Consider the following 121896-nt stretch of genomic DNA (forward strand, 5'->3'; position numbering starts at 1 on the left):
TTGCAGCACGTGGGCTCTTTGCTGCGGCACGCGGACTCTCAGTTGCAGCACGCGTGCGGAATCTAGTTCCCCAACCAGGGATCGAACCCCAGTCCCCAGCGTGGGGAGCACGGAGTCTTACCCACTGGACCACCAGGGAAGTCCCTCCTTAAGTCTTTCTTAAGCAAAAATAAACACTGACACCAATGAGAGAGGGCCGTGCCGCCACTTTCTTCCCGTGGAGGGGACTGGCCAGGCGCTGGCACAGCCTCAGCTCCCCACAGCCCGGCAGTGACGCAAGACCCCTCACACTACAGGTCCACCCCAGCGCCATGGGCCTTCCAGGCAGCCCACAACGTGGCAGAAGCCCGGCACCACCGCGCTGGACAAGGCTTGCCATTGACATCACGTTTGCTTTACTGACCAAGAACCCAGGGGCTGAAGACAAGCCCTGAGCCCTGGTCCCTTGGGTCCACTGGGTTTCAGGACCCTGGTTGGTGGGTGATGCAGCGGGCATCAAGGACGTCCCGGCCGGGCTGCAGTCTGTGTCCCCACCATCGTCCCCCCCTGGGCTCAGGCAGGTGAGCCAGGGCAGTTACGTGTGCCGGCCTAGCCCGGGTCTGGGGTCTGCTGCGGTGGCGGCGGGGTGGGGGGGGGTGACAGCTGCTTCCAGTTCCCTGCTTGCACACACGCTCACAGATATTTGCACACCTGTGTGCGCACACCTGGCACAAAGACATTTTCCCCTTACCTTAGGGATCACCGGCTTGGGCCTGATGGAGAGAAGGGAAGAAGGGGTGACTTGGCCGGCAACCAGCCAGGGGTTGCCCTGGCATCTCGGAGAGTGCCGCTGGGCCGATCGGGATGGAGCGCAGGCTGGCACCTGTCAGCAGGTGGAAAGGGCGTGCGTGGCAAGCACCGCACACACGCACGCGTGCACAGGCGCACGAGGCTGAACGCTGAGCGTAGACCGCGGGCCTGATGAGGACAGCGCACCTCATGAATATTCATCGGGCTGATGGATGCAAAGCCAATTAACCACTTGGCCGCTGGATTTTTCCCTGACGCACCACTGGCCGCCTTGGGGCAGGCTCCGAGGGCTCGCCACCCAGAGGGGAGAGGTCCACACGGTTAGACCCCTTCACTCTTGCCAGACCTGGCGCTGACCCAGGGCATCCCAGCGGTCCTGCAGTTGGCCACCTGGTCCCCCCACAGGATTCAAATTCCCACCCAGGAGCCAAGCACAGCACAGTGGGCTTCCCAAAGGACGCATCCAACTGTCCACTCCCTCCCTTACCCCACGATCCCTGATTGGGGCAGTGACAGAGCAGTGACCCCAGCCTTGGCCAGCCTCTCCAATGTCACCCCAGCCACTTCCCAGAGCCCCAGCTTCTGTCTCAGCCCAGGTCCCTAGAAAGCAGAGCCTGAGGCAAGGGTTACTACAAAGGAACTCTGTGGGGCAGGCAGGGGTGTGTGACTGTGGGCCATCCCCTCAGGGTGTGCCGCCAGGCACCCCAGCTGCATGCCCACAGGGCAAGGACTCCTCCAGAAAGTTGGCAGAGAGAAGCTGCCCCTTGAGCAGCCCGCAGAGGAGGGTGGGTCTGTGTGCCTGGTTCCCTCCCGTCTCCCTTTCCCTCTGGTCCAAGTCCACCCTTCAGGAGCCCACCCCATGCATTCATTTGTGCCCTCTGGGGTCACTGGGGAAGCCAGGGCCCTCCCGCTCCCAGAGTCTGGGCAAGCTGCCCCCTGAGCTCACCAGATGTATGGAGCCCTGAGTCCTGCCCGCCGCCCCGTGGGCTTGAGCACGGAGGTGACCCACCAGCCTGCACGCTCCTTGCCACCCTGCCCAGGCCCCAACCTGGGCCAGAGCAGAGGTGGGTGCCCAGCACGGAGGTGGGCAGGAACCCACCACACTGGCTAAAGGGCAGCTCAAGGGCAAAGGTGGCACCCAGAGGAGCCAGGCAGAGGGGAGGCCAAATGCCCCCTCTGCCTGCCACCAAGATGGAGGAAGAGGCCTCTGTGGGCTCTCAGGACTGTCCACACCAGGGAGAGGACCTCAGGCTCACTGTGGGCCTGAGTCCTGACCTCCCCAGACCAGCCACAGGCCCTGAGGGGTCACTGCAGCCTCTGAGCTTCAGTTTTCTCAGCGAGAGAAACTCACAGGCCCTTCCAATGTGGTCCTTACTGTGGCCGGTACAGAGAAGAGAAAACAGGCATGGCCTCCACAAATGCTCTGCCTGAGCCCTGCCTGAGCTGGGCACTCTGCTTGTCCCTCCCCCATCCGCTGTCCTGCTGCAGCTGGGAGGCTGACCACTTCTCTGCTCCTTGGCCGCTGGACCTCCAGCTGGGCCCAGGCGGGACGAGAGGCAGGGCTACGGTGGTCCCAAGCCCTCCCTGCCTGCCTGCTTCCTCCACCTCAGCCCCTCCCTTCGCAGCTGCCCACTCCCTGCCCTCCCTTGACCCTCAGGCCAGGGCTGGTTGCAGCTCGTGCAGCTCTGAGTCCCCTTGGAAATCAGCCCTCCACATCTGGTCCCATAGGGCCCGACCCCAAGGTGATGAGGTTCAGGTGGCCCCCTTTTGAGGAGCCCATCGCAGAGGATGAGGACGGTGCTGGCAGGTAGACACAACCACAAACCTGCCTCGAACACTGGAGCAAGGGGGCCGAGGGCGGGCACCAGTCCTGCAGTCCTGGGGGCCAGCTGGGCAGGCAGGCCTCACCCTGGAGGGCAGCACACGAGCCGACTGCCAGCAGGTGGGGGGCTGTGGGGGTGGGGCCCCGGCACAGGGCGGCAGGAGGCGGGCTTGCTGGGGGGTCGCACTGCAGAGGAGGGTGGACAGGCTCAGCGATGGGGCGGGGCAGGTGGAGAGGGCAGCCGATGTGCAGCCCTGTGCCGACCGGCACCGCAGGGCCAGAAGCCAGGCCGGGGCGGCGGTGGGGAGGCGGCAGGAGACCTGGGCCCAGCAGCCCAGAGCAGAGCAGGGACTTCCCTGAAGCACAGGGCGGGCAGCAGGCCAGAACTACGCCGAAGCCCGCAGACACCATCACTGTGGACTGAGGTGGGCGAGGGTTACAGTCCTGGGGGACTTACCAGGTGCTTGGAAACCTGCCCCTCGCCAACGATCCCCTGAGTTCCCGTGCCCCAGAGTACGGGGTGTGAGGCCAGCGTTTTGGACAAGCCAGAAAGGTGCCCTCACAAGCCCAGGGCTGGGGTCTGGAGGCCCTGGCGTGTGTCCCCACACCTCACGGCTGGCTGTGACTGTGTTTCTGCCCCTCTCACAGGAGGGTGGGCCAATGACCGGAGGGTCCCCTTCACAAGAGACCTGGCGCTGTTGGGTGGGTGAAAGGTCCCTGGCGACCTGGGCAGCACCTCGGACAGCTCCCCGTCCTGTGAGGAGCCCCTGCCCACCAGAGCTAGGTGCACCTTCTGGGGGTCCCCTCTTCCCCTCCTGCCCCTGAGGGTCCATCAGGATCTCTGACGGAGGAGCCAGGTTAAGCCAGCATCCCTGGGGAGGGAAGCCACCCCCACCACACCCTGGAGGGCATGTCTCGGGGTCCGAGGGCAGCGACCCCCTCGCCCCCAGGTGCTGCTGTCCTGAGGCTGCCAGGCGTCTGACGGTCAACATTCTGGGGCCTCCCACAGGCCCATTTTTGGTCGCCTCCTTTCTCCACGCTCCTCGCCCAGTCCTAGTGGAAACCAGCTGCTCTTAGGTGAGGTGGGGCCTTCAAAATGGGAGGAAACGGGGTTCTGAGCCCAGCTTCCCAGGATCGTCTTCCTTCAGAAGTGTGCGTTGGGACTTCCCTGGTGGCGCAGTGGTTAATAATCCGCCTGCCAATGCAGGGGACACGGGTTAGAGCCCTGGTCCAAGAAGATCCCACATGCCGTGGAGCAACTAAGCCCGTGCACCACAACTACTGAGCCTGCGCACCACAACTACTGAGGCTGCACACCGCAACTACTGAAGCACGCATGCTTAGAGCCCGTGCTCCGCGGCAGAGAAGTCACCACAATGAGAAGCCTTCCCGCTGCAACGAAAAGTAGCCCCCACTTGCAGCGACCAGAGAAAGGCTGCGCACAGCAGCAAAGACCCAACGCAGCCAAGAAAAAAAAAGTGTGTGTTGTCGTTAACATGTTACTTTACTAATGAAACATCTGCCGCACTCTCATCCGCCCTGAACTCTCTCACACGGCCCCGGGGGCAGGGCCGTCCCTGTCCCCATTTCTCAGCTGAGGATGGTGAGGCTCAGAGCAGCTCAGGAGCCCTTGGAGAGGAGGCCCCAGGGGGGCTCACTGAGGCCTGTCGATTTCGGAACCCACTCTCCAGCCACGAGGCCAGGGCCTGCCTGTGCGTGCACACCAGCAGAGATGACCGACTCTCCCCAGAAGAACTCGGCCGGGTCCTGACCCAGTCGTGGAGGCTATGTCCCACCCAAGGGCCCAAATTCTAGTGGGGTTGGGTAAGGAGCACTTAGGGGGCTGCACTGGGGGCAAGGCCAGGCCCCTGCAGGAAGGACCCGGAAGGCGAATAGGTACCAGGAGAAGCGAACGCAGGGGTGGAGAGGAGGAAGAGGGGCAGGGAGGCAGGGTGGGTCTGGGAGCCCCTGGCAGCAGGCCAGGGTCACCTGAAACAGGGGGCAGTCCCGGCGTCCTCACCTACCAGCACAGTCTCTCGCCCGTTATGCCCAGGGAGGATTCCACTTTCAAGAACGATTTACAATGGCTTCCCTGGTGGCGCAGTGGTTAAGAACCCTCCTGCCAATGCAGGGGACACGGGTTCAAGCCCCGGTCCGGGAAGATCCCACATGCCGCAGAGCAACTAAGCCCGTGCGCCACAACTACTGAGCCTGTGCTCTAGAGCCCGCGAGCCACTACTACTGAGCCTGTATGTCACAACTACTGAAGCCTGCGTGCCTAGAGCCCGTGCTCCGCAACAATAGAAGCCACCACAATGAGAAGCCCGCGCACCGCAACGAAGAGTAGCCCCTGCTCGCCGCAACTAGAGAAAAGCCCGTGCACAGCAACAAAGACCCAACGCAGCCAAAAAATAAATAAACGTAAAAAAAAAAAAACGACTTACAAGAAAATATTTTTGAAAAAGCAAGTTCAGTGTGCCCTCATTCTCTCTGTGCTGGCAGTGGTTTGGACTGTTTTCATTAACATTAGCCTGGCCCTGTCAGCAGGACGGGCCAGGCCCACCTCCGAGGGCAGAAACCCACCCAGCTGAGGTGTGTACCAGGGAGGGCCCATTCTCCCCGAGAGCGTTAGTCTCCCAGAGGCGGGGGTCTGGGTACAGTGCAGGAAGGAGGCCTGGGGTACAGCCCACTCTGCCAGACGGGCAGCCACGCAGGCCCCAGGCACACCCCTCCATCTGTGTGGAGAACAGAGCACAGCTCCCCTCCCTGCTCTCTCCTCTCCACCTCTGACCTATTTTCAGGCACGCAGGGATCTTCCGAATTCCTCCTTCCCACAGCCAGTGGGGCAAGGTCGGCCTTGGGGCGGGGGCGGGGCAGCTCCAAGGGGCAAGCGAAAACGGTCATCCAGGTCGGGGCAGGATGAGGGCCACCGGGGCCTCTTCTCTCTTTAAGGCAAAGCACAGGAGTCTGAGTCAAAAGCCAACTGGAAGCCATAGGCACAGAGCCCACTGATGCAGCACCCAGGCAGCCGCCCAGAACACAGAGCGCAGAGGAGGGGATGGGTGCATGCTGGAGGAGAAACAGCAAATCGTAGCAGTCATTCACACCTTAGTGAGAATTACTGTCTAAGAAATTCCAAAGGAAGGTATAGGGAGAAAGAAAGCTTGGAAAGACAATGAAAAACAGAGCTGCACAAAGTGGTCCAAGCCTGCGCCACTCCGCCCCTGCTCACCACCAGGCCTCCCTCTCTCCAAGCAAGATCTGGGTGGAAACAGCCACAGGAAGCGAAACCCAACACTTGATGTGAGCCTCTCATGCAGAAACCAGGAAAACCCGGTGTGCAGGCCCCCGCGGCCGCCAGTCCACAAGCCTCGATGTCCCTGCACCACTGGGCCACCGAGACCCACCTGCTGCTCTTCCTGGCCTCGTTCTCACCCCACCCACTCTTCTTATTTAAGTAACTGTGTTTCAGAAAGAGCTTTAGAACTGCACTTTTGTGGAAAATCACTATCACTTGCCTCAAATAAACATTCACCCTGAAACGCACACAGCGCCCAAGAGCCTCCTGGACTCCGCGCCTGCCCGCGGCCGGCTGGAGGCTCTGAGTGACGCGATGATGGGTGACCAGCACCAGAGGCCCCTCCTCCCCACCCCCAGATGCCAGGGCAACCCTACCGAGTCAAGCCCAGGCCCCTTAGTGTGGACCCCTGGCCTCCCAGTCCGGGCAGCCCTGTCCACCTGGCCCCCTGTTCCCCCCAGCGTGCTCTGCCCTCCTCCCCAGGCACACGGCCCAGGCTCAGGGTCTGTCCCCTGCCAGCAGCCCCTGCAGCACACGCCCTCCCCCGACCTCCACCACCCCTGTGAACCCTGGGCTCTCGTGTGCCACCCCCGCCCCCGCCCGGACAGGAGGGTCCATTTTCCTGGGGACCATGGCTTGTCCCCTCCTCCCTCCCCTCCTCCCCCTCCCCTCCCAAGGCCTGGCAGGATGTTCCACCTGTTTCTCCCAGCAGGGGACACTCCCTGTGCCGCTGCCTCTCCAAGGTGGCAGGCAGCCCTGAAGAGGACGGAGGAAAGTGCTCCTGTCGCTAAGCGCCCCTCCGAGGACCCCCTTTCCTGCTGGAATCACTCAGGAGGAGGAGATGGGGGGCGGGGGTAGGGAGGGAAAGGGAGCCAGAGGCGCTGAGAGGTGGAGGGAGGCGGAGGGAACAGAGGCAGTGGGAGCAGGAGGGAGGAGGCAGGGAAGGAAGAGAGATGGGGGGAGTGGGGGAGACGGTGCTGAGAGGGCTGGAGACACACAGACTGTGGACCAAAGGGGAAGAATTCACCCGGAGGCCAAGGTACAGCGACTAGAAAGACACAGACGAGGGCAGAGACCTGGGCCCAAGGAAGCAGTGCCCACCAGGAGGCCACCCTGGTTCCTCCCCTGGCCAAGGCTGCCAGAGGCCCAGCTCTGGCCCTGCGGCCAGCCGAGGAGGGTCCTGCGGCTCCTGTCCGAGTCAAGCCGTCGCAGTCTTCTGGAATCCCGGTCTGGGCCGGCTCTGGCTCCGTACTGCCGGGGTGGACCCCGTGCTGGGGCCTCTTGGAGCCAAGGGACAAGGGGGCACACAGGGGGGCCTGGGGCAGGGCTGCCACCCTCGCCTCTGTGACGGGGGGGGGCCTTGGTGGGGGCAGGGCTGCTCCTCCCCCCGGCTGTAAGCGGAAGAGGCAGGGGTGCAGCAGAGCCCCACCAGTGCAGACTCGGGATAAAGAGCCTCGGCCCTGGGCCGGGCGGACCTCACTCCACCTTCACCCTGCCTGGCTGAGGAGACAGCCAGGTGTGGTAGGGGTCCCATGGAGGGACACCCCAGGGCCAAAGGGGTCCCTGCCCCCAGCTCTGCAAAGCCCAGGTTCCAGGAGGAAAGTTCCTCTAAGTGGGCATCCTAGCCCAGGGGGTCCTGCGTGCCTGGGTGGGCTGGGCCCCTGCAGCTGGGCAGGAGGGGCTCAGGGCTGTTAAGGGGGACTCTGCAGGCCCTGGAGGAACTCCAGGGAGACCGGCCCCCAGGCCTGCCCCTGGCCCGGCCTCCTCTATGCTTTCTGGAGGGCAGCAGTGGGGGCGAGCCCTCGCCTTCTCCTTCCCAGGGGTAATTCACTGGCACTAGACCCCTAGGCAGGGCAAGTGGGGGGCCAGCCTGGGTCCCCTCCCCACAACACGCCCTCTGGGACCCGGGCTGGGCCTGGGGGCAACGGGGGCTGCTCCACTGCCAGGATGTGGGCGTGGGGAGCGTGGGGGGCAGCCAGCCCGGGGGAGGGTGACTGGGAGGCTGAGGAGGCTCCTGGAACCTCAGGGAAGTCAAGCAGGGGTGCGTGGGGCACAAAAGGCCTGTGCCCGCCCCTGGCCAGGCATCGGGCGGAGCCCCTCACGCCAGGCCCTGCCTGGGACTCTGCGCTGGCCTCTGCGCTCCCTGCCTGCCCAGGTGCACCACTTACCTTGTCTCCTGGTGAGCACCTGGCAGCATCCGAGGCCCGAGGACCCCGCAGGAGAGCTGCACCTCTGGGCCTGCTGGGTCCTCGCCCACCCGTCCTTCCTTGCGGGGCTGGGCTAGCCGGGGCCAGGGAGGAGGGAGAAGGGGGTGGGAACTTGGGAGAGGGGCTGCAGCCTCATTTCCATGCCGGCCCCTGAGCGCCCCCGCCCATTGTGCGCCTGGCCAGCTCACAATCACAGCCTTTGTGGTGGCCTTGCTCCCGCCCTGGCCCTCGCCCTCGCCCCGCACTCAGGCATGGCGAGTGTCCCAACCCCCCACCTACTTCAAAGGGCGAGGGGAGGAACTCCTCCCGTCAGGCGCCCTGCAAATCTAAGCCAAGAAACAGGAACAGAGACCCGAGCCTCTGCGCTTGTGGGGGTCTAGCCGTGTTTGCGCTTGTGGGGGTCTAGCCGTGTTTGCAATCCGGCCTCCCTCCACCCAGTCACACGGGGAGAAGCCATAGGTCGGTGTCCTTGGAGCACGTGGAGCGGAAGAGGCCCCAGGAGGGTCCCAGCTGGGTGGGGTGGAGCCCCTCCTCCCATGGTATCAGGCACTGCTCTGTCAGTCTCTGAGCTGTGGGAGGAATGGAGGGAATGGGCAGGACCCGGGACCTTTCCTCGGGGGATGTTGGGGGAACCTGGGCCTCGCTGCAGGAGCATGTCTGAGGTCCCTGGACCACCCAAGCTGGAGCTTGGAAGCTGTGGACCTTTCTGAGGGTACAGGGGGCCCAGAGCAGGGCTCGCCTTGGAGCCCTGTGTCCACGCCAGCGGACTGCTCCCCGTCCTCAGGCTGAAGCTCCCGGCTCCCCCGCTCCCAGGCTACATCTGCCCTGAAGGCCCCTGCCACTGGCCTCCGGCCTCTCCCCACTCCCTTCAGGTCCCAAGACCCCATCCTCCATTCCTCCCCCACCTTGGAGCGAAGACAGGGTCAAGGGTCAAGAGACCGAGAGCCAGCGGTTCCCAGATGTGCCGCGGCCCCTCCCCTTTCTAGAGGCATGACAGGCCTAGCACCCAGGAGGCCGGGCAGTGTGACGAGGAAGCAGGAGCGGAAAGGGCGGGGGTTCTCCCCTGGTTCCTGTGGATTTGCTTAATCCCACGCGATACTCGCAGGGTTTCACAGTGGCGGAGAGGAGGGGAGAGGAGAAGGAAGGGGGTCTCGGCCGCATCCCTCCCTCTCTCCTCCCCGCCCCCGCCCCTCGGAGCCACCTGACCCATCACCAAGTTCCAGGCCCAGGCTCGCGAGGTCTTTGTGCGTGCGTGCGGAGGCGGCCGCCCAGAACCCGGAGCCCTGAGCCAACGGCCGAGCCACCTCCCTGCGCCCTTCGCTGGGAGCCGGGGAGCCCCCGCCCCCATCCGTGGAGCTGGCAAATAAATGAATCCACAAACACAAACTCTCGGTGCGCTGGGTGGGAGCGGCGGCGTGGGCAGCGGCGGAGAGAAGGTTCGGGTGCAACTGGGCTGGGGTTTGGTGAGGCTGGGCCGGGGCCCAAGGAGCCGGAGGGAGCACACACCCAAGTGGGGGCCTGGCAGCAGCAGGTTGACTCTTACGGAACCTTCAAAGGATTCAGGGCCACCAAGAAGGTCCCCCCGGGCTGGCACAGAAGGGCGGGCAGGGCAGAGGCTGCAGCTGGTCTCTCTTTCCCACCCAGCACCCACCCCCATGCCCAGGGAGGCCCTTCCTCCCGAGGGCCGGAGCTCGCTGGGAATGGAGGGAGGGGCGAGCCTCGGGCCCCGCGGGGGCTCAGGATCCCAAGAGCAAATGCTGCAGGCTGCCCTGGGGACGCGCAAAGAGCCGGTCTGACCCCAGGTGAGGGGGGCAACCCCCCACCTGAGCCGCCTGGGAGGGATCTGCTCAGCAGGGAGGGGAGCAGGCCTGCAAGGGGCGGATCCTCCCCTGGCCCTGGGTGGGGCCAGCCCCGTACGAAAGGGGATCCGAAGAAAGATTTGGGGTCTGCAAACCTGAGGAGCCCTCCCCCATAGAATGCAGACAAGCTCCAGAGAGCTGGATGCCAGAGCCGTCCTGGACCTGTCCACGAAGCCAAGGGTGGGGGGCAGGCGTGGGCCGAACCCTTCGAGGGTGAGGACAGGAGCGGGGCCAGAAAAGTCCAGAGGCGACGCGGGAGGAGAGAGACTGGGGTTCAGGGGTCGGGTTCAACACCATGGACAGCAGCCCCCGCCTCGGTGGGGACCCGCCCCAGTCGCACGAGAGGCTGCGGGCGGGCGAACTGCCAGCAGGCCCGCCGGCCCCGCCCTCACCCCACCAGCCGGCGTCAGGCCTGGGCCCGGCTGCGGCTGTGAACCCACCAGGCTGGGGATCGTACTGGGCGCTGGGCTGGGGGAGGTGAAGTTCAGCTTCCCTGTAGACAAGCAGGGATTTTTCACACCCCATGCAAGGGAGAAGGGCCACTCCTGACACCAGCAAAGGGCAAGGAACTGCAGCTGGGAAGCTTCCTAGGGAGGGCGGTCCTGGTGGGTTGAGGACCCACGGGGGTTGAGGGCAGAGCCTCTCTGAGTGCCACCCCCTTCCCAGTCGTCTCTGCTTCCCCAGGGCTCCTGCAGTGCTGGAGTGGGCCCAGAGGGAGGAACAGGACCGTATTCGCAAGGTTGGGAGGGTCAGCGGGGTCTGCTCTGAGGGCAGATGGCACAGGGGCTGGGTGGGCCTGGAGGGAAGGAGAGGGGACGGAGGCCTGCTGGCCCGGCCTGGGCCTGCGGCTCCCTCACCGTCTACACCGGAACAAAGGCCCGCGGGGGAGGCCTGAGGTGGTCTGGCTTACAGAAGCCACTAGTCCTTGGCCCTAGTGGGACGAATCAGTCTCAGCCCTCAGAAGGACTCCAAGGAGAGGGCCGAGCTCAGAGTCGGGCCGTGGGCCAGGATCGAGAACACCCACCTCAGTCAGGACACAGTGAGAAGAGCGCTCTTCGGTGGGGGTGGCTACCTCCGTCCTCCAGATAACCGCCCAGTGGGCCGCGGCAAGTCCCTTTCCTTCCTCTGGGGGCTGGAGGGGCTGGGAGAGTGACGGTGCAGAGCGTGTGCCAGGGAGACAACTGCGGGCTCGAACCTGTGGCGCAGGCCGAGGGCGGGGGTGCGTCTGCGGGCGAGACTAGTTTGCGTGGAGCTGAGGCGTGGCTGGTGGGTGTCAGGGTGCGCTCAGAGGGACTGCGGCCGGTGGGCTGCAGAAGGAGCGTTCGCGTGGGTGCAGGAAGGGCGCGGGAGGGGTTGGTGTGTGTGTGTGTGAGAGGCGTTCCCGGGGGCAGACGCGTGGCCTTGGGGCGCCAGGGACGGTCGAGGGCGCTCGAGGGCGGCGTCCGTGTGAGCGGAGGAGCGCGCGGGGCGCGACGCGGCGAGTGTCCGCGGGAGGCACCGGGCGCGCAGTGCGTGTGTGCGCGTGTGCGCGGCGCGCGTGCCCCCGCAGTTCTCAAGGACACCTCGCGGAGGCGGCGGCGGAGCCGGTGTCCGGGTGACGTCACCGCGCGCCCCAGTGATAATCGCCCGGTGCCCGAGCCGGGCGCGGATACGCGCGGAGGCGGCGGCGGCGGCGGCGGCGGTGGCGGGCGGGGGACAGTCGCTCCCGGGCCGGCGCCAGCGAGCAGGAGCTGGGCGCCCGCCGCGCTGAGCCCGCGGACAGTCGGCTTCCAACCGGCCCGCGGCGTTCGGGGACTTACTCGGCTCCTTCTGCGGCGTCCCCGCGCCCTCCTCCGCCCCGGGCAGCGGCGCGCGGGGGCCCGAGGAGGAGGCGGAGGAGGCGGAGGCGACGGCTGCAGCTCCCGCCCTGGACGGGTAACTGTGCTCGGGGCCGGGCGGGGCGGTCCCGCGAGCGGCTTCTCCGGGTCTCCCCGGCTTTCTCTCCACCAACAGCTCTCGCGGTTCCCGGCGCGTGGGCAGGGTGAGCTCACTGGGCTGTAAAAAGAGACTGGCTTTCATTTCTGAGCATCGAGATTCTTTTTTATAACCGCTTTCGTAGCGCGCTCGCGGGTCGGGCCGGGGAGGGAGGTACAGCGGGGGAGGCAGCTGCGGAGAAGCTCGCGCTGCGCTGTCGGAGCGGGCTCCGCGCCTCTCGGCAGCCCGCGGCAGGCGGCCGGGCGCGCACACGCTCGCTCACCCCTCGCCTCCAGCGCCTCCTTGCCGCGATTCCTCGGTGTGCCAGGTTCCGCCCGAGGGGCTTGCTTGGGCCCCCTCCCCGCTGCGGAAGGGGAAGAAGAGTGGGCTCTTCAGAGTTGGGGGCGGATCCGGGCTGGAGTCCGAGGAGAAACCGTCGGCGTGGCGCAGCGCCCCCGCCCCGCGCGCCCCGTGGCGAAGACGCCGGAGCGTTCGCGCCCTTCGGGCGAGGATCCCACGCGAGCCGGAGCCGCTGCCCCGACCCCGGCCCGGCAGCTCGCCGCCCGCCGCAGCCCTGAGGGCCCCTCTGCGTGTTCACAGCGGACCTTGATTTAATGTCTATACAATTAAGGCACGCGGTGAATGCCAAGAGAGGCGCCTCTGCCGCTCCTTTCTCATGGAAATGGCCCGCGAGCCCGGCCGGCGCGGTGCCCCTCCCGCGGGAGGAAGGCGAGCCGGCCCCCGGCGGCCCCTCGCGCCGCGGACAAATCCGGCGAACAATGCGCCCGCCCAGAGGGCGGCCCAGCTGCCGGGCCGGGGACCTGGCCGCGGGACACAAAGGGACCCGCACGCCGCGGGCGTCGCGGGGCGGGTGGGGGCGACCGCGGGGGAAGTCTGCGGCCCGGACGAGGCTGCGGCCACGTGTGTCCACAGCACGGAGCGCCCAGAGGGCGGCGGGGACCGGGAGACAAAGGGAGGGTCCGCGGGGGGCGGCGGAATGGGAGGTGGGCGCCGGCGGCGGTGGTGGGGGACGTCTTGCGCCGGGGAGTTGGCCGCGCGCGAGCTGGGCTTAGGGAAGTCGGGCCACCCGGCGGGCAGGTCGGAGCGCTGTCCGCGGTGCTGGCGGTGGGTGGCCCCACGGGACAGGAGCTCCGCGAGCGCGGGGCCAACAATGTCCCGAGGGCCACTCGCCCCAACCGCGGTGCGCTGGGCAGTTGCCATGGCTACGACGGAGGGGGTGGGGTAAGACCTGAGGTCACTGCAAAGTCTGTCCTTCCTCAGTCCGCTGGGCCGCGGGGTGGGGGTGGCCCTCTCTGAGCTCCTGGAACTGCCCCTGTGCCTGGAGGACAAGGGTCAAAATGGGGAAGGGGGGCGCGTTTACACCCAGGGCTAGGGTCCAGACAAGGGCAGGCAGATGCGCCTGACCACATGGTGCCCCAATTCTCCTCTAGACTATGCAGGACTGAGGCACGTGAGGCTCCGCAGCCCGGGGGAGAAGGCAAATCCCTCCCCCACCATCTGCAGCCGCAGTGACACCCACTCAGGTTTGCTGCAGGCATTTTTTTTCTGTCCTCGGAGCCAGCGCCACCTGCTGGCACCCTGGCCGGCACTCCCCCCGGGCTCCTTCTGTCCCCCACTCACCCACCAGGCTCCATCCCCCCCATCCCGACAGCATCTTGGGTCACCCTTGGGGCAGTCGGGCCTCTCTGACCAGGTCAGTGTGCCCTGCTTCCCCTCCAGCAAGCCCCCAGCCCTGACTCTGCAGCTGCATCCTTTCCTCTTAACTGGGATGAGGGTGAGGCCCTCTGGCCAGGCTCCAAGCCTGGGCAGGGGCCTTGCTCTCCCTTATTCTCCCAGCCCCCGGGCCCCAGGCAGGGAGCAGAAAATCAGCACAAAAGGAACCACTTGGGTTTCCGGCTGTGGGCCCTCCATGCCCACCCCCTCCTGCAGCTGCAGGGCAAGGGCACCTGCCTCCCCCTCCCCCTCAGCTCAGCCCTCCAACCCCTCCCTGAGACGTGGCCTGCAGGCACAAGCAGAAGCCAAGGGCCTCCATCTGCCACCCCACCCCACATCGGGGTCACTGCAGATCCCGAGGACAGAGTCCTCCAATCTCCTGCCCCCTGGAGGACAGGGAAGGCCAGAGAGCCGCAGCCCGACCATGGCGCAGCAAGGCTGGCCCCTTCTCCTTCCTTCCCCTGTGAGGGGGTGCAAACAGCACCCCCAGGGGCACCTCTGGTCAAGGGGGCAGGAGGAGCCCGGCAGGGGTCACTCTGGGCAGCCCTGGGTCTGGGTGTCCCCGCTGGGTGTGGAAGGAGGGTGGCCCTTGTCCCGTCTGAGCTTTCTCCAGGGTCTGGACCAGCAGCACGGACCTTCTCTTCGAGGGCAGGGGGCCTCTGCACCCTGGTCTCTGGACCAGGAATGGGGTGGGCTCTGTGCTTGTCCACTTCCCTTCCTGGGGACTTGGCTCCTGACTGGAATGGACCTTCCAAGCGGATAGCCGGGGGGGGCTGGGGGACACCTAGGGTGGAGGAACAGCCCTCAGCATGTTTCCCAGGCCGGTCAGTCTCTGGTGGGAGTCCCTGGGAAGAAGCTGGGGGCTCTTCCCCCCTAGAACCCTCCCCCAAAGGAGGCCTGAGGTCACAGCCCACCTAAGCCCCAGTCCCATCCAGCAGGTCCACTGCGCTGCGGGGTTCTCAGGGGCTCCACTGGGCTGGCGCCGCCGGGGCTGGGCTACAGCTGGATGGCAGCCGCAGTGCAGGGAGGGCCACGTGCCGCAGGACAGAGTCCAGACCTCAGGGCTGAGCCCAAACCTGCACCCTGCATCCACCAGAGCCATGCATGTCCGCGCTCAAACTCCCTCCTCACATGCCCACACACGGACCCCCGACCCCACTCCCAGGGAAGGGCTGGGCCCCCACAGGTCCTGGCCCACAGGACACTCCCTATGGAGGTGCCAGGGAGTCATCCTGGGGATGACAAGCTCGGGTGAGCACTCAGCACATGCCCTGAGATGGGGCTGAGTACCAAGCTGGGGTCCAGCCCAGGCCTCTGCAGCAGGGAGCACCCCCAGTGTGGGGCCAGAGTGGGGTACACCAGCAGACGGCAAGGGACCCCCCCGCCCCGGGCCTGCCCAAGGATCCAGCCCTGCGGAGAGAACTTCTCTGCTCTGAGTAAAACCGAATAAACAGCAAGGCTGGTGCCACCTGTCTACAACCTCCTCCAAACACCCCCGGAGCCCCCAGCACTGCCCAATCCATCCGATGCGGCAGAAGAGGGAGGCACTGCGGGGCCGGGCAGCGGGCAGCTCAGGACAGTCCCCCACCTTGGCAGCCCAGCCTTCACCCCTGGGACCCTGGCAGCCGAGTCGGGTGCAGGATAATGACAGCTGGGGGGCAGTAGAAGTCAAGAACTGGAAGGGGTAAAGTGCGGCCCCCCATTGCCAGTAGGGAGAGGGGGTGGTGAGGGCTCTGCCGCTGTGTCGGGTCCCCATTCCAGTGGGACTAAGAAGGTGGTGGGGTCTTCTCACGCACACCCCCAGCCTCATCCCCTCCACACCCCGCGGGGCTGCAAAGCAGAGGTCGCAGAATGGGGGAGCCAGAGCCCCTGCACTCGGCCCACCTCCCTCCTCGGCTTCACGTCCCGTTTCTCTGCACAAAGAGCACACACAGAACACGCGCATCTCCCAGGGGTAAACGAGACAGGCAGCCTTGGGGAAACCTAGGCTCGGCCCAGCCCAGAGCTGGGGCCACGTTTCGGGGGGAGCACGGCCAGGTACCTCCCATCCCACCAACATTCCTACAGCCGTCCTTGTCCCCACACCAGGACACGCGCAGACTGCCTGGCTCCCTCATGGGCACCAGCAGCCCAGACAAGAATGGTCAGAGATGGGCACACACCCGCCCTCCCCAACTCCACTCCCCACCCCAGCTGGCCGGCTGATCCCCAAACGCTCACCACCCAGGGAGCTTGCAGCAGGAAGGCCGGGGCAGGAATCACCCCTGTGCTGGGGAACAAAAGCCAGAAATCATTCTGATGAGGCCCCTCTACAAGCCATTTCTGCAGAGACTCTGATCGGTGTGAGGAGAGCTGAGCCCTGTCCCCATGGCCAGGGGTGGGAAATTGAGGGAGGTGGAAACGCACAGCCCCTCTGTCAGATGACAGGACTCTGCTTACAGGGGCTCCAGGCCCCATCTCAGGTCCTCAGTCCCATTCAGCATGTCCTTTCAGGCCTCCCCCAAATGTCTGTGGGCTCCCTGATTTCCCACCCCAGGGTCACCACCTGGTGCGGGACAACACTCTGGCCCCAGAGTCCAGCAGGCTTGGCATTCCAGCCTTGCCAGGAGCCCCAGATACTCGGGGAGGGCACCTGGGCTGTCCTGGGGTGTGACCACCCTGGACCCTCCTGTTGAGAGCCCCAAGCTGGGACCAAGACCCGTGACCAGCCCCGGGGAAGTCCGGTCCTGTGAGCAGTGTGCACCCCACAGGAATGATGACCAGCAAGACCAGGCTTTGGACACTCCCAGCCCCAGGCCGTGCCCAGCTGCAGCTCAGAGAGCACAGAGGGCCAACGCTCCACAGTGGGCATTGTCTCTGTTCCACACAGCCCACACAGAGTTCTCCAATTTTACACCAGTGTAGACCTGGGTCTGCTCCTGGCCCCCTGCAGGTGCTGGCACTCACCACATGAGGGCACCTCAGAGCCACTGCAGGATTCTGCTTTGGGGACAGTGGGGGGAACCTGAATGCTCTTCATTCATTGATCAAACATTTCTGAGCCCCTTGTAGGGACCAGGCCACAAGTGCCGCCAAGGTCTGGGGTGGGACCCTGATGGGCAGAGAGGGAACCTGGCTGGAACTGAGTCTGGAACAGAGCAGGAGCCTCTTGTAAACAGCAGGCAGGAAGGTGGGCCCCCTCCGCCATCGGTCATGACCAGTCTCAGGCCTCACCCAATTCTTTCACCTCTCTGTGCCTCGGTTTCCTCATCTGTGGTTGAAGAGTGAGCTCAGACACATTCACTCAGTAAATGTTATCATCATCAACATCACCTCCATCATCACCATCGTCACCACCATCATCACTGTCATCATCATCACCATCATCAACATCATCACCATCACCACCATCATCACCACCATCATCACCATCATCATCACCATCACCACCATCATCACCGTCACCATCACCACCATCATCATCATCACCATCACCATCATCACCATCACCACCATCATCACTGTCATCATCACCATCGTCATCATCATCACCATCATCACCATCACCACCATCATCACCGTCATCATCATCACCATTATCATCATCACCATCACCACCATCATCACCGTCATCATCACCATCACCACCACCATCATCACCATCACCACTGTCATCACTGTCATCATCACCATCGTCATCATCATCACCATCAACATCACCATCACCATCATCACCGTCACCATCACCATCTCATCACCATCACCACCACTATCACCGTCACCACCATCATCACCATCATCATCACCATCATCACCATCATCACCGTCATCATCACCATCATCGTCACCATCACCACCATTGTCATCTCCACTATCATCATCATCAATATCAGCAATGGCAGCCATCATTACCATCATGGACCTCACAGGATGAGGTCACTAAACTCCCTCTGGCTTGTCCTGTTTTCAGTCCTTTGGAGCAGTGGGGGTGGGCAAGCAGAATGAAGAGGATGCAGACCCACTGAAACTGTGGCCACCCATAGATCACTCAAAAGACCCATGTGCTCCTAGGAGGGTGGCCACATACTGAGGACTCAGGAAAGGCGTTGATGGGGTGAGGCGAACAGCTGAGAGTTGAGTAGTGAAGTGTGGGGCTCTCAGTGCCAGCTGGGTGTGATGCTCAGGTCTCCGACCCCACATACGACAGCGCTCACCAGGCCATTGAGGCCTCCGCCATCACTGCCCAGTCAGCCCTAGACCCAGCTGACCCTTGAAGGGGACTTCCCTGATGGTTCAGTGGTAAAGAATCTGCCTTCCAATGTAGGGGACGCGGGTTTGATCCCTGGTCAGGGAACTAAGATCCCACAAGCCACGGGGCAACTAAGCCCGCGCGCCACAAGTAGAGAACCCACGTGCCCTAAGTAGAGAACCCACGCGCCCTGGAGCCTGCGTGGCACAACTAGAGAGAGAAAAAAAACCCTCATGCCACAACTAGAGAGAAGCCCGCACGCTGCAACTAAGACCCAACGCAGCCAAAAAAATAAAGAAAACAAAATGTCAGGGGAGACCCCTGTCCTGGCACCCGAATCGCATCACCCAACCACTTTGCACCCAGAGAAGCACAGACGCCCCCGAGGCACGCAGTCCTGCCTCCCGGTTTACAAGGCACCACGGCCATCCCTCTCAGAGCCCACTTGTACCAAGTGTGCAGATGGTGCCCCAAGAGCCCACGGAAGGCCCATTCCCAGAGAAACCCCCCTTTCCCCACATGCAGAGCACCCACGCCCAGATGGAGGGTCAGGTAGGACTCCTCCCAAGGGGCCCTTGCTCGTCTTGAGCCATTACCATCTTTACAACTAACCGTCAGTGTTACGGGCCCATGTGTAAGTGGGGGTGTGTGGGTTGTTATGTATTCATGTATGTTTGTGTGTAATGGTTTACACACGTGCACACCATCGGGCATGTGTGTTTGCTCACGCGCACATGTGTTTTATGTATGTTACTGTGCACGTGTGTCCTCGCATGTGTGTGCGCGCGCAGAGCACAGAGGGCAGCTTGAGGGTTGGGAAGAAGCAGGGCCTTTTGGACTCCCAGCTGCTCTAACTGGAAAACCCTCCCCCCCTCCCCAAATAGCCCTCCAGGCCTCAGCTCCATCCTGACCGCCCCAAGGGCAGGCGTCCCAGGGCATAGGCACTTCTGGTGGTCATTTCCTTACTCCCCCCACCCCCTGAAGCTGGGGGTCCCTCACCAGCAGCCAGAGAAGCTGGGACCAGGACCCATCCCATGGTCCAGGGCTGCCGAAGGTCTGTCCACCTTCCTCTCCAGCCACGCCCCACCCCATCCTGGCATCCACCAGGCCACGCCCCTCCACAGCCAGTGGCAGAAAAACTGTGACCCAAGGCGAGAGCGAAGTCAGCTCCGTGCCATCCCCTCCTGGGACCCCCGGCCGCCAGGTACGGGGTGAATCGGGCCAGCCCTGAGCTTCGCTTCCGTCACACTGCCCAAGAGCAAGGCACCGGTGGGGACTGTCCCAGGAAGGCCGGGGGGGGGCAGTGTGTCTTCCGGCAGCACCCACATTTACCCCCCACCAGCCCACCAGCGCCCCCGCCTCCTGTGCAGCTGGGACCCCTCGTTTGGTCCACACCAGCCTCTTCCTTCTGCCAGCCTGCTCGTCCTCTGAATGTGCTCTGTGACCCCCGGGGGCCTCGTCCCCCTGCAGGCCCAGGGGCCCACCGTGGCAGGGACTGTGTCAACCAGCCCTGTCCCTTTGAAAGAGGCCAGTGACCAGAGCTCCAGAGGCTGACCGAGTTCCAGGTTCCAGTGACTGCAGGGCTTGGGGACGGTGGGAGGCCCTGGGGACCTGCACGAAGGGACACGTCCACTCATGTGGTGACGGGCTTCAGTGCCTGCACCAGGCCTGCGCTTGGGCAGGAAGGAACACTGACATCGCCAGGGGGAGGTGACTGGGGCAAAGGGTGCCATTCGGCAAAAAAAAAAGGGGGCAAACCATAGGCCCCGGCCACCCCCTGGAAACTGTCCTCTTCTGGGACTGTCCCAGGGCTCAGGCATGAAGCATGGACCCTGCCCTGCCTGGGCCACGTCAGAACCTTTGCCAGCAGCTGTCTTCACACTGCGGGTGGGGAGAGGCTGTCCAGCCCCTGCCACCGCAGTGGGGCGCAGAGGGCAGTCGTGACTCAGGACCACTCGGATGCCAGGCCTCCCGCAGAGCTGGCAGCCAGTCTCACGTGAGCAAGGAGACACCGCAGTTCATCCCACCAGCGGGACAGGCCCTGCTGAACGCCTGCTGGCCCAGCCCTGGACCCCTGCCCCTGCCTCTGCCGGAGGGCGTCCCACCGACTGCAGCGGCCCAGGGACTAAACCCACTTCCGCTCCCCTGGGCTACTGCCCTGAGCTTCCTGGCCACCAAGCACCTGGCCCCGGTGCTCCCGGTGCACCGGCCCTGGACAGCAATCGCCAGAGGAGGCCACCGAGGGGCCAGCCACCCGGGGGCCTCGGCGGAACGAGCTGGAGGGGTAAGATCGACCCCGAGGCCTCTCCACCAGGTCGGCGAGGAGCCGGGGCTCCCGGTCCAGAGCAGGGAGCGGGGTGGGTGGGGGTGCTGCGCATGACCTTGAGGCTTCCTCCACAGGGAGGCGTGGCCAGGAAGCAGCGCCCCCAGGATGCTCTCAAGCACACTGTTGTGTTGATTACCAAACTGGGCCCAGCCGCATCCACTCACTGGAGCCTGACGATGTGCTGCAGCCAAGCACATGCGATCACCTGCTGAGAGCTCCGCACAGACCTCACACGGGCCAGAGCACACACGCAACACGTGCACACACAACACATGTGCTCAGCACCTACCTACCTGTACACACACATGCGATCACCTGCTGAGAGCTCCGCACAGACCTCACACGGGCCAGAGCACACACGCAACACGTGCACACACACAACACATGTGCTCAGCACCTACCTACCTGTACACACACATGCGATCACCTGCTGAGCGCTCCGCACAGACCTCACACGGGCCAGAGCACACACGCAACACGTGCACACACAACACATGTGCTCAGCACCTACCTACCTGTACACACACATGCGTGCATATACCGCACATACGTACACACACACATGCACACACACACCTGCACAGGCACAGGCACGCATATACAACACACGCACACATCTACACACATATATGACACATGCACACACCTATATATACACATACCTACACATACAAGACAATGGCATGCCTACACACCCACGCACACACGCACACAACCCACGCACACACACCCACGCGCACACACCCACGCACACACCCACGCACACACACCCACGCACACACAGCCAGCAAATGCTTGAGGAAATGGGGCGAAACGCCGGCACCAAGCAGCTCTGGGTGAAAGGTATTCTCTGTTCTATTCCTCTTCTCACAGCTTTCCTGTAAATCTGACATTATTTCCAAATTAAAAGTTTGAAAACAAAGAATGTGGCTTCCTCACCAGCCCTCAGCCCCATCCTAGCCCCCTGGAATATGCCTCTGTGAGCAGCTTTCCCCGACCTGGGACCAGGGCCCCCTTTCGCGGCACCCGGTACCCTCTCCATCTCCAGGTGCCTAAGCCCTGTCCCAAGGGGGTGGCAGGCCCCCCAAAATAGCAAAGGGGAGTGAGGCCCTCCCCAGCCATGGAGCAGCTCCGCCCAGGGACCTGGACGTTCTGGGGGCTCATCAAGCCCACCCTCCTGACCTCTCGACCTAGACTGAGAAATGGTACTTGCTCCCCCCTCAGTCTCTCCCACCAAGACAGGGGCGAGGCAGGCCACCCTGCCACTTCCCGTAGGCCCTGGGGACGCCAAGGCCACCACTAACCCAACCCAAGCAAACGGTCCCGAGACAGAGGGAGGGCTCGGGGTCTCCTCCCAACGGATGGAGGTGGTGGCAGAACCGACACCTGGGAGGTGGGAGGGGTGCTTCCGGGGCTGGACGCCGCCTCCGGCCACTACTCGTCCAGAGCACTGCGCCCTGGGTCCCCGGCCTGGCTGGGCCCCTGCCGGGGAGAGCCCCTCCCCCTCAACCTATGGAAGCCCCTAATTTCCAAGCCAGTTAAGCAGGGCTGAGGTGACATGGCCCTCCCCATGTCACCTTACCCTGTCACCATGTCAAGCAGGGGTCGGCCCCCAGCCCCTCATCTCTCTTCCCCTCCCAGACTCCAGTGGGGCAGAGGGCAGCCTGGTCACATGAGAAACCACCACCCGCACTGCCAGCCTGCAAGAGCCCAGAGCCGCCCTGTACCCGGAGGGGTATTCCTGCACCTCCCGGCTCTGCACCCGCTAGGACCCTCGACGGGAGCCTCGCCCTGTGTCACCACGGGGGCCAGCAGGTCGGGCACCTGTCTGGTCGCTCCCAGAGCTGCCCTCAGGAAGGCTGCCGTCAGGGGTGAAGCCAGGGCCCCCGGGTGGGTGCTGAGGCTGCGTCCAGGTGGCACCTACCCTGGACCCGCTGCCTGGCGAGGAGGGGTCCAAGTTACTACCTGGCGCATGGCTGTTCCCATCCCCCTTCCCCTGCACCCTCCTCTGGGGGCCTTTCCAGTACAGGAAGACGTGGTCCACCGGGTGATCGCTCAGCTCAAAAAGGTTCCCCGGGTGACTCATCCTGTCACTGAAGTAAAGACGCGGTGCAGGACAACTGCTCAAATTCCTTTTACAACACACTGGTTTCGAAAACAGTCGAGCGTGCAAAGCTCAAGAGCGACTGCAGGATGCGGGAGAAGCCAGCGCGGGGCCTGCGGGGGAGGCTGGGGAGGGGCAGGAGCGGTTTGCACACAAGGCTGAGCAGCCCACGCGAGGACTCCGCTGGCGGCCACGGCGTTCGCTGGTGGGACACGAGGACCCCGCGCCCTGACAAGAACCTGCTCGTGGGCCTGGGCTCAGGCTGTTGTCGTGCCCGATGAGCCCCCCCCCACCCCACGTTTCCTGGATGGCAAGGGACCCGAGGCACAGGGCCCACTGAGGGAGAAGCCACAGGCCACCAGCAGGCCAAGCCCGCCTCTGTCCGGGCCTCCCTGTCACTGGACAGTTTAACACCCAGTGCGCAAGAGCCGCCCATGGGCCAGCCCGTGAGGACGCGGTCTGCGGTCAGACCCTCCGAGGAAACCTCTGGAGCCGGAGGGATGTGTGGAGCACACTGGGCGGACAGAAGCCACCGCAGAGCTAAGACTCCCCGCGGGTGGGCTTCTGGGTGGGCTGACCGGCTGGGTTTTTGGGGAGGGCAGACAAGCAGCAGCCCTTTGTAAGCGAGATGTGACGCCAGGTCCCCGCTGACCCTTCCACACCGCGACCTGCGTAGCTTTCCCTCCTCGGGAACGTTCAGGCCCGAGTGCCCCCAAAGCCAGCAGGGCGGCCGCCCTCTGATCCAGGGCTGGTGCGAGCTGGCAGCATTGGGGGTCACCTTCAGAGCCTGTGCCATTTAAGGAACAGGTGCACAGGCCGGTTGGTAGCTGATCCTGTCACGGCCTCTGCCGCTGACTCGCAGGAAGAGGCAGGGCACCGTGTCACAGCACTGCCATCAGCGCATCGCCCACCGACCACCTGACGAGCCGGGAGCCACCTGCTCTTTGAGGCCACCCGACGGCCAAGCACACGTGAGAAACGGCTGGCAGACATGGGAGACACACGGACCTCTCGAAGTGACCCTTTTAACCAGCTCTGCAAGTAAAATATTAACCAGTGGGCTTCCCTGGTGGCGCAGTGGTTGAGAGTCCGCCTGCCGATGCAAGGGACACGGGTTCGTGCCCCGGTCCGGGAAGATCCCACATGCCGCGGAGCGGCTGGGCCCGTGAGCCATGGCCGCTGAGCCTGCGCGTCTGGAGCCTGTGCTCCGCAACGGGAGAGACCACAACAGTGAGGGGCCCGCGTACAGCAAAAAACAAACAAAAACATTAACCGGTAAAACGGGGTGAAGAATGAAGTGACCGCAGACTTGCTAAATAGGTATTGTTTATTAAGGCTTGTATTCTCCTAGAGGAAGTTATCCGATGTCGTCTGTGACTCCGTACAGGCAATAACAGTTCAGAGAAAGTGACATGTTCTAAATACAAGTCTAGATAAAACGGCTTAAACTGTAACTCGGAGGGCCTGGCGAGTACAGCTTTCAGAGAGCACCTGCGCTCCGCACGGGAGGCTCTGCCCGGCTCGTGTGCGGGGCGCCAGGCAGGCGTGCACACTGCTTTCATGCTCGAACTCCCGTGGCGAGTGCTTCGGAGGCCCCTCGTCCCACAAGACACGACAGCAAATTCAGTTTCTAAAAGGTTTTCTGTTTGTTTGCTTTTTTGTACCCATTCAACAGGAAAAAAACTAGACACGCACGCTGAAATTTACAATCGGTGGCATCACCCATCACACCGTCTGGACTACCAGATCCCAGGTTTAAAGCTTAGCATTATTGGCATAAAAACGTGAAACGGCATTAGGACTCTCCAGTGAAGAAAAGGGGGAGCGAACGGCCTGCACACAACGAGGAAGGCCTCCGCACGCGGGCCTGTGGTCACCGCCTGAGTAGGAGCAGAGCAGCCGCCGGGCGCGCACGGCTGTGCAAGACCCGTGTTCCCAGGAAACAGCAGGTTCACCAAACTGGGGAGACTGGAATTTATCCTTCTGTCCAGTAGAAATCAAACGGGCAGATCAGCATTCAGACGACAGGTAACAGACGAAATGGCAACGCGGCTGACGAGGCGGTCATCAGCCTGTGACTTCGGCATATCCTGAAGGGAAGCCCTTGAACAGAACACGCTAAATGCCGGACGACGCACGGGTTCTTACGCTCGCTATTAAAGCAAAAGGGGTGAGAGACAAGAAGTCTCATGTAAAGATATTAAATGACCGTGAACATAAGAACATAATTTTCACCAATAATAATAATAATAACTCTTCGGGATGGATTAGGTTTTTGTTTTTAAGGGTACTTATATTTCACATTAGGTCAGTGTGACTGATAAGCTGACGAAAACATAGTCCTTTATTGGTGAGTTCTACAATACTGTAATACATAGAAAAAATACAAACAAATGCAGATCATCTGGGCAAAAATAAACTACAAAGAACGTAAAGATGCGAGCAGTCGAGCCCTGCGCGAGGCCGGCCAGAGCCGACGCCAAGAGACAGCACCGAGCACACACTCTCCAACCGCGCCAGCCCCACGTCTGACGGTACAGAACCTGCTTCGTCCTCACTGCTTGTTTCGATTCTGCCGCTCCTGTAAAAAGAGAAAAGAAGCTTAACACAGTGAGCGAACGTGCCGCGCAGACAAATTCCCTCCAGGTCGAGGTGCTGTGGCCAGATCTGGACCCGGCTCCCTGCAGGGGCCACCGCCCAAGACAGTTCCAAGCTTCGGGGTCCTGGCCACACGGAATGGGCGCCTGATAACCGCCTGACGTGGTGGCCACCTGCGCAGGGAAGACTCCCCTGGCCAGTTTATTTCCTCCCACCAAGCGGACCACCTTTCCCAAAGTGTGTGACAAGCCTGTGACCCGCAGCTCAGTCCCTCCCCACGGCTGCCTGCCTGCCGGAAGCCATCTAGGCCTCTACTTACGATTCAGCTGAGACATGGAACAGTCCCCCTCCTCCTGCCCCCCTCAAGCAGGATGAAGCTGGTAATGGACACTGCCGGACAGGGGTTGGGCGATGACGCAACGCCCAAACATTTGGGATCACTACACGTGTAATGTACAACACAAGCAAAACCCTCTCTTTTGCTAGAAACGGACCGCGTGTGTCTTCAGGTTCATAAGACGCTGACTCCCCCACATCCTCTGTGCCGTCACCAGGGCAGGGCACCTGCGGTGCTTTTCAAACCGTCTCACGGTCCTGAAAAGCCCCAGAGCATGTGGGTGAGCCGGGCTGGGTGGGTGGATGGCCGCAGCTCCAAGAATTAACACTGCCTCCCCACCCTGAACTCTGAACCGGAAGGATCAGGAGCTCCGTGTTCTGCATCCTCCGAGGAAGACCACAGCTACTGCCCCTCCTGGAGAGCAGCGCAAGCCTCTCTTTGGAGTTCAAAGTGGCTGCGGCTGGAGTGGTGCCGACAAGCGTGGGCACCTCCCAAAGCCCCGACTCCCTTCAACCATTACAAGGACCACCACCCCCGAGACTGTGAACAGCCTCTTCTCACAGCAAACCCAACAGAGACGGCGCACTCCTAACCCTGTCTCTGCCCGGTTTTCCACTGAGTTGCGTGCCTGTGCAGAGCTGACCCCGGACCGTGGCCAGTCCAGTCGTATGAGGGACTCTTCAGCTTGACTCTGTCACTTAAAACCTGCACTATTTTAAGCGCCCTAAGGAGTGGCTGTTTCTACATTTAAAACCCAGAGGCTTGCAGGGCTGGGTCTGACCCAGCTGCCACAAGACTTGGTGCTTCCCTAAGGAGCCAGCTGGCTTTCAGATGGACGGCTGAGATGCAGGACAGCCAGCACTCCTGCAGAAGGGCAAGTACATCTTACCTTTCAACACAACGTGTTTCTAAGCGTCATGATCATTTCAAAGCAATGGAGTCAAACTCCAGCTGATCAACAAAAGGACTTCTTGAGAGTCTCCAGGGCGGCCTTCTTGGTGGCGGTGGCCTCGCCAGCAAGCTCAGGGTTTTCAGGGAGCTGCTCCCAACCTCATCTCAGTACCCGTCCTTCTTAAGGACACACCCAACTCCTGCACGGAAAGCAATGCCAGCTGCCGACTCCTGAACGAGCCCTGAAGACAAGCGTCCTGGTGGAAGTTTCTGGGGCAACGTTGAGACCCACCCCCACTCCTCTACAGTCCAGCGAGCTCGAGAGAGGCCACCAGGACAGCAAGAGGTCGGGCTTCCAGAACATGGATTAATGGAACGCTGACCCCTGTGGACAAAGGCTTTCAGCCCAGCTGGCCCGCGCACCTTTCCTCGCAGGCGCTCACCTGCTTCTGGAGCATTCGCTGCCCCAGGGGGAGGGAGGAGCAGCCCGGGGAAGCCTCACAGCGAAGCCCGGCGGCAGAGGACACTGGGCGGCAGAGGACAGCGGGCCGAGCCCGCTGCAGTAACACCTGGAAGCCTCGGGCCCCGAGGGTCTGAGGGAGGGCTGCTCCTTCCTCCGCCCATTCCTGACGCGCCAGCTCCATCACGAGGCAAGTTCTAGGTCACCAGCACCTTCAAACACCCACCAGGGCGGGGCACAAGTTTACCCCTCAGCTCATCACAACCAGCAGAACCCAGGGCCACAGCACCTAAGACGCCACACACACAGAGCCGGCGCCCAGTCACCAGGGACGTCAAGTCTCGTGAGCATGATCTCCGTCCTGTCCCTGCAAATCCAGCAATTTGGTGTTTCATTTTATACCCAATTTCGCAGTAACTGGAAATAAGCCCTTCTCCTTTCCGCCCAAGAGTGAGAGTGGGACCAACCTGCTTTCAAAGTTTTGCAAACTGTGAGCTGTTAGTTTTGTACAACTTTAAAACCGCTACCAGCACTGTGTTCTCTGTACACCCCATTTACAAGCCTTTCTGCCGGAAAACACTCAGGACACTGAACTTCCCAGATGGGTAACGCTTTTTTTTTTTTTGTAATACAGAGGACTGAACAGGGGTTGAAAACCCACCTATTATCAACTGACATTTCACGAAAGAAAGAACATTTTAACACCAAAACAGTAGGAAGAATCTCAGGACGAACTCTCTTGAACGAAGCGGCTTTGCCAAGTGTGTCACAATGCCCTTATTTTTCCCATTTCTGGGCCAACTGACAGGCCTCTGAGCCCTGGTCTCCTACAGAGCAGACTCATTCCGTGGGCTGCCACAGGAGGTTGGGACCCACTCAGAGACCCACCCAAGGGTTTTCGCTGTGACTCTAGACGCACACATTTCAGTTATGAACTGCCTGCATTCCAACCTCCCCCTCCCCTGCCCTTCTACTCTCTAGACGAGCAAACTCAGGTTTCCAAAAACTGCAGGATATTGGGTTTTCGAGAGAGAAGCAAGCAGCGAGCCCTAGACCAGAGCGTCCCTGCTGCCGAGGGCAACGCCCAGCGAGGCCCTCGGTGGGGTATCTGCCCCAGCAGCCCCGCCTGTCCACCCCAGGGCCACAGAACAGTATTTCTAAGTGTTCCTGGCTGGACAGAGACTAGGAAGCACTGTTCTAGAAAACATCATAATTCACAAAGAGAAAAGAGCAAGTTAGCCGCAGGTCCTTTACAAGAGTGTGTGCACCAGTGTTTCTTAACAACTGGAAAAGGACCCCAGGTTCCGGGGTGGTGACCACTCAGACGTCCCCCGCCCCTGCCAGCGACCCACCGCACCCCCGGGACCCACACTCACCTTGCGCACCACCTCCTCCTCCTCCTGGCGCTTCTCGTAGTGCGAGAAGTCGTCGAAGATGGAGGTGCTGTGCTTGTACGAGGCGATGATCTTCAGCACTTGCTTCGCCTTCTCCAGGGGCACCTCCTGGGTGTCACGGGAGTTGGTGACCGGCTTGTTGTCATTGTTCTCCAGCCGGATGTGCCGGAGCTGGTTGTTGGGCACGTCCTTGACGAAGATCCACTTCACGTCGAACTTGCCCTTCCACTTGTCCTGGGACCAGACCCCGGCGCTGGTGCCGTAGTCCACGGGTGACTTCATCTCAGCCACCCCGCAGAAGTGGCCGCTGCCATTGACGCTGAAGAGCAGGTAGACGGGCCCCTTGCTGCCGAGGGCGCGGAAGGCGCTGTCCAGGCGCCGGTTGCCGTGCTCCGTGCTGCACCAGAGGGAGTACTTGATGGAGCGGTGCACGTCATCCTCTGAGTAGCTCTTGATGATGAACACGCGGCCGCTCTTCAGGTTCCAGTCAAACTCCTTGGGGTTGTAGCTGTGGGCGGCTTTCAGTTTTTCTAGGACGGGGTGGGACTCCGGGCTCGGGGTGGCGCTGGGCTGGGCGCTCCCGGGAGAGTTACTGTCGCCGCTGGTCCCCCCGCTCTGCCCGAACGCCGTGCTTCTGTTGCGAGGGGCGACCCAGCGGGTCTGGGGTGGCTGCTGGGGGCCCGGATGCTGTGGTGGGGCCGGAGGGGGAGGCTGGGTGGGAAGGGGCTGCACGGCCGGCTGGGGCTGGGGGGCCGCCTGGGGGGCCGGCTGGGGCTGCGGAGCCGGGGCCTTGGGCACGGGCCCCTTGTTGTCCCAGGTGCCAATGTCCATGTTATGCTTTATGGGCGGAGGGGGCAGCGCGCCCCCGACGGCGGGCCCGCTCTTCGCCTTCATCTTCGGCTGCAGTTTGGCGGGCTTGCTGGCGATGGCCGCCCACGAGGTCGGCTTCGACACCGGCATGGTCACGTTCGTCCCGCCGCTGCCGGAAAGGATGCCCGTCATCGCCACGCTGCTGACAACCGATCCCACCGTCTTGACTGCAGAGGTGGTGACATCCCCGATCTTCAGGCCCACCATGCCCTGCTCCAGGCTATTCATTCCAGGGGCCTTGTTGAGGGTGTCGCTGTGAAAGCCTGTCTGTCCGTCCACGATCGTGCCGCCCAGGGAGCTCGGCGGGTAGGTGTAGCTGTTCCCATAAGCTGAACTCTGAGCCTGCTGCCCCTGAGACCCACTCGCCCCCCAGGCCGAGAAGGCGGGGTTTTCGGGGAAAAAATTAAACCTGTGCTGATAGATGTTGTTCCCCAGGCCCCCAGGCTGCCCGAAAACAGCATCGTGCACAAAATGCTGGTCTCCGTTACTGAGCTGTCCGTAGGTGGTGAGGTATGGGATTGGAGGATCCCCTCCGGTAGACCACGGCGCTTCATTGAGGGAGTAGGGAAATCCGATGGATGGTGGGTAATAGCTGGACAGGTAGGGGTCGGCCATGGAGGGGTAACTGTTACTCTGCGGAAACAAGCACGTGATGAGTTAGACGTGTCCCGACCCGGAGGAGGCGCTGCCACGTCAAGCACGCCTACTTCAGCGCAGGCTGGTGGGGAACGGGCCTGTGCAGCACCGGCTCCCCTCCCAGCGCGCCCAGCCAGGACAGAGAGGGCGACGCCCAGACGACCCAGGGGCCACTCCAAACAAAAGGGTCACTTGCAACTGATCTGGATTCAAGTTAGGTGAAGCAATCCTCTCAGCAACCCCTCCACTGCACCTTGAAGAGTGGCCCACTTCAAGGCACTCAGCCTGAGGAACAGGTCTCTGTCCCACTGGCAATAATGCTTACGCAGGACACTGACAGCACGGACAGCACAGCGCCAAGTGAGCAAGCTTTAAGGAGGCAGCAGCCACGAGCTCAGGGCTACAGGCGTGCTGATGACCCACCTGGATGACCCCCAGGACTCCCGCCCCGCCCCTACCCCTGAGCCCAAAGGGGTCTGGCCCCCTCAGTCCCCACCGTTTCCTGGGGCTCTCAGAGGGGAGCTGGCTACGGCGGGGAGACCCTTACTGAAAATGTGCCTCCGTGTGATGGCCGGAACCCCTGGGAGGAGTTTAAGTAGCTGCAGGGCCTCCCCTTGGGGGGGGGGCGGGGTTCAGGAAAGCTGCCCAGGGCCGGGTTTAGACCTGGGGTCAGCAGTTCTGGGAAGACGTCTCCTTGGAGAGAGACTCACCCAGGGGTCCTGGTCAGAACTGGGCCCGAGAGCAGAAAGGCTGTGAAGGAAAGCAAGAGCGGGGGCAAACATGGAGTTCTCTGGTCCGATTTCTGCATAGTTCTCCCAAGTAACCAGAAAGTTCTACAAGCAGAGCGGCGGCTAGAGCCCTCCTCCCCGACCCCGCACCTGTCATCCAGTCAGAGGACCCGCTGCCCTGGCCGGCAGAGGGTGGCTGGTGTCCCAGGTGACTGGAGGAGGCTCTGCTTCACTGGAATGAGAACAGGGAGTAGCTCTCCGGAGCCCCCAGAAGTCCCGTGGAGGACAGGCCAGTTCCTCGGCACATCCCGGCCCAGCACGGGATGTGCTGACCCAGGCACCCTCCGCCGGTCCCCCCTGGCACCTCCTCCCCCCGCCCCATCCTAGGATTCCTGGGGCTTCGGGAATCACGCCTCCTTCCTGCTGGCTGCTCCACTTGACGGCAGACTATTCCAGAAGCACTTTTAAAATGGAGTAATACCTATTTGCCTGTTAACACGAATCCTTGAGATTCTCAGGGGGTAGAAAAAGCCAGACAAGTGGCCGTCATCAGTGCTCTGAATGCAGGGGAGCCGCCTGAGCCACTGCCCTTGAAAGGATCTCAGTGACTCTGGCCCCCGCATTGTGGCCCCCCCAGCCCCGCCTCCCTGCTTGCCTCCACCCACCCTGTGCCCGCAGGAGGGGCTGCTCTGAGGAGAGTCAGTCCCTGGGAGGCCAGGGTGGCGGACTTGCCCTGTGAGGTGGGGCAGCCCCAGGGGTGGAAGCCTCCAGCCTCTGACCTCGGCGCCCACCGGTGCCTCAACAGCACAATGGGGACAAGCCTTCTGAAGGGAGGCCAGCACTCTCCTCCCCCACCAGCTGGGCACCCACCTCGGCACTGGCGGGGCCACATCAACGCGGCCTCCCTCGCACACAAGGAATGCACTCGGGAGAAGAGAGGACCCAAGGGCTGCGTGGCATCCACACCACACAGCCACGCATCCAACCGGAGCCACAGGAGCACGGCCACGGAGCACTGAGCCCACGGGGCCAGCACCTCCCTTCTGACCCACGCTTCAGCCTTAAGCACGACAGGACTTCCCTTAAAACGTGAGACCACAAGCACTGTGTTAACCAGGGCACGTCCCTCAAGTCCACCCCAACCTCACTATTAATGGAGAAGCCCAACACCCTGGTCACACAGACCCCATCGTGCAGATGGGCAGTTCTCAGCCACCTCCAGCCAGGACTGTCCAGGGAAAGAGGAGGTGAGCCAGCCGGCACCCCCGAATCCTTCACCCAGCCACAGGCAGGACCAAGGCGGAGGCAGCCCTGGGAGGACTCCACCCTCTCCTCCCACAACGTGTCAATGCAGGCAGGTCACTACGAGGAGAGCACCAGTGAGGCTGCAGCTCTTTACTGGAAAATCGTGAAATAACCTGGACTGCAGCTCTCCCTTGAACACTTAAATTCATACAACAAAAGGAACGAAGACGCCTCACTTCAAGTTCACAGGGTAAGAAGCTGTGGTTTACTAAGCAGATGCCGCGTGCCACCCGCACCGCCATCCCCAGGGCTCCGAGCTGGCCCTGGCCGAGCCCTCCCGACATCGTCTGTCCCCACCAGGCCGCGGGGTGCACGGCAGGCTGCATGCAGTGACCTCCGGTGCTGGGAACTGAATCCATTTTCATCCCCTTACTGGCAGCCCATCTTCTACCACATCTGCCGGGTCTCCTTCCAAACCCCAAGAGTGAAGCAGCGGAGTAACAGGCAAAGCTGCCAGGAACAGCGGGAGAACCCGTGGGGCCTTCCCTGCTGCGGTCCGCATCCCCCGCCCCGCCCCCCGCCACCAGGGCTCGGGGCCACTGTCCGCAGTGCTCAGGCTGACTGTCCCAGCCCCGAGTCACAGTGAAACTGAACCGTGCCACTCAGAGAGCTGCAACACAAGGCCGCCAGGGGCACCGCAGGGTTCGGGCACTGCTCGAACTCACACCCAGCCCCTCAGAAGCCCGCCCAGCCGCGGCCTCAGGCTCTTCAGAGCCACGCTCCCCAGCTGGGCTCCTGTGACAGCAAACATGCCATCTACTTAGTTAGCTGTGCAGCCCAGGTGAAGAGGCCCAAGTTCACCTGCCAGGGACGTGGGTGCAGAAACCAAAGGGATGACGACAAATCGCGCCCTTTCTCTTAGTGCATTAATACTTCTGTGCAGAGGCATCGCGGGGCTACTCAAAGGAGCAGCATGGAACCAACTCTTTTAAGGACGACGCAGGTAAAACCGCGCCCCCCCGAAGACCACTTTCACGTGTGACACGTCTAACTGTAGCCTTTGTATAACTTAGGGACTCAAGAAAGGGAGGCTGACAGGTCTCCAAGGCAGAATTAGTCCAGTGACAGTAGAAAAGACACCCCCAAGCGTTGGACTTTCAGGGCGCCTCCTTGTGACCGAGTCAAAAGTGATAAACAAAATGGGCACTCCAAACAAAATAAACTCCAATAGTCGTGACACTTACCCCTAGATGACTTTCTCTGAAAAACCAAACAGTAAAACACGATAAACCCATAAACCTATTCTATAATTAAGTTTTTTGTACTTAAAACAAAACTTAACCAGTTTTATAAAAAACCCTCATGCTCAATGACCAAAACCACCTGCTTGAAAGTTGGAACGTTTGATTCCTGTATCCATTTTTCTGAGAAGTTCTGAAATTACTCAAATGCTTTAAGGTTCACAAACAATAAAGTGACTCAACCATTACAGTGACCAAGAAGAGGGATTGGAGGGAGAAACGGAAAGCCCAAGGCTTCAGACGCCAAGGCACATGGAACACCTCGTACGCTGAGAAGCATTTACGTGGGGGATGCAGGGGGCTGGAATAAACTATGCAAGAGGGGAGGTACCAAGGGCAATTGTGAAAGCAGTGACAAAGTGACCCAGGGCTGAGAGCAGGCCCCCCACGCCCACAGCTCCTGGGGAAAATCCTGGGGTGCGGCTGGCCGCTCGCTTTTCCTGGGCTTCAGGCTGCAGGTCAGGTCAGAGGAGACCATGGCTTCCGACACCCACACAATTTCTGCGCTTGTCTCCCCCCTTGAGGTGCGCGGCTCTGAGCAGCTTCACAGCGGTGAGCAGTGTGTCCCGATGCCACTCGGCGGCACCATCGCCGCGTCTGAAGGATGCGCCCGGCTCCCAGACGCAGCCACTGGCAACCAGTGCCCATGACCAAGTGCTCCCCCTGACCCCCACCCAGGCCCCCGGAGCCACTGTGGAGCAGCAGGAAGGCGCGGGCTGAGCTCCTCCAGGCTCTCTGCACGGCGCAGGCGCTGCGAGAAGGCGTCGGTGCGTCCAGCTTTGTGCCGCTGGGGGAAACGCCCCCAAACCTGACAGAAACACTGGGTGACAGCTGAGCACCATTTCCAAGGAAGGAGCCTTCAGGGTGGCCAGACAGGAGCTTCTTGCCAAGAGAGCAGAGAGGCGTAACTGTCAGCTCGACCACGCAGGACGGACGGCACGTGAGAGACAGTGGACACGAGGTCTCGAAGAGATGCCACACTGACCCTCAAGTGGCGGACACCCCACAGCACTCCGGGCAGCTCTACCCACATCTCATCAGAGGACTCGATCAACAGCACGGCTTAAAGCAACTACAAATGATCAGCCCTAGAACCTGAAACGAGTAAATTTATACAACATTCCTAAAAGGCAAATGCTTCTCAGTACACTTAGAACACAGCTGAATTATTAAAGAGGAAAAACGAAAAAGTTGACTTTTCTCCTTTCTGTCTACGTCAGACGTGACCGGGCACGCTGACAAGGCTGTCGACAACTGAGTGCTTGAGTGGAGACGCAGAATCCCCGGTAACCCTTCCCACTAGGAAGGAAAACACACACCGAGGGCAGGGTCCCCAGGCCTTCCTGAGGGAAGCGCACCCACCCCGAGCGTGGTACAAGTCAGCTAACGGAAAGGCACGCTTTTAAATGCTTTCCAAGTCTTCCGAAGCGCTAAGGCGTCACAAATCAGAACACCAGAGTGTCTCCAACCGGCTACTACAAACCACAGCTGGGTTAAGAAAAGGTAAGAAAGCAGCCCAGGGCTGACGGATACGCCCACGACCTCCACCGCGGTGACGGCTCCACAGGTGCGCATGCGTACCAGGGAAAGGCCACATATGAAACCGTCCTCTTTAAACACGGGCAGTTCATCTCACGTCAACACCACCTCAGTAAAGGCTAAGTGGACAGACAGGAAGTGTGCGCTCACTGCTTCCTGCCACACCAACCTCCGCTCCGGCTTCCTCACTAGCAGTCTGGGCTGGATGTCACGGCAGAGGCCACACCTAGAGGCAGTGACAATCTCAAGGGACCCTTGACTGCATCACAGCCCACGTGAAGAAACGAGTGGCGAACACAGGACCAAAGGATCCCGCTGCACACTTGGGTGAGAGGTACCGACCCTCAGTCCACAGCCTGGCTCTGCCACCAGGCACAGCAGAGCCTCTCTGGCCTTCAGGTTCCTCATCTGTACGACGAAAAGGCCGGGAAAACTAGGATCTAAGAGCCCTCCCGTGTTGCACGCTTCCTACACTCTGCAACAATTGGGCATTTCTGGAAGGTCTGTTCTCAATTAAGAGTTTTCTCAGTAAATTCACTCCTAAGTGATGTGCTGATTAATCATCTTGCTGACAAGTACACATTTTAACACACAAGATGAAGAGGATGTTTTAAGGCTGTCCACTGATAGCACCAACCCACCACGGTGCTTCCACGCGGCGTCTCCAGCGTGAGCCAGCTGGGACTACTCCCCTGACATCAGAAAGTCATCTACTCCACTTTTAAAGACATCCTCTTGAGTATCAAAAGCTCCTACCTTATAAAAAAAGATTCCAAGTGAAGCAACCCCCTCCCTTGAATTTCTGGTTAAAATCCACACACAACACCTGCTAGAGCAAATCACGTAAGAGAAATAAGTAAGTCCACTTAACTTCCTGCCATCACCTCTGGCTGAAAGCCCGTCACTGAGCAGCCCCTTGTCCTGCCCAGAGGAGGGGTGGGCCCTCAGGGGGCCCCCTGAGCAGGGTCTCTCAGGCTCCTCAGCTGCTGACTTGCCAAGTGCAGCAGGAGGAGAAGAATGGAGAAAAGTTCTAAGACGTAGAACGTTACAGAAGGGCAGACTAGCTTCATCCCACAGGGAAGAGGCAGAGCCTGACTTTGCTCTAAAGCAAACATACACTGTGCATTTTAAAAGCGGCAGATCTTTTGCTTAAACCTCAACTCCAACTAGCCCAGTGGTTTTAACCAGGACAGTTTAGCCCCCCAGCAGATGTTTGCTGAGGCGTTTTTGGTTGTTATGCGGAGGGTGGTACGCAAATACGAATGACAGCTCACGGATGAAGGCCAGGGACGCTGCTCAACATCCTACAAGGCCCCCCAAACAGCGAGCGTTTCTGTCCCCAACCCCCTTAGTGCCAAGGCTGAGAAAGCCTGCGACCCCTGAGAGAACAGGTGGCTACAGCTCACTCAGGTGCCGCCTCGAGCTCTCTGGGCACCATCTAGTCTCACCCTCCCCACAACCCTGTCAGGGGCCGCCTCTTCCAACTGTCCTAAGAGGAGGAAGCAAGCACAGAGGGGGCAAGCCATCGAAGAAGCGTCACAGTCAGCAGCGGTGTGAAGAGCCCAAGGCCGCAGTCTCACTCCAGAGTCCTGCTCTAGCTGCTCGAGACCAAACGTCCAATCATCCAGAGCTAAAAACAGTCCCCGGAAAACTTCAGAGAACTCCGCACACCCCCGCTCTGTCTAACGCAGTGCATCACTCACCCACCAGTGCTGAGGCCGACGAGAATCCCGCGTGCCTGCCAGGCGCGTGGGACACCATTTCCTCCAGAGAGAAAACCAGCTTCCCCGCACGCATGCCCCACCTTCAACGTGAAGCTGCTCTTCAATAGAAGCCTTTGTCAGCCTCTTCCTTTATTTCTAGTACTTTATAGTCTGCTTCTCTGTTGTTTAGGATAATAAAGTCAGAAATACGCTAATAAAGGTTTATTACAAACCTCAGTCAAAATAAATGTAAAAATGTTAAAAAATAAAAAAACAAACTCACCTGGTTTGACTGTCCAGAAAGGTAGGGCTCAAAGTCATTGTCATGAACTGTATCCTTCTGATGCAAAGAACCATTTTGTACTAGAATGAGAAGTTGCAAAATATTACCTTTGAATTTTTTTAAAGTTCCTTTTAATCACAGAAATTAAAGATAGTCAAGTTTATACCCATCAACTTCTACTATAAATCACTTTTACTTAAAAATGGGCACAGACATTACAGAACTGATACTTACACAACTAATTAGAAAGCTGATACAAAACTTTCAATAACTTAGGTTACGTTTCTGATAAAAATTAATCGTACTTTGGTAGATATTGACAAAATATAGGTGCAGACAAAATACTGCAAGGAACTCGTAACCAGGTTTTGGTAAAGATGATGTGGGCTGAGATCTATGTCTGCCAGACAGAGAACGGTGCTTCCTAAAGCCTGGCTATGTGGGCAGCAAAGCTGGGAAGCTGCAGCTGAGCGACGCTTCTTAACTGGTATCTGGCTGTGCTCTTATTTTCCACTGTCACCACGCTCAGCCAGGAAAAGAAGGGAAAGGTAAATAAGTGCTGGGCCTTCTCCAATCTCAAAACATGATAACCGTATTTGGTTACACCCGAGTAACACACACACTGGTTCAAAACAGTCTTCGGAGTAAACATGAAGCGACACCAGTTCTCCCAAGACGGAGTTTTGGGGGTGGACCCCAAGCCAGAGCATCCCAAGAGGCTCAAAAGACTGGGGTAAGGCGCCAGCGTACAGGGCCAAGGGCCAGCAGCCGCCCCAGGGCCAGCCCCACACCTGGGGCCGCAGACAGGCAGGTCGCTGGGCCCCCGGCCTCCTTCCCTTCCCCCACCCCAATCAACCAGCCTGCCGTGGGAGGGAGAGATGGAGTTACTCTCACCACCGATTTGCTTGCTTCTCCTTGAAAACTCCCTGCTTCCGACCTGTTACGTCTCCCCCACTATCACAGCCTAAGGTTTCGTCTCCCCAAAGAAGAGGGAGAAAAACTCCGCGGTTCTGGCTGCCGCTTCCAAGACCTCTCCTCCCCCAACACGCGCGCCGAGCTCTAGGCGAGCGCCGCCCCCTCCGCTCCCGGCCCGCACCGCCATCCGGACTCCGCTCACCTTTAGTATCTTGCCCTTTTGTTCTCTGCTTCGCCGCAGGCCCAGACGCGCGAGCGGACAGCACCAGGGGAGAGGGGAACACAAAATTACCCATGAGAACCCCTCCCGGCGGGCGGCGCGCTCCGGCCCCAAAGGGCCCGCGGTCCCGGGCGACGTCGGCCCAGCCCCGCGACGCCGACCCCGCGACCCCGACCCGGGCCCCGCGACCCCGGCCCCCGCGTTCCCGCTCCGCGAGCGGACCCCGCGACCCCGGCGCCCGGCGCCCGGCCCCGCGACCCCGGCCCCACCGCTACCTGGGGGTCCACGCTGGTGGCCGACATGCTTCATGAACAGCCGGCGCGGTGCGGGGCCGGGGCGCCCGCCGGCTCGGGCCTCCCCGCGAGGCCGGGCCTGTCACCCGCGCTCTCGCGGCCCCGGGCCCGCCGCCTCCTCCCCAGGCGCCGTCCGGGCGGCGGCGCCGGTGGCTGGGCGCGCGGGCCGCTCGCGGGCGGGCGCGGGACGAGACGCACTGACGAGGCGCAGACTTCAATGGCGGCAACGGCGGCGGCGGCAGCTGCAGCGGCGGCGACAGCAGCGGCGACTACGGTGGCGGCGGCGGCAGCGAGGACGAGGCTGCGCGACGTCAGCGAACGCGGGGCAGGCCGGGAGGTCGACGAGCCGCCACGCGCCGCGCCTGCGCGTCGCCGCCCGGCGGGATGGATCTCACACCCGGGTCCCAGTCTCGCGCGGCAGGGCGGGGCGAGCCTGGGCAGTCACATGGGCGTGTCCAGTGGCGCCGCGGGGACCGCCCAGCAGGTGTGCATCTGTCGGACCTCGCGCCAGCAGGCGCAGCGGGGGCGATGATGCTGCTGCCGCGTGGCGTGCAGGCGCAGACTGGTGCAGGTTGTGAACCTGGTGGCACCACCGCGCTGGTTCTCCAGATGTGAAGAAACTCGAGCCAGCGAGTGCGGCCACCCACCGAAAGCCACTTATAGCCAGGCTGCAGTCCACTCTACCCCGCAGCTCTCCCCCAAACGCCCCTCCAACAACCCCTGGAGGGGCGCCCAGGCTCTGAGCTTTGCGGTCCTCGGGGCAGCTCCTCCTGGACTTCTGCAGCCTCTGTCCCCGCGTAGCCTTCGACTCGAGGTTCCCCGAGGGTGCTGCTGTGTGAGCGCTCTCTTGGGTCTCCAAGGGGTTCCCCAGTTTATAATCATAGTTGCATGTTAGATTCTTGACCACAGGGAGGAAAAGAGTTCATCCCTGCACTTTGCCCTAGTCCAGGACCTGCTAGGTGCCTTTTGGTCTCTCCTCAGAGATGGACAGCCCCTTCCTGGCTCCACCTTCCTGCAGGGAGACCACTTCTCTCTCCCCACTCACTCCCAGCCCACCCCACACCAGGCCCCCGGCCTGGCTGCTCCCCGGGGCTCCCGCGCCCCTTTGGCCACTCCCCAACATGGCTTCCAGGTGGGTCTCTTTTCTTCTTTTCTGGCTCTGGCAGGTGTAACATCTTCGCAAGGCCCAGACCTGCTGAAGGTTGAAGGCCTGGAATGCCGGCTCTCTGCCTCTGTCAACACATGGCCTTCCCCCTGTGTTCTGCCTCTGAGTCTTCCTCCGCTTATAAGGACACCATCATCGGATTTAGGGCCGCCTTAGTCAAGTATGACCTCATCTTAACTTCATTCTATCTACAGAGACCCTACTTTCAAATAAGGTCACACTCACAGGTATCCTTTGGACAGAAATCTGGGGGGACACTATTCAACCAGTACAGGGATCACAAATAATGTCAACTGAAAAATTTGGAGGTGAGTTACAGGGGCTGAGCAGTGGAAGGAGTAGCCCTGGAAACCAGAGGCCTGCGGAGGTATGGCCACACAGGCCTGCTGGCCAGGGAAGGGGCAGGCAGGATCTGATAGCCACCACCTGGGCCCACCCCGGGCTGCCACCCTGCCAGCTGGGAAATCTGGCAGTGGTCCTCACTGATCTCAGGGAGAGGGGGGTGTGAGGGCCGCTCAGAGCAGGGAGCATAGGCCCCCAGAGGCCCAAGGTGGGGACTCTGTGGGCCCAGCGCAAGGGGCTGAGGCTCCCAGACCAGCCCCGGGGAAGCCTTTCCTCTGCCAGGCCTGAGGACACAGGAAGGGTGGAGTCACGGAGTGTGGAGCTGAGCTTCCTTTTACTGCAGAGGGTCACTGCCATGGTCCAGCCGTGAAGGGAATGGGAGAAACTGCCTCGGCTCCTGGCACAGGGAGGGGGTGTGGGAGACTCATGTGACACTGATCAGCTCAGGCTTTGGAGCAGCACGGGGACCTCTGAGGCAAGGGTTGCCCGGCCCTGGGTCTGTGCTGAGACCAACGGGCTCTCCCCACTGCCCAGAACACTCTGCTCCTGCCCTCCCCCACCTGACCCCTGGTCACCCTTCAGCTTTGAGGAGGAGCCGGGTCCATGCAGGCACGTAGCTCAGGGGTCTCCTGCCAGGTGTGTCCAGTGACAGAGGGAGCCCACCCCATCCGGGGCCTTCCACCCTCAGGCACCCCCTCCCTGCTGTACGCAGCTGGGGTGGGATTGTCTAAACATTTCCAACATTGATTTAAAGAGGTTTGATTTTCTATTGGTTTCACAGGCACGTAAGCACGTGGTGAAAAACCTCATCTAGGACTTCCCCAGTAGTCCAGTGGTTGGGACTCAGCACTTTCACTGCCATGGCCCCAGGTTCTATCCCTGGTCGGGGAACTAAGATCCCAGGAGCCACGTGGCACAGCCAAAAAGACGAACAAACAAACCAAGAACACCTCATCTATGTACTGAAAGGTACAAGGTGGGAGGCAGAAGGTCCTTCCCAGGCTGTCCCAGCCTCGCTGCCCCTGATGCACGTGCACACCAGTGCACGGACACCTAGAGGGAGGTTCCTGCAGGCAGATCACTGGGTCAGAGAGCACACCCATTGGCCACCTGCGTGATGTTAGATCCGGCAGGGGACCCCCAAGACAGGCCTCTGGATGCACCGGCAGGGAGACCTTCTGCCGAGCTGGGAGTGGGGCCTAAAGGGTGCTGGCCCTGAGTTCAGGTGACCACCTGGCTGGAGCAAACTGCCCCCTGGGCGTTGGACAGGGCTCACCCAACAGCTGGCCTCCGGGGTCCTGCAAACAAAGACACCTGGCCACCCGAGCGGTGATAGAGGTGCTCGTGCTGGCGTCAGCCCCTCCCCGGTCCCTTTCTCACCTAAACTCTCGGGGCTCATCCTTAATCAATGGCCTCCTTCCAGAAACCACCCCCTCTGCACTTTCTCTGGAGCTGCTTCATACGCCACAGACCTGCTCACTTTCTCGGGCTTCCCTGCTCCCCAGCTCAGGAGTAACCTTGACGTGCCTCCTGTAATTTACAGCACTTTACGGTTTTGAAACTGCCCCTCCGTAAGTGTCTCATTGGGTCACTAATTCCGTAAGTGTTCATTGAGCACTACTGTGTGCTCTGCATGTGTGGGGTTCTGGGGGTACAGGCGGTCCCTACCCCACAGAGCCCCTGAGGTGGGGGGATGCTTCACAGCCTGCAAAATGCTGATCGCTTGATCGTTCATTGAGGGGAAGGTTCAAGGGCAGAGGATGCACCTCATGCTGCCCCACGACCCAGAGGGGAGAGAGATGGGGGGTAAACAGGGCACCTTGGATCAGAGCTCAGATGGAGCCAGGAGGGGTGCCAGCCTGACCTGGGGAAGGCCTCTGGGGCCCATCCCAGAACTGAGGCTCAGGACAGGCAGAGCCTCGCCAGCTAGGCCTGGGAGCCAGGGCGCAGAGCTGACTGCCCACCCACTGGGAGAGGAGCTCCTGCAGCCCGGGCCATGCCCGTGTCCACTGCTGAGTGCTGGGAAGACAGCTCGGTGTAGGGGAGGTGAACCATCTAACAGGTAGAGAGCAAACTGATGAGATAGAAGCAGCTCTGGGTTCCTGGAGCTGGTAAGCCTCCCAGAAGAGAAAGCTTGCCCAGACCGCACAGCTAGTCTGGGGCCGGCTGGAGGCACCCCTGGGCCCTGCCGCTTCCCCGGGGGCCCTGCAGCACCCCTGGCCCGTGCCGGTCATGCCTGTCAGCTCCCACCCTGCTTCTCCAGGAGCTGCACTTGTGTCTGAGCTCCACCTGGTCAAGGGCACCTTCGGCCTCAGCAGCGAACCACCATCTGTCCCCAGAGACAGTGCCAGGGGGTTTGGGGCCCGGATGTCTCACAGCTGTGGGAGCGGGACGCACCCTGCTGGGTGGTTGAAACGACAGCAGGGATTGAGTCGCTCTGCAGCTTCGTTCAACTCGGGGGACATCGACCTGGCAGTGAGAGGATGCAGGTGAGCTCCCGGCGCAGCGCGGCCACCACAGTGCAGGCTGCAAACCTGGGGCCTTGTTCCAGAAGCAGGAAGAGGCCTTGCCTCCCTTCCCTCCGCGTCTCTCGGACCTGTGGCGGCAGTCACTATTTATTATTTGCTGGTTAACGTCAGGGGCTCTCACAGAGGAACACAGACTGTCGTAGACACCTGGGGCCCATCCCTGTCAATCAGTGTTCCTCTGTGTTCACCCCTAGACCCCCGCTGGGGCAAGGGTCAGTGATGGTCACTGGCTGGGGGACAGGGAAGTGGGCGGCCAAGAATCGGTCCTAGGGGAAGGGATGTTGGGAGGCCCCAAGTCCCTGCCACGTGCCCCTTTGTCCCACTGGATGGTACTTTACAAAACGTACATTCAAAGACGAAGTATTAAGAATGTCGAGATGGTGACCACAGAGCTTTAACCCCCAAGCACCAGCTCACCGCAGTGCGGGTCGGATGCCGTGAGGCCCCAGGACGCCACAGGGACTCTCCGCTAGAGGTCCACGAAGATCGGGGGCCCCAGCAGCAGCGTGGCAGCACTAGGAGAAGGGGCAGAGGGGCCAGGGTGACAAGACCATGCAGGATGTATCAAGGGCTGCGTGTGGCCTGGAAGGGGAGGGGCCTCGATGCCTGGGCCAGGTGCCTGGGGAGGGTAGGTGGGCGGGGCGGGAATAAGGGCGAGCAGGGCCAGCCCTGGAGAGGGGCCCGGCACCGGGAGGGGTCCTGGGGGCAGGTAAGGAGAATGGCGCCGGACAGCACAGCCCTCCTATGGGAGGAGGGGAGCCCAGGGCCTGCAGCGACTGTCCTGGGACGGGCAAGGCTCTCCACACGGCTCACCCGCTGTCTCTTTGCATGCCAGCATCATCCCCCTCTGTCCGGCGACACGTCCCGCTAAACTCTGGCTGGGGTGGGCGCCTCACCTGGCCCACTCAGAGCCTGTGAGCCCCAGCCCAGGACAGCAGCTGGGTCCCCAGGGATGCGATGCTTCCCGGGCTGCTGAGCTGTGAGTGCAGGAGCTGTCGGTGGTCACTCAGTGGACATTCTGGACTTTGCGGGACTGAGAACAGAAGGCCACTGTTCAGCCTTCCCTCCTTTCCCTTCCCCGGGCCATAATTCCAGTCTGAGGTCCCCCGAGCCTCCCAGCTCAGCTTCAAGGGGTACCTGGGCTTGGGGAAGGGGCAGGAAAGAGTCAGGCTAGCTGTGCCGAATCCTCTTCAGGGACCAGCCAATCATCCTGCCGGGCCTGGGGCCATGCATGCCCAGGAAATCATCTGATCTAACAAGCCCAGGTGATGCAGACTGGGGTGCAAAGGCAGCCCCGAAGCTGCGGTCCAGGCGACAACGGCGCGCAGGTGGGTCCAGCCTCAGCCAGCGGGGAGATGCCCAGGAGGGGGCCGGCCGCTCTGGTGCTCGCTCTCCCCACGCGCCCCCTTCTGGCCTCTTGCGGCTCTGCCCTCGGCTCTGGTCACAAGCCCGGAGCCAGAGCCTGGCCCAGCTGCTGGGGATCCGCAGAATCCAAGGCCCCCAGCAGGGGTGCTCACAGCAAGGACCTTCAGGAGCACCCCCAACATCGGCGCCTTGCCCACCCTCTCTGGCTGTTTCCTGCCGTGACCCCCAAATAAAGCTGTTCCACTCCAGTCTTGGTTTCAGGGTCGGCTCTGGGGGCCCCACTCCAGCCTCAGGGGTGGAGGTGGCGTAGTATAGAACATCCTTCTCTAAGGGTGAATTTTAAAAGCCATCCTTTCCCTCTCCCTCCGCCCCTCTCGCTCTCCTTTCCACAGATCTTTATGATACTCTGGCCCAGGCACCGTCCTAGGCTCTAAGGACCCCACCCCCAGAACCGCAGCAGACGTGGCTCCCCCCAGCCCACGCGACTGCCTTGGTCTGTCTGTGCCCAAAGGCAGTGCCGGTTGCACCCAGCCTGTACTTCGTCTGACTCCCGCTCGTGGCTGGAAGGACGGGTCCTCGTCATTGTCAGCAAGTGGGGTCCCAGGTGGAGCTCGGGCCTCCAGGCAGGGTCTGTCTGCAGAGGCTCTGAGGGGGATGTCTCTGTGGACACGGCAGGAGCCGGTGCTGAGGATAGGGTTGGGGTGTGGATCCCAGCCCCAGGTGCTCTGCCCCGCCCTCCCCAGGCCCTCAGCCCGCGCCTGCTCTGCTGTGCTCACCTGGCGCCCTGTGGTCACCTGGAATCCTTGCTCTGCGGACACAGGTCGGGGTGTCCCTGTGCCAGCCAGGTTCCCAGACCCCTGGGTGGGGTGCTTGTGGAGCTCTTTTCTCAGCCAGAAGAGAGGTGGGGGTGTGGGAGGGAGGGGGACCCTACTCCCCCATCTCAGAGGAGTCTGTGGTGCCCCCAGGCCTGGGCAGCAGGCCCAGCGGCTGAGCACTGAGCCTCCTGGAAACTGCAGAGCCCGCAGGGAGCCCTGAGGCCCAGACCGGACCAGAGCTCGGCGAGCACCCCTCCCCCGCTGTATGCGGACTCAGGTCTGGGCCTCAGAAGCCTCATTCCAGGGGAATAAGTCCAGCAGGTCTAGCCACTTGCCCAGGTGGCCCTGGCCCCGCCATCCTGAAGGAAAGCCAGAGCTCGTTGGAACGGCTGCCTCCGGGGGGTGTGGCTCTGGGGGAGGCGGGACCTGTGATCCTGCTGGTCCGGCCCCCCACCGCTCTTGTCATGCCTTCTCCGGCCAGGCCCCATCCTGGTGTGGTAGGGAGGGAGCCCTCAATTTGAGGATATTCCTGTCCAACCCCAGCTGGTTCTGAACCTTTTCGGGAGAGTGGGGATCTGGTCCGAATCCAGGAGCAAATTGTATGGGGTCCTGGGTCGTCTTTGGGCTCCTGTCTTTAAACAGATTGGGGTGACCTGGAGGCCTCTACCTGCCGTCTCCCACCTGGCATCGTCTTACCTGGGGAGATTTCATTGTAAAGACTCACAGCAAAGGTGGTCAGGGTGAGCCATCGGCGGCATCGACAGATATCCGTTCATGTTTAGAAACTGACATACAAACAACAGCAACAAAAACCTGGTTTGTGCCCATTAAAAAAAAAAAACAACTGGCACATAACATTAAGTGAGGAAAACGGGCAGACACACAGGGCGCGTTTGGAAGGAAACAGTGAAATGTAAGAGCCGTGCTCCCAGTGGAGGGGAGGCTGATGTCTAGTAAGAGCCGTGCTCCCAGTGGAGGGGAGGCTGATGGCTAGTAAGAGCCATGCTCCCAGTGGAGGGGAGGCTGATGGCTGTTTTCAGTTGCTTCTTTTGAAGTAATTATAGATTTACAGAGAGTTGCAAAGAAATCTGTGAGGCTCCAGTGAGCTCCATGCCCAAGCAGCTGTCGGGCAAGGTCGGTTCTGGAAAACTGGCCCTGGTGGTGCCAGAGCTGTTCAGATGGTGACTTTTACTTTCTTTATGTTTTCAGTATTCTTGAAGTTTCTGGAATAAGCATATGATAGTTATTTTTAGCTCCTGATTTCTTTTCATGTAACTGTATAAGTAAGACACGAATAATTCCTTGTGTCAAGAATTTCAGCCATGGCCACAGACAAGCACAGAGGCCGAGGCTGTTCCTCCTCCGAGATGCCCACGGCTCTGTGGGCGATCCTCCCAGCCCCTCCTCTGTGCAGCCACACGCTTGGATGTGCTCGCAGAAATACCTGCTTCCAGGTGGGGGGGGGGCAGGGGGCGGGGCTCCCTCAGCTCAGGCACCGGCCCTCCTTCACGGGGAGACTCCACCACAGGGTGGGGTGGTGCCTGGAGGATGCGTGTTTGGAATTTCCAGAAGTGAGGGAGGCTGTTTCTCCCCTCCCCACCCCCAAATTTCAGGATCCGAGGGAATAGACCTCAGATGTGCACCCAGGGGACACCGCCCCTGCTGCCAGGGCCACCTCAGAGGGTCCTCTGAGCCAGCCAGTCCCCAGGTCCAGAGGATTCAGAGCAAACCTGGGGGCTGCGGTTTCCCTCCTGAGATAGGAGCAGCTGGAGACCCAGTACCCGGGGACCCTTGTCCTCGTCCCCGGCCACCAAAGGGTGCGGGTAGGGCGGGGCAGAGGGCCGTCCCCGGAGAGACCCACTGAAGGGGCCCCAGGACGGGCACACCTGCGGTTTGTTGGAGTGGCAGAGGTCACAGTGTTTCTGCACAGGTTGGGGAACCGGAGAAGAGAGGGCAAGGAGCGGGGGTCCCAAGGCGGCTCACTGGGAGGTCCCAGCTGGGGCCCATCCGTCTCCACCTGCCCCCAGGACGCTCTCCTGGGAGACCCGGCCTTCCAGTTGCCCGAGCACCCCTCGCCCAGTGCCCCCCCCCACCAGCCCGGGATAGGCAGCTCGGGCTCAGGAGCCTGGGAGGGGCACAGACATCCGGCCACACCCTTTACCAGGCTTTCCTGCAGGGAACTAGAAGGCTCCAGGCCTCTGCTGGGAGAGGACTCCAGGGACTCCATGGGACCCTGGCCACGTGGGGCTGAGGGCCAGTGCAGCCAGGATGTCAAAGGTGTCTCCCTGGGGGCAAGAGTGCACCCCACTCCCAGGACTGGGGTACGGGCCTGGGCTCCAGGCTCCTCGCTCTGTGCCGGGCTCGTGCAGCTCCACGGGGCGTGGGGGGAGGGCCGCCGAGGGGAAACGGGTGCTCCAGGCCCGGGTGGGGCCCACCTCTGCCCACCCCCCTTTGTGGCCCTCCCTGGGCCTGCCTGGCCCTGGGGTCCAGGCAGGGTCCCCACTGAGCCTGTTCTTTGCTCTGCTCTTGGGAGCAGCAAGGCCCTTTGCACCCCGGGGAGGGGCTGTGGGGGCAGGCCACCCCGTCCGGTCTTCCTCTTCGTCCCTTCCACCCCAGAGCCCTCTGTCTTAGGGACCCCGCTCTGCCCACTGGGGTTCCAGCCCTCCACCTCCTTCCCTAACTGTTGGGTTTGGGGGCGCTGGGGCCCCTGGGCTTGGGCTGATAGGCAGACCTGTGGCTGTGACCAGGCTTGAGGGCAGCCTGTCCAGGGAAGGGGACACCCACATGGCCAGGGGCTTGGGCTGGGGCCTGGAGCAGCCCCGGGACCCCCAGACCAGGAGCCAGGGCACCCTGGGCTGGTTGGGCTGCACACCTAGCAAGGGGGGGTGGCAGGGGGTCCGGACCTGGGGAGGGGGGCCAGCTCTAGGCACCCGATGGAGCGTCAGGTACAGGGAGCTGGAATTGTGGACGTGCCCCAAACGTCCCTGCCGTCTGGGTTACAGCGCCTCAGGGAGTCTAGTTCAAGTGTGAAGATCGACCTCACCGCATGTGGCTCCACCTTCTGGGCCCCTGGGACGCTGAGGCCGAGGGAGGGGACAGCATCTTCAAGGCCGGAGGGCAGGAGCTGCTCCAGGGCCCGCTGAGGGCCTGGGACTCCCGCCCAGCTGGAGCAGGGATGACTCAAGCCCCTTTCAGCGCCCAGGTTTGGAGCGCGAGAACATCCAGGGGAACCAGTCCAGGGCAGAGGCCCCGCCCTTCACTACACACCCCTGCATCCTCGGCTGACCCATGTCACCCCTGTAGAGGGAGCTGCCCTCCCACCGCCGGGCAGCACTGACTGTGTAGTTTAGATCACCTGGAACCTTCTGCTTTCAGAGGCCCCACTGGCACGCCGCCCAGGAGCTCGGAGCTGACGGAGAGCATCACCCACCCCTCCTCCCCTCCCCCTCCCCCTCCCCTCCCCCCATCAAGGTCCCAGAGCCAGTACCAGCCCTCTGCTGCCTTGGGTGGGTCTCCATGCTCCGGCCCCTCCCCTCGTGCCCAGGGACCCAGCCTTCCCCTGTAGAGCAGAGTGAGAGCCGCAGCACTCACAGTGGCCCCCGAGCCCTGTGACACTCCCTCTGCAGCGAGCATGTGACACAGGCTGCCGCGCTGGCCCCTTCCAGAAAGTGGTGGGCCCCAGCGGCCCCCACCCCCAGTCCCCTGGCTGCTCCCCCACCCGGGGCATCTAGGGGGCAGGACCATGCCTGCCCAGCCACTGTTGTCCCCAGGCAGGGCCCAGGGGTCAGGAGCCCTGGGGAGGCTGGCTGAGCACATTCCAGAACCAGCTGCCCAGGGGCCCATCCCTGCCACAGAACTTGTCACGGCTGCTGTCTTCTCTATGGGGTCGGAGGACGGGACCAGGTGCTGGTGCTGTGGCCTGGAGCCCAGCCGCTGTGCAGCTGGCGGTCGCCCCGCTTGGGGGCGCCACCGACCCCACTCTCCGTGCGGCCACCTTCAGGGCCAGCGCCCCGACAGTGCCCTGTCCTGGGGAGGCCGGGACCACATGGACGGGCAGATCCTGGGCCAGCTGCGCCCCCTGGCAGAGGAGGAGGAGGAATACGGGGCCGGGGACGCCCCGTCCGCAAGGCCCGCCTTCCCGGGGATGGGCTCCGAGGAGCTGCGGCTGGCCTCCTTCTGTGACTGGCCACTGAGCGCCATGGTGCCGCCGGAGCTGCTGGCCGCCGCCGGCTTCTTCCACACCGGTGAGTCCCAGGGGCCTGGGCGCCACTGCAGATCCTTCTGGACTGGGCTCTACCTTCTCCACGGCATCTGCCCCCGGGACAGGGAGGGTCCCCACAGCCCTTCCATGCCTGCCCCCCGCCCTGCAGTCTCTCCTGTGCTTCCGACCTACGCGCACCTGGGGAGAGGCCAGACCAGCACGGAACAGTTGGACCCTGGGCTGGGGGGACAGTGATGGGACGGGGGAGCCAGGAGGAGGAGAAGGGGGTATGCGGGCACCGGCAGGGCCCCCGGGAGTCCAGGGACAGGCTCTTGGAGGGCTGGTAGTGGGATGTGCCTGTAGCAGCCCCTGATCTGTGATCTGTTGATCGTAGGGGGTGAGGCAGGGGTGAGGGTCTCGGAGGTATAGAGATGAGAGTCCACATCCCCCGGTGGAGTCGTGAGCCCCTAAGACCAAGCCTGGCAGCAGACAGCTCCCCTTCTTTCCATCGCTGGGAATCCATCCTGAGGAGGGGGCACCTGGGGCAGAGGTGCGGGGTGCGAGGGCTCTGCCCCCACCTTTCCATACATACTGTGGACACCCCCTGCGTCCCTTTCCCCAACGTGCACCTCGATCCTGGCAAGTACCCAGACATCGTTACCCCTATTCCACTGTCGAGAAAATGGGGTACACGTGAATTCTGAGGAGAACGCTGGGCAAAGGGGTGGCCAGTGGGAGCCTGCAAGGCTCACGAGCAACCCCAGAGAGCCCCTGCCCCAGAGGGAAAGGCCACCTGGGAGCGCCCAGCCCTGGCCTTGGGGGACACACAGGCTGTGCAAGGGGCCAGGCGAGGTCAGGACCAGTGTCTTGACTCCATCCCAGGCCAGCAGGACAAGGTGAGGTGTTTCTTCTGCTACGGGGGTCTGCAGAGCTGGGAGCCAGGCGACGACCCCTGGACCGAGCATGCCAGGTGGTTCCCCAGGTATGGGCTCCGCGGGCCAGCCTCCCTTCCCCAGTCCCGCGGGTGTCGAGTCTCAGGGACCGCGGTGGGGGGGACTCTCTGGGGACGGCGCTTCTGCTATTTCTCCCTTGATGTTCAAGGGTCTGTCTCCAAAACAGCTTCCCAGCAAGCGCCCACCACCCCGGAGCCCCAGCTGCCCCCACAGGGGTGGGGGAAGCGGGGGCAGAAGGCAGAACCCCGGCCCAAGGGGTCCACGAGGCCAGACCTGGCCGGTGCGGGGGGTCCTCTGACAGCCCCAGCCCACTGCCCACTGCCCACGGGGCTTCCGAACTCACTTTCCTCAGGTGTGAGTTCCTGCTCCGGACAAAAGGAAGGGACTTTGTCTGCAGGGTCCAGGAGTCTTGTTGCCGCGTGCCGGGCTCCTGGGTGAGTTCTGCCTGCCTGCCCTAGGGCTCTGGGGGGTGGTGGTGGTAAGGGTCCCCCCAACCCCTGCTCCTCCGCCTACTTGGGGCACAGGTATTCTCTGGCTCCTTCCAGGACTGTTCAGAGGAACCAGAAGACGCAGGTCCCACCACCCCCTCAGGTGAGCCGGGACACGGAGCCTAAGCCTGGCTCCCTGGGGCACCTCCCTCCTGCCCTGTGGCCAAGCCGTTGGGTACTCCCCCAACACAGGACATTAGGGAGAGTGAAGGGTGCTGCCTGGGCTTGCTTCACGGGGGCTTCACACAGCCACTGCGTGTGTGTCCGGGGCTCTGCTACCCCTGCCTGGCCTCTGTGTGCACAGCCAACCCCGAGGCCGGCACAGGGGCGTGGGCGGGAGAGGCTGCCATGCACTGGGCAGCCTCTGCTGGGGCGGCAGCCAACCATGCGCGAGAGCCGACCGGCCTCCATCCCCAGCACAGAGGGGCCGGCGGCTCGGAGCTCTGCTCTCAATCAGTGCCGGGCGGGGGGTGGGCGGGGCAGGGTTTGAGGGGCTCCAGGGTTCAGGTCCCGACTGTGCTCTCTGAGCCTCAGTGCCCTGAGCTGTGAAATGGGGCTGGTGCCAGCCTCCACTGGGATTAAACAGGGGTCTGTGTGTCGCCCCGGGAGCAGCGCCTGGCACGTAGTCGGGTTCTGTCCGTGGCTGCTTTGGTGATCAGGTTTCCATCTTCCCGGTGCGGCGGCACCTCTGACACAGGCCCTGGGGACACAGCCCTGACTCGGACATGGATGGAGTGGCTGTGATGGCCACAGGGCCCCTTGTGTTGAGGTGGCCCTGGTGATGTGCCACAGTGGCGGGCTGCTGCCTCTCTGCCGGGACCCCGAGGCCCTGGCCCCTGCCTGCCCTCGGTCCAGCACCCCTCGCCCTGCCTTGCAGATGCTGGGGGCGACCAGCAGCAGCCCGCCTGGAGCCAGTGCCCAGCAGTGCAGGCCGTGCTCCGGATGGGCTTCGGGCGGGGCCAGGTGCAAGGGCTGCTGCAGCGTAAGTACCGCCAAGGGGTGCCGACCGGCATGTCCACGTCGCAGCTGGTGGCCGACCTGCTCCAGGAAGAGGACGGGGGCCGGGAAGCAGGGGCCAGAGGTACCTCCACCTCTCTGGACCCCGCCCACCTCTCCTCTGGACCCTGCCCACCTCTCCCTGCTCACTGCCTCTGGGCACAGCCTTCCCTCGCCGCCCCCCCCCCCCCCCGCCCCGGGGCCAGCCCGCAGCGTCCCGGGCCACGGCGCGAGGGGCTGGATGGGCCGAGCGTCCTGGTGGAGAGTGGGCTCTGGGATCCTGGTGTACCGTAGGTGGGGGAGCGGGCTGGTACTAGGTCTCACCTGTGGCCTGCTATCTCTGGCCAGGCCTCGTGTCCCCTGGGGACCTGGGCCTCACCCCTGTTCTATCTGCCCACAGCTCCTGTCCACCCAGGGCCCGAGCTAACCACGTCCGGCAGAGAGGCCCAGGTGTCAGGCGCCAGGGAGGCAGGTGAGGGTGAGGGCCCACCTGGGGTGGGGGCGGGGCCGGCCCTCCTGCATCCCGCGGTGGGGGGCGGGCACTCCCGGTCTGGCCCGCCTCCCCATCGGCCAGTACAGAGGGTGGAGGTCAGGGTGTGGGGCGATGTCACAGGTCCCCGCTGTGGAGACCCAGGTGGAGCCCAGGCCGAGGGGGTGCCGGTGGCTCTCGAGGCCCCAGGAGCCCAGGACGCCGGCGTGGAGAAGCAGCTGCAGCGCCTGCGGGAGGAGCGGACGTGCAGGGTGTGCTTGGACCGCGCTGTGGCCGTCGTCTTCGTGCCCTGTGGCCACCTGGCCTGTGCCGAGTGCGCGCCCAGCCTGCAGCTGTGCCCCATCTGCAGGGCCCCCATCCGCAGCTGCGTGCGCACCTTCCTGTCCTAGGCCAGGTGAGCGCTCGGCCTGGACAGTGACCTCAAGTGCCGGCTCCTGAGATCCTGCTGCAGGGCCGATCCTGACAGACATTGCTAATCAACCCCATACCTTCCCCTGACGCTCAGATATTTGCTCTGAATCCTTCTCAGCACAGCACCCTGGGGGGCCACTACCACTCCGCTTAAGCGCATCTCTGCCTTGGTTTTCCTAGCGGTCAAGGGGGATAATTCCTCCTGTCCAGCTGGGCATACGTGGCAGCAGCCAGGCCAAGGGGAGGACGTCTTTGGAGGCACGTGAAGAAATGCACGATGCCCTTGTTAGGAGAAAGCGCTGGGGTCTGCCTGAGCATAAGACCCCGATGGGGATCTCAGCCTGGGATCTGGGCCCAATGGAAAGGCATGGTGGGTGGGGGAGGGGTGCGTGACGCTCCAATGCTCATGTGGGGGCAGGAGCCGTGGGCTTCTCAGGGTTCCCAAAGGCTCTGAGCCCCAAGGTCCCTCCAAGAATCCTCCAGGGGGAGAAGTGGGAAGGGAACTCCCTGGGGGCTGAGGGTCCCCAGCCGGGGGGAGAAGCCAACTGGAGCTGCCGCTTCGCCCTCCTCCCCACCAGGAGCTGTGAGCACTGGCCCCACGTGGGCACCCACTCGGTGGCTTGCTGAGCACGGCTGAGCTCGCGTCCAGCACTGACCAGTCCAGCGTGGAAGATGGAGCTGCAGGCGGCTTGGCGTGTGGGGTGGGGGGCAATTTCCCCTGTGTGTGTGGGTGCTTTGGAAGAGTCAGAATAAAGTGTGGGTTTTCCCTGGATGGTGCGCAGCACTCTGTTCCAGAACCACCAGCCCCCTCTCCACCACCTTGCCCCAGGCGTCTGTCCTCCCCCACCTCACCAGTAGGGCAGGTGAGGCCAGGCCCATTCCAGGCCATTCCCACCACCCCTTACCCTTCCCCCTTTCCCTTGTTCTTATCTTTTCAGCATTCTAAGGACTTTTAGAATGGACTAGCCTTGGGCTGCTTCTGAAACTGAACCTGTAATTGTCCCCCAAGGTCTTGCAGGGTAGGGAAGGTGGTCTGGAGGTCAGGTTCCTTTCCATCCTCTACTTGTGGGCACCTTGGGATACACTAGGACTGTTGCATCCCGGGGGCTCGAACAGTGCCCTCTGCTTGTCACCAGGAAGCCCTTGCCTTGTGGGCTCCTGGGCAAGCCCAGCCCTCACCCCGGGGGTCCCACCGGCCGCAGCACCTGGGGCCCTAACCCTAACTCCCACCGCGCTCAGGTGGAGGTCACCATGGGCTCACTGGACCCTCGTGGTGGGGTCACTCTTTCCCCGTCTCGCAGGCCCCTTGGCCAGCCCGCCCCCCTCCCGCCCCAGCACGGGTGTGTGCAGCCCCCGGGGGTCTGGCTGCCCTGGGGAGGGCATCTGAGGGACGGGGCCCCTTGGCCAGCCCGCCCCCCTCCCGCCCCAGCACGGGTGTGTGCAGCCCCCGGGGGTCTGGCTGCCCTGGGGAGGGCATCTGAGGGACGGGGCTCCTTGGCCAGCAGCCCCAGGCCTACTGTAGATGGAGCGCATTCCCAGTGCTACCGGAGGCCAGGGATGAGGTTTTTTCTCGTGTCTTTTTTTTTTTTTAGAAAAAGGAAACAAACTCTTTAGAAGTTGCAGCCGTCCCGCCTGGTGCTGGCCCTGCCACCCTGGCTCACGTCCAGTCACCAGACCCTGGGGGCGCCTGCAAGGCCACGGGGGCGGGAAGGTCCGCTGCCTGGAGGCTCCTCACCGTCAGCATGGGTCACCGAAGCTGGAGGTCGTGGGGGCGGGTGGGGGGCGGGATGGGTGCTCTTCACCTATGCCACCGGCCGGCCTGTGGGGCAAGGTGGGGGGTGAGCAGGGGCAGAGAAGCGGAAGGAAGGCGCGGTCAGCGGGGCTGCTGTGCCCTCGTCCGTTGGAGAGCAAATGGGACAAAATCCAAGAAGGGGAGGGCTTCCTGGCCTTTGGAAAAGGGCGCGGGGAGGCGCCGGGCTTCTGCGAGGCCCGGCCAGGACCGGGACTCCCCACGCAGGCAGCTGGGGGCCTTGTCCCTGCAGAGCTGACTCTGGCCGCAGACATCTCGTTGGGGTTTGAGCCAGGGGGCTGGGAGCGGAGTGAGGGGCTCACCCTAGGTCCTTCTGGCTGCCCAGCTCCACGGCCAGGGGGAAAGCCCAGAGGCGTGTCCAGCCTGGCCAGTTCTCCCAGCTTGTGTGCCCAGGTCATCAACTCCCATATACCCTGCCCTGGCTCAGGGGTCTGAGCGAGGCCTCTCCTCCATCACGGGAGCTGGATGCCTGCTACCTCTGATGGCCCTTAGCTGACGTGGGGCCTCACTTATAGGGTAGAAGGACTGGGGGGCTACCAAGAGGGCCAGGCTCCCCAGGGATGGCCGCAGGTGTGGCCCTGAAGGGCAGGCTTGACTCTGAGGGCCTGGGTGAGACGGAGGAAGCACAGCTCTACCAGGAGAAGGACCACAGCCACCTCTGCTGACCCCGACTTTCAGGAATCCATGTGGGCCAGGGCCCATGGCAAAGGCCGCTTCGGAGGAGGGGGGCCAGTGGCCCAGGCACCCCCACTGAGGCCTGGGGTGGTCAGGGCCGTGGACACTGCTTTTCAAGAGGGAAGAAGTCTGATCCTCCAAAAATAGGAAACCAACTCCTCAAATTTCCTGCCACCGTGAGACCCAGGAAAATCGCTCTATCGCTCTCCTGGGTGGTGGCCTCGCAGCGTCCCCTCAGCCCCGACTCCCACAGACTCTGCTGGGCACGGGGGCCGAGCCCCAGAGCCTCTGCACCCCACACCCGGCCCAGAGCCGGCACGGAGCAAGTGGGAAAGTGGGGGATGGACAGACAGATGGATGATGGATGGACAGGCAGGCAGACGGATGCCTGGTGAGGTTTCCCCAAGGAGAGGAGCCTGGCGGCTATGCTACCTGGATTGGCCAGACCAGCGGGGCAGGCTCTGCGGCCGTGCTTACAGGCACGCCTGCTCCAACGAGAGGCTGGAGGGCTTTTCGCTGACATGGCAGAGAGGAAATGGGTCAAATCCACCAATGAAATCAACTGAAAGAAACCAAGACCCAAATAAAACAAACCCAAACAATGGACGGGACGGCAGAGTGGAGAATGTTCCCAAGTGCAAACACTCAGGAGGTGACGCAGAGGTGGGGGGGGGGGGGGCCGCGGGCTGCCCAGACTGGAGAGCAGAGGGTGAATTCCCGCTGGGTGCAAAGCTTCAAAGGACGCTGGTGCTCTCAGCGGGGGGCTGTCCCAATCACAGCGCCTCAGAGCTGTGTCTGCACAGCACATGGGCGGCCGGGGCTTGCTGGGCAAAGCTAACACGTCTCTGAGCCCCAGTGCTGGCTCCCGTCCTAAAACGTTTTAATGTAACCAATACAGGAAGCCCCTTCTGTTTCCTCCCAGCCGGCTGTGGGCTGAGTGATGGTTTGGGGCCACCCAGCACCAGGACCGAGGGTAGCTGGGGGCTGGTCCGGGACTGAGTCTGGCCTCTGAAGGACACGTGGACCGCCTACCCCACGGCCACCTGACCTCTGGGAACAGAGGCTCTGAATTCTGATTCAGATCCCAGGGAAGGCTCTGCCCACAGGAGCTGTGGGCCCCCTGGGTGCGCCCAGCCCCGGCGAGACCCCGTCTGAGCCTGGGGTGGTCAGGGCTGGCGAGGGCACCCGAGTGTTGATGCTGCAAATCAGAGGAAACGTCAGCAGGGTTCACGGGAGGGGGACGTGCGAACTTCCCTCAGATGCATCCCTGCTAGCACTGGGCCTGAAGGTGGGCCACTTCCCAGCTGCAAGGGGGCACGGGGCAGGGGGACTTTCCTCTGTAGGTCAGAGCTCAGCCTTCCGCCTGTGACATCTGTGGGGATCGTGGGGGGCAGCTCCGCAGCACAGGAGCCCTCAGACTGGAGGAGCTGGGGTGCACTGACCCCTGGTGCCCACAGCCCAGGGCCTCCCCTGTCTCTGCTCAGGCCAGGACCTCCGTGGCACGGGGATCCATTTAAGAGGCCAGGTCCCAGGCCTCTGTGGCCAGCCCTCAGCTTCTCTTTCCCTCCCCCACTGCCTGATGGGGCCAGCAGGTCACTAACAGCATTCTGCAGGAGGCTGGTGGTCGCACACTTACAGCTGTCCTCCTCCTCGGTGACAACGCTGACCACGTGGCAGGCACAGATGAAGCCCACAAGCTGAAAGACATGGAGACGTCACTCAGGGTGAGGCCCCGGGAGCCACAGAAGCATCATCGTGGGGCGTGGGCCCCAGCGCGTCCTAACCACACAGCCACTGCCCCTCCTGGCCTCGGTGTCCTTGTCTGTAACACTGATCGAGGGGAGTGATCTGCCAGCCTCCTTAGCTCTGGAGTTCCAGGCGGCGTCCACTCCCCAGTGGGGCTGACCAAGCCCTTGCTTGAACGGGGGGGTGAGATGCAGAGAGAAGCCCTGGGAGACACATGACTGCAGCCTGAGGGTCCCCCAGGCTGACCGCACCCCCACAGGCTGACACCCCTGTGACAGCCCAGCCATCCTCCCCAGCACCTCTCGCCGTAAGCAGACCACTGTCAGGTTTCTCCTCCTTGGGAAGCCATGGTAGAGAAGCTTCGAGACAGCCAAGCTCACGGTGTGCACGGCAGCGCAGGGGAGACAGACCGAGGACTTGGTGCAGCGGGCGACTCGGGGCAGAGTGGACGGGGCTGGAGTTGAGGGCCTGGCCTGGCAGATGTTCATTAGCCAGGCTCCTCAGAGGATGCTCGGACTTCAGGGCAAAGAGGACAGGCCTGCATTAAACCCCCACAGAGGCCCGGGCACCAGGGCCACTGCAGCAGAAAGGGCTCCCGCTGAGACGGGGCAAGGCCGGCACTGCCCACAGCCCGGGTGATGGTAAGCATGGGGGAAGGGGGAGTTATTCCCTGCGTGGTGTTTACTGCATCCTCTTTGATGAGAACGAGGGGCCCAGCCCTGACCCGCTGCTGGGGCTGGCAGACAATGCACAGGGCGGCCCGGAGTGGGCAGCAAAATGCATCTTGAAGCCACAGGGTCTCGTGGAAGGCCACAGCCCCGTGTGCTCGCAGGACCCCTGGAGGGGCAGCCCCGCCCCAGCTCATCCTGGAGGGGAGCCTCTTCCACAGAAGCTGGAAACCTGAGAGGTGGCCCAGGACAGCAAAGTCATGCCCTCTGGCCTCTCTCTGCCCTGTAGGTCAGCCCAGCATCCTCTGGGGCATCACCTATTGTCTTTGGTCACCCCCATAGCAAGCAGTGGTCTCGACCCTGAGGACATAGCACATAGTGAGGTTCCAATAGTGGTGGGTCAGAGGTGCCCCACCTGCCCCTCCACATTCCCCACCCTGCATGGTGTGGCCAATGTCCACCAGCGCCCTCCAGCTTGGGTTGGCCCATGCGGAGCCCAGCAGGAAACTGGGGGGGGGGGAGGGGGAGAAGAAGGGCTCGTATCCCCCAGCCCCTTCTCTGCCAGCACAACTCCTGCCCACCTCCCTTCAGGCAACAGCTCAACCACGAGCCCCAGGGGAGGGGGATATCCCGTGGGGTCCCCGACACGGCACCTATGCTTAGAACAGCCCCTTCACCTGCCCCCGGGAATTAACCTGAGCCGAGTGCCTCATCACTGTCTTGCTGGGACCCTGACTGATCAGGAGAATAAGCAGAAAAGAGGTCTCATGGGGGGTACCTGCCATGGAGGAGCTGCAGCGGGTCTTCTGAGAGAGGGTGGTGGGGTCTGTCTGTGGGGCAACCACAGCCGGGGCGGGGGGCAGGGGACAGGAAGCCAGCCAGTGGTGCAGCTTTAGGGGCAAAGGGCCACGGGAAGGAGAGACTGGCCTCCCATCAGCAGTGGCAAGACCTCACGGGGGTTACTCTCACCGAAGAACAAGCCCAACAGCCTCCCTTGACGCCCCACATGCCTTGAAGGAGGAGACGGAGCTGGAAGGGCTCGGAAGCCCGTCCTTCCAGGCGGCAGGTCGGGGGCCTCCTCTGTGCCCGTCTCCCTGCCATTGCAAGGCAGACCTGAGCCGCCTCCCGACGCCCGAGAGCTGGCCGAGGTGCTGAAAACGCCTTCGCAGCCCCGCGCAGTGGGCGGGGCGCTGGGGGACACCGCCCCACCTGCCACACCTCTGCCCGCCCACCGCCCCTCCCAGGCCCCCTCGGGATCCGGCCCAGCTCCTCCCTGAGGCTCTCAGCCCTGCCCGTCCCGCCCCCCAGCACCGGCCGACTGTGCAGCCAAGGGTCTGCTGCTCCTGGACCCTCAAAAGCAAGCAGCAGAGGGCTGCCTGGTATCTAGAAGCCGGCATTTCACCGAAGACCTGCTGGATAGCACAGGGAACTCTGCTCGATATTGTGTAATAACCCACACAGGAAAAGAATCTGAAAACGAGTGGCTGCATGTATACGCATAGCGGAGCCACTTTGCTGCACACCTGAAACGGACACAGTGTTGTAAGTCAAATACACCCCAATATAAAATTAAAATTATATTAAAAAAAGAGGGCTTCCCTGGTGGCGCAGTGGTTGAGAGTCCGCCTGCCGATGCAGGGGATACGGGTTCGTGCCCCGGTCCGGGAAGATCCCACATGCCGCGGAGCGGCTGGGCCCGTGAGCCATGGCCGCTGAGCCTGCGCGTCTGCAGCCTGTGCTCTGCAACAGGAGAGGCCACAGCAGTGAGAGGACCGCGTACCCCCCCCTCAAAAAAAAACCCCCATCCCTGGGGATGAAGGATAAAAGTGAGGAGTCTGTCTCTGCCATCACGTGCAGTCAGAAATGCCCAGGAGAATCCTCCTTTGTTCTTTTCCGCTTGCTTCCTGTTACCTTTTCACAGATTCTGTACGTGATTTCAGAAGCTCTGACCTGTATCCTTGGCAAGCGGTTCTTTCTCCTTTCGAGGAATGCACCCAGGTTCCCAAGTATTTTGGGAAAACCAGAGCCCTCTTTTTGCCTCAGTGAATGAGCCATGGTGGGAGAGAGAATGTCCCAGCACCCGAGGGACCGGCAGCACCCAGATGCCCCAAAGTCTGGATTTCTGCAGGTCCTGTAAGAGCAGGAGGGGAGGGAGCCCTGGGAGCTCGAGAGGCACCCGAACTGTCACGTGTTTTCTGCCAGGGAAGGCCCTAGACCTGGCATTCAGCTTCCAACGTCAGCTGTTGGCGCAGAGCATCCGCGCTTTAAACCCAGCATCCAGCCGGACACGGTGCTGTTGGCCTGTGAGCACCCAAGCAGGCAGGAGCCTCCAGGTCTGACCAGCGCCCTCCAGTGGCCGCACCCGTCCTGCCCGAGCCCTGGAGTCAGCCGGGGCGGCCAGCCACTGGCCCAACCCGCTCCGGCCCTTCCCGTCTAACCACTTCTCTGGAGCTGCAGACAAAACACCCCATGCTCGACTAAGTTTGAATTTCAGATACAGAATGAAACCATTTTTAGTACAAGTAGCTCCCAAACGTGGCAGGGAACACGCTTACACTAAAACTTGCTGTTTCTCTGAAATTCACATTTCACTGGGCGTCCTGTATTTTTACTCGCGGAATCTACACCCCTACTCTCTACGCCGCGGGAGCAGAAGAGGCCAGCGTGCAGGCCAGGCTGGGTCTCCCCCGCCCCTGGCCCCCACGGTCGGATTGTCGGGTATGGAAACAGACGCTCTGACTTGGAGGAGGCTGTGGAGAAGCTCCCAGGGCTCCTCCCCTGCCACGCTGCCTCCAGGGTGGGGGGTGGGGCTGCAGGAGCCTTCACCTTGATCCCCCTCAAGGAGGGTCCTACCTGCCTGCCCGACCCCAATGCATCATCAGAAGTTTCAGGTTCTGTCCCCTCGGTTCATCCCCACGCCAGCCCTGGGGTTGGAATTGGTTCTCAGCCCACTTTGCGGAGTGGGTGGCCCAGGCCACACAGGTTGGGGGGGCGGTGCGGTTCCTTAACCTCTGGGCAGGGACGGTGTGAAGAGGGGCTCCCCGCCCCCTGCAGAGGACCTCCTCTGCCTCCACAGGAAAGGCTGAGACAGGGGCCCACAGCAGGATGAGCCCCTCCCCCCGCCCCACCTCCCCTCCCCCGCACTCACCGCCACCAGGATCTGCAGGGCGCTGTGCAGGGCCTCCACGTAGCCATGCTCCAGGGTGCAGCCGATGCCAGGCACCAGGGCCTGGCTGTCCAGGGGACCCAGGCTGGCCGCCGGCTCCTTGTGCACGCAGCCCGGGCCATGCTCATGCCACCAGGAGTGGTGCCGGGAGAGGCTGAAGGTCAGGAGCCCGCTGTCCTGGGGGAGGGGTGGGGGGTGGGGGTGGGACCAGGTCAGCACCAGGGACAGAGCCAAACCCCACCCACTGCGGCCCAGATGGGCTCCCTGAGAAGGGCAAGGGGTACTCTGCCCTCCCGCCTCCCCTGCCCCGGCCCCTTGGGCTCCAGCCGTCGGGAGCAGGGGGCACCAAGGCCCTCCCAGTCGTTCCCATGTAGGGAAGGCCTCCCTGTGCTTGCCATGGGCCCCGGCTCACACCCCGTCCTCCAGGAAGGCCTCCCTGCCCAGGACAGACCCCCAGGACACACTCTAACGGTGCCCTGGGCCCCTCCTTCGCATCTCAGGCCAACGCTGCCGTTTCAGGTACATCTGAACTAACCTCTGTCTCCCCCACTGCTGCCCAGGTGTGGTCCCAGGAAGCAGGGGCCATCTGCCCCACTGCCCACCCGTGCCACCCCACTCCTGGCTCTTAGACTCCCCTCTGAGCTTTGGGCAAAGATGAAATGCAGTGCTTCGTGTGACGTGCCTGAATCAGCTGCATAGGCAGGCTTTGCTCACATTGATGCTCCCAGAACATGGCTTGGGTGAGGTGTCCCCTCCCCTGCAGGGGGGACCTGGGGACTTTATCAGCATTTGAAGGAGCAGCCCAGAGGGTGGGCAGGGGCACGACATCCCCTCTGCCTGGCCGCCCCGGCGGTGTTCCCGCCTGCGCCCTTCTGCAAAGGCTGGTCTCTCTGCTCCTGCTCCGCAGCCCTGACTCTCCTTCCAGGTGCTGCCCAGGTTTCAGGCCGCCTCCTCCAGGAAGCCTTCCCTGGTGCATCTACTACCAGCTGGATACCACCTGCCAACCAATGCCCGCAGCCCCTCATCCATCCATCAGATCACTGATCTTTCCCCAAAACTTTACTGAGTCGCTGCTATGGGCCGGGACTGTTCAGGGTGCGAGGGAGAGAACCATGAAGAGACCCGGCCTCTGCCACCATCGGGGAGCCGCGCGATAAACAAGCAAACACATCCAGTGCCCCCGGGCCCTCGCCAAGATCCCCTCCGTTTGCGTGAGTTTCCCATGACTTAACTCACCTTTGAGAGGCCCCCCACTTCCAAGTAGAAGCAGATAATGAAGACGTTCCAGGTGACCCAGGCGGCCGCCCACACTGCGTACTGTGGAGACAAGAGAGGGCGGGGGGGGGGGGGAGGGAATGTGACTTTGCACCTCCCCCTTGGAGGACAAGGCCTCTGCAGGGTGGGGGGGCTCTGCTCCCCGAGTCTGGAGCCCAGGATGCTCCGTTTGGCAGAGGGTGTCCCTGAGCCCACCGGGACAAGGCTCCTGCCCCAGCAGGGCCGGGGAACACCTAGGAGATGGGGAACAGCGGGCTGGAGGGGGCCAGCACAGAGCACACTTCCCGAGCTTGGTGTCCTGGCCCAGAGGTGCCCGTGGCCCGTGCCACATGAACCAATGACAAGCAAGGGCAGAGCACCCCCAAAACCCACCCCAAAGATTGCCCCCAAGAGCTGCCTGCAGCGGGGAGGGCTGCCAGCCGGCACCTGCTTTCGTCAAGTTTTACTGAGACGCAGCCCCGCCCATTGTGCGGCACTGCTCAGGCTGTGTCTGGGCCATGACAGGGCTGAGTACCTTCCACGAGACTGTGCGGCCTTTACAGGAGGGTTTGCTGCAAACCCTGATCCAGACCAATTATTCTGATCTGTACCGAACGAAAATGCTACTCTGCTCGGCGCAAAACTTTCTGCACATCGTCTGAGCTTCTCCAGAGGCAGGACGGTCGGGGGCATGGGACCACGGGCAGGGAGCGGGTGCTGAGACATGCTGGGTTCCAGTTCCGCCTTGGGCCCCTGGCAGGTGCTCTGCAGCTGTTTCCCAGAAGCAACCCGGAAGCCACAATGTCCAGGTCAGAACTCAGACGTCCAGGCTGTGGGAAGGTCCGAGCCTGGGGGTCTGTGCGGCTGAAATCCGGGCCTTTCCAGGTTTTCTCATGGCTTCCAGGAAAGTACTGCCACTGAAGCCCTCCATGTCGGTCATCCCGGCCCCCCTGCCCACAGGAGAAGGGCCAGAGCAGAGCGGACTCACCACCACGATGTAGCGAGGCCGGTACTGGATGGTGCCGAAGAGCCCCAGGATGACCACGACAATGTGGGTGAAGGTGGCCAGGATGGGTGCCCACTGGTAGCCCAGGAAGTCGAACACCTGCCGCTCCAGGGCGGTGACCTAGGAGCAGGGCAGGCGTGTGAGGGGCGGCGGACCCCTGGGAGCCCCAGGTCCCGCTCCTGCCTGATCGCCACCATCCGGCGCCCACTGTGGTCTCGGCTATGCAACAAAAATCTCCAAACAAGTCGACGGGCCTGGAAGCATCGCCACTGGGGTGCCCCTCTTGGAACAAGCCCCCGCCCTCAGCTTCCTCACCTGCAGAACGGGAACACGCGGCCGCTCTAAATTCGGGGGCTGCAGGGCCAGACAGCAAACGTGGGGCAGGAAGGCCAAGCGGGACACTGGGCTCCTTGGGCCCCCAGACCAGCACCCTCCCCGTCTGCGGGGCTCTCTCACCGCTTTGGGGCCTCTCTTTCCAGGACGTTCCCACCGCTCCCCCGCTCTGTGGATGCCAACCCTGCAGGCTCGGCCGACAGAGGACCGATGCCAGGGGATCAGATGTGCCTAAGAAACCTGCCGCTTTATACGCAGGGGAGATGGACCAGATCTGAGCTCATTCATTCATTCATTCACTCATCATGTTTGTGGGGCCGAGCTCATCACCAGGAGAAAGTACGACCGAAGCCACTGCACCCCAGATGCCATCCCATCTGTGTTCACGGCAAGGAAGGTGCGGCGAACAAGGGCAGAGAGGACCAGCACATCCCAGAGGACGGTGGCAGAGAAAGGGCAGCAGATCAGCATGGCCCGTGGCTGCCCTGCACAATGTCCCCGTGGGCCACCGTGCGTCCAGCACTCATTGCCACGGCCCGTGGCTGCCCTGCACAATGTCCCCGTGGGCCACCGTGCATCCAGCACTCATTGTCACTGCAGAGGTGAGAGAGCCATCTGGACCCAGAGCAGGTGGGCTCGGGGGCCATCCACTGAGCCCGGGGGTGGGGGGGACTCTGCAGGGCGGAGGAGGGAGGGGAGCCCCTCCCAGCAGGCAGCCTCAGGCGGGCATTGGAGAAGCCAGACTTCTCACAGCTGGGCGGGGGAGGTCACCGCATGCCCCTCCTCAGGACTGGATGGTCTGAGGCCAGCACAGCAGGGCTGGGACAGAGGGGAGCGGGCGGGACGGGGCTGCGAGGGGTAGCCTCCCTCCCACGTGGCCCCCGGCACTGAAGGACGGAGCCCAGCCAGGTGAGCCTTTGTGGACTGGCCCGGTGGTCACCAGGCCCGCTGGCCACAGAAGCCCCTACAGCAGCCCGGGTGCTCGGCCCTCCCCTGACCACCCTCCTCTCCTCTGCTCCAGGCCTGTGTCCTGGAGCCCTCACGGGACCCCCGCCAGCCCCCAGGAAACAGCTGCTGTGGTGCGTCCTGGGCACTGCCCAGCCACTGTGGTTGGCCTGGACCAGGTAATAGCTATTTCCAAGAGGTCTCGGGGAGGCGGCATTCCAAGCGTGTCCTGCGGGGGGGCTGGGGTCTGCCCTAGAAGACAGCTGGAGTGGGGAGTGGGGAGGCGGGAGCAGACCCACAACGGGGCATCCCATCAGGCAATTTCTAGCGGGATGGCGTCCCGCAGAAGGGTGGCCAGACAGGACCCCCAGGGAGAGGCGCCAGAATGCTCTTCCCCGACAGGAGGAAGCACACAGTAGGTACAGAGCCGCGGCGCAGAGTGGAGACCTTGGCAGTGAACTGGGCCAGCTTCAGGGCACAAGGATGAGCAGTCATTGAGCCCCCTCCCCAGTCCGCTGGACTGTGTCCAGGGAAGCCTCTTCCCTGGCGGGTGGGCGCCAGCAGCCCCCCCAGGCCTTCGGGGACACCCCACTTCAGGGATGCCCACGCCCTTTAGACAAAGTCTGAGCTCCCCGCGTGGGCTCGGGCCCTACCACCTGCCCCTCCCCCCCCAACAGACCCTCACTGCCACGTCCCCGAAACCCTGCATCTCTCAACTCCCGGAGCCACACTCCTGCCTCACCTGGGTCCTCTGCATGCAGCTGTCTCTGCGGGAGCCCCACCACACGCACTTCTCCCCAGGTGCCTTGCATTCTCACACGCCTGCGACTCAGTCCACTCCGTGTCAACGTCAGCAGCGCTGACCCAGGACAGCAGGAGGGTCTGTCTGTCCGTCTGTCTACAGATGTCGCCTGGGCTAGGCCACTGCCTAGCCCCGAACGAGCCTCCTCGCCCATGAGGGCTCAGCTGCCCGTCTCGGCGTGGCCCCCGGTGCCCAGAGGAGGCCTGCACATTGAAACTCCCAATTACAGATTTGGGGCAAGGAGACAGGCATCTGAGGGCAGAGGGCCTGCCTCTGCTGTCTCACGAGAGCCCGGCCCCGCCCGACTGGGCAGTCGTGGGCTGGTGGACTCGACCCCACGCTGGCAGTCTCCACGGAGGACGGCCACGTGGGCCCTTGGCCGCAGATGAGGGCAGGGAGGGTGGATGGGCCAAGGTCCGAGGTGGTGCAAAAGGAGGGGTAGGGGCACACGTGAAAGGCCTACACTGTGGTGGGAAGCTCCGTGGGGCAGGGAAGAAGAGATGCACATCCACACGCACACACATGCGCACACACGTGCACACACGAGCACACACGAGCACACATGTGCACGCACACAGCCCTCGGGGCACAGCTGGCCAACAGCACCTGTTCCAGACACAGAATGAAATTTCAGTCTTAGCCCCAGGCCTCCCCTTGGTGCCCAGAAGCCCCTGACCAATGGGCAGGGACGCCTGCCCTGCTTGAAGTCGCCCGGGGTGCCATGCGCGGGGCGGGGAGGCAGAGTGAGGGTGCCCCAGGTCCCCTTCCTACCCCACCCCGACCCATCACCGGCCGCCGGCACCGTCCTGTGAGGCCCAGACTCAGGGCCAGCCTGGCTGTGCATCCCTGCTGAAGTCTAAGTCTGAGGGGCGGCCCCCAGGGTCTGCTTGCCAGAGAGACCCCACAGCTGGCAGGGTGGGGCTGGTGGGGGTGTCTTTTTCGTTTCTAAGCCAAGGTACTGGAAGGCTCAGCTCTCTGCAGTGCCCCAGTGGCCTGCTCACGGGTCCCAAACCCCTCGCTGGGCCCTGGCTCCCATCAGAGCCAGGGCCCAGCCTGGGAAAGGGCCTCAGGGTGCTGCAGCTGGCTCAGAGTATTCTTCAGGGAGAGGGCTCTGAGATGTTCAGGCCTTTGTCCCATAGCTGGGTAACAGGAAAACTCTCACGCTTGTCAATAAGAGAAAAGAAAGCAGAGGACTCCCCACAGGGCTTCCCCCTCGGCTCCCCCGCCCCGCCCCCCACAGGGACCAGAGCAGTGGGCGGCGTCAAACCTCTTCCTGCTCCGCTGCCCCCTGCACCCGGCGGAGGAGGGACAGGTGCACGGCCGGGACAGAAGGCCATTTGCAGCTGTCCGCTGCTCTTAGCTGTGGCCACTGGCCGCATGGGGACATAGCTCCGTCCCGGCTCGCCTGGCTGAGACTAAAGAGACTGCAGGAAGCCCCCATGCAGGGAAACCCTGCTGCCCTCAAGCCTAGATAGCCCTTCCCCCACAGCTGCGGCCAGATCTCCAGAGGCCTGTGGTGGGCTCATCTGTGTACCGCCCACCACAAGACAGTGAGTGACACCATTGCTCCAAGGCCCGGGATGGCTCCCTATTGCCAGTGGAGCAGCCCCTGGGCCTCATGCCTTCTGCAGGCCCGGGCTCTCTCTCAGCCTTATCTGTCCAGCAAAACCCCCCAGACCGCCCACCTCCCTCCTCACTCCCCACCACCCCTGCCCATCGCTTCCACAGCACTGAGCCTGCTCCACAGGGAAGCTCCAGCAGCTCCTTCCTTCCTCCAGGCGGGCCTGTGTACCTCCCTGCCAGCCTGGACAGGAGCCCTGTCCCCAGGCAAAGGACAGAACCCGCATCCGTGCATGGCCGTGGGTGCAGGAGGACTTCCTACTCACAGCCTCTTTGAAGCAAGCCCCTTCCTCCTCCGTGGCCCTCTAGCTCCAGAGAAAGCACCCTGCCAGCTGGGTTAGGAGCACACCCAGGGATCTTGGACAAAGCAGCATTTCCCTTTTAAGACCAGGGACCCAGGGGCTCACCAGCAACTCCTCCCCAGCCCAGGGGCCTCCACCTTTGTTTAGCCCCCACCCCCTAGGCAGCAGGAGCTCCTGAAGCTCCAAAGGCAGAACTGACACTTGGCAGAGGGATGCCCAAGTCCTCCAACAACGCTCTGCATCCAGAGGACCCAGCTCTGCACGCAGGCCGGACACAAAAGACAGGCAAGCACAGCCCTGAGCGGACACGAAAGACAGGGAAGCACAGCCCTGAGCACAGGCGCAACCTCTTCTCCGCCCCGACTCTCCAGGCCAGGGCAAAGGGGAGGGGTCTCCTCCTCCAGTTTGGGGCGTCAGGGGTGGGCACGGCGGGGCTCACACACCCCTACACAAACACACCGGCAGACATGCAGACAGACACACACTCCCAAATTCACAAGCACCCTGGCCGCCAGGGGCTGTCAGGTCTCAGAAACTGGACTCCGCCGCTCACTCATTGCCTAGAGCTGGCTTCGGAAAGGGAACACACACAAACACACACACACACACGCACACACCCTCGCAACACTCCTTGCGCGCACAGCCGGGGCCACACATACCTTCCGACACGTGTGGACACCGCGCGCAGCGGCGCCCCTTCCCAGCCGCGCGCACGGGACTTGGAGATCGCGGAGCCCGGCGCTCCCGCCGGGAGGGTTTTGTACCACGACAGGCACTTCCAACGGCTCCCCAGCACCTGCCGCGTCTCTCCGGACCCTGCGGCCGCCCCGCCCCGCGCCCCCAGCCCGGACTCCGCGCGCGCGCACACAAGACGGGGCGCGCCGGGGCGCACGGAGGGGCCGTCGGGGTCGCACATAGGGCGCTGGCTTCCCACCCCACCCGGACAGCGGGGAACTTCGGCCGCAGAAGCGTGCGGGTCCGAGCCATGCCCAGTCGGGAGCCCCCAGGGGCTGTCGCGGATCCAGCGGGCAGGGCTGACTGTGGGGATGGCGTCCGGATCCCCCAATGCGCTGGGACTGCCGGGCCCGAGGAGGGGTCGTCGCTCACCAGCTGGAAAGTGCAGAGGAAGATGAGCGTGCAGCGGCCGGAGCAGCAGCCCATGGTTCCGGCCCGGCCCGCCGGCGCCGCCTCTGCGAGTCTGGACCAGGTGCCACCAGCGCGCGGGACACCCGGCGCCTGGGCCCGCAGCCCCCGCCCTTCACTTTCCCCCACTCCCGCCCCGCCAAGTCCCCGGCCCCCGGCCCCGCCCCACTCTGCAGCGTCCCTCCCCCCCATTGCAGGGCTCCGCCCCGCCTGGCCCGCGATCCCAGGTCCCCGAAGTCCCTGCCCCCCCGCCCCCCCCCCCCGCCCCCCCCCGCTGCAGTCCCGCCTCCGCCCCACAGACTCGAGATCACGGCCGGCCAGTTCCCACCCCGCAGCCCCAGCCAGTCCTCTGTCCCGCCCTGCTCGGCAGCCCCGGGTCCCCCAGCCCAGCCCCGCCCCGCCCCTCCGAATAACAGCTGCGCAGCGTCTCTCTCCCTCTCTAGCCCGACTCGCAGCCTCTGAGGGCTTGTGCCAGCTGGGGAGGGGGCGCGGGACCCCTTCTTAAAGGGGCGATGGCGCAGCTTGTCAGGCGGTGCGGAGCTGGAGGGGCTGCGCGGTGGCCCCAGGACAGACCCGGAGCTGCTGCAGACCTGCCCCATAGAGACCAGGATAACCCCCAGGATATCCTACCCCGACCCCCGCACCCGCACCTCCCGCGCTTGCCCCGGGCTCTCGTGTGACCCACCCACCCAACCTCCTTCCTAATGGGTCCCCGGGCGCACTCCATCCCTGAGGCATCCTGGACTAGGTCAGGAGCTCCCAGGTCCCCCTGCAGGGGTGAAGACTCAAGAGGAGGAGGGGCAGGCTAGCCTACCAGGAGCTCACCTGCCCAGGCACTGCGGAGGGGCGGGGAGCGGGGTGGGGGGGGGGGCTGCAGGCCAGGCCAGGGTCAGGCCTGAGGGGGAGGTTCCCTGGGAGACCCTGGGCTGTAGGCAGCCTTGGGGCACGGGACCTGTGCTTGGTGGAGGGAGGGCTAGATGAAGACCTCCATGCGCAGAGGTGTGGAGGTGGGACTGAGCAAGATGTAGGGCCGATGGTGGGAGCGAGGCAGATAAGGTGGGGGCCGGAGATGTGGGCACAGGCTGGCTTGGGCTTTACCCCACTGGTCATAGGCAGTCGCTGGGTTCTATATCAGGGTGACCCATGGTCAAGTGAGTCTCGTGCTGGGATGCGGGCTGTGGCCCTGGTCAGACCCCGGGGGGAGCAGGACCCAGACAGAGTGGCCAGCGAGGGGCAGCCCAGCACGAGGCACTTCAGCCTCGGGCCGCGGGTCTCGGCTCCAGCAGTCCAGAACCAGAGGGTCCCAGCCCCGTGATGACGGTGGTGACAGGGCGCCTCGCCTCCTGGCAAGGGCATTTGCAGAGAGGTTGCTGGACATCGGGTCCTTGGAGCTCTGGCCACCCCGTTATCGCCAGCCCCCTTCCCAGAGGAGGGACGTGAGACCAATTTCCCATGGCAACCTCAATTCCTGACCCCACTCATGTGAGTTCACAAACTACCCGGAGTTTTCCCCTCCGTGATTTTGGTTCCCCCGCATGCATTTGCCCACCTGTGCCAGGATGCACGGGTCATGGCTGTCACCGCGCTGTCTGCAGACAGAAGCCTGACAAGCACCTGAGAAGAGAAAAGCCACTCAGAGCCGTGAGAGAGAGACCTCTTCACACCCACCAGGATGGCTGGAATCCGCAGACAGACACAGCAAGTGCTGGCCAGGACTCAGAGAAACCAGAACGTGCACACACTGCTGGTAGGGGTGTAAAACGGTGCAGCCGCCGTGGAAAACAGTGTGGCAGGTCCTCAGAGGTTAAATATGAAGTTACCATGGGACCCAGCAATTCTACTCCCATATATTTACCGCAAAGAAACCAAAATGTCCACACAAGTGTTTCAGCGGCCTTGTTTATAAGGGCCCAGAGTGGAAACAACGCAGGCATCCCCGAATGGATGGATACATTGTATGGCTGGACCACAATATATATCCAGCTATATAACAAGGTATCTAGTTACTGATACCTGCTGTGCCAAGAACCAAGGTTGAAAACCTTATGCAGGGGGCTTCCCCGGTGGCGCAGTGGTTGAGAGTCCGCCTGCCGATGCAGGGGACACGGGTTCGTGCCCCGGTCCGGGAAGATCCCGCGTGCCGCGGAGCGGCTGAGGCCATAACAGTGAGAGGCCTGTGTACCGCAAAAAAAACCAAAACAAAACATTATGCAGGTGAAATAAGTCGTTGCAGGCCAGCCACTCCTCTTCAAAGCTGCTGCCAGGTGGGGGTGGAACGGGGCTAGCCTCCCCTGCCGGCACCTCCTGGAGGCCTCCTGGGCATCACCCGCTCCGGAGGGACTCGGACACTGACCTGATGTGTGGAGCTCTGCACAGGGTCAATGGCGTCCATACGCCTGGGGCATGCACGCTGTGTGGCCAGGAGGGACCCCCGAGCGCAGAGCCACCCGTCTTACAGATGACAAGCCTGTGACTCCCTAGGTCCCCTCTGGACTGTGAGATTTTACTAACACTGCACTTCATATTCCTCCTGGCAGAGGGTTACGGCTCTTGGAGGCTGAATGCTGCCAATTCTGCATCTTACATAGACCCCCCAGATGGAACTCAGTGATCGGAGGCCCCCCTTGCCTGAGCCGGATCGGGGCAGCAGGAGACCGCAGTGCTATGCGAGTCCTGCGCAGAGAACAGAGGAGGGCTATCTCCAGGCCCCAGCAGGCCGTCTGAGGAGCTGGGGGACAGACGGCAGCCTGACACCTGGGCAACGCTGCCGGGTCACCAAGGTGAGGCCGGGAACGTCCACACTGCCCACAGCTGAGCACAGACAGCAAATCTGGAGGAAAGCCTGCCCCGGGGGTCTGCGGGCCGAGGTGGCACGGTCGGGGGAGGTGCCCCTGGTTTCCAGGATGCTCTGCGGGTGGGACTGAGTCCCTGGGGGAGGAGCAGTCTCACCCAGAGAAGGCCTCCAGGCAATTTGCTGTGGCAGCTGTAAGTTTACTACAAACTGGGCGGGGGTGGGGTGGGGTGGGGGTGGAGCTTAAAACAGCAGAGTTTATTCTCTCCCAGTTCTGGAGGCCAGAAGTCCAAACTCAAGGTGTCGGCAGGGTCACGTTCCCTCTGGAGGCTCCAGGGCGGGACCCATCCTCAAGCCCAGCTCTCGTGGCCCAGGCGTCCCTGGGCTTGTGGCCACGTCACTCACATCTCGGCCTCCATCTTCACACGGCCTTTTCCTCTGTCTGTCCCTCCTCTTCTGTCTCCTGTAAGGACACATTGCGGCCTCACCCAGGTAATCCAGGAGAATCTCATGCGAGATCCTTAATTCAATCCCTGCCGAGACCCTTTTCCCAAATAAGGTCCTGTTCACAGGTTCCAGGCAGTAGGGATGTATCCTCCGGAGGCCACCATTCAGCACTACACTTGGAGAGGCCAGATTGAGGTTTTGGGGGGCCCCCTGCACCCCTCTGCCACCCCCATCCACCCTGCAGAGCTCAGCCATCCCTGTGGCAGAAACAACAGCCGGCCTCGGGGCCTGTGTGGGGTCAGCTCACAGCGGGGCTAGAGGAATTTCAGCTCTGTCAAAACCTCTTGCCTACTAGTGAATGGACTTGAGGATATGGGGAATGGGAAAAGTAAGCTGTGACAAAGTGAGAGAGAGGCATGCACATATATACACTACCAAACGTAAAATAGATAGCTAGTGGGAAGCAGCCGCGTAGCACAGGGAGATCAGCTCGGTGCTTGGTGACCGCCTGGAGGGGTGGGATAGGGAGGGTGGGAGGGAGACGCAAGAGGGAGGAGATATGGGAACATATGTATATGTATAACTGCTTCACTTTGTTATAGAGCAGAAACTAACACACCATTGTAAAGCAATTATACTCCAATAAAGATGTTAAAAAGAAAAACAAAAAACCTCTTGCCGTCTCTGTTCACCCAGAGCGACGGAAACTGCCACGTGCAGATGTTTTCAGACGAATTTGGGAGAAATTTGTAAGTATCAACAAACACTCCCGGAAAGATATTGGCTGAGCCCCAGAACTGCATGTGGGGGGGGCCTGACCCCTTAATCCGGACCAGATAAATGGCACCGTGGGTCCTGTTCTTCCTTTGAAAGAGCAACAGAGCTGGACAGGCTGCAAAGGACGGAGAGCGGCCTCAGACTCCCTGGGGTGCCTGACACAGGAGCAAACTCCCTCGGCCCAGGTGGAGGCCCTGCGTGCAGACACCCCACTGGTTCTCCCAGACGGACCACAGGCCCTGTGAGGGTGCCCGTCGTCAGGCTGGGGTACAGACGAGGCATTAAATCCAGGAGCCCTCCTGCGGGCCTTTGAGAGCTAGAAGCGCTGGGCGGGAGGAGACAGCTCGCTGCCGTGACCCAGACGCGGCCCAGGTATGTCTCTGGCCCGTCCACCGGCACGTCGGCCCGGGCCTCCTGAGACCCGGTCGAGGAGAGCCCAGAGGACACAACCGCAGCTCTCACTGGGACCTCGTCATCACTCTCAGCCGTGCAGGGATTAAAGAGGAAAGCGGGGTAGCGGGGGAGTTGCTTAAATATTTGGCTCATTAAGCAAACTGGAAACAAAGGAGAAGGGAAGCTGGTCTGCAGGCCTGTGTGTGTCCTCTGCTGAGGTCAGCGGCTGCCCCCCCCGCCTGGCTCTGCGTTCTCGCTCTCCCTCTGTCTCTGTCTCTCTCTCGACGGAGGGCTGGCCTGGGGTACAATCCCCGAGTGGCAAAGGACCGCCCACATCAAGCCACGTTTACCGAGTCCCCAGGAAGGACTCCTGGGCTTTGGGAGCAAAGGGAACGGCAGGTGACAGACTCTTCCAGCCCTGCTGACACCCCCTCTGTCACTCCTGAAGGCTCTGCTTCTGTCTTCGTGCAGGTGGGGGTGGGGTGTGAAGTGACCAGGAGCCCAGGGTCCCTCCCGGGCCCAGAAGCCGCACCTCCTTTCATCTCCCTCGATGTCACGGGACCGTGCGGGAGGAGCGATGATGATCCCGCTTTACAGCTTCACAGAGGCTGAGGCTCCGCCAGGTCCAGAGACCTGGTCGCGCGCAGCTCAAGGCGAGATTGGGTCCAGGTCTGGGTAAGTCCAGAGACGGAGCGCAGGGGCAGGGGCTTTGGGAGGGGCAGCAGAGGGAGCCGGGGGCAGGATGGCAGCTCGGTGGCTCCCCTGGCCCTGTGATTTCTCAGCTGGCAGGTGCCTGGGAGGTAAGAACGCAGGATGAGGGCTGCTGTGGGCCCCCCGGGGCCACCGGCTCTCAGGCCTCCTGGCTGACCGACCAGGAGCGCTCTCAGCCCAAAATGTGACTGGCTGCGTTTGTGGTCCTTCAAGACCTGATTTCCAACCACCCGCCCCCCCCCCACCCTGCCTCCCCGTCGTGTTGGCCTTGGGGTCAGTGTGTCAGTGGCTGTTCCCAGTTGCCGCCCACCCCCTGGCCGGCCCTTCTCAGCCTCCCCGTGGCGCCAGGTCCTGTGTCCACCTGAAACCCCTCTTCCCTCCTGCCTCCAGGCCAAGTTCCTGCCTCTCTGGAGAGACGATCTGCCTGTCCACCTCCACCCATTCCCTCCCTCCTTCTAGCAGCAGCTCCCCCGAAGAGAAGAGGAGACAGGCAGAGCCCCACCCAGGCCTCCCCAGTGTTCGTACCACGCTGGCTGGGCTCATGCTGGGCCCCGGGGACACAGAGGGGAGCCACAAAATGCCCACCTCAACCTCGGCCACAAGGAGAGCTCACCTGACCTTCAGACTTCTGTTTGGGGTCCTTGCAGTCCTGGGAACCTGCCTCCCCTCTGGGGCTCCAGGGCTGGAGCTCGGGGCTTAGATGCCACAGATCAGCACATTCCATCCCCTTGGCCTGTTATTAGTGTATCCAAGCTAGTGAATCTTGGGGTTTTAGCTGGGATGTGAACAGGGAGCTTACAGCCTTAGGAGCTGCATTTTGGGACCTTCGGGTGAAAATGGAACAGCAGAGCAAAGATACAGAGAGAAACCTGTTCTCAGTGATACGGTTGAGCTGCTGGATCAAGCCTCACCTGAAAGCCAACTTACCACTGGACTTTTCACCACATGAGTCAATAACATCCCTTTGTTGCTTAAGCCATGTGGGGTTGGGTTTTCTGTCTCTAACAACTAGAATCCGGATAGGCATGGGAGGGGCTAAGGCAGGGGGTGTGTGGGTCTTCCTGTCATAGCCCTGGGATCTGAGCCCTCGGGCCTGCAGGCTGAGAAGCTGGCCCTGTCTCAATACATTCCTGGCCGTGACGCGTTAGCCTGTGTGACCAAGTGTCATTCGGCGCAGCTGCAAGTTCCTGGGTGTTTTAGGAAGAACGACAGCTCTGGGTCAGGAGCAGTTGTGCTCCGTAGAGATGCACGGCCTCGTGAATCAGCAGGACCACATTCTGACATTCCTTCCATTTCCTTCATCCTGGGGCCCAGTTCTTCCTGTGCATCATTTAGAGGCAGCAACAGGGGTCGGATGGGTGGGCATCGCGGCACCCTCTGTGCGCCAGGGCCGGCATCGGGACCAACGCTGCCCGGCAGGCGCCCCTCCCTCTCTTCCTACCAGCGCCCAGCAAACAGTCGGCTCCATCCGCATCGCTGGGACAGAGCGAACAGTCCTGACCTCGAGCCCTCCCGCTGGGAAACTGGGGCTGCTTCCATGTACCTGAGGCCCTGTCAGCCTCAAGTGGGTCTAACTGCTCCCTGGAGCCCAGCGGGGGCCGGGTGGCATAGGCATATCCCCTTAAACACTGGGAGAAACAGCCCTGCCCCCGAGCTGAGCCCAATATGGGAGCGATTTCAAGAGGAGTTAAGAGTCCAGAAAGAGACCGAGGGCTCTGGTGACATCCATGGCTGGCGACCACCTCTCCAGGCGGCCCTGGAGCGCTGGCCAGTCAATGGGATTAGATAGTCATTTCAAGATGCCCCCAAGGTCCTGCCATGCCCCAGGCGCATGGAGGCCCACAGAATGGCTGATCTTTAAATATAGGCAGCGAGACTTCCTGAGAGCCACCCTCCCAGGCAGGGAAGGAGCCTTGTCCTCACGGGGCCCCACATGGCCCCTCCTCAGCCCACACTGGTTTCAGGAACACAGACCTGTGGGCCATGCCCGGGGTGTGGGGCGGAGCAGTGCTCCTGGGGACGAGGTGGACACAGCCCTGGCTTCATTTCTCCCCGCGCGCAGGAGCTCCGGACGAGCACTGCTGGGGTGCCTCCGGGGTCTGAGTAGCCTGGGCCCGCATCTGTGTGCTGCTGCCAGTGGCCGGGGCCAGGGCGGTCTCTCCGACTCCAAGCTGCAGCCTCTGCTGCTGTGCAAAGCGGGTATGGCAGACTCTGCTTCTCTGGGAAGTCCTGTGGGCGGCGCCTCTTTTGGGCACACCCCAAAGCCACACCTGTTGTCTCTGTGCGTGTGGGGGACTCAGTACAATGACCTTGAGCCTAACGAGCCTTAAGGCACAGACCACACATGCAATACCGTGCACACATGTATACACACATGCACCAATCACATGCACACTGCACACACGTGCAAACCCAAACATGCTCACAGATGTGTACACTTACACACATGTACACACATGGCCCTCACCAGTCCTGGGTAGCCTCCGCTGTTTCTTTAGGCTCTGCCACCCCTGATGGCAGCTGGCTGGACCCCCGGGACCCGGCGGTGAGACCGTGACAGGGTCACGGTTCACCAGTGCTCACGGCCCAACCCAGTTTCTCCGTCACTTGCACATGTCTGGAATGAAACTGACCTCTGAGACTGGTGCTGGGTCAGATCAGAGGACACAACTGCGCCCCCAGTGGACGCTCGCCCCACACGCCCTTCTACTCTGAGGAAGATGTTACACAGGCTGGGTACCAACCTCGCCTCCACCACTTACTGCCTTTTCGACCTAGGGCAAATTGCTTACTTGTTCTGTGCCTCCATTTCTTCACCTGAACAACAGATGCACATCAGGAAGAGCTGCACTGCTGTGCAGTTTACACAAGATCTTCCTTATCGAGCCCAGGGCCTGACTTCAGACAAGCAGGCAGGAAGCGTGGGCCCCTGGCCTGGAAGGGGAATTGGGGTCCTCCTTTCACAGACGGGGAAATTGAGTCCAGGAGGCAGTAGCGATGTGTCCCGGGTCCCACGGTGACTTCACGGGTGAACTTGTGTGGCCCAGGCCAGCCCCAGCCTTGCGCAGCCATTTACCCCGAGGTTTGCATATTGCTGCCCTCGTATTCCCTTCAGTTTTACTCATATCGAGAGCTTCAGCAGCCCTGGGGAGGAAACCACAAAGATGATCACATTACTCTAACTGGAAATTAAAGTACTGCCGGCAGGTCTAGAAGAAAACCAAATTATCTAAGTATTTCAGATGGGGTAATAAAACATTTCCAGTTTGCAGCTGCGTGTTCTGCTCCATTCACCACTTCAGTGCCCAGATGGATCCTCTGTTACTTGGTCACTGAGCCAGCCTTGAGATGGCAGAGAGAGGCAGGGGCACCACGGATGCTGTGAGGAGGCAGGCTTGCCCTGTCCTTGCAATGGCCACCTCCCTGCTCTTGGCCCTGCGGACGAGCATAGCCCCAGGCCTCCAGAGCCTGGGGTGGAGTAGGGGTTGACCTTTTAGCTTTATGATCAGAAAACTGAAAGTTCAGCCTCTGCTCGTTGTCTGCACTAGCAGTGCCAAATGTTGGCTTCCGCTGTGCCCTTTCAGGGACCGCCTTCCCTTTTCCTCTCCTCCCTTTCAACGTCCTTCAGAGCCCGCTTCCTCCAGGGAGCCCACGTAAGGAATCCAGCACGTGGCTCTCGCTCTCTGAACTTGTGGAACCCACACAGTCGCAGCCCCAGGGTCTCGTGCCGAAATCTACACTGTCTCACATTGTCCTTGTGTAGACCCTATGGGTGCCCCGTGCACATCACCTCAGTCCTCTTGTTTCTGTGATGCCAGTGGCTTCTCACTGCAAGCCCTGCTGGCTCCTTCCTGAGGGCTTCCCCTGGCTGCACGAGGTGCTCATGCTAAGCTGGGCACAGGGTGGGCTGGAAGGGCCAGGAAGCTAAGATAATCCTCCAGGGCAGCTTTCAACCAGCAATGGAGGGAAATGCAAATGAGATAACCCAGCATACACACCAGACACTGGAGCTCTCACACTGCTGGTGGGGTGTGAGATGGTACAGCCATTTTGGAAGTCTGCTTCACAATTTCTTATGAGGTTCAACATACACCTCCCCGATCACCCAGCAACCTAACTTCTAGGTAATTATGCACAAGAAATGTTAAAATATACCCATGTGAGTTTCGGGGCAGCTTTATTCACAATACCCAAGACTCAGAAATGACTCCACTGTCCAATATGTGAATGGATAAACAAAGAGTTATATTCATTTAACGGAATAGTGTTCAGCAATAAAAAGGAATGAAGTGCTGACATGCTATGACATGGATGAACCTTGAAAACATTATGCTAAGGGAAAGAAGCCATTCAGAAGAGTACTTATTGCATGATTCCATTTATATGAAGTTCTAGAACAGGTAAACTAAGAAATGGGGATAAAAGTAACAACAGTGGTTGCCTGTGATGGAAACGTTCTATAATTGATCATGGTGGAGGTTACACTGCAGTATGCATTTCTCAAAACTCATTGAACGTAAATTGTTGAATGTAAATTATACCTCAGTAAAAACGTTCGTACTTGATCACTCCAAAAGTTCCATAGATCAATGAAGAATATGTGGAATACACATAAGAGCACAGAGTAAAAACAAAACCAAAACTCGCTTGCAGTTATACTCCCCAGAGATCATCACTCTGGACAGTTTTCTTTCTACAGTCATATTTTCCATATTTGGGATTCACACTGCTTTGCAGCCTGCTTGCAACGTCTCCAGCTGTCCTCCGTGCCCACCCCCTACCCTTCTCCACCTCAGACTGCACCGGTGGGCCTGGCCAGTGGGAGGCAAAATCGGGAGACCAGAGGGTGAGAGGCCAGAGAGGCCGGTATTTATTCCTGTGCCTTCTTCTACTAGGTCACCTTGGGCTGGTCATGCCCTCAACAAAAGATGACAGCTCCTCTTGGGCAGTGGCCCTGAGGACACTGCCCTTCCCGAGTCCGGGAACCCCTCCTTCCCTCTTTTCCTTGGAGTCTACTGACGTCACAGCTCTGCTCCTCCAGCCCTGGGTTCCCGCAGAATTCCTGCGGTGCCCTAAACCCGCGCATACCCTCCTAACCAGCCCCCTTGCGAGTAAACGCCCATGAATCGTTCTAATCTGAGCAGGCCATCAGTTTCCCGTCTGATCCTGACGGCGCACCGCTGGTGAGCACGGCTGTCGGTCCCCAGGCTACCGCGGTCCCCGCTGGACTAGCAGCTCCGACACAGCAGCCCGGAGGAGGACGCGTCCCCATAGCTACGGGGTGAGGCAGCGCTTCCGGCCAAGCAGGAGGGGAGGAAGGCCCGCCCCCGCCGGCCCGTCCCCGGCTTCCCGTGAGGCGTTGCGAGGCGCGACGTAGCCGGAAGCTGGTGGCGGTGGGGTGGGTGGTCGGCGGTCGTCTTCGGTGCGGTTCGCGGCGCGGCCGACCCCGGCCGGGACCCCGGCCCTGACCCTGGCCTGGCCCGGCCCGACCCGGCGCGCAGGATCGAGCCCTCTGCCCGGTAAGCGCGCGGCCGAGGCCTCGAGGCCCCGGCTCCCCTCGGGCTGGTCCACTGCCCCTGCCGGCGGCCGCCTGCGCCCAGACCCCCACCCGCTCCGAGGCCGCTGTCCGCAGGACCTGGAAGCGCCTCCCCCAGCCACCCCGGGGCTAGTCCACGGGCCCCCGGCCGTCCCCCCTCCTCTGGCCGCCCCCGCCTGGACCCACACGCCCCCGCAGCTCGCCCCCGGCCCCCAGCCTTCTTTCCTCTGAGGCTGTCACGGGCCGCTGCCCACCAACACCCCCTCCGTGGGGCGAGCCGGCCCTGCCCCGTCCCTTCCTTCGGAACCAGGAGCTGGTTTGGACACAGGGTCCCGTCGGGCCGGGTCTGAGCTTTGAAGGGGCTTCCACTCCTAAGAGGGAAGGGTCCTCCCCCTCGGTGTTGGAGAGGCCGGTCTGATCGGAAATGGCAGCCTCACCCTTGGTGGCCGTGGGTGATCGTCTTGGGGGAGGGAGAGGAAACCAAGAAGGGACTTTGGAATTCTCCGTCAGTGTCCGTGCGTTTAGGTAGAACTGTGCTTCTCGTCTGCCCTGTTCAACAGCTTCGTCGCTGACCACCCATGTGAGAGTTAATTGTGTCGTTTAGTGCAGGCCTAAGGGTTCCGCCATCCTCTGTTTCTGTGCCAGGTGGGGCTGTGATAATGGCCCGGGGGATAATTAGCATTTAAGTTGGCTTTGGCATCCCTTCCTGGGACCATTCCCTGCAGAAGTTCAGAAGTGATGGTGTTTTAAGTGAGAAACGATTGTTCTTCGGTGTAGGTGCTTCGGGGGCCTCAGGTGGTTTCTGGGAAAGATGAGCAGGATTTCTGCCTGTGTAACAGCCCCAAGCGGTGTCCCTAAGTCATCCCTTTTCATCTCAGGCATTGAGGAAGTCCCAACTTCAGGAACAGCGTTCTGCCGGCTGACAAGTGGCTTCTTCCTGTAAACCGAGAAGTGTTATTTGGTTCATCGTTTACTGAGGCCACGTTCACTTGCACAGAGCTGGGTTTGGTTTCAAGCATTAATGCAGGAGTTCTTGGATTATATTTCAAGACGAACTATAGTTTTGAAAGTTAGGGAGTGTTTGTTTTTTATGTATTAAAGTTAGCATTTCACAGAAGGAAAGGATTCTCACGTCCAAAAAAAGTTCCTTTTAAATCCGAGCCAAGTCATGTAGTTTTCACGTATTTCCCTTGCTGTACTTGTGCAGACACTCTCTCTGCCTTCTTTTACGCAGTTAGAAATTCAGGGCAGGCTCACCCCAGTTCTGACTTTTGTTTGCCTGGGTCCTGTTGGCCAGAAGGGGAGCCTCTGGGCAGGCACAGTCCTCTGGAAAGAGCTCCCAGGGGCCACCCATTTCTGCCTTCGCCCTGTGGGTGACTGGAGCTTAGCGTGAGGACAGGGTCCCGCCTGGATGGATTGGGCCGGGTGCTGGGTGCTGGGCAGGATTGTGGGTTCAGGTGTTTGCCTTCGAGACCGTCATGCACAGCACAGAGAAATACAGAGCAGAAAGGTGCCTCCGGCGAGCCCTTGGCTTTGTTTCCCTCAGTTACAGAAAGCAGACATTTGTCTCCTAACCTCAGCTGGCTCAGAAGTGGGCGTTGTGGGCGTTAGGCATCCTGGGGCTCAGGATTCAGGAGGCCTGGGTGTGGGGAGAGGCAGGGTCTCCTTGGGGAGTAACCGAAAGTGACTGCTGCTCCTGGGACTTTCACGCTAAAGCATTGGCAGGGAAGCTGGTTGGAGCAGTCCCTCACAGACAGTGGGGTGCAGGGTCGGAGGCTGGAGACACCGCCAGCAGCCCAGGTGTGTGGCTCTGTCCCTTAAGCGGCCTGTGTGTCCTGAGAGGATGCATGCTGCCGGGGGAGCTGGAGGGACAGCCTGCAGGTCCTGGTCACGAGGGAAGGGCCAGCCTGAGAGTCAGGCTGGGCATCCGTGGGGTTACTTTACTGCCGACACCACGCTGGGCTCCCTCCCCATCTCCCACCTGAAACTTACCGGGCCACCACTTGAACTTGAACTTTGCCGAAGCTAGGAGATCTATAAAGAAGTAAATGGGTTTTCTGTTCAGCTCAGGCTGTGTGGCTGCTGTTCCCCGGCAGTGTCCCCCTGAGATGCGGTGGCAGGTCTGCTGGTCCATAGGCCCCTGTCCTTGCCCTGCTGTGGCCATGCTGTCTGTCACCTCCATCCTTCAGATGGTCCCTGGGAGGCCAGCTTCTTCCCGTGTCAGGCAGCGCCACTGCTTCCGCCCCAGGCCAGGAGCCTCCCTGCACTGGTAGAAGGTAGAGGGGCTGCGGGGGCCGAGAAGGTGGGGCTCCCTGGCTTCGGATACTGTCAGCCCAAGTCTGATGTGTCGCCCTGAAAAGGGGAAATGAGATTTAACAGCCAGTCTGAGCACGTTTTGTGAAGACCACCCCTTGCTGTGAACTTCACCAGAAGACGGGTGTTTTTATAAATCGTGTGGTCTTGATGGTACATGATGAGCGGCCTCCAGTAATTGCGCATTGCCCCAAATAATCACGCTGTGGTTGGCCCAGGAGCGTCCAGACTGATCTCGGCTTTTCTTAGCACGTGGAGAGCAGGTTCCTGCAGTAAGTAGCCCTGTTCCCCGGTAGCTTCCAAGCAGCTTCACGGAATTTCTTGAAGTCATACTTTGTAGTGTGTTTGCGCCAGAAGTTGATCTTCTTGTGAAGTGACCTATTTGGAAGTTGAAAAGTTTGCTTTTCTCTTTCATAGCGCCATGGCCAGCCCGAGAACTAGGAAAGTTCTTAAGGAAATTAGGGTGCAAGATGAAAACAACGTAAGTGTCCGCTTTTCCTTGACACTTGGCTTAGGTTTTGGGGTCCTCTCAGAGTCCTCCCTCCCTGTCACCGTTGGCCTCCCAGCCAGCCTCCCTCTGCCCCCTCTGGGGGCCCCCCATTGGGTCTTCGGGGTCCCCGGGCCCTGCCCCACCCCGGGTGAGTCGCCTGGGCGCTCTTCGCAGGTGTGTTTTGAGTGCGGCGCCTTCAACCCTCAGTGGGTGAGCGTGACCTACGGCATCTGGATCTGCCTGGAGTGCTCGGGGAAGCACCGCGGGCTCGGGGTGCACCTCAGGTCAGTGCCCTCTGCTCCTGGCCTGCCGCCTGGCGGGTGACGGGAAGGTGAGGGCCACCCACAGGCCAGCTCCTACCCGCTCCGGCGCTCTGGCACAGGAGGTGCACGTGTCTAATTCCAGACCGTTTGGGGTGGGCTCTTGGATGCTGGTACTGGTGGCGAGGTCGGTCCTCTGGTGTGTAGCTTTGTCCGGTCCGTCACTATGGACAAGTGGAAAGACGTGGAGCTGGAGAAGATGAAGGTCGGCGGGAACGCTAAATTCCGGGAGTTCCTGGAGTGTCAAGAGGTCTATGACCCCTGCTGGTCCCTGCAGGAGAAGTACAACAGCAAGGCCGCCGCCCTCTTCAGGGACAAGGTGAGCACAGGCCACCCGGCCGTGTGCAGGCTGCTCCGGCCATCGGCTGCTGGAGTGGTTCCAGGGGCTGAGATCTCCTGTGGGTTCTGACACGACACGGAGGCCATGTGCAGTCCACACACAGACAGGACGCGTGGCCCCAGCTCGCCCCACCCAAGGGGAAGCAGGTGGCCTGTGATTAGGAGGGCTGAGCCCTCCTCACAGCCTCTGGGGAGCGCTGCATCCATTCGGGGGGTGCAGAGGGGGCCCAAGAGCTTGCTCACTCTGCCCATTGTGAGAGCCCTGGCCCGTGGCAGCCGAGCCCAAGGGGCTGTGTGCAGGGCAGGCGGCATCCACGCTGCCTGACGCCCTGGCTCCCTCTGCAGGTGGCCACTCTGGCCGAAGGCAGAGAATGGTCTCTGGAGTCATCGCCCGCCCAGAACTGGACCCCACCTCAGCCCAAGACGCTGCGGTCCTCTGCCCACCGGTAGCTACTCGTCTGGCCTGTGGGCTCTGGGCTGGGTTTGCCCGGCTCTGACCTTAACTGTGGCTCAGAGTCCCTGTGCTGTTGTGGTAACAGCTCCAGTTGTGAGCCGTTTCTGAAAGTCAGTGGGAAAAACAACTTTTTAAGTTACAATTCAAACTTTTAGTAGAAATTCAACCAGTAAAGGTGCGTCTGAAGTAGAAGCGCCAGCTCTGTGCCCGCAGCACACGGCGTCTCTGTAGGACCCAGTTGGCTGCTGTCTACGTCTTCTGTCCTACTGAGGGCTGCCCACGTCCCCAGGGTGCCCCGTCCCCCTGGCGGGCATCCTGTGTCCTCTCGTGGGTTGGACGCTGGTGTTCGGGGTGACTGGTCTCAGAGAGAGCTCCCTGTTGACGCCAGGGGTGCCCAGCGGCCCTCCCCTCCACCTCCCCGTTGTGTGGCGAGACTCCGGTCGCAAGGGCTCCAGGTTCCTGCCGAGCGCTTGCTTTGGCCTCGACCCCTGCGGCCTCCCTGCAGGCACGGGCAGGCGTGGAGCTGCTGTGCCCCCCACCCCGGGCTGCAGCACCTCCCCCTGCTTCTTGCCGGCTTCAGCCACCGAGCCGAAGCCTGAGCCACCCTCTGCTCCACGCTTTGGAGGAGCCAGGTGTGAGCAGGTGGGCGTGACGGCGCCTCCCAGAGACCCCCGTGATCCTGTGGGCGTGTGCCCACCCCGTCGGCCTCTGACCTCTGACCCTCCATTGCAGAGCCTCTGGCCAGCTGCAGAACTCCACCCCCTCCGCGGACAAGGCTTTCGAAGACTGGCTGAACGATGACCTTGGCTCCTATCAAGGGTAAGGCCTCCGGAGGGCTTTGGGGAGCTGGGGGAGGCCCAGGCAGACCTGGCCCCTGCGAGGGTCGGGGGAGGCTGCTGCCCACATGTGCAGGGGGTGCAGAATCGGCAGGCCTCCTGGGGTTCCGCCTGGCAGCCCAGGTTCGGGTGGGGGGCTTGAGTGGAGAGAAAACCACGGCTCACAATGCTGGGGAGCAGAAAGGACGTGCTTCCTTCCTGGAACCTGCCTGACCTGTGGTCGAGCCTGTCCCACTCTCTGCAGTGACTGGCTGTCGCTTTGGGTCTCGCCAGGTCCTCTGGCAGGTGCAGCAGGAGGGCCTCATCCCACCAACAGGAGAGCCTGACCCCACACTGGGGTGTGGGAGCCGCACGTCCTCCGGGGTGCCCGTCCCGGGTCTGGGCACGTCTGCACCCCCAGCTGTCGGGAGCAGCAGGGCTGTTGCTTGTGTCCCCACCAGGGCCCAGGAGAACCGCTACGTGGGGTTTGGGAACACGGTACCGCCTCCGAAGAGGGAAGACGACTTCCTCAACAGCGCCATGTCGTCCCTGTACTCGGTGAGGACGCCCATCCTGGCTGTCCCCCGCTCCCCAGGGGCCTCCTGGAACCTGGCCGTCCTGGGATCCCGCGCTGGCCCGTCTCACAGAGGCCCCCCTCCCTTTCTTTCACTGACGTCTCTTCTTAAAGCGCCGTTTATGGTGTTTAATCCCACGCGTGTTTTGTCGTTCGTTTACTTTGGCTACAAAACACGTCCCTCAGATTTAGCAAGGCTCGTTTCCTCTGAGTGGAGCCCGCCTGGCCGCCCGCTCCTGGCAGAGTCTCCCAAGCATGTGGGTTCTGGGCCAGGGCTGCCCCAGGGAAGAAAGGGGCCGTCGGCCTGGCCCGCCGTGCAGGAGCCCGTTCTCCAGAAGCGCCTCCCAGGCTGTAGTGTGTGTGTCTCCGTGTCACCCCGCCCCGCCATGGGGAAGAGGCCGCACGCACTTGTCTTCTCAGTTCCTCGCGAGGGTCCCTCCGCGTCTCCTTCAGGTGGAACAGGCCGAGTTGGGATTTAAATGAAGAGTTTCTATTTCCAAGTTGCTTTCATCTATCTCGGAGGCTTAGGGGAAACAACCTTGGACTTAGAGGAAGGAGGACAGCTTTCAGTGCCCCCAGCGCCCCGTGGTCTGTCTGGAGGGGTGGCGGGGCGCTTCGGGGGAAGGCATGTCTCCAGGGAGCCGGGCCAGGAGCTGCTTCTGGGGCCCTGGCTGTGTCCTTCCCACAGACGTGGGTGCGAGGCGGCCGGCGCGTGTCTGAGGAGAACCCCCTTGGTGGCCACGTGTGGAGCCGCCACGTGGCTTGTGTGTCGCTTCCTTTCAGGGCTGGAGCAGCTTCGCCACTGGAGCAAGCAGGTTTGCCTCGGCAGCGAAGGAGGGTGTAAGTAGCCCGTCCCGTCACGCGGCCGCGCAGGCCGGTGGCTCTGGGGGCCAGGGGTCCTGACGGGGCTCAGGCCGCACGGCCATCTGCCCTGAGGGGGTTTCGGTGAGCAGCCTCTCGCCCTGGCGAATCCCCCAGGCCCCACGGACGTTATTTGTTGTGACGGTTGGTGGTGTACCGGGCAGAGCGGAGCTGCCTGCAGGGGCTGGGCTGGCTGCAGAAGGCGGGTGCCGGCGGGGTGTCAGGGTGACCCAGGCTTCCCTGCCTCCCCCTCCCCCGGCCCAAGCAAAGCCTGGAGTTTCTGCTGCTGGGTCTCCAGGGTATGGACAGCCCGAGTTTCCTCTTGCCCTCGCCTGCTCCTGGGCTTGAGGCGAGGCAAGATTTGGGGGTTTTGCCAGGACAGGCAGCTGGGCCGTGGGCACGTGCTCGGCTCCTGGCAGTGACTGGGTGGAGGCCAGGCGGGAGGGGCCAGGCCAGAGGCGTGTGCGAGGGTACGGGCCTGGCGAGGAGACTGTGCCGTGGCGGGGACAGGAACGCCCGGAGCAGGGACGGGAAGCCGCCTGGCAGGCTGACCCAGAGCACACGGGCCCTGGAGAGGCCAGGACGGGAGTTTCTGAGGGCTAGAGCCCAGGGAGGAGCCTGGCGCTGGGGCACCAGCGCTCTGCCACGTGGCCTCTGCTGATTCTCTCCGGGGCTGTGCGGGGCTGCGGTGGGGATCCAGGCCTTTCCCTCTTTGCTTATTATGAGAGCGGCCGGGGTGCTGGGCAGAGGTGAGAGGTGTGACCAGACTGCGCTCGGCAGCGAGGGGGAGAGCTCGCTGGAGAGGGACCTGCCCCACCTGTGGGCCCGTGGGCGGCCTGTGCGCCCTGCATTCCAGAGCAGGGAGGTGGGCGTCGGCCCTGCTCCCTCATCCTGGCTGCCCCTCCCCTGACGGCCTTCCTCCAGGGGAAGCGGATGTGGTGGGCAGCTTTGCAGGGCCCCTTAGAGCTGCTGTGGGGTGAGCACCAGTGCCTCGCGGCCGTCAGGAGACCAGCATGGGTGTCTGGGCCCCAAGGACGTGCAGCCCTGGTGGCCAGCGTCAGGTGGCTGACCAGAAAGCCCTCTCTCTGTGTTTCCTTTCAGGCGACAAAGTTTGGATCCCAGGCAAGTCAGAAGGTAACAAAGGAAGCCGCTGCATTTGCGCTCTCAGGGCTGCCCGTGCGTGCGTTCGGCTCCCAGGCTCACATGCCACGTGTCGCTTCGGGCGCCCGCGGGTTAGCAGGCGGAGGACGCTTAGACCCTGCCCCGTCCCTGGTAGGCGGGCAGCCATAGGCCCCTGTGCCCTTGGCCTCGTGGGGGACGAGGCTCTGTGCCATGTCTGGGCAACCGCACACGGGAGGCCCAGCGCCCCCCAGGGCACCGGGGTCTGCATCCTGTGGCAGCAGCGTGCCTCTGTCCCTGGTTAGCGCCCTCCCTTCTCGTGGGCGGCGTCTCGGGCCCTGGTGTTCGTCTTTTTCTCACACCTTGGCTGGCAGCCCCGGCGGTCCCGGCGTGGTGCCAGGCCGTCCAAGGAGCCTCTGGGGCCAAGGGCTGATCTCTTTGAGCCCCCATCTCAACTCCCTAACCGCTCGCTCCTACCGTGCTGGAAAGCTCCCAGGTGGGAGGTGCTGGGTCTAGAGAGCGTGCGGCGCCCACGGGACCGTGTCCTGGTTGTTGCCGAACACCGCTCCCACCGCCTCGCTCTCTCTCCCACCCCCACCCCCCGTCTCCCCATGCTGTCTGGGTGAAGTTCTGGGGTTCCAAGCAGCAGCCAGAGCTGGTAAGGCCGCGTCCATGCTCGTGCACGCCCCCCCCCACCGCGTGTCTGGCGCGTGCCCCGCTCTGAGGTGTCTGTGCCGCGGCTGCATGTCGGTGCTCCCTGTCTTCACGCTCAGAGCTGCTCCCCAGCCCGATGGGCTCCCGCGTGGCCCATCCACGGTGCTCGGGCATCCGCGTCTCAGGCAGGAGGCGCGGGATCCGGATCCTGAGGCTGCTGCTGCAGCGGTGCTGGGGAGTCCTATGCCAGTGGCGAGGGCCCCGCTCCGTGGTTGCCTCCCCTGTGTCCTGCCTGCCCCCCACCTGAGCTGCTGGCCTGGGCTCGCTCCCCAGCTCCATCCCCTTCTGTTCGAACTCCCGCAGGGCCCCTGGAGGGCAGGTGGGGCTTGGGATCCACCCGTTTGTGTCGGGGGGATGCCAGGGGCTGTTCTCCTGGGATGGATCCTGTGGGCTCCTAGGGGCAGAGCCTGATGGTGGCCACCGGGTGGGGTGGGCTTCCAAGAGCTGGCTGCCGTCCGAGCCCCTTCCCAGGGTGCGTAGGCCAGGGGCAGCGGTCTCCAGCCTCTGCGACAGCGCGGAGCATCGGGTGCTGGCGGGCTGCTCGCCGTCTGCAGCCTCCCCTCCGTGGGCAGGGCTCGCAGTCCTGGGGTGAACGTGCTGCCACGTACGCGGCTTTTTCTCATCGCATCTGTCCTTCCAACAGGCATCAGAGTTGGGCCACAGCCTGAACGAGAGTGTCCTCAAACCTGCCCAGGAGAAGGTAACGCGGGGACTCCGGTACTCGGCTGCGTGCGTCTCCCGTGGGCCTCATTCGGGGGGCGGTGGTGCTGGGAGGCGCTGTTCGGGCTTCAGACTCCCGTGCTCACTCCCCGTGTCCTCACGCATGCGTTGTGCCTATGGCTCTCGTCCCCCAGCCCAGCAAGGCCTGGCCTTTACTCTGCTCCCGCGTGGCTGTGTGTGTGCCCGGCCCCTCACCCCGGAGGAGGCCAAGGCGGCGAGAGAAGCTCCCGGGGGAGGGGGCGTGCGGTTTGCGGCCAGCGCCAGCCCGTGCTCGGGAGGCCAGCGGGGGAGGGTCCGGGCGAGACCGGCCCGGGCTGCGGTGTGGTCGGCTTGCTCCTCGCCCTCACTTCTGGGGAGGGGGCGACGCGGCGTGGAGACAGGTCCCCTGACAGGTGTCGGTGGGCGTTGTCCTTTGTCAGTAATGGGCAGCGGGGCATCTGCCTCGGCTATGACGATGCTGTTTCGATCCACCAGGTGAAGGAGGGAAAGATTTTTGATGATGTGTCCAGTGGGTTCTCTGAGTTGGCGGCCAAGGTAGGGAAGCCCCGCCTGACAGGCGGGCTCGGCTGAAAGCGTCGTCTCCATATTCCAAGGAGCCCGGAACCGCGAGCAGGAAGGGCTGGGCGCTTCACGCCCCGTATGGCTTCTTGGCCCGAGGGGCCTGTAGGACGTGAGGAGGGTCAGGTAGACGCTGCGGTGCCGACAGCCTGAGGAATATGGAAACGGCTTGACGGGCGCCCGTCACAGCCACTAACCTGTTGCTTCTTTTCTTTCTGCCCTTGTCTTGCTGCTGCCGACCTCCCCTGGTGAGTGCGCTGGGGGCGGCCGCCTTCTCTGCCTTAGCGCCGCTGGGGGCGGGGAGGGGCGGGTTGGCGTTTGTCCTGCTTCCCACCCAGGAGCTTCTCCGCTGAGCTCCTGGGGCCACAGCCTCTGCGTCCACACAGCGGGCATCCCACCGTCCCCAGCGCCGGGGCGAACCGCCCGAGCCCCGTGGTGTCGCCATGTTCCTAAACTTCACCCAGGTCTCAACTCTGCACTTGGCGTCAGAGCCCAGGCTGAGCGCCTACATCTCCTTCCAGGTCCAGGGAGTCGGTAGCAGGGGCTGGAGGGACGTCACCACCTTTTTTTCTGGGAGAGCGGAGGACCCGTTGGACAGGTATACTGGCCCCCCTTCCCGAAGTGGGCCCCCTTCCGTGGCATTCTCCCCTGGGGTCTCTGGGAGGCAGGTGTGTCTCGCCCAGGGGCTCAGGGCTCACAGTGCAGAAACCCCTGGAGCCCTGGGGGTGCAGAGAGGCACGTCGGCCCCCTGACCTCTCGCTCTGAAGCCCTGCTTTCGACCTCGTGGGAGCTGCCACCATGCAGGGCTGGGGAGGGAGAGTCTCAGCCTCGCCTCTGTGGGACAGGCTGAGGGAGAGGGGGTGCGGCTGGGCTCTGACCCCCCTCCCAGGACTCCGGAGCATTCAGGGCTCCCGCCCGGGCCTTTCTGCTGCGAGCCCAGACTGGGCAGCCTTCTCCTTCTCTGACCCCAGGTGGGACCCTGGGGATCTGGTGGGGGGATGGATGGTCTCGGGCCAGGCCCAGAGCAGCGGCCGCTCCGGCAGTGACACGTGCTGTCCTGTCCGTGTGCCCGAGGCCTGGGCGTGTTTCCCATGCTCGCGGACGGGATGCCTCAGCGCTTCCCCCTCTGCGTGCTGTCCGCTGTGCTCAGTGGTGTGACTGTGGTTTGAGGGACTGAGGGACTCCACGGTGCAGAGAAGGGTCTGGGTTTTTTTTCCCCCTTAATCGTTGCAGGAAACCAGCGCTTTACATTTTCCTTCAAAACATCCTGCGTTTGGGTGGGACTGGTAGAGAGTGGGCTCTGGTGGCAGGAGGCCTGAGTCCCTCCCACAGGTTCCACGGCCTCAGCTCTGTGGTGGAGCCGCCCTGAGGCTGGGTTTCCTCTGCCCTAGAGCGAGAACAGCGGCTCTGGGACCCTGAGTGGCACTGGCTGAGTGCCCTGGTTGGGGGTGGGGCTCTGGCTGGGGGCTTGGACTTGGCCTTGACCCCCGTTCTCTGGGGAGGAGCCTGGGGAAGACCAGGCGGCTCAGGGCCACGACGGCAACCTTCTGGACCTCCTGGTTCTGGGAGCCGCTCAGAGACCGCTCTCTGTCCCAGAGCCCCGGAGGGCCGGAGCTGTCAGAACAGCGGCGGGGACAGCTCCCAAGGCACTACCGACCGGAACTTCTGGGAGGCCTTCGGGAGCACCGACCCTGCTGGGGCCCACAGGTCCCCAGGCAGCAACAGCTGGACGTGTGCAGACCCCTCAGCGGACAAGAGGAGCTCGGATGGCTGGGACGCGTGGGGCTCGGACCCCGCGTCTGCGCCCAGCAACGGGGGCGGCGACGTTGGTGGTCGGGAGGCCTGGGGGGCCGGGGTGGAGGGCAGGGCCAGGGCCAGGGCCGTCAAGGAGGCGGCACCGCCGGCCGCCGTGGACGACGGCTGGGACAACCAGGACTGGTAGGGCACAGCGGCCGCGCCGCCGCCTTGCTCCTTTCCACCCAGGAAGCGCCGGCCGCTTGGGAGGACAGCCTCGGCCGGGACCCCAGGGGCGTGTGCCTACCTGTCCTGGCTCTCCTGGAGCCCCGGGCCGGGCGCTGTCGCAGGAAGTGCTCCCTGCTACTGCGGGGGCCACCCACGCCCAGCCACCACCCCCAGTGCGCTCGGTAATAAACGCCCTCCCCAGTGGCGCACGCGGCTGCCCAGTGACCGTGACTGAGGCCTGTCTCCTTGAAGCAACTTTCACTTCTCGGTCGCTCTCGTTCTTTCTTCCTCTGGAAGAAACTGCCTGGCGTTTGAGAGCCGCCACCTGCCCCCTGCCCTCCGCTCCCCAGTCTGTCTCTGCACCAGTGCTGGCCAGCGTCCGCCCGACCGGAGCACCGCCTTCCTGGCCTTGCCGTCACCCTAGAGCCCGTCATCAGCTCGGGGGGGTCGTGCAGCGGTGCCCTGGTACCCCGGCCTTCCTCGCAGCCCCTCTTCCAGCCTCCTTGCACTGTGATTTGGATCTCACTGTCGCCCAAGCCCACTCGACTTCGATGGCTGTGCGCCGGCCACCTCGTTCTTACGGTCCGGCGCTGACGACCACGTGACACGACGCCGTGCTCAGTCCTCTGTCCCCGCGCTTGTTTCTGCCGGCCCTCAGGCCGTTCAGCCGGGCTTCCCCCAGGCCTCCTGTGTGATTTGTGGGCCACGTCCCTGCTCCCTGCCCCGCGGGACGGGCCGTCCCCGTGTGGACAGCCAGATGGCAGTGGCTCATGTGGCAGGTCTGCAGCACGGCCACCCACACTTCTCCCCAAGGAAGACGCCCAGTGGCCAGCACCTCTGCCTTTAGCTGACCCTGAGGGTCTCAGTCACTGAACCAGTAGTCTGCCACACGGATCTGAGGTCAGAGATCAGGCTTAGGGTGATGAGAAAACCCAGGTCAGCCCGGGAGCCAGGGTCAAACGTGGCCTGCCAGCCCGAGACCCAAGTGTCCCAGAGCAGAGGCACTCAGGAGGGCCAGGTGTGAGGTGTGGGTCCTCACCAGGGCTGGTGGGCTGCACTGCAGGCAGCTCTCAGATCAGCGCCGGGCCGGACGAGGGGGTGCAGTCTGTCCTGACACTCTTGTTTCCACGCTGTTGGGATCGGGACTCTGGGGTCCTGCCCCGGCCCTGAAGGCTTCGGGGGCACCTCGTTCCTGTCGATTCTGGTCCAGGAGGCCCTGCCCCGCAGGCCGTGTTCAGCTGGAGTAAGTTGCCCTCTGCCCGGGAGCCCCTCGCGCTGATGCGCATGGCCCTGAGGCTGACTGGTCTGAGATGTGCTCTGCTCTCAGGCATCACGTCAGGACACTAGGTGGGTGGCCCGAGACCCCTCACGGGCAAAGGACAGGCGCCCCTGCCGTTCTGCAGTTCTGTTTGCTGGGCCTGGATAGTGCCAGGCCCTCTCCTCCCGGCTGGGTTGGCAGTGAGGGCCTGAGCATCCAATCCAGCTCCCTTGCCACACACAGAGGCATCTGCACGGCACCCTCGTCCGGGGGAGAGGGCAGTTCTATAAGGACAGTCCGGCGCTCCCCTGGCCCTGGGTAGACTTGGGGCCGCCAGCTGGCGGTCAGCCAGCCTGCGTCATCCTGAAACTGCCTGACCGAGGGCACCTGTGGCCGCCACGCGGGGCCGACTGGAGGCACCGGCCTGGAGCTGTGTCTTCTGGGTGGTTCTGTGCTGTCCTGTCCCAGAGCAGCGCTATGGGCAGGGGGGCCCCGTGGTGAAGGCAGTCGGGTCTGGGTGGGGAGGCGGGTCGGGAAGCCAGGGCGCCGTGTAGGGCGGTCCTGGATCCTTTTCTCAGCTGAGCCCCGGTCATGCTGAACACACGGGGCCTCTGCCTCTCCGGACAACATACCCGTCAGCTGTGAACCTGCCCTCGGCCCCCTGGCCGCTGCGTGCTGTCCTCCCCAGATTCCGGCTCCAGGAGGCCAGGCCAATCCACCAGCTGAGGCCTGGCCAGCTTCTGTCACCTGTTTGCCCCAGACCTTCTGGCCAAGACACCACGACTGACCAGCAGACACCTAAAGGCAGCCCTTGCCCAGCTTAGCTTCCTTTTCCAGAGCTTTCGCAGGTGACCTGCGCTACCCAGTCCAACCATCTCTCCAAGCCAGATGGCCCTGCCCAGCGGGCCCAGGCCTGCGGCACACCAGATGCTGGTGGCTCTCCTGGGACTCCACACCCTGAGCCAGTCCTGGCAGGAAGATGGGGAGTAGGGCTTCTTGGGCACCGTCTGCGGGGCTTTCTGGGCAGTGGGGGTCCTGCTCTCTGCACCTTCTCCCCAAGGGGCCGGGGAGGCTCTGCTCAGCACTGAGGGCCGGCTTCTCGACCGGTCAGGGCTGGGACTCCTGGGGCCACCTCCCCACTGCTGGGGCTGGGGGAAGTGGGGCCGTTGTTCGGGGTCCCCACCTGCACTCTAGAGTGAGGGCCGTGACGGCCGTGCCGCTTCCAGAAGGCCGACGGGACTTGCCCAGCAGGGGCAGCCTGGCTCTGTCCTGCCTTTCTGAGCTGTGACCGTGAGCAGCTTGTGCCCTGGCTGAGCCCTGACGCTGCTAGGTGGGCTGCGCGGCCTCGGGCCTCGGGCGTGGAGCACGTGCCAGGTGCAGGGACTCCTGGGTGGGCACATGGGTCGGGGGCTGCCCGGAGTCTAGCCAAGAGCGCTCAGGACCCGCTGGCTTGCGAGCGTGGAGAGCGGCACCTTGGTGGGCTGCGTGAGTGTGCACACGCATGTTCCGAGCGCCTGTGAGCCGTGGACGTGGACAGACACGTGTATGCCAGTGTTTGTGTGTCTGCGGCCACCAGGCCAGGCGCCCTCTGCCGGCCTCCACTTGGGACTGCAGGGCCTGCCTCTCCCCACCCCCCCACCCCACCCCACCCCACCCCCACCCCCACCAAGCGCCGGCACCCAGTGCAGGGCATCCACCGGCACTGCGGCGTCCGGCGTCCGGCGTCCAGCCATGGGGCCGCAGGCATGGGCGGCTGGCTCCCAGGCCACGGCAGGTCTCAGAACTACCTTCACCTCGGGTCCTCAGGCCCCTCCCAGCTGCAGGAGCACCAACCGCAGGGCAGGACTGGAGGCCAGGAGGGGCTCTGAGGGTCCTGGGTCAAGGCCGGGAGCTGGCTGGATCCTGCAGCGCCTGCCCAGTGGCTGGGGGTCGGAGAAGGGGACAGGAACCTCCAGGGGCGTTGGGAAGGGCCCTGCCCCTCCAGCAGCATCCAGCCCCCGACCTTTGGCCTCTCCCAGTCTCCAGCAAATGTCGACTGGCCTGTGCTGCGCCCACCTCTCCCAGAGCACCTCTGCCTCCAGAAGCTGAGCCCAGAGCGGGGGCGGGGGGTGGGGGGGGTGGGGCCAGAGCCACCCTGGCAGCCTCAGAGCAGCTGGGGGGAGGGGGCCGGTCCGGTCCAGGTTGGGGTAGGGTGGTTCTGGGGGGTGAATCCTGGGGTCCAGTAGGGGTTGGGTGCTTGGGGCCCAGGCTGGGTGCCCCCCCCCCCCCCGCCCCCGCAAGCCCTGGTTACTGGGCCCAGCCTGCGGGGAGCCTAGTCGGTTGGGGTGGGGCCTTCCGGGTGGGTGGGGAGGGCTGGGGGAGGGGCTGTGCTAGGCGGGCCCTCACGGACTGCGGAGGGTTGTAGAGAAGGGGCAGGTGCGGAGGAGGCGTGGGGGACGGGGCACTGGAGAGGGACCCGTGAGTGGCTTGGGTTTGGGGTCATGGGTCTTGGGGCGCGTTGTGAGGCTGGCGTGACCCTGGGGTCCGGGGGCTGCTCCAGGCTGCCAGAGATCCCCATGCCCATCACCCACAGCTTGGTGCCCAGGAGCACACGTGTGACCTTGGTCCCTGAGGTGCCCGCCTCGTGGGCCTCTTTGGAACAGACCACGTGGAGTGAGGGATAAAGGTGTTTGGCCCCTTCGTGCCTTGGATCCCGCCCTGCGGTGCGATGGGGTCCTTTACACTGGGACTTGTGTCCCCCATGCTTGGAGAGCCGTCCTGGGCAGCAGATGGGAAGAGTGGAGAGCTGAGGAGGGGGGCCAGGGGAGGGGGGCAAGCCGCGGGGTGGGCGGGGGGTGGGCCGGGCAGTGACGTCGGAGGAAAGGGGCCTCATAAGCCACGGCCTCCCTGTGGATGCAGCAGGACCAGGGTAGACGGGAGTGCGCGGGACGGAGGGACGCTGCTCTGGGACTGGAGCAGGTTGGTGACTCGCCTCAGGGCCAGCTGGACGGGGAGGGGCCACCAGGGGAGGCACCCAGGTCTGTGATCTGAGGATGACCTTGCCCTTCCAGACAGGGTGGGGGCGGGCTCAGCGGGGGCGGGCTCAGCAGGACCGGATGCACAGTGTTGGGCTGGGGAGGGGGTCTGGCCCCCCAGGGTCACAGGGGTGGAGGAAGGAAGGCGCTGCGGAGGAGTCCTGTTCACAGCCTTGAATTCTGTGGGGAGGGGAGGGGCCTGGCTTGGGATCTGGGGTGCCCGGATAACCTGTGCACCATCCTCTAGCCCATCTGCAGCTCCGAGGACCCCCTTGAGCTCCACTGCCCTGGGTGTGTCTGGGCCGGGGCTGGCCGGAGGCCTGAGATCCTGCACTACGTTCCCCTCTGCTCTGTCAGCAGAGGCCCAGAGGCAGCCCCCCAGGACCCAACCCCACCTTTGGGGCTCCCCCCACCTCACTGAGAGGCCAGCTCTGGAACCAGGGGGCTGGTTGTCCTGGGTGGCCGGTCCTCAGCCAGGACACGCCCCTCCTGGGGCCAGCAGGGGGAGCGGCACAGCTGGGGTCCTGCTCCAGCAGGGGTCCCGGTCCCAGCTCTGATGCCACTCAGGGCTGTGGGCAGGGCCGCCCCCCACCTGGCCTTGGTTTCCTCCCCAGACCCCTTGGCCCTGACAGTGGCCACCCCAGGCTGGTCTAATGACAAGTGAGTGACCAGGGCAGCAGCCAGGCCCCGAGCTGGCCTAGCTGGCCTGTGGAGAGGGTCCCGAGGGCGGGACGCAGAGGGTGCGGGTGGGCAGACGGAGGGCAGCTGACCTCCCGATCCAGGAAGCTCCCCCAGGCCTGTGGGATGCTGGCCCCTGGGGACAGGAGGGCAAGTGGCTGGAGGCCTCCGGGTATGGGCTCGGCCCCAGGCCTACACAGGCGCAGACAAAGAAGCTCTGGCTTCGAGGTCAGGAGGGGACAGAGGGACAGACGGACAGATGGCTGAGTGGCCTCTCCTCCTCCCGCAGGCCACACACCATGAGCATCCGTGTGTGCCCCCGCCTCGGGGTCGGCCTCTGGCTGTGGCTGGGTGTCACCCTGGGACTCGGCCAGGGACAAGGTGAGGACACGGGTGTGGGCTTCCTGTGGCCCCTGCCTGCCCCCCACCCCAGGCCGTACCTGCCCAGGGCACAGGTCCCCCAAGGGACCAGCCTCCCTCTGGCCCTGAGCCCCCAGCAGCTGCTATTCTGGGGGGACAGATGCTCAGGGGGCAGAGACGGGAAGAGGGGACAGCTCTGCCCACGGTGTCGCCCTCAGCTGTGGCTTGACCATTTGGCCTTGCGGTCTTTCTATTTCTTTGGGCTTTTTTTGTTTTCCGGTTGTTGTTGTTTGGGTTTTTTTTTTAAACAGTTATTAACACACTGCGTGTGCATTTAATTCCCTCTTATATTAATATTTTTTCCATCACCCCCAGATGCCTTTTCAATGTGAAATTTTCAAAACAGCAGAATCTAGAGTAAAAAGTGATGCCCCGCCCCCAGGAGAGCCCACGATGCTGCCTCCAGCAGATCCCTGCTCATTTAAGCTCCTCTAAGGCGCACATCACATCAGCCCCCTGCCCCCTGCGGGTAGCACCTTGGGCGGGTACACCCCATCCAGCGAGGGGACGCTTCTGCTCCCTACTGGACGTTCACAGTGTGTGCCTTTCGGGGTAATGCTGGTCGCAGTATCCTTTGTAACACCCCAAACCCGTGGGGGAGGGCTGCGTAGACTGACACTGGGAGGTGGTGTCCACGTCCCAGGGGCCGTCCGAGGCTCTACCCCTGCCGGCCACATCCCTGGCGTGCACCTGGCTCCCACGGGTGATGAAGGGGCAGGAGACTGCCGAGGGCTGGCCTCATCGGGGGCGGCAGGGGTGCATCGTGCCGCCACCCAGCCCGGAGCCCCGGCTCTGGTAACCGCCTTCTTACTGGTGGTGCATCTTCGAGGTTATACTTTTGCACGCAGGTGGTCGGGGCCCTCTGTCCTTGGGGCTCTGACAGGATCACCCCGAGGGGGCCAAATCACTAAGGAACCCCTACAGACACTTGAGTCCAGACAGCATGAGGTCCCTGCAGGCTCTGGGTAGACAGGGGAGGGCTAGGGCGGGGCGGGGCCCCACATCCACGCTGCCCTTCCCCGAGGGTGGCCCTGTGGGGGGTGCCCCTGGGTGGGTGCTGTCTCCCAGGCGCCCCACCAAGGCCCTGACGTGCAGACTCAGAAGGCAGCTGGGGATGTCCCCCAACATGCCAGGGGCGCGGGAGACAGAGGCTCTTCATGAGCTGGGCTTCCTGTTCACAAGTGGCTTTTCAAGGCCCCCGCTCCTGAGGCGTTCCTGCCTTTCAGCCCAGGCCCCAGGGATCAGCGGGGCCCGCCCAGCAGCCCGGCTCAGCTGTTCCCTGCTCTTAAGCGATCATTGTGTCTGCCGTGGGCTCCCCCCGGCCCTGCCCTTCCCCTGTGCCCCAGCTCTGAGGGGGGCCGCCAGAAGAAGCCCAGCTCTGTCTCCACTTTCCAAAACTAGCCGCCTCTGCTGAGGAGCCCCCGGAAGCCCGGGGCCAGGCTGTGCCTGAGGGCTGAGGCCTCGCTACCCCGTCCTCCCCCCAGGATGGAGCTCCCGGAAGCTGGGGGCCAGGCTGTGCCTGAGGGCTGAAGCCTCGCTACCCTGTCCTGCCCCCAGGATGGAGCTCCCGTCCTCCCCCCAGGATGGAGCCCCCGGAAGCTGGGGGGTCAGGCTGTGCCTGAGGGCAGAGGCCTCGCTACCCCGTCCTCCTCCCAGGATGGAGCCCCCGGAAGCCCGGGGCCAGGCTGTGCCTGAGGCCTCGCTACGCCGTCCTCCCCCCAGGATGGAGCCCCCGTCCTCCTCCCAGGATGGAGCTCCCGTCCTCCCCCCAGGATGGAGCCCCCGGAAGCTGGGGGCCAGGCTGTGCCTGAGGGCTGAGGCCTCGCTACCCCGTCCTCCTCCCAGGAAGGCCAGGCCCACCCCAGGGCACCCCACCCTCATGGGCTGTGTGAGCCTGGTGGTGACCTTGGGGTCTGCAGCTGCGGGGACTCGGCGGGGACATCCGGGCGGGATGGCAGCTGCAGTGCTGGCTCAGTGCCCGCGTCTCCGGTGGGGCAGTTACGGTCACTCCGGGAGGCTGGCCTCAGTGCACGGGGGCGGGGGCCTCCCTGGACAGAAGTCCGCCCTCCCGGGTGCTGCCAGGCGGTCCCAGTCCTCTTCAGCCCCGGGTGGGGCCTCTTCTAGAGTTCCCCCAGGTGGGACTGGCCCCCTCTGACCCCTGATGGGGCCCCAGCTGCTTCGGGGCCCCCACAGCTGGTTGGGGCGGTTGCCAGGGGGCAGCCCTGACCCCTGTCCTGCCTTCGCAGCAAGCAGCCGCCTGAGGCTGGCGGTGCTGCCTGAGGACCGGCTGCAGATGAAGTGGAGGGAGTCGGAGGGGAGCAGTCTCGGCTACCTGGTGCAGGTGAAGCCCAGGGCAGGTAGGGGCCCGCGCCTCCCCTCTGCGCGCACTGATGGTGACCACGGTCAGCATGGCGGTCGCTGTGCCCGGCTCCTCGCGACTATGCCTCCCTCCTCCCCCCCTGCCCCACTAACACGGGGAAGCTGTGGCAGGAGAGCGGGGCCCCTGGAGTCCCCACCGCCGTATCCCGCGCCTGGCGCACGCAGAAGGCGCTCGCTCACTTGGAAGAAACAAGGATCCTCCTCAAGCTTAGAGCTCTTGGGGCTCTGCCAGTGCCCAGCGCCAGGGCAGACTCACGGTATCAGAGCGCGTCCCACAGGAGGGCAGGCGGCAGAGGCGCCTGGCAACCCGACACAAACCTCCAGACGGGATGAGGGCTGCGAGTGTGAACAGCCTTTCAAAAGCTGAGGTTTGACGCGCAGACGAGCCCACAATCGTGGGTGTGTGATTGCAGAATGGGTACATGCACGATGCAAAGGCAAACTGGAGCTCATGCCCTGGGTGAGGAGAGGCCCGTTCCGGTCTCCACCCCCTCTGCTCCCAAGCAGAACCCCCTTCTTGACTCGCCTGTGGTTTTCTACTATCTCAACTAAGCCAGATTTATTTACCTTATTTTTCACATCTTTTTTATCTTTGCTGATTTCGTGTGCGTCTACTTATCCCATTAGTTCCTGAGAGAAGTATTTTAAATCCCCCATCGTGACTATAGATACATCTTTCTGTGGTTTCTCACTAATCGTTGTTTTATACATTGAGGCTCTGATGTTAGGTGCATACAAATTCAGAATTATCACATTTTCCTAGTAGATTGAACCTTTTTCATAATGAACTATTCTCATTATCTCTGCGGTTGCAGTCTTTTCTTATAATCTCTTTTTTGTGAGATCAGTGTTGGTCCACCAGGAAGCGTTTGCACTGAAAACCTTTTCCCATTCATTTACTCAATTTTTCTTTAGCCTTTCATTTTAGATGCATCTTCTAAGAAGCATAGAATTTGTGTTGTTTTTATGTTACAATCTTTGTCTTCTAATTGAAACATTTTTCCACCTACATTTAATGAAGTTACTGATATATTTGGGTTTAAATCTACTATCTTCCTACTTGTTTTCATTTTGTTACACTATAATTTTTTCCTCTCCTTTCTTGTCTTTTTGTGGCACTGAATTTTTATGGAAAATTTTAAACACATGCAAAAGAAGAGAGCGTGATGTAATGAAGCCTCATGTTCCCAGAATTTAGCTTCAACAGTTATCAACGTACGGCCACTATTGTTCCATGTCTGTCTCTCCAACTCCTTCCTTATAGTGTATTATCTTAAGGCAAGTCTCAGACACTATATAATTTTGTCTATAAATATTTCAGTATGTTTCTCTAAAAGGAAGGACCAAAAAATAACTCTGGTACCATTGGCATACCTAAAAAGTAAAAATATTTCAGAACCATCGATAAATAATTTGTTGTGTTAAAAATCTTCCAGCTTGCCTAATAAATATCTTTTGCAATTGACTTCTTTGCACTGAGATCTCAACAGAGTCCTTACACTGTGCTGTTCCCGTGTCTCCGGTAATGTTCCAGCTACAACAGCTCTCCTCCTTTTCCTTGACACTTATTTGTTGAAGAAAGAAGGTCGTTTGTCCGCCAGAACTTCCAACATTCTTTGTTCTGCTGATGGCATCCCCGTGGTGCCACTTTTATTGCTCCCCTACCCCCATCTGTCCTGAAGATTGACAGGTCCCAGAGGTTTGGTCAGATTCAGGTTTGATTATCTTTTGTTGACAACAATCCTTTATAAGTGGTTCTGTGTCACTCCTGCTGCACCACAGCTGGAGGCCCGCAGCATCTAGTGTCTCTTTTTTGTGTGTGAAGTTAAGATTGATGGGTAGGTGGGGGACGATTGAGCGCTGTTTATCATCCCATGTCCCCCTCTGCTCAGTAGTTACGTATCCCTTTACTCCTGCAGTGATCACCCAGAGACCGCCGTGCCATCCTTAACTTATCAACGTGTAACATCCATGAAGGCTACGTTACCTTTTCCCACACAGGAGCAGCACAACTACATTTATCCCCTTTTCATGCATGTTAATCTATATCCATATTAAATCTCATAAAACATTTTCATTTGCGTAGTGTATAAATTCGACGTGAATTTGGACCAGCTCACGTGTTTACCCTTTTGTTGTTCTCTTTTCCTTCCAGCATGTCTGGGGTTATTTTTCTCCTGCCTGAAAATGTTTCCTTTAGTAAGGGTCTGCTGGTTACACATTCTTGTGTTTTGGGGGGTTTTGTTTGTTTGTCTGAAAATGCCTTTATTCCGCCTTCATTCTTGAGGGATATTATTGCTGGGTATAGAATTTCAAGTTGGAACTTTCCTTCAACACTTTGAAGACTCCTTTGAACGTCTCTTGGTTTCTGTTGTTTTTCCTGAGAATTCAGTTATCAACCCAGTTGCTGTCGTAACGTCTTTTTCCCTGGCTGCTTTTGAGACTTTTTCCTCTGTTTGGATTCTCAGCACATTTAATCTGATGTTCGTGGGTGTGGGTCTCTTTTCTCCTGCTTCAGATTCACAGGACTTCTCAAATCGGTGTCTACTGTTTTACAGTTCTTTAGCTGTATCTCCTCAAACATTGCTTGTGCCCCATTCTCTCTCTGTATCTGTGCCTTTTACTCTTTCTTCTATATTTTCAATCCCTTTATCTCTCCATGCTTAACTTCGTGTTTTTTATTCTGACTGATCTTCCACCATTTATCTCTTCATTTGTGTGTAACAAGCTGTTAGGTCATTCTTTGAATTTCTAACATCATGTTTTGTGTTTTTCTCTTTCTTTTTTAAATTAAATTTATTTATTTACTTATTCTTGGCTGCGTTAGGTCTTTGTTGCTGCACACGGGCTTTCTCTAGTTGCGGCCAGCGGGGGCTACTCTTCGTTGTGGTGCATGGGCTTCTCATTGCGGTGTCTTCTCTTGTTGCAGAGCACGGGCTCTAGGTACATAGGCTTCAGTAGTTGTGGCACGCGGGTTCAGTAGTTGTGGCTCATGGGCTCTAGAGTGCAGACTCAGTAGTTGTGGCACACAGGCTTAGTTGCTCTGTGGCATGTGGCATCTTCCCAGACCAGGACTCGAACCCGTGTCCTCTGTGTTGGCAGATGGATTCTTAACCGCTGCACCACGAGGGAAGTCCCTGTGTTTTTCCATTTGGAAATTTCCGTTTGGCTTTTGCATTCAAGGATTCCTTTTTTTATGGTTTGATACCTGAATTCATAGGCTCGTCTTTTAAAATTTCAAACTACTTAACATAGTTATTTGAAAGTCTCATGACTCCAGTATCTGGGAAATCTGTGGCTCTCTTTCTGTTGTCTAATGCTTCTCTTAACATTCAATCACATTGCCTTGCTCCTTCGCATATCCGGTTACTTTTTACTGCATACCAGACATTGTGACAACTTATAGAAATAATTTATGGCCTTTGATAACATTGCCTTCCTTCAGAAACAATTTATGTTTGTTTCTGACAGACAGTGATGTGAACTAGCAGTTTTGGGTCATCTTCACTCTGTTTTAGAAGTTAAGATTATTTGAAGTTGGGCTTCAGTCCTTTCAAGAGCCAGTCTATCCTCATTAACCCTTGCTCCTGGGTGGAGCTCTTCAGTGTCTCAACCCAAAGAATGGCGGGGGCGGGGGGCACATGCCAAGGACTCACTTCCTCAAAGGGCCTGCCTGTACATCCCTCCCCTGTGCAGGCGGGCCCAGGAACCCAACAGACCTGGGTTTAAATCCTGGTTCTACCACTGAGTAACTGTGTGACTTGATTTTCCCACCTACAAAATGGGGGGATGGTTTTGTGAGAATTACGCAGCTCGAGTCATATGAAGCACCAACACCCGCGCCCTCCCGGCCTGTCCCACCTCCCCACGTGGGGCTGGACCCAGGCTGGGGGCCATCCGCCCCGCAAGACAATGGACTATGGGGCGGGCGTGCAGGTCCTTCCTCTGTTATCCCCTTCCTAGCTCCTGAGACCCGAGAGCCGCTAGGTGCTTCCTGGCCTCTGACTGCAGTCTCTCCAGTCGGTTCCACGACTGCCTCCCCTGAGAGCGTGGCAGTGTCTCCTTTGGAATAGTTTCTTTTTTTAGACTCACAGAGTCACAGTGGGACATGTTTGCAGGTTCGCTGTTGTGTGCCGTCCAGCCCCCTGCACACGGGCAGGTGGGGCCTTTCTCTGTGTGCAGCCCCCGTCTTCACACCTTCACGCTGTCCCCAGGGCTGTTGTGCTGGGCATCTGGAGGGCTTATGGGTCCTCCCTCTGGGGAGGATAAGTCCTTCTGGGGAAGCTTTGTAAAGGCATCTTATTCTGCTGCCGCAGAGATACATTCTTTCTCCATTTGTTACCCAGGAGGTCCTGGAGAGGGCAACAACGACCTCTCCCCTTTTCCCCTCCCCCACCCCAAGGGGAGGAGCTGGGGGAGGGGGAAGAGGAGGCGCCTGGAGGATTTTGCCCCTCCCTGACATACCTGCAGGCACACGCAGGACAGAGTGGGCGCAGCACACCTGCACGCACAGGTGCACACACGCGCACACAGCATCCACCTGGGCGGGCTCGACAGCTCTCCCCACCCCCACCCAGGGGACCTGGAGCAGGAGGTGATGCTGACTACCAAGACCCCCAAGGCCACGGTGGGGGGCCTGAGCCCCTCCAAAGGGTACACCTTGCAGATCTTCGAGCTCACGGGCTCAGGGAATGTCCTGCTGGCTCGGAGGGAGTTTGTGAGTAAGTCCCTCCGGGGGTGCATGTGTGCAGGGGAGGCTGGAGCTGAGCCCTGGCAGCCCCTCGACTGGGAGCCCCATGGAGCCTGGACGAACCCTCGCGGGGAGGGTTGTGTGCAGCCCCAGGCCTCTCTGCCCTCCCCGGTGGTCCTGACAGCCCCTCGCATCTCTGTGCAGTCAAAGATTTGAAGAGTAGCTCTGCGAGCAGGAGCAGCCGGAGGCCACTGGGGGCAGCCCTGCAGCCCAGCCCCTCCCACGAGGGGAGCCCAGACCTCGAGCCCCCAGTGGCCTTGGCCCCAAGCCGAGACCTGCCCACGCCTGGTGGGTCCAAGCCGGGGGACGGTAAGTGCCTGGGACGAGGAGCGGTCCTGAGCTTCCCGCGGATCCTCTCCATGCGGCCAGGACGTGCTTCCTCCATCTGACCTCACACTCCCCAGCTTCACTCAGGCTTGGCTGCCGCGCTCCTCGGTTCACTAAACCCACTGGGGCAGGTCATCTGCTCGGGGCGTCCTTGGGGCCCCAGTGCCTGGTCCCACCACCCTGACCCCTCTCAGGAGTCCCCCAGCCTGAGTGTGGCTGGGGAGAGGTGACACAGCTGTGGCCACCCCCCCCCCCAGGAGTACCTGGTGAGGAACAGCCCCCACCCAGGGGCCCTGAGGGGGAGGCCCCTGCCCAGCGCACCCCAGACCTGGAAGAGCACAGCCACGCCAGGGCCTCGGCTGGAGGGAGAGAGAAGCCAGGTAAGATGGCCAGGGTGCCAGCCTCCGCAGGCTAGCGGGATGGGACCACAGCGCCGCACTTCCCTCGAGGCCCTGCAGGCAGGGCTGTGCCTCCCCCATCAGACCTGAGATGTCTCTGATTTTGTTTCTCCCATCAGACTTGGAATGGAAGAAGGTACCTCCTTCCTTAGCCTCACGTGGGGTCCTGGGGTCCGGGCCGCCTGCTGTCTCCCAGTGGACTTGAGGCCAGGGCCTGCCTCCCCCACTGGGGGGGCATCTCACCACACCTACCCTGCCCGGGAGCCTCAGGTGGGGTCTGGCCCTGGCTCTGGGGCTTGGCCTGCGGGCACTGTCTGTGCAAAACTCAGGGAGCCCCAGATCGAGGGGTGTGGCTTTGTCTCCAAAGAGCTCTTGGGTCCTTTGGACAAGCCCCCTCACCAAACAGTGAGGCCTCAGCCCAGAGCTGGCAGGGTGGGCAGCTGCCTGGAGCTGTCCGTGGTGCTGACGCAGCGACCCCGGTTGGCACCCCGTTGGGCAGCCTCTGCCCGCTGGGCCCGGGTGTCGTGTCGGCCGGATGAGGAAGGTGGAACCCCCCTACCCCTGCCATAGACAATCGCACAGTGACCAGCACCGCCAAGGCTGATGGAGGGCAGAGGTGCCAGAGCGGCTGGATGTCCTGTGAACCCTCTCTGGGGGGGCTCGGAGGGCCTGGGATGATGGGCTGAGTTCCAGTGCGGTTTTCTAAGTCTGGGGAGACCCTAGTGCCTGTCCCCCAACACCCAGCTGCTCACCTCACTTGAGACCGGAGTCCTGTGGCTCCTTACCCTCTACCTGTCCCGGGGAAGGAGATGCTGGGGCTGCAGCCCGCCTCCGGGGCGGATCAGGGTCCTGCAGCAGCAGCGGGTCTCGCCCAGCACCTCGCCTCCCTCCCCTCCTTCCCCAGCCGGACCCCAGTTCCGCTGCACGTCCCCCACACCCGTGGACATGATCTTCCTGGTGGATGGATCCTGGAGTATTGGTCACAGTCACTTCCAGCAGGTCAAAGACTTCCTGGCCAGCATCATTGAGCCCTTTGAAATCGGGCCAGACAAAGTCCAAGTAGGTAGGTCCCAGCCCTGCCCTGCGCCCCACCCGGGGTGTCCTCACAACTCCTGCCAGCCCCCAGCACAGGCGATGCTTGGAAAAGGGAGTGAGAATCGGGGAAGGAGACACGCAGCCTCTGGGAACTAAGGCTGAGTTCCCACCTGGACAGGCAGGGGTGGGGTCCCGACCTGCACTGGGGGGACAGCTGGCTCCTGGGGGGACATTGTGTGGAAAGCGAGGCTTTGCAGATGTGCCTCCCTGGTGACCCGGCGAGGCTATGTGTGTCCTGCCCGCCTGCTGTGTGCCCACCCCTCCCAGCCTGACTCAGTACAGTGGGGACCCCTCCCCTTCCAGGCCTGACTCAGTACAGCGGGGACCCCCAGACCGAGTGGGACCTGAATGCCTTTGACACCAAGGAGGAGGTGCTGGCCGCCGTGCGTGGCCTCCAGTACAGAGGGGGAAACACGTTCACAGGTCTGCCTGGCCCCAGCCCCACCCTCGGGGTCTATTCAGGTCTTGTCCTGAGGTCGGCTGCCCTCGCGCCTTCCCAGATTTGGAAACGTGTGTTCTGAACCACGCCTGAGAGCTGTGTATTCACGCCTTTGCAAAGGACAAGTCCACCTCGTTCATCCATGGTGAACGTGGTGTGCTGGGCAGTCCTGCTGAAACCAGGAGACTCCTCTGGTCGGTAGAGGCCCCCGGGAGGGCCCACCAGTCGCTTGGGGGGGCCCTGCCAGCAGCAGCCCCCTCAGGGGGTCTCGCCCTGGCAGACCCCTCCCCCCACCGCAGGTCCCCTCCCTGTTTCCCGTCCTGGGGCCTCACTGCTCTTGAGAAGACAGCAGGGTGTGGGGCGCTGGCCCCTGAGTCTCTGGGTGCCTTTGAGGGAAGGAGAGGGGGCATCGCTGCCCTCCGGGCCCCCGCAGCCTGAAGGGGCCAGGACCGGCCTGGTGGGCAAAGCAGGGGGCCAGCGGCTGGTGGAGCCTTCGCGAGTGGGCAGGGAGGGTGCTCGGAGCTGCCAGCACTTTCTTCTCACTGCACCCAAGGCCTGGCCCTGACCCACGTGCTGGAACAGAACCTGAAGCCCGTGGCGGGTCTCCGTCCGGAGGCGGCCAAACTGGTGATTCTGGTGACGGACGGCAAGTCCCAGGACGATGCCCGCACTGCTGGCCACATGCTCAAGGGTCTGGGCGTTGACGTCTTTGCTGTGGGTGAGCAGACCCCGGGCTCTCACGGGGAGTTTTCACAGCAGGTGGCTCCCACGCCCCCACCACCACCGCCCCCGGGGCTGCAGGTCTTGTGGCCTCTGAGCCCCAGCCCGCTGTCTGCGAATGGGGAGGACAAGTCCCTGCTCCGAGGCAGCCGCGTGAGTCGGCGTGGGCGGCAAGGCCGCTCTCTAATAAAGTGTCTGTAGACGTGTCCGTGCCCCCTCCTGTCTGCACGGGCCCTGTGCACGGCCCGGAGGCCTTGCTCTGCTCCCTTAACTGGCCGGTCATTGACTCTGTTCCTTGGGAAGGAAACTCCAGACTTGGGGGCAGGGATTCCTGGAGGCAGAGACCGTCGTCCTCGGTGCCTGACCCCAGCCCCAGGGTGTGCAGGACGCCGAGGAAAGCACACTGGCCTCCCTCCTGGCCCCAAACCCACAGACAGCCAGGCAGGCATGCACAGCCTGAGGGGGACCTTCGGGTGTCTAGCCCCACCTTCACACCAGCCCATCTCTCGCGGGGCCCGGCCGGGTGGCCCCGCTCTGGGCCTGTGGAGTTTTGGGTCTGTGGCTTGGGAAGGAGCCTCTGCCGGCTGGATGCCTCGCAGGGGCCCAGTGGTCCTGGCTCGCGACGGACAGCTCGCCCCACCTGCGGCAGGCGTGAAGAACGCCGACGATGCGGAGCTGAGGCTCCTGGCGTCCCAGCCTCTGGACGTCACCGTGCACAGCGTGCAGGACTTCCCCCAGCTCGGCTCGCTGGCCGGCCTGCTCAGCCGCCTCGTCTGCCAGAAGGTGCAGGGCAGGCGCCCGCGCAGCGGCCCAGGTGAGCGAGCAGGGGTGGCACGAGGGCAGGGCCGCCCATGCTTGGCCGCAGCCCCGCCAGGCCCCACCCACGCGGTTCTCAGGGCTCTGAGGATACCTGGGGGAGCGTTGTCCTTCCCGGAAGTGGCCCCCAGGGGCGCAGGCAGAGCCACTGTCGCCAGCTGCCCCCTCCCGTCCCACAGTTACACCGGCCGCAGCCGCTCCGGCCCTGGACCCCCTTTCCGCTCCCACCGGCCTGGTCCTGACCCGGGTGACCTCCTCCAGCATCCACCTGTCCTGGACCCCAGCCCCGCGGCCACCGCTCAAGTACCTGATCGTGTTGCGGCCTTCTAAGGGCGGCGCCCCCAGGGAGGTGAGAGGGCCCCCCCTCACGCAGGCAGGGCTGGACCCGGGCCCACACGTGGAGGAAGAAGAGTGGCAGGGGCAGGGGGCTACCAAACCGCAGCCCCTTGCCCCCGCAGATGGCCCAGACCTGGACAGGGACGCAGCCGCGCAGAGAGCGCGGGCTAACCCAGCCCTCCCCAGCCCGCGCCCCCCCCCCCCCCCCGCCCCCGCCCCGCCCACTCTGTCCCGGCTTCTGTTCCAGATGGTGGTGGAGGGGCCCGCCTCGTCGGCAGAGCTGCACAACCTGACCTCCAGCACGGAGTACCTGGTCTCCGTGTTCCCCGTCTACAAGGCCGGCGTCGGTGAGGGCCTGCAGGGTCCGGTGACCACAGGTGGGCGAGGGGGCACCTGGGCTCAGGGTTGTAAGGGCTGCCCCCGCCTGCAGCCTCCCCTCAGAGCCTGGCACCGGGGCAGTCTTAACCCGGGTGGGGCACACCCCCAGCCTGTGACCGAGGCCGAGTCACTGGGCCTCTCCGACCCTGTGTCCTCTTCTGAGCACAGTGGTGTCGTTTGTGTCGTCACCCCGGTCGTGGCTGGGACCCAGTACTGCTGCTGCCTGCACTCTTGGGGCTCCCGCCCCGTCCAGCCCGCAGGCCCCCAGGGCCTGCGTGAGCCGCCCCCCAGCAGCTCTACTGAGATACACCCCACGACCCTCCCATTTACAGTGTACCAGTCGGTGGTGTCCGTCTGTCCCAGCATCGCACACCCAACACCTTAGCAGTCACCCCCAGTCCTCCCCTTCCCCACGGCCCCTGCCCACCCCTGATCTCTTTTCTGTCTCTGGGGTTTGCCATTCCTGGACCCTCCATATAAATGGGACCACACAGCATGTGGCCTTAAGTGAAAGCAGGGTGGCCCAGGGCGAGCCGGGACAGGGACTTCAGTTGTCTGTGCCCCCCACCCGCGCTGGTCTTCCCCCCACCGTGTCTCATCAAGACACACCTGGCCTGCGCTGCCTGAGACCCTCTGTCCCGCTGGTTTATGGGGCTGAATTCTGCCTGTGCTGCGTTTCTAAAGCCCCCCCACGCCCGCCCCGTCTCCCCCAGCGCCCCTGCCCCCACCCCAGGCGCTGACCCTGGCCGCAGCGATGCCCAGAGCCATCCACCTCACCTGGCAGCCCTCGGCGGGGGCCACCCAGTACCTGGTGCAGTGCTCGCCCACCTCCCCTGAGGGCACGGAGGAGGGGAGAGAGGTGCGGGGCCGAGGGGGAGGGGAGGCGGGGGAACCAGCCTGGGCCGGCGGGCGGGGGCACAGGCAGGGGCCAGCGTGAGCCTCCCGCAGGTGCGGGTGGGGCAGCCCGAGGCGCTGCTGGATGGGCTGGCCCCGGGCAGGGACTACGAGGTGTGGGTGCGGAGCCTGCGAGGGGCAGAGACCAGCGAGGCCCAGAGCATCCGCGCCAGGACCCGTGAGTGCCCCGCCCGCAGACTGCTGCCCACTCTGGCTCCCCGCAACCTTCCACGGGTGGGGGACCCCGACCCCATCCGGTAGCCCCATCAGCCCTGGCCATCGCCCGCCATTCCCCCGTACGTGTGGGGCGGTCCCTGAGGCCTTGGTGTGCCCTGCAGCCGCCCTGGCCCCCCCCAGGCACCTGAGCTTCTCGGACGTGAGCCATGACTCGGCCCGAGTGTCCTGGGAGGGCACCGCGAGGCCTGTGCACCTGTTCAGGGTCAGCTACGTCTCGAGCAAGGGCGGCCACTCGGGACAGGTGAGGCCAGCCCCTGGCCGGGGCCGATGTCCTGGGCTGTCCAGGGGCATGAGTTGTCCATGGGGACCCAGCGCCCTCCGCCTCCCCCACTGGGCACCCTGCATTCAGGGTCGGTGGGTGTGGCCAGGTCTCCCCAGGCCCAGCCTCAGCCTGTACAGGGGAAGTGGAGGGCACCTGACACCACCTGGGCCCTCGTGGGCCCCTGGGGGCGGCAGACGTGGAACAAAGAACCGCACACGAGAGCCCTCGTGCATGTGGGCGGGGGGTGCGTGGCGTCACGAGAGGCGAAAACACCGGCTTGTTGGGCGGGCTGGTGGGCAAGACCCCACCCCCGTGCCATGGATCCTGCGCCCCGTCCCCGTCTCCCCAGTCTGGGGGTGGTCACGGGGCAGGCCTGGGTCTCCCTCTGGCAGGCGCTGCCCCCTCCGCAGCTGCCCATGTCCCCACCCCCACCCGCCTGCAGATGGAGGCTCCTGGGAGCGCCACCTCGGTCACTCTGGGCCCCCTCTCGTCCTCCACCGCCTACACGGTCCGCGTTACCTGCCTCTACCCTGGGGGCAGCTCCTCCACACTGACTGGCCGCCTGACCACACGTGAGTGTCCTCAGGCTGCTTCCCTCTGCTCCCCTGGACACTAAGATCAACATAGCTGCTTGGTGTCTGCTCTGTGCAGCACCAAGCCAGGTGAGGGCGGGTACCTGGGCAGGTGTGACAGTGGGCCCTGCGGGCACTGTGCCTGAAGACTGGGGGCCCCTCTGCCACCCCAGCCTCAGTCTCCCTCTTCCAGGGAAGGTCCCCAGCCCGAGCCAGCTGTCGGTGACAGAGCTGCCTGGGGACGAAGTCCAGCTGGAGTGGGCGGCCGCAGCGGCGTCCGGCGTGCTTGTCTACCAGATCACGTGGACGCCCCTGGGAGAGGGGAAGGCCCATAAGGTGTCGGGGGAGAAGACCTTCCCCATCCCAGCTCCCGGGGTTCAGACCCCCATGCTGCACCCTGGGGACATTGGCCCGCATGTGGCCCGGGCCAGGCCCCAACGTGTGGACACAACTCCACGGCTGGACACGCGGTCCCTCCTCTCCGCAGATCTCTGTCCCGGGGAACCTGGGCACGGCCGTCCTGCCCGGGCTGGGGAGGCACTCGGAGTATGAGATCACCATCCTGGCCTACTACAGGGATGGGGCCCGCAGTGACCCCGTGTCCCTCCGCTACACCCCCCGTAGGTGACCCCTGCTCTGCCCCAGACCCCTCGATCTGTGGGCCCCCGACAGGCAGTCCCCCGAGTCCCTGACCCTGCAGCTGGACCACTTGGGTCCTGAGCCGTCCAGGCAGGCATCCCTGGGATGGCCGAGGGTCCAAGTCACCTGGAGTGACACAGTGCCCAAGACGGTCCTGGAGCTGGCCTGGTGACCCTGTCTTGGCCAAGGCCACTGGGCAGCGTGGCGGGGCCGTGGATGGGAGGGTGGCGGACGTGGTGCAGAGCGGGGGACGTGCTGCCAGCTGAGGCCCCCCCGCCCCTTGCTCCCCCGCAGTCAGCTGGAGCCCACCCTCCAACCTGGCCCTGGCCTCGGAGTCGCCTGACAGCCTGCGAGTCAGCTGGACACCCCCGAGTGGCCGTGTCCTCCACTACCAGCTCTCCTACGCGCTGGCCTCAGGCTCGGGACCCGAGAAGTCGGTGGGTCTCCCTGGAGCCGGGAAGCCATCGTCCCTCGTGGGCCCCTGGGTCCTGGGCCTTGGGGGAGACAACGTCCCACCCTGCCTGTTAAGGGGGCCACTCTTCCATGGCAGGACCCACAGGGAGCTGAGACGCCCAAATGAGCAAAGACGCTCAGGTGACCATCTCCCCCGCACCCCCCAGATCTCCGTTCCAGGACCCAGAAGCCATGTGACTCTCCCTGACCTGCTGGCGGCCACCAAGTACCGGGTCCTAGTCTCAGCCGTCTACGGAGCAGGGAAGAGTGTGGCAGTGTCTGCCACGGGCCAGACGGGTGAGTGGGCACTAAGACCCCCAGGCCCCAGCAGACCCCAGCCGGACCCAGGACCCTGGCAGGTCTCCGGGAGTCAGGATGTGTGGGCCCTGTCACTCCTGGAGGCACCCTGCACTGCAGACCTTAGCGGAAGGAGATCGGGTCTTCACGCAAGACCTTCCTCGGTGTAGAATGCCAACCGGGACCCCAAGGGTTAAGGCCACTGCAGTCCAGCTGAACGCGTGCAGGCTGACGTGGAGGGGATCGCGGCTGTGGCCCGGCCTGCAGGTGCCCAAGGCTGGGGAGCGGCCGGTGTTCTCCTGGATCTGCGTCTGGGAGGCGCAGGGCAGACGTCCAGCCTGCAGGAGCAGGAAGCCGGACGCAGACCACAGACGGGGCGGCTGCAGCGGAGCCCAGGGCCCATGCCGGGCTGGCCCCACCCTCGGGGTATTGGTTGTCCCTGGGGTCCCACCACCTGCAGGCCAGGGCCCGGCTGAGAGGAGTCTTTTGTTTTGCTGCTTTTCTTGGGCAATCAGACGCTCGGAGTAGAAGGCCCTCAGAGGCCAGTTAGCCGACCGCCCCAGGTTCCCTCTGTGTCCCCTCCGTGGGGTTGCCTGGTTTTGGCTTGAATACCTCTGGGGACGAGGGCCTCACTACCTGAGGCTCAGCACCCTTCCTATCTTTTGAGCGGGGAGCCGCTTCCCGCCCTGAGGGTCCTAGTTTCTGCACGCACTCGCCTGTGAGCGATCCTGAGCGCCCACGTAGAGCTTGGCAGTGGGCAGGCCTGCAGAGCTGGGTCCCGGGATGGCGGTGCCCCGGGCACGTCCTCACACCCAGGCATCTCCCTGGCCCTGCCGCCTGGGGCGCATCTCCTCTTGCGTGCAGCCCCCAGTGGCAGCACCCAGCCGGATGCTGTCTTCCTGGGGGTGGAACCTGAGGCAGCAGGACACTGTCCCTGTCCCATCCCCGTCCCTGAGGTGTGGGGACTACAGGGCATGGTGTCCGGCCACAAGGGGCCCCTCCCCACTGACCCTGACCTCTGTCACCTCTCAGCAGCCTGCCCGGCCCTCCACCCGGATGGCTCCCTCCCAGGTAGGTCCCCCCACCCTGTGTGGCAGCTGCTTCCCACCAGCCCCTAGCCGCCCCTGCTCTGGGTCCTTGTCAGGGGGGTGGCCTGGGACTGGGGTCAGGCAATGCTGGAGGCCCGGGTCCTGCGTGGCCTCCGTGAGCCTCTGCTGACCAGGAACGGGGCGGGCGAGGGGCTGAGCCAGGGTCCCTGGCATCGCATCTTTACTGCTGTGGGTCTGAGACAGCCAGAGGGAAGGCTGACACCCGTGGGCCCCCGTGGTCAGGGAGACCTGCCAGGTCGGGGCGGTGGGGTCGGGCTGCAGGCGGGGGCCCAGCTTGGGGCGGGGTCTCCCGCGGGATGTCCAGCAAGCTGCTCAGCCCCGGCTGCAGGGCCGGCGAGTGGGGATGGGGGTGGGATGGGCGGGTCCGGGCACTGAGGGCCGCTGGGAGGCGAGGGCTGCGGGCAACAGAAGGGGCAGGACGGTGCTGCTTGCGTGTCCTCCCCCAGGCCAGGATGGAGGGAGAGGGGGAGGAGCAGGCCCCCGAAGGCCTGCGTCTCCCTCGCTGCCCCTGCTGCCTCCCCTCACCTGACACCTGGCTTTCTTCTCTGCCCCCTCCCCCACCTCCCCTCCCGTCTCTGCTTGTCCCTCGCGCCCCACCCCTCCCCAGGCTTTGACCTGATGGCAGCCTTCGGGCTGGTGGAGAAGGAGTACGCCTCCATGCGTGGCGTGGCCATGGAGCCCTCGGCCTTCGGCCCCATCAGGACCTTCACGCTCCTCAAGGACGCTCAGCTGACCCGCCGGGCCAGGTCGGGGCGGCGTGGGCCTGGGAGCAGGAGGGCACCCTGCGGGGGTTGTGGGGGGGGCGTCCCCCAGGCCCAGCGGCTGCACCCCAGAGCCAGCCAGGGAGCCTCCCGGGGGGACGTGGGCTCCGGGAATCCGAGTTCCACAGATTAATAAATCTCTTGTGGGCGGGATGAGGACACGGTTGGGGGGGGGTCCTTCTCCCCATGTGGCCCAGGGATTGACCAAACGTGCAGACTTCTGGGCGGGGGCCACCAAATTTGTCTCCCTGAGAACTGCCTCCTTTGTGCTTTCATTTGATGCTGCGAATATCCGGGGTCTGTAAGAAACCACTGCTTCGTGACTCACCACGATCAAGGCTTGTGATGACCTCCGAGGTCTAATAGTTGCCCCACTTCGTATATGGAAGTGTCTTTAATCACTCATTGGAAATTCCACACGCACAGCATAATTTTTAAGTTAAAATGTTTTACGTTGCAAAGGCAAATCACGTACTTTATAATAGAAATTTGAGCAATACAAAATGCAACCCTGGGGCTGCTAAGAGTGGAAGGGGCTCCTCCCTGGGTCAGGAAGGCTCCCCAGGAGGTGGCAGAGGGTAGGAGAGAATGGGAGAGGGGAGGGCGCTCAGGAAAAGGAGCAGCACGTGCCAAGGCCCTGGGGTCGCTTTGCTTAAAGAATTGCAGCCATGAGGCTGGGCTGTGTCTTCCAGGCCCTTGGTTATCCCAAGAGCAAAGGAAGGGCAAATAGGGAGGCTGCAGGCCATTAGGAGCGATTTTATTGGGTGACTCAAGACCCTGTTCCCTGCCCCTCCCCACCGCTGAGCACCAGGGTGGGCACGGCACCAGCACAGACCCCAGCTGCCCACCCAGTCTGAGCAGCTCCCAAGGGCAGAGCTGCCTCTGGGCTTGTGGGCTCCTGGCCCAGGAGACAGGCTCAGAGACTTTGCTGGGAGCCCTCGACCTGCACCCTCCCCACCCACGCAGAGACCCTGAAGAACGATCATCGTGGACACTGGCCGTGGTCCCTGCTGGGCCTTGGGGGAGCTGTTCCCGTTGAAACCTGACAGGCCCAGGCCGGGAGTCCTGCCCCTCACACTCCCCGCGTTACTCATGGGGAAGCTGAGGCAGGAGAGGCTCAGCCTGGCCCCAAGGACACCACTCTGCGGTCCCAGGGGTCCGGCCTCCTCTCAGGCCTGCGGTCGCCCCTGCTGTGTCCCCACAGCGACATCCACCTGGCCACCCTCCCCACGGAACACACAGTCGTCTTCCTCCTGCGCCTGCTCCCCGAGACGCCCCGCGAGGTCTTCGCGCTGTGGCAGGTGGCGGCCGAAGACTTCCGGCCCGTCCTGGGGGTCCTGCTGGACGGTCAGTTGGAGGGGAGCGGTGGGCCCCGGTCACTCCTCGAAGGCAGGGGCCACTGGTGCAGCACGGCCTCTGAGGCTTTGCACGCCCATTGCGGCTCCACTCCGGTGCGTCCTCCTGCCTTTCGCCTGAGGGTCTCACGTGCTCCCTGCCCCGCCCCCCAGCCAGCAGAAAGTCGCTGACCTACTTCAGCCGTGACCCCAGCGCCACCCTGCAGGAGGCCACCTTCGACCTGCCCGAAGTGAGGAGGATATTCTTTGGGAGCTTCCACAAGGTCCTGGAAGGTCCTGGAAGGACCCACGCATGTGCCTCCCTGCCTAAGACCCTCCTGGCTGCCAGGTTCTGGGGCAGAACCCCATGGGGCTCTGCAGGACACAGGCTGCCCACCCCCGTCACCGTGGCTCCCCCTCTGCTCCTGTGGTCCCCTCCACCCTGGACGTCCTTCCCTTAATTTGGGTCAAAGAGCTTCCAGCCCTTTCTCCTGCGTCCCACAAGTCCCTGGGAGGGGCTGTGCGGGATGTCATTTGGTCCATTTCACAGGAGGGAAACTGAGGCCCCGCGAGGGGGGTCTCACGAGACTTGGGGTGGAGTCAGGATCCTGAGCCCAGGCCCCAGGGGATGGTCACCTGCCCCTCCCCGCTCTGGCCCTGGCCTGTGGGCGTGGAAGGGAGCCCTTCTTGGCCGGGGCCGCAGGAGACCTCCTGGTGTCTCCCAGGTGCACATAGCCGTGGGCCGCTCCAAGGTCAGGCTCTACGTGGACTGCCGGAAGGTGGCTGAGAAGCCCACTGGGGAGGCCGGCAGCCTGCCCACCACCGGCTTCGTCACACTGGGGAGACTGGCCAAGGCCCGGGGCCCCCGGAGCAGCTCAGCCTCGGTGAGCCAGACAACCCGGGGCTGGCGGACCCCCTCCCGCCCCCTGACCCAGCTGCGCCTGGCCGACCCTGCCCCTCCCTCCCACCTGCAGTTCCAGCTCCAGATGCTACAGATTGTGTGCAGTGACTCCTGGGCAGAGGAGGACAGGTGCTGCGAGCTCCCGGCTTCGGTAGGCGGGCAAGTGCCCACCGAGGGCAAAAGATTCTGGGGGTAGACTGGCCATCCAGGTCATTGCCGCTCCAGGAGAAATCCAGACAGCCTTCCTGGAGGAGGCGGCCCCCAGGGCTAGAGCCGGAGCTCAGGGCGACTGGATGTGTGTCCTGGAGGCCCTGAGGCAAGGCAGGCTGGAGCAGGCCTGGAAGCTCCCAGGCCCAGGGGTGGCTGCTTCCACGTACTCAGGGCCACTGCCCTTTTCTGTGGGCACGGTTGTGGGCAGGGGTCCTTACCGACTCCCCTGGGTGCCCACACCGGGCTTGGCCATGCTGGTGGCCTGCAAGGGAGTGAGAGAGGGAGTCATGTTGGGGGCTTGTGTCAGGCAGCTTGGGGGGTGGGCACCCAGGACCAGGTCCTCCCCCTCCCCCCCAGCCTCCCAGGGGTGGGTTTGGAGGCTCCCTGGACCCTGGTGTCCGTGGATACCCTGAGCTCTAGGGTCGAACAAGAACTGAGGAAAGGGTCCATTTAATGGTGGGGGTCTCCTTTCTCCCAGAAGGATGGAGAGACCTGCCCTGCCTTCCCTTCTGCCTGTGCATGTTCCTCGCAGACCCCTGGGCCCCCGGGCCCCCAAGGACCTCCCGTGAGTCCAGCACCTCCTCCCTGGGGTGACCAGGGGCTCCTGGCATATCTTGCTGCCAGCGGTGATGAGGGTGGCCCTGCATGCCCCAGCAGCCGTCCCTAGGCCCACCACCCAGATGGGAGACTTCATGAGTGTCCTGCCCGCCTCTTCCACCCCCCCGGCCCACAAGTCCCCTCCTGCAAGCCCCTTCCCTCTCCCGAGCAGGCCCCTCTCTGGTGTCGGAGCCATCCTTCCCCACTGGGGTGGGGGTCTGGGCCCAGCAGTCTGCAGCGCCGCGCTGGTCCCTGGCCACAAGTCGCAGCCATGCAGGCAGCCTCTGTCCTGGGCGCGCTGGGCTGTAGGGTAGCCCTGAGGGGCCTTTCCCCAGGCCTCCAAGGAGGCAGCTCCAGGCCTGGGCCCCGCTGTGGGGCAGGTCCAGACCCTCTGGCCACCCTGAGGCTCCAGGACCCGTTCTAGCTGGTGGTCCACAGACCTCACCAGGGAGGGTCCAGGGCTGGAACCCAGACCCGCCTGAGCCCATGAACGCGGTAACCAGTTGGCTGTGGGAGGGCAGGGTGGGCCAGGACGCCCTCGCCCCCGGAGCCCCTTCTTCTTCTCCCCCTAGAGGTGGGGACTGGAGTCCAGGGCTGCTGGGGAGGCCAGCGTGCAGCCCGGCCTCAGCCTCGCTTGTGATTCTGCAGGGCCACCCCGGGAGGGACGGAGCCCCAGGAGAGCAGGGCTTCCCAGGGCCCAGGGTGAGTTGTGAGGCATCCTGGCGGGGGGGTGCAGGACTGAGCCCCCCGCAGCCCAACCCCAGGCAGGAGCGGGGCCCCCCAACCGGGCTACGGTGCCCTCCCCGCGGGGCCCCAGCCTAGGGACCGCGTGGCGGGCAGTCTTGGGCATCTGGCCAGGACGTGTGTCCTCTGCCCTCAAGTGTGTTTCTCTCCCCAGTGGCTCCACCGGCTTTGAAAGTTGCTGGTGTTTTCTTGGACGCGTGGCCTCCAGCGCCCGCTCCGCTGGGTTACCTCTTCTTCTTCGCTCGTGGGGCTCTAGGTTTAACGGAAACACCTGTGCCCTGAGTTGTGACTGGTTTACCCTGTTGTTGTCTTTTGACCTGGCCGACCGTACGCGTCTCCAGGCAGATTTTAGGATCGCCTCTGTCTAGTGGACCGCGCGGGTCTGTCTCTACGGCTCCTGACTTCCGCACCGCGGTTCGAGGCTTTCCTCAGTCTGAGAGGGCCCACCCGCTCCTGGTCCCTTCTGTCTAGTGGACCGCGCGGGTCTGTCTCTACGGCTCCTGACTTCCGCACCGCGGTTCGAGGCTTTCCTCAGTCTGAGAGGGCCCACCCGCTCCTGGTCCCTTCTGTCTAGTGGACCGCGCGGGTCTGTCTCTACGGCTCCTGACTTCCGCACCGCGGTTCGAGGCTTTCCTCAGTCTGAGAGGGCCCACCCGCTCCTGGTCCCTTCCGTCTAGTGGACCGCGCGGGTCTGTCTCTACGGCTCCTGACTTCCGCACCGCGGTTCGAGGCTTTCCTCGGTCTGAGAGGGCCCACCCGCTCCTGGTCCCTTCCGTCTAGTGGACCGCGCGGGTCTGTCTCTACGGCTCCTGACTTCCGCACCGCGGTTCGAGGCTTGCCTCAGTCTGAGAGGGCCCACCCGCTCCTGGTCCCTTCTGTCTAGTGGACCGCGCGGGTCTGTCTCTACGGCTCCTGACTTCCGCACCGCGGTTCGAGGCTTTCCTCAGTCTGAGAGGGCCCACCCGCTCCTGGTCCCTTCTGGTGCCTCTAGCACCTTCCGACACACAACGTGCTTCCTCCTGCCTCCCCAGACCACTGCCCTGTCCGTCCTCCCAGGGTTGGGTAGCCACAGCCCCCGCCAACTTCAAATGCAGCCTAATCACATCACGAGTTTCCACGGACCCCAGAGTCCAAACGGCTGCCTCAGACGCGGGTCCTGGCGTCCAGCTCCGCCCTCAGCTTCCCCCAATCCTCCGTCCTCTCTGTGTACGATTTTTGTGCCCCCTTTATTATTCAGTTATCTTATTTGCAATAGTTTTTTATTTTCAGATGGTTTTCTTGGAATTTCCTGGTTTAAATTTACATCACCTGTGAAAAATCACTTCACTGACTCCGATTTTTATTACACTCGTTTCTTTTTCTTTTTCTGTTTCTTGTTTATTTGTCTGGTGTGGTGACACTCCAGAGTTTGTCAGAGAACCGCGGTGAGAGAAGACGTCCTCATCTTGCCTTTACAGAAATGCTTCTGGTGTTTACCGGTTGAGTGTGGGCCTGGCCTGGGAGCTGAGACAGATACATTTTGCCTCGTGATAGTCAAATCCTACCTTATTTTATTAGGAGATTCTAAACATCAAGAGCGGGCGTTAAATAAGATTGAGTGCCTCATCAGCTGCTGTGGACGCAAACAAATCGTTTTTCTTCTTGAAGCTATTAGTTTGGTGAATGATTTAATCTCTCCCACGTTCTGAGCCGCGCCTGCTCGCGTTAAAAGCCGGCTTGGTCACCGCGCGCTCGCTGCCCACTTAACGGGCCGCAGGCTTCTGTGCGCTCAGGTTTTATTTGGGATTCTCGCGTTGATATTCACAAACGGGAATGCCTGTGGTTTGCTTTAGTTTGGTGCGTTGATATGCCTGACTCACATGATTATTTGAAAGCAGGCTTTGTGTTTTTAAACTGCAAATCAAGCAGTTTAAATGGTGTTAGTGTCGTCTGTCCCTTAGAGGTTTGGTAGAATGTGCTGGTGTCTGGAGTTCAGGGCTCTGTGCTGGCCCGTCCGGAGGCGGCCCAGCTCCTGGCTATACAGTGGGGTCATAGCAGGGCCCCTCCCTCCCAGAGTGGGCTGCGAGGGTGAAGATGCCTGTGACAGGCCTGGGTCTGGAGACCGTGGGCCAGCAGGAGGGCGGGGTCGAAGGAGGGGCCGCAGGACCGGCCACATGTCTTCTCAGCCCCACCACACACCCCCGTGTCTCCAGGGAGAGCCCGGGCCACCCGGACAGATGGGACCCGAGGGTCCTGGAGGTCAGCAAGGGTCACCAGGCACCCAGGGCCGAACCATCCAGGGACCCGTGGTAGGTGTTGCCTACCCCCCAGCACCCACCCCCCGGCCCTCTCCCCTCGCCCTCCCTCCCATCCCCCCGCCCCTCTCCCCTCACCCTCCCGCCCATCCATCTTCCCCGTCCAGGGTCCACCAGGGGTCAAAGGAGAGAAGGGGGACCATGGACGCCCCGGCTTGCAGGTAGTGGGTCAGACCACACTCGGAGCACCGGTGCTGTGTGCTCAGGACGGAGGTCTGGGGACAGGGCCTCCCCCTCCGGGTCGGACCTCGGCCCAGCCTGGCTGGCTGCCTCTGTTCTATTCCAGGGCCACCCCGGCCTCCAGGGCACCCCTGGGAAGGTTGGCGTCCAGGGACCAAAGGTGGGAGAGGAGCCTGGCCGGGAGGGTCTGGAGATGGAGGCTGTGGTGGGACTTCCTTCTCTGCCCCACACCCACCTCTCCCCCTATCCTGCCCCCGCCAGGGCCTGGCTGGTGGGAGGGGAGTGTCAGCCCACACAGACTGCCCGGGGCGGGGGCAGGCCCTGGGGTGGACCAGCCCCAGCCCGGCACAAGCACGTACCCCCGACAGTGGTGGGTTTTGGGGGTCACTGTGGGAGGGGCACCTGCCTCTGCCCCGCCCACTCCTTCCTTTGCCCTCAGGGAATGAGAGGCCTGGAGGGGACTGCTGGCCTGCCCGGACCCCCTGGCCCTAGGGTGCGTATCGTCTCCTCCGTGAGCCCCCAACACCACTCACCCCACCAGCCCTCCCCAGGTTGCTTGGGGCTGAGCTGAACAGTGACCGGGGCGGCCTCTCGGCCCCAGGCTGGGGCCTTGTCAGCGGCGGCGCTGGGCGCACGAGAGTCCTTATCCCAGGAGCTTAGCAGCAGCGCCCGCCCGCCCCCGCGCCCCCCTCCCCGCTCCCCGCATCGGGCAGGTTGGTAGGAAACGCCGCCATTCCACACGCAGGAAGGTGCCTGGGCTCCCGGGTGGGCCTGGCTGGGGGACGTGGTCGGGCCCCCCTTTTCCCTCTCTGCCTCCAGGCCGCCCTGCTGGAGGGCTGGGGGCACGGCCGTTCACTCGGAAGCGCCTTCCCTCCCAGCCTGGTGTTCCTGGAGGTCAGAGCGGAGCTCAGGGGCTGGGAGCTACTCTGAGTTGGGGGGCCGGGGCCGGCAGCCCAGACCCGGCCAGGATCTCCCGGGGGTCGGCCTCGCTGGGTTCCTGGAAGGCCGAACTGCCCCTCCTGCAAGAAGCCCCCGCGGGGGGCCCGTCCTGCGGTCACACCCGGACTACTGGGACGCGGGTGGGGACGTATTAGTGCAGAACTAGCGACAACGGGCGGGACGTGCAGGGGTGCTGCCTGGGCGCGGGGTGGGTAGGAGGCACAGCCTGCAGGAGGCTGGGGACAAGCTAAGGCGTCCCCTGATAGCTTGTCTTAGCTTTGCTCTTGGTCCAGAGCAGGCGGGACTGAAGGGAGGGACCCCCGCACCGGAGCTGCAGCCAAACCGGAACCCCCGCCTTTGCAGGGCTTCCAGGGCACGGCGGGGGCCAGAGGCAGCATTGGGGAGCGAGGACCCCCGGGGCCTGTGGGGCCCACGGTAAGCCCCTCCCTACCCAGCCCATCCGCCCGACAGCAAGGGGGGGGTCACATGTGTGCAGACTTGTCCCCGCTGACCGCTCAGGGTGTCCTGCGACTGGCACGTTGGTAGAGCGAGGCCGGCACTAAGCTCGCAGGGGAGAGAGCCCAGGCTACCCCCTGCCCGGCCCAACACAGACAAGGTGGGGGGCAGGTGAGGGGACGTGGGCTCTGGGGGCCGGGGAGGGGCAGACCTGGGCCTGCAGGCTGGGTGGGGCCCAGGGGGCAGGGAAGCTCCCTCTCGCAGCGGGAGAGGTGGGTTCTCTGTCCTCTGGGGACTCCTGGGATGAGTCCCGCACGAAGCCTTCGGTTGGGGGGCGCGCTGGGCGGGCGGCCACGGGGTCCAGATGCTTCTCCTTTTCCTCCCACTCAGGGGCTGCCGGGGCCCAAGGGGGAGCGAGGAGAGAAGGTGAGTGTGGGGAGTCTGGGGTCTGGGCCGTCCCTGGGGAAGCACAGGGAGGCACTGACTCGGGCTGCTCAATCCACTGGCCACGTGGCCCGTCCTCCCTTCCAGGGCGAGCCACAGTCCTTGGCCACCATCTACCAGCTCGTGGGCCAGGCCTGCGAGTCCGCCATCCAGAGTGAGTGGCCCAGCCTCCCGTGAGGACCCCAGAGCCTCCGCCTTCACCCGGGAGGGAAGGGACGCCCGGCGCCCGGTCGTTAGCGAACCCAGCCTTGCGGCCGTTCTCCTGGGCCACGTGCCTCGGACCAAGGCAGGGAGCGAGGGAAGGTCTCCCTGCCCCGCCCCCTCTGACCATCCTCCCCCGCAGCGCACCTGCTGAAGCTCCACGCCTGCACCCACGAGAGCACCCGGCCCCCCATGCCCATCTTGGAGGCCCCCAGGGCCTTTGGCACGCACAGAGAGGCCCGGCTCCCCGGAGAAGTGGGGCACGGTGGCCCCCGCCCAGAGGACAGAGGTATTGGCCCCCGTGGGGAAGGGTCTCCCCCAGTCCTGGGGCCGGTGGCTCTGTGTGGCCCTCCTCCCCCAGGTGATGGGTGGGGAGACAGGCCCCCTGAACCCACACAGAACTGGGGCTGCCTGGCTGCCTGGGGCCCTCGAAACAGCCCCTTCCCCAACTTCCCAGCAAGCCTGAGCTTAGGGCCTCCTCCCCAGCCTCTGGTCCCCTCCCTCCCGTCCCTGATCCGTCCCCCTCTCCTTGGCTGCCTCAGCGGGAGGCTTGGTCCAGTGACCTTGTTGTAATGAGTCCGCCCATCTGACTGGGGCTGCGGCGCTGTTCACGGCTCAGATGCTGATGCTGAGATGGATGGAGAAGTTGATGAGGGGAGACGGAGCTTGTGGCCTCGATGGGGAGGAAGGAGACGGCTGGGGGTGGGATGTGGCGGCTGGGAGGACAGTTTTGCACCGAGGGCGAGGGGTGGACGGGGATGGGTGGAGAAGGGACTCCCCCGACTGCACCCACCACAGTCCCCCAGACATTGTCTTTGCTGTACATGCCCCCCGTTTGTACCTGCCGTCCAAAGCTGGCAGGCGCTGTCATGATGCCCACCCCAGCCCCCTCCCCCATCCCCACCGCACACTAAACCCCGGCCTCTGAGACAATGATCAGTGCCTGTTTGAGGTCAGGGACCCCCGACCCTAAGCTTCCAGCCTCAGCCTGAAGGCTGGACCCGCTGCCCCCAGGACCCGCCTTCCCCAGGTCAGCATAGGCCCCTCGAGAAGGGAAAGCACTGCCGCCTGCACCCCTCGGGCCGGCACATCCCTCCTGCCCCTCAGCTGAGCCTGGAGCCCTCAGTCGGACAGGCAGCCCTGGGCCGCAGCGGGGGGCGGTGGGGGGTGGGAGCAGCGGGGAGCGTCGTGCAGGTGCCAGAGAAGCAGCTGGGGCGGGCGCAGTGGGGCGTGTGGGGGCCTCGGGGGAGCCGGCAGGACTGAGGTGGGTGCGGGAGACCGAAGCTGGCCCAGTGGGAACCCAGGGAGGCCCTGGTGGGGGTCAGCACCACAGTGGATACCCGGCCGGGGCAGGGGCCCAGGGGGCAGCGTCCTGAGGGGCGGGTCTGTGCAGACCCGGGACCCGGGGGCCTGGTCCACGCAGCTGCGCAGGCCGGGCGTTGCTTCCTGACAGCTGTCAGCTGTCCGCCGCCTCCCCCAGACCCGCCCACCCTTTCCTCCTGCCAGGACGGTCGCCCTGCTGCCCCGAGTGAGCCCGAACGTCCCCCCACCGGATCCCGGACACCGAGCGCAGCTGGAGAAGAGGGTCTGGAGGCGGAAGGAGGGGAGGCAGAGGCCGGGCCCGGGAACCGTTCCTCTGTGCGCTTCCTGTTCAGATAAACCACGTGTACTTGTCAAGGAGGGTGCTGCTCATTGGCGGGGCCCCACGTCCGCCCCGTCAGGTGGAGTCCCAGATTCCCCACCCCCGTCTCTCAGAGAGGAGCCGCCATCCATCCTCGGCCTCAAGGACCCCCTGCCATAGTCTCCCTGTAACCCTGGGGCTTGCCCCCACTTCCTGTGAGGCCACTGCAGCCCCCAGGCCCCGGTGCCCCGGTGCCCCCGGCCGGCCCCTCCAGAGCTCAGGACCCGCTTGGGGGTCTCAGCCTCGGCTGCACTCTGAGTCCGCAGGGTGGGGGTGGGCTTGGAGAACGCTGGTGTGGCTGCCCCGGGCCCAGCCAGGGGCTCCCTGCCTCCCTAGTGGCGGCCCCTCCTCTAGAGTCATGAAGTCTGGCTCAGCCCCCGTGTGCTCAGGCCTCGTGGGACCCCAAGCCGCTGGCCCCTCGCCTCGTCACTGCCCCGCACGCCTCCCCCTCCCTGTGACCAGCCTGGACGCCACCGTCTGTGCAGTGCCCGTTCCCCCCCCCCGCCCCGCTCCCCATCCACCTGGGAGGCTCGCCAGCCAGCCGTGGGCCCTGGGGTCAAGCAGTTCCCTGAACACCAGGACGAACCGGGGGCGGGGCCAGTGAAGGCTCCGAGGTGACACTGGGGCAGAGACAGGACAGAGTGGGAGGAGGAGACCGTGGAACGTTCCGGGCAGCCTGGGGCCGGGCCTGGCTGCGCCTGACCCAGAAATGGCAGGAGGACAGAGTGAGCTGAGCACAGGCCAGGGAGGGGTCAGCCCGGAGAGCGGGGAGCGGGGCAGGGGCTGCGGGGAGGGGTTTGGGTTTTGTCCTCAGAGCGACTGGAAGCCCCGG

General features: G+C 62.8%; 5 protein-coding genes across 13 annotated transcripts; 3 read left to right on the forward strand and 2 right to left on the reverse strand.

Annotated features, from left to right (window-relative positions):
• Positions 1-24646: 24646 nt before the first annotated feature.
• On the reverse strand, positions 24647-38032 carry YTHDF1 (YTH N6-methyladenosine RNA binding protein F1). Of its 4 annotated transcripts, none has more exons than XM_019932397.3 (5): positions 37716-38032; positions 37423-37450; positions 36306-36385; positions 27983-29503; positions 24647-24901 (listed from the first exon to the last, which is right to left on the reverse strand). In XM_019932397.3, exons 1-5 carry the CDS (start codon positions 37740-37742, stop codon positions 24875-24877), a joined length of 1683 nt encoding a protein of 560 aa, XP_019787956.2. In that variant the 5' UTR covers positions 37743-38032; the 3' UTR covers positions 24647-24874. The 4 variants fall into 4 exon arrangements, with proteins under 4 accessions (XP_019787956.2, XP_019787957.2, XP_019787958.2 ...); XM_019932398.3 differs by having other exon boundaries at positions 37423-37447; positions 37716-38031; XM_019932399.3 differs by lacking the exon at positions 37716-38032 and adding an exon at positions 36023-36201 and having other exon boundaries at positions 37423-37447.
• Positions 38033-47828: 9796 nt separating this feature from the next.
• On the forward strand, positions 47829-51465 carry BIRC7 (baculoviral IAP repeat containing 7). Its single transcript, XM_073793322.1, has 7 exons — positions 47829-48192; positions 49032-49131; positions 49455-49536; positions 49627-49693; positions 50468-50671; positions 50987-51081; positions 51238-51465. The coding sequence occupies exons 1-7, from the start codon at positions 47829-47831 to the stop codon at positions 51463-51465; spliced, it is 1140 nt and encodes a 379-aa protein (XP_073649423.1).
• Positions 51466-54445: 2980 nt separating this feature from the next.
• NKAIN4 (sodium/potassium transporting ATPase interacting 4) lies at positions 54446-66975 on the reverse strand. The gene is made up of 6 exons (XM_033841027.1): positions 66922-66975; positions 61795-61932; positions 60789-60869; positions 59535-59729; positions 55609-55669; positions 54446-54534 (listed from the first exon to the last, which is right to left on the reverse strand). Exons 1-6 carry the CDS (start codon positions 66973-66975, stop codon positions 54446-54448), a joined length of 618 nt encoding a protein of 205 aa, XP_033696918.1.
• Positions 66976-77433: 10458 nt separating this feature from the next.
• On the forward strand, positions 77434-89076 carry ARFGAP1 (ARF GTPase activating protein 1). Of its 6 annotated transcripts, XM_033839570.2 has the most exons (15): positions 77434-77595; positions 78491-80197; positions 80343-80406; positions 80590-80699; positions 80883-81054; positions 81420-81520; positions 82261-82347; positions 82805-82901; positions 83701-83757; positions 84880-84912; positions 85526-85555; positions 86255-86311; positions 86806-86865; positions 87411-87487; positions 88486-89076. In XM_033839570.2, exons 3-15 carry the CDS (start codon positions 80347-80349, stop codon positions 88829-88831), a joined length of 1287 nt encoding a protein of 428 aa, XP_033695461.1. In that variant the 5' UTR covers positions 77434-77595; positions 78491-80197; positions 80343-80346; the 3' UTR covers positions 88832-89076. The 6 variants fall into 6 exon arrangements, with proteins under 6 accessions (XP_033695461.1, XP_033695460.1, XP_033695463.1 ...); XM_033839569.2 differs by lacking the exon at positions 78491-80197; XM_033839572.2 differs by lacking the exons at positions 78491-80197; positions 85526-85555 and having other exon boundaries at positions 84880-84900.
• Positions 89077-92980: 3904 nt separating this feature from the next.
• Positions 92981-120915, forward strand: COL20A1 (collagen type XX alpha 1 chain). Its single transcript, XM_073793315.1, has 34 exons — positions 92981-94182; positions 96468-96578; positions 101178-101321; positions 101495-101638; positions 102980-103138; positions 103474-103593; positions 104163-104327; positions 104979-105143; positions 105325-105494; positions 105729-105858; positions 106573-106718; positions 106808-106931; positions 107092-107231; positions 107695-107824; positions 108018-108160; positions 108312-108444; positions 108758-108900; positions 109084-109213; positions 110249-110284; positions 110930-111068; positions 112288-112430; positions 112592-112701; positions 113143-113301; positions 113392-113469; positions 114007-114093; positions 114774-114827; positions 117271-117324; positions 117450-117503; positions 117783-117836; positions 118646-118717; positions 119129-119164; positions 119270-119336; positions 119526-119672; positions 120890-120915. The coding sequence occupies exons 1-34, from the start codon at positions 94101-94103 to the stop codon at positions 120913-120915; spliced, it is 3795 nt and encodes a 1264-aa protein (XP_073649416.1). The 5' UTR covers positions 92981-94100.
• Positions 120916-121896: the final 981 nt, after the last annotated feature.

The sequence above is a fragment of the Tursiops truncatus genome, chromosome 15 (genome assembly GCF_011762595.2).
Source record: "Tursiops truncatus isolate mTurTru1 chromosome 15, mTurTru1.mat.Y, whole genome shotgun sequence".
NCBI classification, from domain to species: domain Eukaryota; kingdom Metazoa; phylum Chordata; class Mammalia; order Artiodactyla; family Delphinidae; genus Tursiops; species Tursiops truncatus.

Coding starts and splice junctions, on each gene's coding strand:
- YTHDF1 (XM_019932397.3), bottom strand. CDS start 37,742: ATGTCGGCCACCAGCGTGGACCCCCAG. Junction 37,451..37,715: donor CCACCAGCGTGGACCCCCAG/GTAGCGGTGGGG, acceptor CCTGCGGCGAAG/CAGAGAACAAAAGGGCAAGA. Junction 29,504..36,305: donor TTTCTGGACAGTCAAACCAG/GTGAGTTTGTTT, acceptor TTGTTTCCGCAG/AGTAACAGTTACCCCTCCAT.
- BIRC7 (XM_073793322.1), top strand. CDS start 47,829: ATGGGGTCGGAGGACGGGACCAGGTGCTGGTGCTGTGGCCTGGAGCCC. Junction 49,132..49,454: donor CATGCCAGGTGGTTCCCCAG/GTATGGGCTCCG, acceptor CACTTTCCTCAG/GTGTGAGTTCCTGCTCCGGA. Junction 51,082..51,237: donor AGGGTGAGGGCCCACCTGGG/GTGGGGGCGGGG, acceptor GCCCAGGCCGAG/GGGGTGCCGGTGGCTCTCGA.
- NKAIN4 (XM_033841027.1), bottom strand. CDS start 66,975: ATGGGCTGCTGCTCCGGCCGCTGCACGCTCATCTTCCTCTGCACTTTC. Junction 61,933..66,921: donor TCCTCTGCACTTTCCAGCTG/GTGAGCGACGAC, acceptor CCCTGCTCCTAG/GTCACCGCCCTGGAGCGGCA. Junction 54,535..55,608: donor CACCGAGGAGGAGGACAGCT/GTAAGTGTGCGA, acceptor GGTTTCTTTCAG/TTGATTTCATTGGTGGATTT.
- ARFGAP1 (XM_033839570.2), top strand. CDS start 80,347: ATGGCCAGCCCGAGAACTAGGAAAGTTCTTAAGGAAATTAGGGTGCAA. Junction 80,407..80,589: donor GGGTGCAAGATGAAAACAAC/GTAAGTGTCCGC, acceptor CGCTCTTCGCAG/GTGTGTTTTGAGTGCGGCGC. Junction 86,866..87,410: donor TCTCTGAGTTGGCGGCCAAG/GTAGGGAAGCCC, acceptor ATCTCCTTCCAG/GTCCAGGGAGTCGGTAGCAG.
- COL20A1 (XM_073793315.1), top strand. CDS start 94,101: ATGAGCATCCGTGTGTGCCCCCGCCTCGGGGTCGGCCTCTGGCTGTGG. Junction 103,594..104,162: donor AGGGGGAAACACGTTCACAG/GTCTGCCTGGCC, acceptor ACTGCACCCAAG/GCCTGGCCCTGACCCACGTG. Junction 112,702..113,142: donor TCTTTGGGAGCTTCCACAAG/GTCCTGGAAGGT, acceptor GGTGTCTCCCAG/GTGCACATAGCCGTGGGCCG.